The 144,179-nt window shown below is 41.8% G+C and overlaps 1 protein-coding gene across 6 annotated transcripts; it reads left to right on the top strand.

Annotated features, from left to right (window-relative positions):
- Positions 1–22,904: 22,904 nt before the first annotated feature.
- RNF111 (ring finger protein 111) lies at positions 22,905–119,089 on the top strand. 6 transcript variants are annotated; one of them, XM_073618824.1, is made up of 14 exons: positions 22,905–23,267; positions 63,960–64,832; positions 75,373–75,502; positions 86,974–87,137; positions 87,750–87,935; positions 93,660–93,970; positions 96,011–96,260; positions 97,561–97,906; positions 97,987–98,112; positions 103,803–103,929; positions 112,406–112,498; positions 113,471–113,566; positions 115,438–115,553; positions 117,898–119,089. In XM_073618824.1, exons 2-14 carry the CDS (start codon positions 64,004–64,006, stop codon positions 118,013–118,015), a joined length of 2,892 nt encoding a protein of 963 aa, XP_073474925.1. In that variant the 5' UTR covers positions 22,905–23,267; positions 63,960–64,003; the 3' UTR covers positions 118,016–119,089. The 6 variants fall into 6 exon arrangements, with proteins under 6 accessions (XP_073474925.1, XP_073474924.1, XP_073474926.1 ...); XM_073618823.1 differs by having other exon boundaries at positions 22,905–23,257; XM_073618825.1 differs by having other exon boundaries at positions 22,905–23,257; positions 115,462–115,553.
- The last annotated feature ends 25,090 nt before the right edge of the window (positions 119,090–144,179 follow it).

Genomic DNA, 144,179 nt, shown 5'->3' on the forward strand with positions numbered 1-144,179 from the left:
TTAACCACTTGACGACCGCCTCACGCCGATTTACGTCGGCAAGGTGGCACGGACAGGCAAAATCACGTACATGTACGTGATTTGCCTTCCGCAGGTGGGGGGTCCGATCGGACCCCCCCCCCGGTGCCCGAGGCGGTCGTCTTTTCTCCCACGGCTATCGGAGATGAGGGGGAGGCCATCCGTTCGTGGCCCCCCCCTCGCGATCGCCGCCGGCCAATGAGAACATTCCTTTGCTGCTGTATGCTAAACAGCAGCAAAGGAAATGATGTCATCTCTCCTCGGCTCGGTAATTTCCGTTCCGGCCCGAGGAGAGAAGACAAGTGAGTGAGTGCACAACACACACACACACAGTAGAACATGCCAGGCACACAAAACACCCCGATCGCCCCCCCGATCCCCCCCCGATCGCCCCCCCCCCCCCCTGTCACAAACTGACACCAGCAGTTTTTTTGTTTGTTTTTTTTTTTTTTCTGATTACTGCATTGGTGTCAGTTTGTGACAGTTACAGTGTTGGGACAGTTACTGTTACCCCCCTTTAGGTCTAGGATACCCCCCTAACCCCCCCTAATAAAGTTTTAACCCCTTGATCACCCCCTGTCACCAGTGTCACTAAGCGATCATTTTTCTGATCGCTGTATTAGTGTCGCTGGTGACGCTAGTTAGTGAGGTAAATATTTAGGTTCGCCGTCAGCGTTTTATAGCGACAGGGACCCCCATATACTATCTAATAAATGTTTTAACCCCTTGATTGCCCCCTAGTTAACCCTTTCACCACTGATCACCGTATAACTGTTACGGGTGACGCTGGTTAGTTTGTTTATTTTTTATAGTGTCAGGGCACCCGCCGTTTATTACCGAATAAAGGTTTAGCCCCCCGGTCGCCCGGCGGTGATATGCGTCGCCCCAGGCAGCGTCAGATTAGCGCCAGTAACGCTAACACCCACGCACGCAGCATACGCCTCCCTTAGTGGTATAGTATCTGAACGGATCAATATCTGATCTGATCAGATCTATACTAGCGTCCCCAGCAGTTTAGGGTTCCCAAAAACGCAGTGTTAGTGGGATCAGCCCAGATACCTGCTAGCACCTGCGTTTTGTCCCTCCGCCCGGCCCACCCAAGTGCAGTATCGATCGATCACTGTCACTTACAAAACACTAAACGCATAACTGCAGCGTTCGCAGAGTCAGGCCTGATCCCTGCGATCGCTAACAGTTTTTTTTGTAGCATTTTGGTGAGCTGGCAAGCACCAGCCCCAGGCTGCGCCAGATTAGCGCCAGTACCACTGACACCCACGCACGTACCATACACCTCCCTTAGTGGTATAGTATCTGAACGGATCAATATCTGGTCCGATCAGATCTATACTAGCGTCCCCAGCAGTTTAGGGTTCCCAAAAACACAGTGTTAGCGGGATCAGCCCATATACCTGCTAGCACCTGCGTTGTGCCCCTCCGCCCGGCCCAGCCCAGCCCAGTCCACCCAAGTGCAGTATCGATCGATCACTGTCACTTACAAGGCACTAAACGCATAACTGCAGCGTTCGCAGAGTCAGGCCTGATCCCTGCGATCGCTAACAGTTTTTTTGGTAGCATTTTGGTGAACTAGCAAGCACCGGCCCCAGGCAGCGTCAGGTTAGCGCCAGTACCACTAACACCCACGCGCGCAGCATACGCCTCCTTTAGTGGTATAGTATCTGAACGGATCAATATCTGATCTGATCAGATCTATACTAGCGTCCCCAGCAGTTTAGGGTTCCCAAAAACGCAGTGTTAGCGGGATCAGCCCAGATACCTGCTAGCACCTGCGTTTTGCCCCTCCGCCCGGCCCAGCCCAGCCCACCCAAGTGCAGTATCGATCGATCACTGTCACTTACAAAACACTAAACGCAGAAACTGCAGCGTTTGCAGAGTCAGGCCTGATCCCTGCGATCGCTAACAGTTTTTTTGGAAGCTTTTTATTGAACTGGCAAGCACCAGCGGCCTAGTACACCCCGGTCGTAGTCAAACCAGCGCTGCAGTAACACTTGGTGACGTGGCGAGTCCCATAAGTGCAGTTCAAGCTGGTGAGGTGGCAAGCACAAGTAGTGTCCCGCTGCCACCAAAAAGACAAACACAGGCCCGTCATGCCCATAGTGCCCTTCCTGCTGCATTCGCCAATCCTAATTGGGAACACACCGCTTCTGCAGCGCCCGTACTTCCCCCATTCACATCCCCAACCAAATGCAGTCGGCTGCATGAGAGGCATTTTTATGTCCTCCCGAGTACCCCTACCCAACGAACCCCCCCCAAAAAGATGTCGTGTCTGCAGCAAGCGCGGATATAGGCGTGACACCCGCTATTATTGTCCCTCCTGTCCTGACAATCCTGGTCTTTGCATTGGTGAATGTTTTGAACGCTACCATACACTAGTTGAGTATTAGCGTAGGGTACAGCATTCCACAGACTAGGCACACTTTCACAGGGTCTCCCAAGATGCCATCGCATTTTGAGAGACCCGAACCTGGAACCGGTTACAGTTATAAAAGTTAGTTACAAAAAAAGTGTAAAAAAAAAAATATATATATAAAATAAAAAAAAATAGTTGTCGTTTTATTGTTCTCTCTCTCTATTCTCTCTCTCTATTGTTCTGCTCTTTTTTTACTGTATTCTATTCTGCAATGTTTTATTGTTATTGTTATTGTTATTATGTTTTATCATGTTTGTTTTTCAGGTATGTAATTATTTATACTTTACTGTTTACTGTGCTTTATTGTTAACCATTGTTAACCATTTTTTTGTCTTCAGGTACGCCATTCACGACTTTGAATGGTTATACCAGAATGATGCCTGCAGGTTTAGGTATCATCTTGGTATCATTCTTTTCAGCCAGCGGTCGGCTTTCATGTAAAAGCAATCCTAGTGGCTAATTAGCCTCTAGACTGCTTTTACAAGCCGTGGGAGGGAATGCCCCCCCCCCCCACACCGTCTTCCGTGTTTTTCTCTGGCTTTCCTGTCTCAACAGGGAACCTGAGAATGCAGCCGGTGATTCAGCCAGCTGACCATAGAGCTGATCAGAGACCAGAGTGGCTCCAAACATCTCTATGGCCTAAGAAACCGGAAGCTACGATCATTTTATGATTTAGATTTCGCCGGATGTAAATAGCGCCATTGGGAAATTGGGGAAGCATTTTATCACACCGATCTTGGTGTCATCAGATGCTTTGAGGGCAGAGGAGAGATCTAGGGTCTAATAGACCCCAATTTTTTCAAAAAAGAGTACCTGTCACTACCTATTGCTATCATAGGGGATATTTGCATTCCCCGAGATAACAATAAAAATGATTAAAAAAAAAAAAAAATGAAAGGAACAGTTAAAAAATAAGATAAAAAAGCAAAAAAATAATAAAGAAAAAAAAAAAAGCACCCCTGTCGCCCCCTGCTCTCGCGCTAAGGCGAACGCAAACGGCGGTCTGTCGTCAAACGTAAACAGCAATTGCACCATGCATGTGAGGTATCGCTGCGAAGGTCAGATCGAGGGTAGTAATTTTTGCAGTAGACCTCCTCTGTAAATCTAAAGTGGTAACCTGTAAAGGCTTTTAAAGGCTTTTAAAAATGCATTTATTTTGTTGCCACTGCACGTTTGTGCGCAATTTTAAAGCATGTTATGTTTGGTATCCATGTACTCGGCCTAAGATCATCTTTTTATTTCATCAAACATTTGGGCAATATAGTGTGTTTTAGTGCATTAAAATTTAAAAAAGTGTGTTTTTTCCCCAAAAAATGCGTTTAAAAAATCGCTGCGCAAATACTGTGTGAAAAAAAAAAATGAAACACCCACCATTTTAATCTGTAGGGCATTTGCTTTAAAAAAATATATAATGTTTGGGGGTTCAAAGTAATTTTTTTGCAAAAAAAAATAACTTTTTCATGTAAACAATGAGTGTCAGAAAGGGCTTTGTCTTCAAGTGGTTAGAAGAGTTGGTGATGTGTGACATAAGCTTCTAAATGTTGTGCATAAAATGCCAGGACAGTTCAAAACCCCCCCAAATGACCCCATTTTGGAAAGTAGACACCCCAAGCTATTTGCTGAGAGGCATGTCGAGTCCATGGAATATTTTATATTGCGACACAAGTTGCGGGAAAGAGACAAATTTTTTTTTTTTTGCACAAAGTTGTCACTAAATGATATATTGCTCAAACATGCCATGGGAATATGTGAAATTACACCCCAAAATACATTCTGCTGCTTCTCCTGAGTACGGGGATACCACATGTGTGAGACTTTTTGGGAGCCTAGCCGCGTACGGGACCCCGAAAACCAAGCACCGCCTTCAGGCTTTCTAAGGGCGTGAATTTTTGATTTCACTCTTCACTGCCTATCACAGTTTCGGAGGCCATGGAAAGCCCAGGTGGCACAAAACCCCCCCAAATGACCCCATTTTGGAAAGAAGACACCCAAAGCTATTTGCTGAGAGGTATAGTGAGTATTTTGCAGACCTCACTTTTTGTCACAAAGTTTTGAAAATTGAAAAAAGAAAAAAAAAAAAGTTTTTTCTTGTCTTTCTTCATTTTCAAAAACAAATGAGAGCTGCAAAATACTCACCATGCCTCTCAGCAAATAGCTTGGGGTGTCTACTTTCCAAAATGGGGTCATTTGGGGGGGGGTTTGTGCCACCTGGGCATTCCATGGCCTCCGAAACTGTGATAGGCAGTGAAGAGTGAAATCAAAAATTTTCACCCTTGGAAATCCTGAAGGCGGTGCTTGGTTTTCGGGGCCCCGTACACGGCTAGGCTCCCAAAAAGTCCCACACATGTGGTATCCCCATACTCAGGAGAAGCAGCTAAATGTATTTTGGGGTGCAATTCCACATATGCCCATGCCCTGTGTGAGCAATATATCATTTAGTGACAACTTTGTGCAAAAAAAAAAAAAAAAAAAGTGTCACTTTCCCGCAACTTGTGTCAAAATATAAAATATTCCATGGACTCAATATGCCTCTCAGCAAATAGCTTGGGGTGTCTACTTTCCAAAATGGGGTCATTTGGGGGGGGGTTTGTGCCACCTGGGCATTCCATGGCCTCTGAAACTGTGATAGGCAGTGAAGAGTGAAATCAAAAATTTACACCCTTAGAAATCCTGAAGGCGGTGCTTGGTTTTCGGGGCCCCGTACGCGGCTAAGCTCCCAAAAAGTCCCACACATGTGGTATCCCCATACTCAGGAGAAGCAGCTGAATGTATTTTGGGGTGCAATTCCACATAGGCCCATGGCCTGTGTGAGCAATATATCATTTAGTGACAACTTTTTGTAAATATTTTTTTTTTTTTTGTCATTATTCAATCACTTGGGACAAAAAAAATAAATATTCAATGGGTTCAACATGCCTCTCAGCAATTTCCTTGGGGTGTCTACTTTCCAAAATGGGGTCATTTGGGGGGGGGTTTGTACTGCCCTGCCATTTTAGCACCTCAAGAAATGACATAGGCAGTCATAAACTAAAAGCTGTGTAAATTACAGAAAATGTACCCTAGTTTGTAGACGCTATAACTTTTGCGCAAACCAATAAATATATGCTTATTGACATTTTTTTTACCAAAGACATGTGGCCGAATACATTTTGGCCTAAATGTATGACTAAAATTTAGTTTATTGGATTTTTTTTATAACAAAAAGTAGAAAATATCATTTTTTTTCAAAATTTTCGGTCTTTTTCCGTTTATAGCGCAAAAAATAAAAACTGCAGAGGTGATCAAATACCATCAAAAGAAAGCTCTATTTGTGGGAAGAAAAGGACGCAAATTTCGTTTAGGTACAGCATTGCATGACCGCGCAATTAGCAGTTAAAGCGACGCAGTGCCAAATTGGAAAAAGACCTCTGGTCCTTAGGCAGCATAATGGTCCGGGGCTCAAGTGGTTAAAATAGTGAGATAAATACCACAAAAAATTTGATAAATTATTAAAGTCAATTCACTAAAAAACACACACATTCGTTATTTATCACCTGGTGTTTGCTAGCGGTATTTTAGAAATGTGCAAAATAACAATTAGAGGAACTCTGCACTGGCCAGAAAGTTAAAAATATGCCATGGGGTTGATTTACTAAAACTAGAGAGTGCAAAATCTGGTGAAACTCTACATAGAAACCAGAAATCAGAAATCAGTTTCCAGGTTTTATTGGCAAAGCTTAAAGTGATTGTAAAGTCTTGTTTAAAAACAAAACAAAAAAAGACAACCATGTTATATTTACCTCCTCTGTGCATTTGGTTTTGCACAGAGCAGCCCGGATCCTCCTCTTCTCGGGTCACCCTTTGCTGTTCCTGGCCTCTCCCTCCTATCGAGTGCCCCCACAGTCAGCAGCTTCCTATAGGGGGAAGTGGAGCCGAGTCACAGCTCCGTGTTTCCATTCGGGCACAGAGCCCCGCCCCAGCCCCGCCCCCTCTCTCTCCTGATTGGCTGAATTACTTTGATTGACAATGGCACCGCTGCTGTGTCTCAGCCATTCAGGAGGAGTGTTCCAGATGGCTTAGACATTTGAGGACATTGCTGGAGAGAGATGGTGCTCAGGTAAGTAATTAGGGGGTGCTGGGGAGGCTGCTACACACAAAAGGTTTTTTATCTTAATGCACAGAATTAATTAAAGCGGAGTTCCACCCAAAAGTGGAACTTCCGCTCTTTTGTCTCCTTCCCCCTGGTGCCACATTTGGCACCTTTCGGGGGGGGAAGGGGGGAGCAGATACCTGTCTTTGACAGGTATCCTGTCCCCACTTTCGAGAGTCTGCACCACGGTGAATTACGCCAGCAGCTCGGCTCCCACCTCCTCCCTCCCCTGCTGCCGGGCCAGTAGGAGAGAGAAGCGTAGCCTCGCGAATGCGCAGTAGGGTTCCCGGCGTGAAGCTGTAAGACTACACTGCCGGGTTACCCGCCTTACCCAATGGCGGCAGCAGCACCCGACAACTGATGGAAACATCAGCTGTGGTGCCGACATCGCTGGACTCCAGGACAGGTAAGTGTCCTATTATTAAAAGTCAGCAGCTGCAGTACCTGTAGCTGCTGGCTTTTAATTTTTCCAGCGGTGGGCGGACCTCCGCTTTAAGATAAAAAAACCTTCTGCACATTGGTATAGAACCCCAACACTCTTACACAAATACTTCCCAATGACACCTGAACTCTGCTGGAGATGCCAAGCAGAAAAAGGGACATTATTACACATATTCTGGTCGTGCCCTAAACTGACGAACTTCTGGCATACAATACAGACAATTATACAGAAATTTACAGACTATAACATTACTAATGACCCGGCATTTTTTCTCTTACATGCATCCAATATACCCACCAAAATATATAAAAAGTCTGTGCTTCGCCACCTTCTGGACGCAGCTAAAGCCTGCATACCGCTCCACTGGAAATCCCAGACACCCCCAACTTTAGGCTTGTGGATCAAAAAAGTAGAAGAAATCAAAAGAATGGAAGACCTTATACACACAGCTCAAAACAGACAGGAAAAATTCTCCAAGACATGGCAGTTGTGGAATATGTTCATTTATTCCAGCGAGGGCCAAACCCTGCTAGAGACCTGAATAACCCTCCAATCAACCACATGGTAATTTAACAAACGAGACACACATCTGTGTCACAAGTACAGTCATGCCTCGGAGAGTTCTTTAAATACTCCGTGATTGCGAGGCACGTGTCCACTCCCCCCCCCCCTCCCCCCCCCCCCACATCCTATCCCCACCTCTCTACTCCTACTCTCGCTCTTACTCTTTTTCTAATCTTAGGACTTTAAAGTAATAATGGTAGGAGGGGAGCCTGATGGACTGCACCACTTAATACAAGAATACTTAAAGAATACGTAGAATATTCCTCTTCCGGTTTATATTCTTGTTTTTTCCTATATTCTAATTGTTACCAAAGCGTTGAGACGACAGATGTTAACAGAAAGAACTAACAGGCTTAACTGTATATTGGATTATATGATTGTACTCAACGTTATGACTGTTAACGTGTTGATGTTTACTATTTGTATGTCGGTCCATGCGGGCCCCCTTGCCTGATATAAATAAAAAATTAAAAAAAAAAAAAAAAAAACCTTCTGCCTTTACAACTCCTTTAATTGAAGGAGAGGAAGTTAGAAGCTGATTGGTTGCCATGCACAACTGCACCAGATTCTGAGTGCTCCAGTTTTAGTAAATCTCCCCAATGTATCAGTGTGAAAATGTTCTCCTCTGAGCTCAGGAATGTAAATAAATTGTAACATTTGATCAGAGGGAGATCCTTTTGAGAATGAAAGCACACTAGAATGTTTTTAGTTTCAAAATATTGCTGTATGCCTTCTGGGGCAGTGTCAGCCTTCATAAAAAAAGAAATTGTGAAAAAACAACACCAACAGTAAAGCAAAATTTAAGCTCTAAATATCGCAAAACATAAATGTTTAACGCATTTGGAAAATACTGCAAGTTTTTGAGTGAATTGACTTTTGAGATTAATACCACATGAGTTCATTTAAGTCAAAAATTCATGCAGTATTTATCTCTAAAGCAGCATACACACGAGCGGAATGTCCGACAGAAAAAGTCAGACGGAAGCTTTTCATTGTCTATTCCGATCGTGTGTGTGCCTCATCGGACTTTTCTTTTTTTCGAAAATTCTGACGGACCTAGAAATGGAACATGTTCTAAATATTTCTGACGGAACCAATTCCTATCGGGAAAAACGCTCGTCTGTATGCTGTTCCGACGGACCAAAAACGATGCATGCTCTGAAGCAAGTATGAAACGGAAGCTATTGGCTACTGGCTATTGAACTTCCTTTTTCTAGTCCGGTCGTACGTGCTGTACGTCACCTCGTTCTGGATGGTCGGACTTTGGTTTGACCGTGTGTAGGCAAAACCGCATGAATGGAATTCTGTCGGAGTTCCGTCGGAGAAACCTTCGGAGTTTTTTCCGACGGAAAAACCAGTCGTGTGTACAGGGCATTAGTGGATTGTCCCCTATGAGATACCTCTGCCTTTCTCTTTGACTACTAACCATTGGGAGTTTTGTTGGTCATGGGGACAGGAACATCTATTCAATTTGATTGCCTGTGATAGAAGTTAGGAGATGTTCCATTTCTGAAGGAGATGTTTGACTGTGCTTTTTGACCTCAAGGTCAAATCCATTTGGTAAGAGGCTATCTATGTGGTTTGAGGGTGACGGTCTCTTTGCCACATATCTGTGAGCACCATCTACCATCAAGGACTTTATGGACTTATCTGACCAACTTTAACTGTTTTGACCCTTCCCCTGTCTACCTATTTGTCAGACTTTGTCTGCTTTTAATATTAGCGCTGCACTGTCTTTTATGTATCTTTGCTAATATTATTGCCTGCAATATTGTGTCAACTGCTTACTTTTGTATATTGAGCCTTAGTGCAGTTATTATTTGTGATTTCATTCTGTGGAATGGTCAGGCCTTGACTGCTTTGTTGGCAGCTTTGAGGGTACTATCTTGGGTAATTTTCTTTGCCTGGCCATTGGAGATGTGAAGAAACTGTGCCAAATATGTGATTGTGGGTGATGAGGAGTTCCCAGGTTCTTTGTGCGTTTAGGTATATACAGGATATTTAGTAGGTGGTGAGTACCGGACAGAATATTTAGTAGGTGGTAATCTTTAAACTAAATTCTAAACTAAAGTCTTGTTTTTTTTTTCAATAAAAATAACAAACATGTCTTACCTGATCTGTTGCAGTGGATTTGCACAGAGCAGCCTGGATCCTCCTCTTCTCAGGTCTCTCTTCGGCTCTCCTGGCCCCTTACTCCCGTTGAGTGCCCCACAGCAAGTGGCACCCAAGTTGAGTCACATGTCTGTGTATCCATTCAGATGCAGAGCTGCGGCCCGGCCCTGCCCTGCCCCATCTCTCTCCTGATTGGCTGACTGACTTTGATTGACAGCAATGGGAGCCAATGGTGCTGCTGCTGTGTCTCATGCCAGTCATCAGGAGGGAGAGTCTTGGACGGCCGAGACACTCGTGGACATCGCTGGACAGAGATGGTGCTCAGGTAAGTATTGGGGGGGGCTTCTGCACAAAGAAGGCTTTTTATGTTAATGCATAGAATGCATTAACATAAAAAACCTTCTGTACTAGGGATGAGCCGAACACCTCCCAGTTTGGTCGCAGCAGAACATGCGAACATGCAAAAAGTTTGTTCGAACACGCAAACACCGTTAAAGTCTATGGGACACAAACGTGAAAAATCAAAAGTGCTAATTTTAAAGGCTTATATGCAAGTTATTGCCATAAAAAGTGTTTAGGGACCCGGGTCCTGCCCCAGGGGACATGCGTCAATGCAAAAAAAAGTTTTAAAAACGGCCGTGATTTTAAGAATGCTTAAAGTGAAACAATAAAAATGAAATATTCCTTTAAATATCGTGCCTGGGGGGTGTCTATAGTATGCCTGTAAAGTGGTGCAGTTTTCTCATGTTTAGAACAATATCACAGCAAAATTACATTTATAAAGGAAATAAAGTCATTTAACACTGCTTGCGGCTGTAATGTATTGTCAGGTCCCGGCAATATAGATGAAAATCATTGAGAAAAACGGCATGAGTTCCCCCCCCCCCCACAGCCCATTACCAGGCTCTTTGGGTCTGGTATGGATATTAAAGGGAACCCCACACCCAAATTTAAAAAATGGCGTGGGGGGGGGGCCCAGACACTAAATACTCTGAACAGAAGTATATATACGATACAGCCTGCCCTATATATGCTGCAGAAAATTGGGCCTTAGGTGTTGGTGGTGCCAGAACACTGTAACCCCTCACAGTTACTCTTGATGGGCGCAGGAACAGGCCCTGCTGTTAAATATTATTTCAAAAATTGTAATTACATGCCCCTGTTAAACAGGAGCAGAAAAATATGGCCTTGGGTGGTGGTGCCACAACACTTTAACCCCTCACAGTTACTCTTGTTGGGTGCAGCAATGGGCCCTGCTGTTAAATATTATATAAAAATTGTAATTACATGCCCCTGTTAAACGGCAGAAAAAGTGGGCCTATGGTGGTGGTGGTGGTGCCACAACACTGTAAGCCCTCACAATTACTCTTGGTGGGCACAGGAACGGGCCCTGCTGTTAAAAATTATATAAAAAACTGTAATAATATGCCCCTGTTAAACAGGGGCAGAAAAATTGGGCCTTTGGTGGTGGTGCCACAACACTGTAAGCCCTCACAGTTACTCTTGGTGGGCGCAGGAATGGGCCCTGCTGTGAAATATTAGATCAAAAACTGTAATTACATGCATCTGTTAAACAGGGGCAGAAAAATTGGGCCTTAGGCAGTGGTGGTGGTGCCCTAAACCAAAAATATTGTTGGAAGCTAGCATCATCAAGATTGAGGAGTAATAGAATAGTCACTCAGCATAGGCAGTCTTCAAGGGATCCCACATCCATAGAAAAATCAATCAGTTACTTCAGCATCAGGTGCTTGATAGCTGCTGCTGATCCAAGACTGATTCATTTTTATGAATGTGAGCCTATCAACGGAGTCTGTGGACAGGCACATTCTATTATCCATTACAAACCCTCCAGCAGCACTGAATGTGTGTTCGGAAAGAACATTGGATGCAGGACAGGCCAGTAGCTCAATTACATATTGAGCAAGTTCTGGCCCGTGGTCCATCCTCAAGACCCAGTAACCCAGTGAATAGTCTGTTGGAAAGAGCTCCGAGTCTGCACTTGCCCCTAGATATTCCTGCACCATGTAATGCAGACGCTGTTGCTTGAACTGATCACTTGGTTGCTTGAACTGATCAGACCTTGGCGCTGAGGACTGAAAAACTGTCTTAAGGCATCGGTCAGCCGGCCACCTTCTCCACTGCTCTTCCTCTGACTGAACGAAGCCTCAGCAACACATTGTCCAGCACCAGGAAACGGGTCTAGGGTCCCGTTGAGTTTACCTCTGGATGATGTAGACACTAACACTTGAGTAGATTTTCCAATGCTTTAATGAACAAATAATAAAGGAAGTAGCAGGAAAGAGACAGAAGGAAAGTTGCAGGGAAGCTCAAATACCTTTCCTTAGTATTCTTTAGGACATTCTCTGGAGTTGAACACTTGCGGTTGAATGGTTGAATGCACTCCCCCTTGTGGGACCCAATCTTTGCCCGCTTGGCTAGGCCTCTCTCACTTGCCTAGCATGAATGAATGAATGAATGAATGAATGAATGATTTGTATAGCGTTGCAGTTGCGAACTGAATCGCCTCAAGGCGCTGCTGAACTAGCAGCTAGTACGCAGCACAAACAAAAATCTCTGCCACAGACTTGTTTGGAATAAAACCCTTACGATCCTGGGGCGTGGCCTGACCTGGCATGGAGAAGGACGCATAATTCCTGAGCTCCGTCTGCCATAGGAGAAGCTACATAAACTCTGAGGTATTTACTCCACATTCTTCACTCACAACATGGGGACAGCATCCAGGAACTCATCGGCATCCCGTTCCCCCAGAGATCTCACTGGATCGCAAACCCATAATATCCCGGAGATGTTCAGGACCGGGAGAGCCAATATGGCGCCGTCCCGCCACGGAGCCACTCACTCTCAACCGCTGCCCTTATTACCTCATGATACTACTTCCCCAACAGCCACCAACACACAATCTGCAGAGGGAGAAGGGGGGATTGTCCTCACCCCCCACCCTCCGATAAATCTACAGGATCTAAGATCGATTGTGGACGATATCAAAGCCGCTCTCGCGGCCGCTGTATCAGAGCTCAGACTAGATATGCGCGCCCTCAATGACCGTGTGCATGTTGTGGAGAAAGTGACTGACCGCCATGACACAGCTATCACTTCCAACGCTGACAGCATAGACCACCACACAATGCAAATGAGGGACATGCAGAGACATCTCGAAGACCTTGACAACAGGGGTCGGAGGCACAATCTGAGAATCAGAGGTGTGCCGGAATCCATTGAGGGAGACCACGTCCAACAGGCTGTAGTGAGCATCTTTAATGGCCTCCTCCACCAGCCTCCGCAGACCCCCATTGTAATGGAAAGAATCCACCGCGCTCTCCGTCCCAAAGGCAGGGAGAATGACCCCCCGCGTGACATAATCTGCTGCATTGTGGACTACAAGTTGAAGGAGGAAATCATGCAGCGAGCTAGGGAGAAACAACAAATCCTACATGAAGGGGCCCCCATTCAGATATACCAGGATCTCTCAGGTATCACTCTGCAACACAGGCGAGACCTGAAACCCCTGCTGGACGCTCTCAGAAGGAAAAACATCCCATACAAGTGGAAGTTCCCCTTCTGCCTCTCGGCCACAGCACACGGCCGCAACGCTCTCCTCCGGGTGCCTGAAGACCTGCCTCACTTCTGTGCCACACTTGGCATTCAGGAGGTCCCTGTACCGAATTGGTACGCAGCCTTCCGCCCCATGGCCTCACACTGTGATATACTACGGGAGGAACCCATGGACGCTCAGCCATCTAGACACAGCAGGAGACGCTCACCCTCCACCCTCCGAAATCACTCCGGCTACCGCAGTGGCCCCAGGGCCGTCAGCCCCACGTTGTCACCGCGGTACAGAAGAACACGCAGGGACCGCTGATACACGTTGAAAGAAGCACTACCACCCATCAGCACCTAACCGAAGCTGACGCCCTCTCAGAAGTTTTATTTTTCCTTTTTACTTCTTTTTTCCCTTTTGATGTTATGGTGGCACGTTGCGCCTCCTGACTTTTCAATCCTCGTTCTGCCATTTTCAACTTAGGGCTTTGACTGTTAATGTTGTGCCCCTCCCCCATGTCCTCAGAACACTGAAGACCCCCTGTTGGATGCCTACTCCTCTCAGCTGACTTTCTGGGTCAAATTGTGCCGCCTCAAGTACACTCCTGCCTATCACCTTTCACGACCCGGGATGCCTACCTAGCTCTCACTGAACTGCTCAGCACTCAGCCAGACACTACATTTACCAGGATACATAGCGGCATTGGACACCGCCCACAACCTCCTACTACAGCATCATCGTTCCACCCATTCCAGTAAACACTCTGGATCTTTCCTATCACGCCTGCCATAGGCTCTCCAGGAATCAAGTGACTTACCTCTTCCCTCGCACCCGTCGGATGGATTGCCCTGATGTCGCCTCAGCCGGACTTACGCCTCTCCCCGACTCCCACGCGTCTGCAGAACACCAGATCCGTACCTCCAGCTTGCACGGTGCCCCTCCTGCCGGCTACAACTGGAACTGCCATACAGAACTCCCGTGCCTGCAAGCCCCAGCTGGAACTTTCCGATGACGTCCCAACATCTCTCAGGTTCACATGTCATGTACCTTTTCACTGTTTTTTTTTTTTTCTTTTTCTTTCTTTGCTATTACCTACTTACGCGTTACTTATAGTTTTAAATGAGTCACACTTCAAGGTTTGATACTATGACCAGTGGGGGGATGTGGGGGTGATTCACCCCCTGTGCTCCAGCTGCACTCATGGCTGTGCTCTCACCACTCTACATCCTCCCTCCCAGGCCCACACCTCCCGCCACGACCCTCCCCTACGACTGGAGGCTGCTACCCGATAGGCAGAGGGGACACACTTGGTTGTCGGCCCCCCTAGGGGTCGGGGCGGGGAGTTGGTCCCTGGGCTAACGTATCACCCACCCACACTCTATCCCCTGCCTGTTGACCCATTTCCTGTGCTTCCAGAGCAAAGGATCGGGATACAACGTTACGGCTCCACAGCCTGTACCCTATACCCCCCCGATCAACACACACAAGATACGGCTTGGCATTACATGTTTGCATTACCTCTTTCTGCTGCTATACACCACTCCTATGGTGGCTGCTCATACTCTCACTCACTTCCCCTACGTCTCTTGGTCTCTCCTTGTCTAGGCTTAGGTCAACCCCCACACGGGGCTACATCGGTGTGCGACCCCCCTGACAGGGACCCGCGCGCCGTTCACGCTCCGTACCACTCCGATCCCAGACCCTTGAGGCTGTTGGAAACTCAGTTCCACGCCTCCTCGGATCAAACCTCTCCACACACACCTCTGAACCCTATCTCACTCCTGCCCTCCCGACCCCACCCCCCCCTACCACACCTACACCCCACTCATGGCGAACCCACAAATTATGAACTCGCCCCCGGTGGTTATACAGGCACCACCCCACTCTCTCAAACTATACTCCCTGAACATTAGGGGCCTTAATACACCCGAAAAGCGATCTAAACTTTTATACTCTCTCAAACACTCTAAAGCACATATTGCCCTCCTACAAGAAACCCACTTCCGCACTGATTCCATCCCCAAACTTAAAGACCAACATTTCCCCACAGCCTTCCACTCCTCCAACGCGGAGGCAAAATCTAATGGGGTATCCATCCTCATTTCGAAAAATTGTCCCTTTCAGGTGACTGATGTCCAAAGAGACCCGCAGGGACGCTTCCTCTTTCTTAAAGGCACTCTACACCATGTGCCCCTCACGATAGCCAACATATACGCCCCCAACTCAGGCCAAGTTACCTTCTTCCGCAATACCCTTCAACTACTTTCCAGCTTCCAAACAGGAACCCTTATTCTTGGTGGTGACTTCAATGTCCCATTGACACCGACGGACGACGCATCGAACGGTACATCTTCTTTGCCTTACAGGGCCTTAAGGGCGATCAAACAACAGCTCAGTAACTTACTGCTTCATGACACATGGCGCACGCTACATCCCAAAGACAAAGACTTTACTTTCTTTTCCGCTCCCCACAACAAGTACTCCAGACTGGACCATTTCTTTCTTTCACAAAACGACCTATCGCGCCTCACCAAAGCGATCATCGACCCAGCCATACTTTCGGACCATAGCCCCATCTCCATGACCCTACAGCTGACCTCACCTCACCCAAAAACACGTATATGGCGCCTTGACAACTCCCTACTCACTGACGAGATCAATATTCAAAGGCTGACCACTTGCCTATCTAACTTCTTTAAAGAGAACTCTTCACCAGATGTAGCACCCACAGTTACCTGGGCCGCACACAAATGTGTCGTCCGAGGCGAACTGTTGGCTATTGCGGCTCAACGAAACAAACTCCAAACCGCCCGCATCGCCGAGTTAACTGCACACATCCGCTCGCTCGAACAAAAGCACAAAGCCTCCCTCGCTAACTCTGCCCTAACCGAACTGTCTCAGGCTCTGGAAGATCTCCTGGATGTGTTAAACTCCAAACTGAAGCGCAAGTTCGTTTTGAAGCAAAAAGTATACTATGAGTTTAGTAACAAAGCCGGCAAACTTCTGGCGAGGGCCCTTCAAACCAAAAGGGCGTCGCACACCATTCACAAACTTCACAACGCCAGAGGTGAGGCAGTAGTCACTAATGAAGGAATCTCGTCTCAATTTATACAGTACTTCTCCACACTTTACAACCTTCCTACGTCCCAGACCACCGACACTAACGTTAACCGTCTAACGGCCATTACTGACTTTTTAACAAAATTCGGCCCGACCCCGCTCTCCTCTGAAGATGCACAATCTCTAGACCTTCCCCTCTCTAATGAAGAACTCATCACTGCACTAAAACAAATGAAAACGGGCAAGAACCCGGGTCCAGATGGCTTCTCAGCCAGCTATTACAAATCTTTCCCGACCATTATCCTCCCACACCTGACCAAAGCCCTCAACAACCTCTCACCGGACTCAACCGCACACACTGACTTAACGGAAGCCCATATTACGCTCATACCTAAACAAGGAAAGGACCCCACCTTGGTCAACAACTACCGCCCTCATTTCATTACTAAATGTGGACCTAAAGTTGTACGCCAAAGCGCTAGCTAATCGCATCCTCCCCTTTTTACCATCTTTGGTCTCACTCGAACAGGTAGGCTTTGTCCCTGGCCGGGAAGCCAGAGACAACACCACAAAAGCCCTAAACATTCACCACTGGCTAACTAAATCTTCTACACAGGGTTTTTTCCTCTCGTTGGATGCAGAGAAGGCGTTCGACAGGGTGGCATGGGACTACATGGAGGCCGCACTGCGTGCGGTTGGACTTCCACCCCGCATGCTACAAATGATCATGTTTTTTCCTCATATATGGTCCATGCATGCTGACAAAGACGGAGACTGCGGAGACCTTTTTGGGCGGATTCCTGGCCCCCCATCTGAGGGAGAACCTTTCCGGTGTACAAGCCATCCTGTCACTGTCATCATGAGACAGTACAAGCCCAGTTGACTCACCGCCAAAGGCCTGTGAGTCCATCAAAGTCGGTAAGAGTATTCCATCTTTTACTGAAATTTGGATTGTTCCTTGTGATGCCATCCGCCTGGGATTCAATTTGGGCCAACCACACCGTATAACATATGGACTAAATTATATATATATTGTTTATCTGGGAGTTTCATCCATTTACATTATGGACACTTCAGACACTATATATTTTTTTCATCACTGATAAGTTTGGATGTTGTAATCAATATTAACCTTTTTTATACATTTAATTTTTTTGATGCTTTCTGCTCTTCCTAGCGAGATAGAGCATTTTCTCATTCACACGAGTGATGACACTGGATGTCATATCCATATTCACTACACTATCTAGCACATATAGGTTTTGGATTAGATGAAGATATTGGTTTCTTCAAATATAAACAAACTTCCTTCTTTCCTACACCTTACATCCGTTTCACCACCATAGCGCTACACTTTTTATTTTGTTAATGTGCACAAATACAGTCGTTTTGTAGTGTTGGCTGCTTCCTTTGTTGGATTGGCGCGGTATTCCATTTATCCATTTTACAAATGATCATGGCCCTCTACGCCTCTCCAAAAGCCAGACTCCGGATCAATGGGGGACTGTCGGATGCCTTCTCTGTATCCAACGGGACCCGTCAGGGATGCCCTCTATCTCCCCTTCTATTTATACTGACCATGGAACCCATGCTCCGTAAACTGAGACTTAATCCCACTATCAGAGGCATAGACATCCATCGTACTCAATATAAAATGGCAGCATATGCCGACGACATCTTACTTTTCCTTACAGACCCTATTACGACCCTCCCCAACCTTCTTGCCTTCACACTTTTCAAATCCTTATCCAACCTACAAATCAATTTCGACAAATCTAAAGCCCTCAATGTAACCTTGCCAATAGATACTGTCAACCTATGTAAGCTTAACTTCCCGTTTGTTTGGGAACATTCCGAAATAACCTACCTTGGCATCAAAATCACCACCAACTTAAAAGATTTATACACCAAAAACTTTTTGCCATTACTCCAGTCCATCCAGGGTGATTTACAGAAGTGGCATCTGGGCTCCTTCTCCTGGATGGGTAGAATAGCAGTGATCAAAATGAATATTTTACCCAGGCTCCTCTACCTCCTACAAGCCATACCAATCAAGATACCAGCTTCCTTCTTCGCCTCCTATAAAAATATTTGCAGGTCCTTTGTGTGGGCCACCAAACGCCCACGCCTTAGCTGGGAGAGGTTGGTTCTCCCCAAACATCTGGGAGGCCTAGGTCTTCCAGACCTTCAAAAGTACCACTGGGCCTGCCAACTGACCAGATTGATAGACTGGCACGTGCACCGCTCTTCCAAAGACTGGATCCAAATTGAGGACTCCTTTACAGACATCCCCATAGCTGACTTGCCGTGGACCAACCACATACACGTTTCCAAAGACTTACTTACACACCCGCTCATTGGCACCACATTATCGATACTCAAATTAGTGTCTAAAAGGCTTGCTTTTATCCCCGCACCAGGCCCTATGACCCCGTTGGTCGATAACCCAGACTTCCCCCCAGGACTAAAACTGAAAGACCCAACCCTTGAAACACTTTCTTCACGAGCTAGAGCTCATGAATTCTTCAAAAGCGGTACCCTACTACACTACACTACTCTTACGGCGCAACTGCCTAACCACAACATACCCTTTTATAAGTACTTACAACTGAGACACTTCCTCCAAATCCACCAACGCCACCCCCTCTGGCACAGAGAACTCACACCGCTCGAAATTCTCTGTTCCAGCACAGAACCCCAAGCCCACCTAATCTCGACAACCTACTCCCTCCTGTTTTCTCAACACAAGGTAAAAGAAGACAAAATTGTGAGACAATGGGAGCATGACTTATCTATTGATCTCAACCTGTCTGAATGGGACCGCATATTCGCCCTCATGCACAAGAGCTCCATTAATGTCGCCACTCAGGAAAATAGATATAAACTGTTCTCCAAATGGTATAGGACACCGGATAAGGTCCATCACTTCCACCCCACTATCCCCCCGACCTGCTGGAGATACGGCCCGCGGTACTCTACTCCACATCTGGTGGGAATGTACCCTGATACAACCATTCTGGTCAGAAATTCACCGACTGATATCCCACATCACCACGTACTCACCAACCTTCTCTCCTGCTAGCTACCTATTACACCACACCGCCAAGCCCTACAGTTCCTATAAAAAATCCCTGACTCTACACCTCATCAATGCGGCCAATCAATGTATTCCCGCCCTTTGGAGAACCCCTACCCCCCCCCACAGTGACAGACTGGATCCGTAGGGTTGACAGAATTTCAGACATGGAAGAACTTATTTGTCAAGCTAAGGACAACCCTACCAAACATAATATTATTTGGGCCTGCTGGTCCCACTACAGACAATCCCACACTCAGACCACCTTACCGCCTGCGTCAATACCTGCACCCTAACCGCATAAAACTGTCTTCCACCTCGGGCCCCCCCACCTTGTTCATCCGCCATCCCCTCTCCCGCCCACCTCCTTCCCACCACACCTCCCTCACCACGTCGAGCTGACAAGGCCTCGACTACTGTTGCTCCACATACCTGTTCTACCTACATTTCACCTCACAAGTATGAGCACCGCCCTCAGCTTCACAATCTAACCTCGGCCAACCTAATCACCTCCTCAATTTGACTTGATATCGGGAACCACGACCTACCCTTGACACACCGTCATCCCATTGGACGCAAACTCAGATCCCTGACACCCCCCGCCCCGTTCACAGTGAAGGTCCCGTTAGGGGTGAACGGAGTAGGGGTGGAGCCCAGACGGTGTGGGAGTATCCCCCATAATTCTCCCGTTCTACACATTGCCAGCCCTTGCATATATCCGGGCGCGCAATGCGTCATCTTAGATAGCATTAGATAGACTTCTGGTTGTTTTCGTCCTATTTCTTCACTGTTGAAGTACACCAACAACCTACCCTGAACATCGCGCAACAACCGACCACATATAGCATTTAACACAGAAGCCTCTCTTCAAGTATTCCTCCACATCGTTGGTCAGTTCTGCTACCTTCCTTGGTTAGAGTACCTTGTTGCAATTGTCTGTTGTACACATCATTCACCTGTACCCTGGCTTACTGTATTGTACGCTCTGTATTTTTGGTGATTTTGAAAAACTCAATAAAAATGTTTTGAAAAAAAAAAAAAACCCTTATGATCCTCTGCCACCGGATGTATTGGTTTATGATGAATGTCAGACACAGTACTTGAACCTTTAAGCCAACCCGGCAGTACTATGCAGTAAGATTACTTCAGGATACGTCCTCCAACCGAGTCACCAGGCCCTTCTCCAGACCAGCACTCTGCATGATCCTTCCATGACGGGTCCTCCCCTGGGATCTTCTCGGTTGTCCAGCTTCTTCACTCAGGATAGACAGCTCAGGACCGTTCCTCTGCTGCTGTGGTAGGCCCCAGACAGGCTTCTGGGCCCACCCACACGCCACAGCGACGTGGGCCTCCGGAACGGAGGACCACGAGGTGGTACTCTTAACGCATACCTGTCCGCCAGGAGGGCCAGCAGGTGGCTGAAAACGAACCCCTAACTATGGTGTCTGTCCCATAAATACCCTCTCCCAGAATGCAACTCGGAGGACCACCTCTACCGAGTTATCTCCGGGACAGAGGAGCACTCATACGCTTCAACGCGTTGCTTTTCCAACACCAGCCGATGATGACAATGACACCCAGCGGCACAGTGTGGAACCACATGCAACTCAGCCAAGCTGGAACAGCGGCAAATCTAACTTCCTCTAACAAGTAACCCACAAGATTAACCTATCAGTGGTAGATTAAAAAAATTTCCAGCGCTACATATATATATATATATATATATATATATATATATATACACGAGACGGTACACCGCCTGAAGTATATTAGAAATAGTACACCATGGACTGCACTGTAGATATAGGCTACACTGGATGCAGAGTATATATATATATATATACTAGACTGACTGTATATATATATCAAATACACTGCCCCTAACTGAATAACTTGCCTGCTTAATCTAAATCAAGCTATCTCTCCGTCCACACCAACAACACTACACAGGGCCGCCCTGTAGGTAGTCTTATATAGTGTGAGGCATGGACTTAGTCCCCCTGAGCCATGATTGGCCAAAGGCACCCTGCCTTTGACCAATCATGGCTCTCTTAGCAGAGGGCACTGGGATTGGCCAAAGCATGCAGGTCAGGTGCATGCTTTGGCCAACCATCATAGAGCAATGCACTGCGATCTCGCAGTCGCACTGCGATCTCGCAGTGCATTATGGGGCATTCCGTGGCGCTCGAATGTGCCTTAATGTTCGTTCTTTGGTGAACACCCAATGTTCGAGTCGAACTTATTGACCCGAACATCAAGCTCATCCCTATTCTGTACTTTCCAACTCCTTTAAAAAAAATTATGATTTGTTCTTTAACATAAGTAGAATCTCCCGAGCAAGCCATTTTTTGGCAAAACGTGTAGGGATCAAGCATGAATATTGGATTCTTCACATTATCTGGCCCAGTATAACTTGTCTGTAATCTGTTGTTTATATGTAGCTAGTTCTGCTGTTTACACGTATGGGCTATATGCACTGTTATCCTATTTGGGAATCGAATGACATCTATTAAAGCGGAACTTCAGTCATTTTTTCATCTTTCTAGATGTGGAGGAGGTAGTCATCAGTAATATTGCCTAATTTGCGAGGAGCAATATAGCATGCCTCTTATTTCCTCTGTGGTCTGCTATGACTATTTTATATTAGTTCTTCAAAATAGAAAAGAATCGTTTAACCTCTTGTCCTCTGGAAGATTTACCCCCCTTCATGACCAGGTCATTTTTTTGTGATACGGCACAGCGTTACTTTAACTGACAATTGCGCGGTCATGCAGTGCTGTACCCAACAGGTAATTTTTCTCTCTCACTGATATGCACTGATGAGGCTGTACTGATAGGTGACACGGTGGGCACTGATTGGCAGCACTGGTGGGCACTGTTGGGACTACACTGATAATCAGTTCCCTGGTTATCAGTGTAGATGACTCTTTGACACAAGCCATTTATCGGCTCTCCTCATTCTGTCAGTGTGAGGAAAGGAATGCCGATAACTGGCTTGTGTGTACATCGTGATCAGCTGTGATTGGCCCTTTACCCTGAGCTGTATCCTAAGGACTTGGTGATCACAGAGCGCGCCGCAGCAGGCGTGATCACGGGAAGACGTCATATGAGGTGGTCAGTAGCGCTGTAGCCGGCATTTGACTATAGCACGGTTGGCAAGTGGTTAAAGGAGGGTGGTTGATGGGCAGCAAAAATGTGTGTTCTGTTGAAAAACAGACTTACAGGCTACATCACCAGGCAAATACAAAGGAAAGAAAGCGAATACAGACATCACATGCAAGTATATGCAATATAATACACATGTCTGCTTTGGGTTTTAATGTCTCTCTAAAAGTCACTGATAATATTGTAAGAAGTTTAATGCTGACGGTCATCAGCTACAGAAACGAGCTACTCGGCAGCTGTAATAAACATCTCACAACAAGCCATTCCCAAAACAAAGATGGCCGTCGGAGTGGGTCACGTGACCCGCTAATTAGCCAATGCCACAGTAGCTGGGCTTTTCCGCTTCCCTTTCGTGTCAGGGAAGTATCGCGAGAGCCAGAGAGAGAGAGAGGTGTAGTTCTGGCCGAGGAGGACTCTGAGCTCGGCCGGGACGGGCGGTGGATAAGAGGTTGGTGTAGGAGGTCGTTGTAGCTTCGGTGCCGCCTTATTCGCCCTCACCTACCTTTCTGTGCTCGGTAACCGTTCGGACGTGAGAGCGCTGCAAAGGGTGGGAGCTGGAGAACGTCTGGAGGCTCCCCATCCCCCACCTCCGAGGGAGAGCTTCGCCATCGGCTCCTTTGGGTGGGGAAGGAAGCCGCTGGGGCTTCGGATTGTCCCGGGTTCCCGCGGACGGGGCCATGTAGGAGGCCGCGGAGCTGTGATCGGTAAGGGAAGGTGTGTGTGTGTGGGGGGGGGGGGAGGGCGGCGGGCTGCATCGTATGGGTGGGGGAGGGGGATATTTACATCTGTGACCCCCAAACCGTTTGTTGTCGCTTCCTCTGTGAGGTGTCACATCCGGGATCTCCCCGGGCATGAGAAACACGTCGGATGTGTGTGTGGAGGCCTCATCCCTGCATGGTACACCCCGTGTGTCCTCATCACTGACACCCCATTATTTATATACACCCCGTGTGTCCTCATCACCGACAACCCATTATTTATATACACCCCGTGTGTCCTCATCACTGACACCCCATTATTTATATACACCCCGTGTGTCCTCATCACTGACACCCCAATATTTATATACACCCCGTGTGTCCTCATCACTAACACCCCAATATTTATATACACCCCGTGTGTCCTCATCACTAACACCCCAATATTTATATACACCCCGTGTGTCCTCATCACTGACACCCCATTATTTATATACACCCCGTGTGTCCTCATCACCGACAACCCATTATTTATATACACCCCGTGTGTCCTCATCACTGACACCCCAATATTTATATACACACCGTGTGTCCTCATCACTAACACCCCAATATTTATATACACCCCGTGTGTCCTCATCACTGACACCCCATTATTTATATACACCCCGTGTGTCCTCATCACCGACAACCCATTATTTATATACACCCCGTGTGTCCTCATCACTGACACCCCAATATTTATATACACACCGTGTGTCCTCATCACTGACACCCCATTATTTATATACACCCCGTGTGTCCTCATCACCGACAACCCATTATTTATATACACCCCGTGTGTCCTCATCACTGACACCCCAATATTTATATACACACCGTGTGTCCTCATCACTAACACCCCAATATTTATATACACCCCGTGTGTCCTCATCACTAACACCCCAATATTTATATACACCCCGTGTGTCCTCATCACCGACACCCCATTATTTATATACACCCCGTGTGTCCTCATCACTGACACCCCATTATTTATATACACCCCGTGTGTCCTCATCACCGACACCCCATTATTTATATACACACCGTGTGTCCTCATCACTAACACCCCAATATTTATATACACCCCGTGTGTCCTCATCACTGACACCCCATTATTTATATACACCCCGTGTGTCCTCATCACTGACACCCCATTATTTATATACACCCCGTGTGTCCTCATCACTGACACCCCATTATTTATATACACCCCGTGTGTCCTCATCACCGACACCCCATTATTTATATACACCCCGTGTGTCCTCATCACCGACACCCCATTATTTATATACACCCCGTGTGTCATCACTGACACCCCATTATTTATATACACCCCGTGTGTCATCACTGACACCCCATTATTTATATACACCCCGTGTGTCCTCATCACTGACACCCCATTATTTATATACACCCCGTGTGTCCTCATCACCGACACCCCAATATTTATATACACCCCGTGTGTCCTCATCACCGACACCCCAATATTTATATACACCCCGTGTGTCCTCATCACCGACACCCCAATATTTATATACACCCCGTGTGTCCTCATCACCGACACCCCAATATTTATATACACCCCGTGTGTCCTCATCACCGACACCCCAATATTTATATACACCCCGTGTGTCCTCATCACTGACACCCCATTATTTATATACACCCCGTGTGTCCTCATCACCGACACCCCAATATTTATATACACCCCGTGTGTCCTCACTGACACCCCAATATTTATATACACCCCACACATCACCCCGTGTGTCCTCATCGCTGACACCCCAATATTTATATACACCCCACACATCACCCCGTGTGTCCTCATCGCTGACACCCCAATATTTATATACACCCCGTGTCCTCACTGCACCCCATTATTTATATACACCCCACACCGTGTGTCCTCATCACTGACACCCCAATATTTATATACCCCCCACACATCGCTTGTGTGTCCTCATCACTGACACCCCATTATTTATATACACCCCACACATCACCCTGTGTGTCCTCATCAATCACTGACACCCCAATATTTATATACTCTTCACACATCACCTCGTGTGTCCTCATCACTGACACCTCATTATTTCTATACACCCCACATTGCACCATCCCCCACACATCACCCTGTGTGTCCTAATCATTGACACCCCCCTATTAGTATACACCGCACCATCCCCCACACATTGCCCAGTGTATGTCCTAATCAATGACACCCCATTATTAATATACACATCGCACTGTGTCCCCTCATCAGTGATACCCCATTATTTATATACGCCCCACACTGGAGCGTCCCCCGCACATCGCCAGGTGTCTGCCCCATCCTTCACCTTTGTTTGTCTCCTTTATGTGTTTTTATTATTTATTGTGCTATGCTGGCCACACACACACACACACTTCCAAACAAGAATATTCGTAGGAATGATTATTCGTAGGAATGATCTTTGTACATTCATTGACTGATGGATGCCATTTGAAAATTTCACTCCCTTATAACATTTGATCTTTTTTTTGTTTACCAATCTGTTTTTTTTAATTATAAAACTTGGCACAGAAGCCAAGCGGTTTGGCCCGCACAGGGTTAAACCGCCCAGCGACAAATTTAATGCCAAACCAACACAAAAAAAACCTGGTAGTGCAGATAAACACATGGATCAGGTAGTATGTGGCTCCTGTATATAAAATAGAATGCATGTCATTTCCCGAACAAAAATCGTGTTTTCCCTCCTGTGCCGAGTTTTCCTTTTTTCTGCAGTTGAAAACAAATGGCAGTTTGACCCCATTAATACAGAAATGTGACGGCAGAGAAAAGACTCATTCCCTGTACACACGGTCGGACATTGATTGGACATTCCGACAACAAAATCCATGGATTTTTTCCGACGGATGTTGGCTCAAACTTGTCTTGCATACACACGGTCACACAAAGTTGTCGGAAAATCCGATCATTCTGAACACGGTGACGTAAAACACGTATGTCGGGACTATAAACGGGGCAGTAGCCAATAGCTTTCATCTCTTTATTTATTCTGAGCATGCGTGGCACTTTGTCCATCGGATTTGTGTACACACGATCGGAATTTCCGACAACGGATTTTGTTGTCGGAAAATTTTATATCCTGCTCTCAAACTTTGTGTGTCGGAAAATCCAATGGAAAATGTGTGATGGAGCCTACACACGGTCGGAATTTCCGACAACAAGGTCCTATCACACATTTTCCGTCAGGAAAATCCGACCGTGTGTACTCAACACGAGTTGGGCTGCAGGTCAGCTGTGTCCAATCACACACAACTACAAAGACACAGAACTCTGTGTACATAGATACAGCGATCTGGCTGTTTCTGCTCCCTGAAAAGCAGCAAGAAAAAAACGGCCAGATCAGAAACTATAAGCAGGACACATTGTTAAATGTTCAGTTTATCCCTTGATTGCCTCTTTTAACCCCTTCCCGGCCAGTGTCATTAGTACAGTGTCAGTATACAGTATTATCACTGATCCCCGTATTAGTGTCACTGGAGATGTCCGTCAGTTACTCTCCCAGCCAGTGTCCGTTAGCTCCAGATTGCTCGCCACCTTATCGCAGTCCCACTATAAGCGCTGATCCCTGCCATTACATTATAGCCGTGTAAATTTTTTTATTAAAAAAATCACACAAACATACAGTTCATGGATAAAAACATATTTACACAAAAATAGCTACTAAATAAAAACAAGCGTGCTTACATCAGCAAGTAAAGAAAACCGTTTCCTGACAAGATTACATAGAAAGAAAAATATTTTAATGACTACAAACCCCGAACCTCAACTTAAACGCAATCCAGGCTAAGAAACATTTTGAGATTTAATCGCCATCAGGATGTGATTCCAACCCCCTCCCCCATTAACCCCTCCCCCCACGTCATTCGTCCCGACTTCCACGTCATTCGTCCCGACTTCCACGTCATTCGTCCCGACTTCCACGTCATTCGTCCCGACTTCCACGTCATTCGTCCCGACTTCCACGTCATTCGTCCCGACTTCCACGTCATTCGTCCCGACTTCCACGTCATTCGTCCCGACTTCCACGTCATTCGTCCCGACTTCCACGTCATTCGTCCCGACTTCCACGTCATTCGTCCCGACTTCCACGTCATTCGTCCCGACTTCCACGTCATTCGTCCCGACTTCCACGTCATTCACCTTGCATTCTGCAACAGCCACCCTCATGCCCTTCCCACCTCCCCCTCCACCATCATCCAATCCATCCCTCACTCCACCCGCACTTCTGCTACGCCGAGCAGGAGGGGTTGGCACCACCATACACGCTGGTTCAGCACCCTCTGCTGCCTTTACTACACTAGGAGAAACAATAGGTGCAGACACAGACTTGACAACCACACTTTCTGACACTGACTGGAGGGACACTGATACCACAGAGGGCCTCAGAGACACAGATTCTGATGGGACAGAGACACTAGGATCCCCTGGTACAACCTCCGCAAACCCAGACTCTTCTCTATTCAGACGGAAAAATTCCTCCACTAACTCTGGCTTATTGTGCAAAGCCTCAGGGCACCGGCTATAAGGGTGACCAACCTTATCACATAGGTTACATTTAATGATGTTAAGGTCCCTGGCCAGATGCCCCCGTTCCTGACACAAAGAACACTTCTGTTCTGGACGTTTAGAGGAGAAATGTCCCTTGGCTCCACATTTATGGCACAGCTTATGTTGACCAGGGTAGAAGACAGTAATCCTACATTAGTATTGTTGTACATTATAGCTGTGTACATTCCAGTAAATATACCATAGTGTGTATTATGGTATTGCGCTATAACTTTCACACAAACCAAAAACGCACTCCAGATCTGTTCTGGATGTGTTTCTGACGTGGTTTTGATGCATTCCAGGTGCTTTATTAACTACCTTTTTCCCTTTTTCACTGTACTGAGGTCCAGTGCGTTTTTAATGCATCCATTGCTTTCCTGTGTGTTTTTGATTAGTTTTACCACATTCCAGTACAGTGCAGTGCATGAAAAATGCAGCATTTGCTACTTTTTTTTTTTTTTCTGGAAATGGGGAGCTCTGGAACTGACCATACTGGCGTGAACTATGCCATTGGAAGCCATAGAACCTACTTTCCATGTGTGTTTATGATGCAAAAAAACCCACACTGGACTGCATGTTGTATGAGCTGGCCCTTATTGGAATTTTGTTTTAATTTTTTTTTTTTTTTTTTTTTTTTTTTTAGACATAGCACAGTACATTTTGGCCTAAATTTAATGAAGAAATTTGGTTTTCTTAGATATGTTTTATTACAGAAAGTAGAAAATATTTATTTTTTTGTTTTTTTTTTTAAATTTATTTTTTTCATTTATAAGATAAAAAAAACTGTGGTGAATAAATGCCACGAAAAGAAAGCTTTATTTGTGTGAAAAAAATGATTTAAATTTAATTTGGGTACAGTGTTGCTTGATCGTGCAATTACCAGTTACAGTATATACTCGAGTATAAGCCAAGTTTTTGCAGAAAAGTGCTTGACATTTTCCATACCGACTTTGGGGCCCCCGTGTCTCGGGCCACTTGGTGCTAGGAATCCTAGCTTTGGATATGTTGTAGTGCTGGTTCCACTGGATTTCCACACCACATTTGGGGCTCCTAGCACCAATTTGCCCCAAGATACGGGGCCCCAAATCGGTCAACTGTGTCCATCTGCAGAAAGACCCCAAATTTTGGCTGCAGCTAGGGGGCATCTAGGAACCCCTAACTACCGAGTTTGAAGTTGGGGGCATCTATGGCTGCAAATGGGCACAGTGAGGCTGCAAATGGGCATTGTTGACCCCCTTTTCCACTTACAGTAGCTGCGCATTTCTCACCTTAGGCTTATACTCGAGTCAGTAAGTTTTCCCAGTTTTTTGTGGTAAAATGAGGTGCTTGTATTCGGGTCTGTTTACACTCGAGTATATACGGTACTGTAGCGCAGTGCTGAATAGCAAAAAAATGGCCTGGTCATGAATGGGGTAAAAACTTCCAGAGGTTAATTTTGTGTATATATATATATATATATATATATATATATATATATATATATATATATATATATATATATATATATATATATATAAATATAAATTTTTTTTTTTATCTTGAGTGGAGATCTAGGTTTGTCCCAAGCATGTTTGAATCCATTTACTGGTGACTGTCTCACTACCTCCGCTGGAGGTCTATTACAAACATCAACTACCTTTTCAGTAAAATATTTTAAGACTTGTTTTGTTTAACAATTAGAAAATCGAAGAGACCTTCTTAAAGGAAAAATTTCAAACTAAACTCTTTGTGTTATGGCCAGAATAGGGGACACTTTCACACTGCCCCTCTAGCGGTTTCACCCCTTCATGACCAGGCCTTTTTTTGCTCTATGGCACTGCATTACTTTGACAATTGCTTTGTCATGCAACACTGTACCCAAACTACCCCCTAACCGGAAGAACCGGATCACATGTATATACATATACATTATCTGGCTAGAGGTGCCACCCTGTAGCAGTAAAACTGCTATAGGGTGGTCCTCAAATGGTTGTCCATTTGGGGGAAAAAACAAGTATAACCCCTTCACGACTAAGCCTTTTCTTGACACTTGCCTACAAGTTAAAATCTGTATTTTTTGCTTGAAAATTACTTGGTTCCCCTAAACATATTATATATGTTAAAACATAAAACGTGTGTGTGTGTGTTTATATGTATATATGTGTGTATGTATGTATGTGTGTGTGTGTATGTGTGTGTGTATATATATATATATATATATATATATATATATATATATATATATATATATATATATACACACACACCCTAGAGAATAAAATGGCAATCGTTGCAATATGTCACACTGTATTTGCGCAGCAGTCTTTGAAATGCAAATTTTTTTTTTTTTTGTTAGAAATACACTTTCATGAATTGAAGAAAAAAAAAAAAAAAAACACCAAAACAGTAAAGTTAGTCCAATTTTTTGTATAATGTTAAAGATATTAGAGTGAAGAAATACCTAACATGTCATGCTTTAAAATTGTGCACACTCGTGGAATGGCGACAAGCTATGGTACACTTTTTTTTTTTTTTTTTTTTTTTTCTCCAGGTTACTAGTTTAGAGTTAAAGGTTTTGTGCTAGAATTATTGCTCATGCTCTAATGATCGCGGTGATGCCTCACATGTGTGGTTTGAACACTGTTTACATTTGTGGGCGTGACTTTTGTATGTGTTCGCTTCTGCGTGCGAGCATGGAGGGATGGGGTGTTTTTAAAATTTTTTTTAATGTATTTTTTTTTTTAAAGGAACAGTATAAAATAAAAAATCTGATTACATTCCTTGTGACAGCAATAAAAGTGAACATCCCTTGAGACAAGGACTCTTTATGTAGTATAGGGATCTGGGGTCTATAAGACCCCAAATCCCTTGTTTGCACTTAAAAGCATTCAAAATGCCAAGTTTGGCTTTTCTGAATACTGTAATTTTTTTTAAAAAATGGCAGCTTTTAAGGCTTTAGTAAACAGGAAGTGATGTCATGACATGGCTTCCTGGTTTCTAGATCTGATCAAAGCTGATTCCGGCTTCGTTCGGGTCTCCGGCCAGTGGACGGATGTGCCTGCTGGTTGTTTGGGCCTTCTGGTGGGACAAGAGCGTGAGCCTGCTCGTAATAACAGCTGAGCAGCTGCTTAGCCGCATCAGTTATTACAAGAAAGCAGACCGTCGGCTCTAAAAAAAAAAATAAAATTCCGGGGTGATGCTTGCAGCTGCATGCATCACCCCGGTACAACCCTTTAGAGCCGAAGGCCACATATTTGTGGTACGTTGGCGTGAAGGGGTTAATGTTGATAATTGGAAAGATGTTGAAGTTCACAGGGAACTTTACTGATACAACAATTGGGCCATTGAATGAACATTTACATTTTTATTCCTTTTTTTCTATCCATGTATGACCAGCTTAAGTTCATGTTCCTGTGTGCACAGGTCCATTACAAACAGGCTGTCTTTAGATCAGTAGAGAAAAATGCCTGAATACCTAAGAATTGACAGTTTTGGTGTCCAATGTTGTGCATTCACTCCAGAGCACAGCATATTTCAAGTGACTTTTTTTTGTGTGTTGCATGCATTATGTCTTGTTTACACACACTTTTTTTTTTTTTCGCCTGTATACTAGAACTGCACGATTCTGGCCAAAAAGAGAATCGCAATGGTTTTTTACTTAGAATAAAGATCACGATTCTAGTGGCGTAATATCTTTCACGTTATGCAAAAAAATTGGCTAACTTTACTGTTTTTTTTTTTATTCATTAAAGTTATTTTTTCCAAAAAAATTGCTTTTGAATGACTGCTGCGTGAACACAGTGTGACATAAAATATTGCAACAACCGCTATTTTATTCTCTTGGGTCTCTACTAAAAATTATAAATGTCAGAAAAAGGGTTTAGTGTTTAAGTGGTTAAACTTTGCTCATTTACACACCAAAGTGTATTCCTTTGATCTAAAGGACAAATTGTTACAATGTTTATACTTAAGTTCCACTGCTAAAGAATGTTGTGATTCTTGGCAGACTGTTGTCCTCTTCCTTGTATCTTCTAGCTTTTTTGTGTGCTGGCGTGGCAGAGAAAGAATAAGCGTAAAACATGTAGAAACGCTTGTGTCTACAGTCTAAGGTCACATGCACACATACACATTATTATGAATTACACAACTTGTCTGGAGTTTGGAAGGAAAACGTACAGGCAAACTCCATGCAGTTAGTGCCCTTACCAGGGCTGGGGGTAAAGAGAGGACATTGCTTTATTTTCTGTGTGGGCTGCTACCTGTGGTGGTGGTGTGCTTTTACACCACTAGCTGCTGTTTAGCTTCCCTCCTTCTTTTTTATTTATTTTTTCTTATTGTAATGGCTGTGTAAATCACAGGACTGGATGGATGGACACAGAAAACCTTTGGCAGGTAGTACAGCTGATTTTATATATATATATATATATATATATATATATATATATATATATATATATATATATATATATATATATATATATATATATATACATACACAGAACCATTTGTGTGGTGTTGAGATTTTACATAAAGTCTCTGTTCACATATATGCAAAGTGAATGTGTTATGAACCACATCGTACCCTGCAAGGTAATATCATTATGAAATACTTAAGTTAAAGCCCTCCAGCAGCATTTTGTCACCACTGACAGTGCTTTCATCTTCACCTGGTCTTCCTTCCGGGTTCGCTGGCTCTAGCCATCTGATTGGCCGAGCCGTGATGACATTGCTCCCATGCGTGGCACAGATCTCTGAAGGAATGGTGCGGGTATGCTGTTCATTCAGAGCACATGCACCAGTGACGTCACCAGCTGCTGCTCACTGGTATATCTCCCAGACGGTGCATGTTTAGGAGATATTAATTTTACCTACAGGTAAGCTTTTTTATACATTACCACCCCTTTAACCACTTGCTTACTGGGCACTTATAACCCCCTTCCTGACAAGCGAGTTTTCAGCTTTCAGCGCTCTCACACTTTGACAATTGGGCGGTCATGCTACTCTGTACACAAAGAATAGCAAATAATGTGCAGCGCTTCCTGTACAAAGTGAATCAACATAAATCGGTCTTATAAAAGTGAATAAAGTCCCGTCCTGTGTGTCTGTGATTGAACTACATCTTCAATGAAATCCTCAAACAATAAATATGATAAGTCTGTGTGCTTATCATAAAGTGGGGAAAAAAGCAAACAAGATGTAAACACCACCAGATGTGAACACAAGCCGGCTGTCTTGGGTCCTCATTGGATAGATTGATAGCAGCAGGAGCCATTGGCTCCCACTGCTGTCAATCAAATCCAATGACGTGGGGTGGCAGGCGGGCGCGTTCTGCTGTTTGTGTCCATGGATGCAGCAGAAGAACACGGGAGCACGCCTTCAAGTTTGCCCCCAGGGAAAGTGCTTCTCTGTTGGGGCACTCGAGTAGTGGAGGGACCCCAGAAGAGGAGGAGCCAGGAGCGCCGTGGAGGGACCCCAGACGAGGAGGATCGTTGCCACTCTATGCAAAACTCAAGTATGATTGTTGTTTGTTATTTAAAAAAAAAAAAAAAGGCTTTACAACCCCTTTAAGGACTGCCTCACGTTCATATACTGCGGCAAAATCACATACCTGTACTTGATTCCTTGGGTCGGTTCTGAGCCATTGGGACCCGCTGATGATTCGTAGGAGAGGCAGAATAGCGGTCTGCCTACGTAAACATGGCAGATCGTTGTTCTGTCAGAGAGGGAGAGCGAGCTCTTTTGTTCCTACTAATCGGGAACACAGATGTCTCTCTTTCTCCAGTCAGTCCACCCCCCCCCCACAGTTAGAAATCAATCCCTAGAAGCACACTTAACCCTTTGTTTGCACTTATTATTAACCCCCCCCCCCCGGCAGTGTCATTTATACAGTGGCAGTGCATTTTTTAGCTCTGATCACTGTATTGGTGTCACTGGGCCCCAAAAAGTGTCACTTAGCATCAGATTTGACCGCCGCAATGTCGCAGTCTTGCTAAAAATCGCTGCTCGCCGCCCTTACTAGTAAAAACAATGAAAAAATCCATAATTTTTTTTTTTTTTTGTTTAAAGCGCTAAAAAATAAAATCAGCAGTGATCAAATACCACCAAAAGAAAGCTCTATATGTGAACGCACTCTGTTCACGTATGTGAATTGGCTGCATTTTGAACTGCATCTGATTCCCATGATGTGAACTGGCAGACTGCCTTTTCTATGGAGCTGGTTCACATATGTGCGGTGTGAATTTACTGCAAACTTAAAGAGTCCTGTGTGTTTTTTTGAGCACTGTGGTGCTGTTCAATCCACTCCAAGCCCTTTCATGTCTGGTATGGATTTTAAGTGGAATTCCACTCCTAAATGTAAAAAAAAATTATGTGGGTCCCCCAGTTCAGCCCCCCCCCCCCTTCATTCACCAAAAAAGTGTGTGAAAATCAGTTTTTGACAATTCCTATTAGAATTGCTTAGAAAATTTGCAGTGAAAACCAAGGGTGAAATTCACCGGATCCAGCCTTAGATAGTAGTTTGTTTTTTATTTGACTTGTCCAGTTGCTTTAATTGATATCGTAGGCAGATCAAAGCAAATCATTTTGGTTTGCAGATGAACAAACCAGAGTAGACACTAAAGTAACAGTATTTCTTATGATCAGCAGTGGTTATTAACACTGTGTCAGATGGTTAGGTTTTTGATAGAAGTATCTTTTACAACTGGTACTCCCACCTATCATTGTGAAAGCTGGGAATTGCCAGCAAATGTGAGGTGGAACAGCAGCTGTCTGCCTGAAAACTCTGGGATTCCTCTGTCATGGGAACAATCTATATCAGATGTTTGTAAAAGAGAGATTTTATATACATAGGTTAAAAAGTGGTGTAAATTAAAAAGGGAAACTACCGGTATTGCCTTTTTAAAACAGAATTATACTCGCTTTGAATCCAGCGATGTGTTGTCCCCGGAACTCCATACCAGCCGCTGACACCTTGGGGCGGCCAGCTTCCCGGTCTCCATCATGGGCTGCTGTCATTGGCTGGGGGGAGAAAGCGCGGTAGTGCAGTCAGCTTCGGCGTTGCCTTATTTATTTAGTGAGGTGTGCATGTTCAGCTTACTGTACCAGGGCTAACATGCAGGTACGAAACCTTAATGCTGAAGAGACAAAGCAAGTCTTTTCCACATTAAAAATCCTGCCTGTCTGCCAATTTTCGGTTCGGGGGGGGGGGGCAGTTTTAAGCTTAGTTCGTTCCAGCCTTAAATTCCACTTTAAAGCTGAGTCAAATTTTGAAATGTTCGAAGAACAAAATTAACCAATGACTGTAGTTCAAGTGTCTTCCTAAATGAATATAATGTAAATGGGTTGCTTGGGTGGGCCTTCCAGTAGTTGTAAACCTCAGACATGATATATGAACAAAGCATATCCCTCTAGTGTGTACTTGTCTCAATTAAGTCACTTCTGACAAGTTTTCCTGACACTAAAGGCCCGTACACACGATCGGATTTTCCGATGGGAAATGTTCAATGTCAGGCTGTTGGCGGATAATCCGACCATGTGTATGCTCCATCCGACAATTGTCAGACTTTTCGCCAACAAATGTTTACTAGCATGTTTTCAAATTTTCCGCCAACAAATGTGTGTTGTCGGATTTTCCGAGCGTGTGTACACAAGTCCGTCAGACAAAAGTCCAAAGTACAAACACGCATGCTCGGAAGCAAGGACGAGCCAGAAGTGGTCGGTCTTGTAAACTAGCGTTTTATAATGGAGAATTAACATTCATGATGTGGCAAATTATGGAATCTCCAAATGCAGCACACAATTCTCTTATTCTTTAATGAGATAATAATGAAGCTGCTTTGCTGGTGATACTGATGGAGTTTTTAAGATCAAGGATACTATGTTGGTGTCCCTTGTCAATTTTATGTTGTATTTTTTTTAAATGTAACTGCCTACTCCCAAACTGTCGTTTGAAGTAGAACACATAGCCAAGTATTATTCTCCACAATTTTTTTTTTTATTGTGCATTAAAAAAAAAAAAAAAAAAAAAACATGCTATCTATCTGCCAATAGAACATAACCAAAAAGTGCATTCTATGCATCCACAAATATAGAAAATATATCAAATCAAATCATTATTCAACCAAAAAAATAATGTCAAAGCAATAACTCCAAGGACAATAATAAATAACACGTTATCTCCTCCGATTCCGCAACTTGTCTGGTTGACAAATGGCTGTTCAGAAACGAAATGAAAAGCGCAAATCAACACTCGCCAAACTTCTAACATGAAATTAGCAGAAGGAGCCCAAAGGGTGGCGCTAATGAGCTGAAAAACTACGTAGTACGTCACTACTTTCCTAATTTTTGGCCAACATTTGTGTGGCCGTGTGTTTGAGTCAACACCCTTCGAACAAACTTCCACAGTTTTGTTGGCGGAAAGTCTGATCATGTGTACGAGGCATAAGAGAAAAAAGTTGACGGGAGGGATTTCCAGTAGATTGACAGCCTCAGCTCTGTTTCTGTATAAAGGGATGTGTGCCCCTTCCCTCCAATTGGCTCTCAGAGCTCTCCTCACTGTAGAGTGTAACCTTTAGCTCTCCGCCCCCTTTTTTCTGGACTCTCTGACAGGCTTTATAATTTAGCACTTTGAAGGATGTAGAGAAGACTGCAGATAGACAGGTACATTTTATATAGGAGGATTTGTTTCATCTCTGTGTATCACTTGAGGACAGTCACTTCCCTTGGTAGAAGTCAAGGTTTACAACCACTTTAACAGCTTGCCAACCTGCCACAGTACATGCACTGCGAGGGGAGCTCCTACAGGCTCAGCGATGTACCCATACGTTGCTGTCTGTTTCCGGGGTTCGGGTGCGGTTGCCCCTGCAAGCCTTCTCCACTGTGATCTGACCCAGCGGGAATTTGTCAGCAGCAGTTGGCCAATGATTCATGTCCGGGATCTGCTGATCCGCTGTGTTGAATCACAGTTGACAAACACAGGGTTCTATACAGAGGGAATAATCACTTTGTTTCTTTTCTCTGCAAAGCAGGAAAAAGAAACAAATCAATCTGTAGTAAAAAGCAGCACATATTACACACAGGCACACAATTAATTAACCTCAATTGCCCCTAGATGTTAACCCCTTCCCAGCCAGTGACCGTACATATTATTAGCGCTGATCACTGTATTAGTGACAGTTCCCACAAAGTGTCAGATTGTCTCACTAAGTAGCTGATTGCTGCCATTACTAGTATAAAAAATAGATAAATAAAAATTCCAGTATAAATACCATTGTTTGTAGATGTTATATCTTTCACGCAAACCAGTTTACTATATACTTCATTTTTTATTTATTTTTACAAGAATACATTTTGACCTAAATTTATTTCAATTTTATTTATTTTTATTTTTCTTGGATGGCTTTTATAGCAGAAAGTAAAATATTATTGAGGTTTAGCAAAATGTCTGGTCCTTTTTTTTTTTTTTTTTTTGTTTTTTTTTTTTGTGTTTATATAATAAAAAAAACATCCAGAGGCCATCAATATCGCCAAAAGAAAGCTTTACTTGTGTGAAAAAATGAGAGAAATTTAATTTGGGTACAGTGTTGCATGACAGTGCATTTGCCAGTTAAGCAGCACAGTGCTAAATAGCAAAAAATGCCCTCGTTGGGTGAAACCTTCCAGAGCTGAAGTGGTTAATAGTTGTAAATTTCTAACATATCCAACCTGAACGGGCGTTTAGCATTTTTATCCAGGGTGGATTTGATTTAAATCAACTCTGTTTAAATCATAATTTTTAAAGAACTGTCATCTCTGTCTTGCAGTGGCTCCTCCTCTGACCCGCTGTTGACTCACCGACATCCCCATTCACTTTAACCGCTTGGCATCCGCGCTATAGCCGAATGACGGCTACAGCGCGGACCTGAATTCCCGGGAGGCCGTCATATGACGTCCTCCCCTGTGCACGTGCCCTGCGCGCGCCCTGTGATCACCGAGTCACTGAGACTTGGGTGATCACCGATCTGTGTAAGGGGCCGGTCCCGGCCCCTTACCATGTGATCCGCTGTCAGCCAATGACAGCTGATCACATGATCAAAACAAAAGCTCTGTGATCGTTTTTTTTTTCTCCTCGCGCTGACAGTGCGAGGAGAAAAAAAAGCCGATCACCGGCTCAGCAGCAAGGGACATCGGTCCCGAAGAGGAGGAGGCAATAATGCCTCATATGTGCCTCAATTGTGCCAACAATACCCACTGACCGTGCAACCTGACATTGCCACATCACAGTGCCCACCAGTGCCACGTATCAATGCCCATAAGTGCCACCTATCAATGCCTACAAGTGCCACCTATCAATGCCCACCATTGTCACCTAACAATGCCCACCAGTGGTGCCAATCAGTGCCACCTAGCAGTGTACAAGATCAGTGCCCATCACTGCCACCCATCAGTGCCCATCACTGCCACCTATCAGTGCCCATTGGTGCCGCCTCATCACTGTACATCAATGAAGGAGAAAAATTACCCTTTTAAAAAATTTTATAACAAAATATAAAAAAAAATAATTTTTTTTTTAAAAAAATTCGGTCTTTTTAAATTTTTTTAACAAAAAATAAAAACCGCAGAGGTGATCAAATGCCACCAAAAGAAAGCTCTATTTGTGGGGAAAAAATGATAAGAATTTCATTTGGGTACAGTGTTGCATGACCGCGCAATTGTCATTCAAAGTGCGACAGCGCTGAAAGCTGAAAACTGGTCTGGATATGAGGGGGGTTTAAGTGCCCGGTAAGCAAGTGGTTAATGAGACGGCTGGTGATGTTGCAGTGACACAACAAGGTGAGGGACGTGGCGGCAGCGGGTGAGTGGATGACCACTAACAGGCGCTGCCATGATGAATCTAAAATAACAGGTGCTCTTTAATTGTAAGGACTTATTCGTGCTGGTAGTTAGAATCTTTTAATAATTGCAAACAAAATTAAGGTTTCCTATTTAGCATAATAAGTTGTCAGGTTAGTAAAACAGCGATATCAGAACCGATTCAATCATACAGTTTGTAATGTATATAGATTTGCAAAACAATGGGATAAAGGAATATTATGGTTACTGTGACATTGTGTGAATGTATCAATGCAGTGCATGTTATCTCAGCTTGCAGAGCTTGGATTCATTGAACGAGTTTACCAAAAATGTAAATATTGCAGGATATACAGCCTCATGCTACATAACTAAGCTCCATTTCATGCTGAATAAACAAAATTATTAATGTATCTTAAATAGAAAACTATCTTTAGATAGATTTTTACTCCAAAAGAATTTCATTAAAATAAATTTGATAAAAATCTTTTTTTTTTTTTTTTTTTTATTAAAAAAAAAAAAAAAACATTTGATTTATATCCACCCTGCCCCAAACCCATTTCTATTTTGTATCAGAATGACGCAAGCTTGACTTGTCTACACTTTAAAATTCATCTGGTTCAGTGTGTGAGCAGGGAGGTTGTACCGAAGTCAATCTATCGATCGACAAGTGTACAAACGCCCTGTCTTTTTTTTGCTGCTCGATCAGTACTGCCAGCTGCAGCTGGCAGCTCTGATCAATGTATTCTTATGGTGAGGAAGTCTCCCTGCTGTCAGAATACTGTAGTTCAGCATGGAGGATTCCCCCATCCACATCAACCCACTGGTTGAACAAATCAAACTGACTCATTTGTGGGTTGCTTCAGGCTTTCTGGTCCATTTCGTGAAGCTCTATGTAAGCCTGTAGTCATGCAGGTGTAAACAGACCTGTGCCCCTTTACATCTGATTTGTTCTGTGTTCGTCCAGGTTTGGAAAAGGCAATAGAAAAGGAATCCATCCTTTTCCATTATTTTTGATCTAAACTGTACAGATTGGAGGTAGTCTGATGTCCATTTACATCCAGCTGCCCCTAGATGTAATATGGGTCTGGAAAGCTCTGGTATTTGGAGCTAAACCACTGAAGGGAAGCTAATACAACACCCTGCTCCAGCTCAGCAGGAGATCTGTTCATAGATTCCATGCTGAATGGACCGGACAGCACCACTATGAAAGCAGGATTAAAGTGTCACTAAACCCACATCATAAAAAACTACCAATAAATGCTTTATTACATGCTGTTCATACTCAGCCACTGTAAGATTTGTTTTCTGTATTCTGCAAAAAAAACCTGGTTGATCCTGCTGTTCTCTATCTCCACCTTCTGTTCATGTCCTTTATTTAGCTAGGGATTTTGCAGCTGTGGTCTCAACTCTGCACATGCTCAGTTTTCAGTTTCTATGCTGAGCATTTCCTCCCCATCACATCTGGGCAGCCCCATGTGACTAGTCACACATGTTGGCGTATACACAGTGACAAATGACAACCCACTCCCTCCCTCCCTCCACCTCCATGCCCACTAACCAGCTAAACACAATGGAGGTGGGCTATCACATGTAGATTAACTACTTGCGGATCACCCACCATACATTTACTGTGGTAGGGCAGCCACTCTGTGCCAGATCATATAATTTTGCACAGCGAAAGCCCAGCAGCAGGGTACCATGGACTAGATGTCTGCCGGCGCCCACCGATTACACAGTACAGAGGCAGAACGATAATCTGCCTATGTAAACAAGGCAGATAGTCGTTCTGTCACAGGGGAAGGTATTGATCCTTGGTTTCTGCTAAGCAGGAGCATGGATCTTTGCCTTCACCTAGTCAAAGCACCTCCCCATATGGGTAAGCACAACTTAGGCATACATTTAACCCTTTGTTCGCCCCTGACGCTAGTGACAATGCATATTTTTTTAGCACTGATCACTGTATTTGTGTCATTGGCCCCCCAAAAAGTGTCAGGTGTTTGCTTTGTCTGCCGCAATATCGCAGTCCCGCTATAAGTCGCTGTTCGCCACCATTACTAGTAAAATAAAAAAAACTATCCTCAAAAATGGCCTGGTCATGAAGAGGGGTAAATCTTCCAGGGGCTGAAGTGGTTAATGGAGGCTTCACCCCACTCTTATTTTAAGAAACCGGCTTTTTCTTTTTCTCGAGTTCACTATGATTTTTCACACATTTGTGATTTGTATAGTGCTCACTAAGTGCTTGAAGAGGGTTGTTGACAGAAGCCACATACTGTATACGCATAAAGCTATTTTTGTTCTATGTAATCAGTCATAGAAATCCATTCTGCATTAAATAACTCTTCACACATTTAAGCAATACAGGTGTGAATCATTCACATAGACATGTCAGCAGATGACTTTGTTTCCTTTTTGAAACAGGTTTCTATACACAGTTGGTCACTTTAGAAAATGTAGACCTTCAAATGTGTGTTTCCCTTTTTACAATTTCAAGTGAATGTGTTTGTGGTTTAGTCATATGCATTTAGCAGTAGAGAACACAATTTTTTTTTCTTTTGTGTAAGTAACTGTCCAATTCTGAATTTGTAATAAGCATCACAAGTGCTTTTAGATACGTTTTGAATGATTTTCCAGAAATGGTCCAGACGGAAAAAAAGCAGCATTTTTTTTTTGTGTGTGCGTTTAAACATAACAAATTACTTTTTTTTTTCTTTTAATATGCAGTCAGATGCTTTAACAGTTGCGCAGGAACATCAGCAGGGTGCATCTTGTAGGATATGCATCGAAATGGGTTTCTCAGTGTTTGGTGATGCCTGTGCCAATCACCTTATCGCCTGGCTAAGTATGGGCTTTTCAGCATGCTATACTTTGTTTTTTTTTTCCTGATGGGACAGGAAAAGTGCCAGTAGCTGCAAGGAATGCAGAAATACATCCACAGGTGCCAGATGTTTTGTACATTAAAGCCGAATCCTATAAATTTAGCTATTTAAAAAAAAAAAAAATTTAGGCACACTATAAATTTAGTCCATGGAGGTGCATGACACCTGCTCGGCTTAGTTCTATTATTTATATCTGACAGCTTTATAGATTTCCTGGAAGACAGCTATCGCTGTAGTCTTGGGAGAGTAACACTGAACATATTCACAAAATACAAAGGCTTCTGTGAATGGGCAGCAAAGTTTCAGGCAGTTTCCTCCTCCCTGATCATTGGAGTGTCTTTTGCAGAGCAATAAACTTGTTAGCAAATGTAAATAATAGAGGTAAGCCTAGGAGATGTCCTGCATCTCCTTGGACTTAAAGTGGATGTAAACCCAATGTCATCCTTTCTAAACTACTGCCATAGGGGTTATCTATAAGGATATACATGCCTCCTGCATGTATCTTTACCTATCAAATGTCTCCCCTCTGTCTGTTATGAGACCCGAAAAACTGGATATTCTGTGTCTGGAGCTCGGTGGGTGGAGTCGTGATGTCAGTAGACTCCCCGCCCACCTCTACACTCCCCTTGTCAATATGTATTTTCTCCTGTGTATTTCTAACACTGAACTTCTGCTATGATCTCTAACATCCAGTGAAAAGACAGGAAAGTAACCACATGACTTCAGCATGCCAAATCAAGGTGTGGAACAGCCAATCCTTGCAGAGCTGCTGAAGAAAGGAGTGGGAGGGGGAATTAAAAAATAATGCATGTCTTAGGCTAGTGCACGAGATGTAAATCACCTGTCACTCACAGCAAGGGGGAGGATTTGACAAAGTTTTTCTCTGTCAAGTTTTATCTCACTGAACAATAAAAGAAGATTACTCAGAGCTGGATTAACTCTGTGTGGCAAGTCTGGGCTCAAATGATAGGAAATCTTATACTCTAATTGATATAAAAAAAATTTCGCATTTACATCCACTTTAACTCAGTGTGCCTTCACCTTTTACAAAGTAGCTGAGTTTCTGGAATTCGGCTTATAACGCCTATGTGCACAAGCAGTGCTTTGTACTGTGCAGTATTATAAAAATAAAAAATCTACTGGAGATTTAGTAGACTAAATACAACTAAATTGCAGAAGACTAAAATAGTACTATATCTAAACTGCCATTTTAGGACTAAGATTAAAACAAAATCGAAATTTGCTGCCAAAATTAACACTGGTTTCTGGAACAAATTATGTTCCCAATCCAAGCTTTTACTGTATTATTAATTTACACATGCTTGCTTTTATTTCCTGATTAAGCAAAACTTTTTCGTAGGCCTCATGTACACTGCTGCTGGTAAATGGACGTTTAGGATCAGTTGGGCGTTTTTTTCAGCTGCCCCTGAACTCTTCTCTGTTATCTTATCAGTACATGTACACAGGTTCCTTTATAGTCATTTCTAGGCAGTTGAGTTTAGAAGCATTTTTATGGAAAGCAAGAAAATTGCGTTCAGGACGAATGTTCAGAGGCATTTATAATGCCAAACATCTAACAGCTTGTAAACACAGTAACTCGCGTTCAGCTGCGTTTCTTTTACAGGCTTTTTTATTTGTAAAAAAAAAAAAATTTTTAAAAAAGGCTTCTAAATGCAAATGCGGCATGTAAACGCAGCAAAACTGACGTTTTTAAACGTAGTTTACTATCTGCAAAGTTAAATCATTCAGGGGAGCTTGTAAAACGTCCCGTGTCCATAAAGCCTTACAATCGCCTTCCTGTTCATTGGACAAAGCTAGCTATGCTGATTTATTGTCCATTGATTAGGCTTGCGACAGAGAGGGAAAACCTGGAAGCCCATTGGCTCAATCAGTATACAATATGATAATAAGTTTCATATGCTGTCTGCCTGGCCATGCATTGTGTCAGAATATTGTAATTTGCAATGGATGATCAGAATAACAAGTCATTTGACAAGTAAAATTGTAAACATGTCTTGCAATAGAGTGTTTAGTGTGTTTTCATTGAAGGTCTGCTTTAAATTGGGGTATTACTGGTTAAAGACCAGCTAGGATGGTAACTTTCCATCCATTGATGGGAAAAGTAGTATCTCTAGATTTAGTTACCTATCTCTGTTAGTTTGGATTTATAAGTAAAGCTCTGAGGGAAATCAAATGGATACATTACAGGTTATTTGCTGATGTATGTAAGGATTTTGCAATTCTATTTCTCTGTTTATGATGATTATCTTGAATATGTGCGTGAGTGGAAAGTTACAAGCCAGGCTGAGTAACGGTTTGTTATAATGATAGATTTTATAGCTCTTAGCAAGTCATTGGAATAGCTTTTAGAATGCAAGAAGGAGCAGTGGATTTGATGCTGGAATAGAGAGTGTCACAACTAACTGCAGCATGTAGACATTGCAAACAATAGAAACCCCTAATAAAATTACTGGTGTTGAAGAATAACTCTGTAAGAAATAATGACTAATGCCAATCAAACATACTTAAATGAATTATGAAATTCATGTTTAACAGTCAGGTCTGAGCTTGGATCCAGTAAAGTGATGAGTCCTAGATGAGTCACTATGGTGCTTTGGATCAACTTACAAAAAAATTTCAACATAGCTATTGCTAACTTATATAAATGGATCCAGTAATTAAAGTGCTATTAAACCCAGGCCCCTGCATTCACTATATCTGGTAGTACACAGAACATGGAAATGCAAATATTTTACTAAATATAAACTGCTAAATACCTTTTTTTTTTTTTTTCATCAGTATTATATAGTAGTCTTGTCGCTTGACTGCTATCCGTGTCCGGCCGAGCACTGGTTAAAGCTTGTAGGAGGGGTTTTCGTTCTGCTTTGACTGTCCTATGAGGCTGTCTGGATAGTGCTGATAGTGTCCTGTGCTGATCATATGCACCCTTCCAAAGAAAAAACAAACAAAAAACTACTTTTGCAATACACACCAAATTGAGTATGTGCAGAGTGACTCCAAAGGCTCTATTCTATCAGGAGATAGATTGGTGACAGTGGAAGAAGGTCAGATAACAGCATCAAGCATCCTTTTTACACAGTGCAGGATTAACCCCTTAGGTTCTAAAGTGAGAACAAGCATGCTTTACTGCATATACAGACTGATTTTACTCTTGTGGGTTAGTAATACTTTAAGAGGGCGCTAGACCTTATACAGAGCAGCTTAACCGGTTCCCGACCGGCGCACGCCGATGTACGTCGGCAGAATGGCACGGCTGGGCAAATGGACTTACAGGTATGTCCATTTGAATTCCCCGCCGTGCCATTGTGTGCGCGCCACCGGCCGGTAGCTCGGTGAGTCGGGTCGCGGGTCCCGCGGACTTGATCGCCGCGGGGATACCCGCGATCGCCTCACGGGGAGATGCTGATGTAAACAGCATCTCCCCGTTCTGCCTAGTGACAAGTGTCACTGATCACAGCTCCCTGTCATTGGGAGCAGTGATCAGAGTAATGACACTGCTAGCCCATCCCCCTACAGTTAGTAATCACTCCCCTAGGACATACTTAACCCCTTCCCGCCCCCTAGTGGTTAACCCCTTCACTGCCAGTGTCATTTACACAGTAATCGGTGCATTTTTAATCGCACTGATCGCTGTATAAATGACAATGGTCCCAAAAATGTGTCAAAAATGTCCGCCATAACGAGCAGTCACAATAAAAATCGCCGATCGCCGCAATTACTAGTAAAAAAAAATAATAATAAAAATGCCATAAAACTATCCCCTATTTAGTAAACGCTAAAACTTTTGCGCAAACCAATCAATAAACGCTTATTGCGATTTTTTTTTTTTTTTTTACCAAAAATATGTAGAAGAATACGATTGGCCTAAACTGAGGAAAAAAATTGTTTTTTGATATATTTTTGGGGGATATTTATTATAGCAAAATGTAAAATATAATGCGTTTTTTTTCAAAATTGTCGCTCTTATTTTGTTTATAGCGCAAAAAAATAAAAATCGCAGAGGCGATCAAATACCACCAAAAGAAAGCTCTATTTGTGGGGAAAAAAGGACGTCAATTTTGTTTGGGAGCCACGTCGCACGACCGCGCAATTGTCAGTTAAAGCGACGCAGTGCCGAATCGCAAAAAACGCTCTGGTCAGGAAGGGGGGAAAATCTTCCGGGGCTGAAGCGGTTAAAGGATAAGAGCGCTTTTTAGTTAAAAATATAAGTAAATGCACATTTTTTGTAGTAAAAAATGGCTTTTATTATATATATCCCCCCCCCTGTGATTGGTGGGTTGCAGTTGTGTTGTCTGGCTCCTGCAGACACTTAATCCAGCTTAATGCTCATACTAAGTACAGGCTTTCTTTTAGAAACCTGGAGGGAGTGCTCACCAGCATCATCGCAGTTCATTAAAGTGGTTGTACACCTTGTATAACCACTTTTACCTACAGGTAAGCCTATATTAAGGCTTACCTGTAGGTGCTGGAAATATCTCCTAAACCTCCACAGTTTAGGAGATGTTTACAATAAAGCCATGTGCCGATGTCTACGGCGCATGCGCACTTTAGAAAGGGCAGATCGTGCTGTTTCTAAAGGGGTCATGACGTGACTTGTGGCTCTGGCGCGTGTGTGACGTCACACAACTCTGGCCAGTCACAGAGCTGGAGTTCGTGGCCCCGGAAATAAGAGGGGTGAAGATGGACGCTCCCTGCTAGTGGGGACAGAGGTGTGGCATTGCAGGCTTCGGTTTCAGGTAAGGGACACCTAATGGGCTACTATACTATGCATAGTAGCCCATTATGCTTTACCTTTGCAGGGAAATGAAGAGGAAGTAAAACCCATTAGGGTTTACTTCCTCTTTAAGAACTACAAGCGGTCTGCCACGGTGACAGGTGGGACTTGTCATTTTTTTCATTCACAGATTTCTCAGAATGAATGACTGGGATAGCCCTGCACAGCTGCAGTGATTTTTAAATGTGAAACCGACTGCGGGGAGTGAATTCCTCACCCGCTCACACAGTGGAAGGGGTTGGGGGGGGGGGTGAGCGGAATAACCATTTTTTGGGACAAGGAGTAGGGCTATATAGTGAATGTAAATAATTGTGGAATATTTTTTTTTTTTTTTTTTTTTGGACACTTTGAAACCCATCCATGGACCAATTGGGGGTCCATGAACCCCTCCATTAGATTGTAGTTTCCCTTTGAGTCCATTCAAGTTCTTATTTTATTCCCTGATGAAGAAGACATTTTTGTTGCTCCTGAAACGTGTTGGCTGATATTATGTGGCAGTATTACAAAGTATAACTAAAGGCAAAGCTTTTCTCTATTTTAGGACAATGGGGAGAAGAATTAGAACACCTGTCAGGTTTTTTTTTAGCTGTCTCAGCCCTTGTTAGGGAGATTATCCTTCTCTATTTGTTCTGTTGACCATCATCATTGAAAGTAACAGAAAATCCCAAATTTTGGTTTGATAGTTATAGAGAGGCAACCTTCCAATACTGACACTAGTTCTGGTGGGGGTCTGCAATAGATTCCTTTAATTTGCAGTGATTTCCTCCAACTTCCTGTTTTGGCTATGGGACAGGAAGTGAAGGTAAATGTCCTCAATGGGGCACAGATGGCAAAATAAAAACTAACGGGTTATAACCATCCCTTACTTTATATCCCAAATGGAAACAAAAATAAAAAATGGACCCATGGGGTTCTACTTTAAAGGTACTTTGGACTTTGTGGTTTGGCACCCGTTTCTGTACTTTGAGTTGCTCTAGGAAGTTTGTAGACTGATATGACCTTTCATTCTGTTGATGAATTGTAAAGTATAGATATATCTTTTATATAAAGCTGGCATTTATTAGATAACCACTGGTGTGAGTAACTGTAAGCTGATCATAAACCAGACTTTAGTTTGAATGTTATCTTCAAAATTGAAGAACATTTTTGACTACCCTAATCAGTGTTTTGGAATTCTACATTTGATTTGGGATGCACATTACAATAAATGTTTTTTTTTTCTCTCAATCCAAAAACCACATTGTCTGTTAGAAACTGATAGATTTCCCCCCTTGTAACGTTTAGAAATTATTTTAGTGTATAGCCAGCTTTATCTCTAGTTCCCCTTGACTATGTGTATTTATTACCATTGCATCTTTATATTATATATATATATATATATATATGTGTATACTTTTTGTGTTTGTTTTTTTTTTTGTGCATTTGCGCATATATACACACATTGCGGCTTCCATATTTGCTCAGTGAATATTTATGCTTCACTTCCTGCTCTGCAGTGCTATGCGAAGGTTCTGTTTTACTGCTCATCTACAAGTCTGAGTCAGTTCATTAAAAAAAAACAACAAAAAAAAAACAAAAAAAAAAAACGTTCTCTGTGTGGCTGACGTTTTAGGCAGAGTTATTCTCACAGCTAATCTTCTCTGACCTTTAGTGGGTTATTGGCTAGTTGGGAAGCAAGAGACAGGAAAGGATGGCTACCTTCAGCAGAGAAAGATTTGGCATTCCTCTGCATCTGCAGAGAGCTCATTTAGGTTTTAGGCGTCTAAATCTACCTCTGCTCTGATCTGTGTTCGGTTCGCTTTTAAGAGGTGATTTACAAGTAATGAGGAGACGATGTGACGCATGTTTTAACCCTCATTTACCGACAAACGTGCTGTAATTGTGTGCATTGCACGTGAATGCAGGGTGTTTGCTATGCTTTCCCTCTCACTTGAACAGTGGTGTTTGGATAGTTTTTGCCATGGGTGCAAAGCAACGTGACTGTGGCATGTAAACAGAAGCAAATCATTGGAACCATGGCATGTAAACATCCCTGTCAGCTGCCTATAGCAGTTTAACCGCACATTTTTACCACCACCCCCCAACTGCACATCCAATTGAGGCCTTACACGTGTGGTTGGTGGGGGGTTTAAAATGTGTGGTTGGTCCACGTGTTTACTACCCCCTAAAGCAGGTGGTGAGAAGGAATCGCATCCTCACTGCCTGTCATTTGCCTCTGAAATATGATCCAAATGTGGAACGTGCTTCAGAGGAGAGTTAGATTTTGATGCATATTTAAATATACCCCTAGCTTTGTGCCCCATAGAAGGCAACTATGTTTTAGATTTCTCCTAGCTTATATTAGCGGTACTGTAAAACAGTTTTGTGGCATCTGTGTTTATTTGTAGAGTTTGTTTTTTTTTTTTTTGTCTATGAAGCAGCGTGGGGGGTGCATGGTGATTAGTAGAAGTGGTTTGGATGATCTGTGTTTAAAATGCTGTCTGGAAGATGGCATCATCGGCTGATAGTTTCTAGCTTCCTAGCGACCATTGAAACCATGCAGCTTATGGCATCCTAGCAACCCAGAACGCGCTGTGGCCCAGACTCTGAACATGCATGGACGATGGACTGTTTGGTTATGAGCACTCCAGCTTCAGTGCCACCCCTGCATGCCTTCATGTGAACAATTCATGTACATATTTCTGACAGGTCTCACAATAATTCCAGAGAATCTGTGTAATGGCTATAGAAACGCCAGCAAAAACATGACTGATTCTAAACCATCCCCATTCTGTCCATAGCTTAGAAAAAAAATTTAAAAAATAATTCTTTTGGCCCTTGTTAACATTGGAGTGAATTGTCATGCGATTTGACAGGTCAAATTGCATGACAAGGTGCAGCCTATTGCAGGCAATGGCACTGTTCCAGTCGGTGCGCCGCTGACTTTGCGGCGCCGCTCAGATTTGCAAGAATAGTTCCCGGACTACTCTTGGCGATTTCGGGTGCGACTTAAATTGACAACTGCATGAAGTCGCACAGATGTCTTTCAAGTTGCACTGAAATGCAACTTTTGAAATCGTGTCATTTCAGATGAAGTTGCACAATTTCAAAGCTGCTTTCATTGTGTACGAGGGCTTAGGGTTTCAGTCGCACAAGTGCAATGTGGAAATGCATGCATGTTGGAACACATGAATGCAAAAACGCGTTGCAGTTGTGCCGTTAATTCTTTGACACCCCGTGCATCTTGCGAATGCATGCACATTTGCCAACACCTAAACGCAAGGTACCACAGTACCACGTGTTTTGGTGTGGCACCTTTTTTGGGGTCTCTCTCGTACATAGTACAGCACATTGCAATTAATGGGGTAGTCCTATCGTGATGTGAAAAAAACGTGCATGCTCAGTTGCACTTCCGTGGTGTAAATGGAGCCTAGAAGAATGTGTATACTTTTGCAGTATTTAGCAAACAGATCTTTCCTCAATGTAGTTCTGCCAGAAGTATGACCGATTTTATATGCATTAGGTTTTTCTAGCAATCATGTGAAAAGGTTGTAAAATTCAGTCTGGAGTGTTTTGTTGGGCCCTGGCAAGCATGCCGTTTTAAGGGCGAATTGCTGAAACTTGCAGGCATGATGTAGAGAACGTGAATGTGAGCAGCCTGTAAGATTTCCCAACATAAGTGCAGCAAGGCCTAAAATGTTACAACTGGAACACACTTCTTGCTGTAATCTGTGTGCCCTGCTTCTCTGTAGTGACTCCTGATCCCTGCATTGCTTACAGATAGGCCTGTGATAATACAACTCAACTGCAGCTTTTTAAAGTAGCATCCTTCGCATTTTCTATATGTTCCAAGTACATTGCTTACTTACCTAATAGAATGAGCCTTTTACTGGACTGCTCAGCGCCTCCATAATGCATTATCTTGTCAGCCAATAAAGCTGTATTTTGAGTGTCCTGTGCAATATGGAGAGGCCAAGATCCCCAGCCAGCCGCTTGTTGAAGTAAGGCTTTATTCACACTAGTACAACTCCAAAGTTGTGTGACCATTGGAGTGCAACCTTGGATGTGACTACTTGTCCCTCTGCAAAGTCAGACTCACTGTTGCATGTAGAACATTCAGGTATGACTTTAATGCAACTTTTGAGGGTTAACACAGTCCATAGCCCTCAAGTTGCATGAAAGTTGGACCAAAGTAGTGTTTGAACTACTTTGGAGTCGCTCATATATGAATGGTTATCATTGGAAAACATGGGGGATGACTTGTCATGCTACTTTGATGTCCATGCTGCATGAGAAGTTGCCTAAGTGTGAATGGGGTGTAAATAGTCTGCATTGGTCTCTCAAAACACGCAAACTCAAATGGCTTTCTTCAGGGGAAAAAAAAAGGTAAATAGTCCTGGTAAAAGTTTGACCACGATATGGCTCACTACTAGCCCTATTTGCGGTTTATGGCTTCCATCTGTTTCAGGGTACAAAACAGTCTGTCACTAGACTAATCCACCCCATAGACAGGTGATGGCTCCTTATTGAGGCTTTTTTAAGCCTCATCTGCAGGTGGGTTAACTTTGTTTGGGATTAAAGTCCTTGTAATCGGGGTTTGGAGGCTCTTTTCAATCCAAAGTTTCTCCAAGTCTCTGAATTCCGGGTCCCAAATACGGACTTAACAATCCAGTGAGTACTGTAAATCGGCCCTCTCTGACTGAACTACCCGGAATACCTGAGTACAAAAAATGTCTCCTGAACTCTCCCTTAGAGAGTCTCAGGGTGGATAAAAATTGATTAAAAAAAAAAAAACCTTGCTTTAAATCCAGATTTTTTTTTTTTAATAAAATGTTTTGGAGTAAAAATCTAAAAGCTAGTTTTCTTTTTAAAATGCATCAATAATTTAGTTTATTCAGCATGAAATGGAGCTTATGCTAGCCATACACTATATACGAAAAATCAGCCGAACCCATTTTCGAAAAAACGAACATTCAGCCGTGAGAGCAAACGATGGTGCCATTGTATAATGACCTATAGATCGTTCAGTGAACATAAATGAATCTATTTTTTTGTTTGTTTTTTTTTTTACATATACCTAGCACAAACAGTTCAGACGGGAAACACATTAACCTTTCAATTGTTCCTTTGGCAGAAAATTTCCAAACTTGTCCTTTGATTTTTCGGCTCAAAAACGTCCCAACGATTGTCGATTTTGTGCCCATTAACTGGCCAAAAATGAACGAACTTGCCATATGACCAAATTTCAGCCGATTTTTCCTAGTGTATGTTATATTAGTTATGTAGCAGGAGGCTGTATATTCTGCAATATTTACCTTTTTGGTAAACTTATTCAATAAATCCAAGCGCTGCAAGCTGGGATAACATGAACTGCATTGATGCATTCACACAATTTCACACTTACTACCAGCAGGACTCAGTCCTTAAATTTAAAGAGCACCTGTCATTTCAGATCCATCATGGCAGAGCCTGTTAGCGGTCATCCACTCACCTGCTGCCGCCACGTCCCTCACTTTGTTGTGTCACTGCTGCATCACCAGCCTTCCTATTAAAGTGAATGGGACTGACAGCGGGTCAGAAGAGGAGCCACTGCAGGACAGAGATGATAGTAGCTCTTTAAAAATTATGATTTAAATCAAATCCACCCTGGAGAGACCACAACACAAATAGTGGTCAAATAGTTCTCCCTCCAGTCGTTAGATGTAGTGGCTGCAGTTGTGTTTATTTTTGTATTTATATAAATGAAAAAAGAACATTTTTGAAAAAAACAAAACTATTTGTAACTTTCTGCTATGAAATATATCCAACGCATAAGAAATCAGATGTGATTATAAATAAAGGCCATAATGCATTCTGCTAAGTGTCTTTGGTCAAAAAAAAAAAAAATATCCCAATAAGTGTTGTGTGATTGATTTGTGTGAAAGTTATAGCATCTACAAACCTTGGGGTGTGTGTGTGTGTGTGTGTATGTGTATATATATATATATATATATATAAAAATCTCAAAGAGCAGTAAAGAAGAACTTCAGGAAGGGCTATTATCTGAACGGTTCCTAAAAATGTGAAAACATGCCACATTCCTGTATGGCTTGCACTACTACTTTGTAGATCACTGTAGGCAGACCGAAGTCATGCAAAAAAAAAAAAAAAAAAACTTGTATCCTTTTGGATCCGAAAACAAATTAAAAATATAAAATATCTATATCTATATATATATATATATATATATATATATATATATATATATATATATATATATATATATATATATATATATATATATATATATATATATATATATATATATATATATATATATATAATTTTATGTGTTTTTATATACACACATTATACAAGGATGTGACTTTTTTTTTTTTTTGTCTTTAAGCGTAAATGATAACTCCAAATTTAACCAAAAAAACAGTTATGCACATTAGAGGAGCAGCAAAGAGGGACCCGAGAAGAGGAGGAGCCAGGCTGCTCTGTGCTAAACTATCTGCACAGAGGAGGTAAGTATAACATGTTTGTTGTTTTAACGAGCCTTTACAATAATTTAAAGCATAAATGCACTTGAAGCATTCACACTTGCAGGATCTTCATAGTCGAGGTGCAGAAAGTAAATCAAGCGGTTATTCACATTTACTAAATCTTCACTGTGGAAATGCAAGAGGTGAAGTCAAAATGCGTTTTACTCTTGCTGAATCTTCAAGATGGATATGAAGAGGAAAGCCCCATACACATGGGCTGAATGTCTGACAATCGGCCCATGTGTATGCTAGCCAACCAGCTCCCCGTCAGCACACTCAGCCAGTGGCTGAGAGTGCTGATCGGAGAGTTCTGGTGGGGGGTGCTTCCTGCCAGAACACAACAGCTCAGTGGGGGAGATCGCTGGCATCGTTAGTACAGGCTTAAGACCTCATTCACACTTCAAAATGAGGCCATTTGAAATTACTGATGGGAGAATTGGTGGGGATCGATGTAAATAGTTGTGTTCAGGAAGTCCCATTGAAAGCAATGGGGGCCTGACAGCGCCCACAGCTATGTGAGGCTGTTTCCACATAATTGCTTATGCAGTGATTACGTGTGTATTATTGGCCCTGGATGCAGACTGTGTTCGTCCAGGGCCTATAATCCGCAGGAGATCACTGCATGAGCATTGACATTCAAACAAACAGCTCTGCATAGCTGCGGGTGCTGTCAGGTTTCCTGCATGCACCTATTTGCACCTATTAGATCCCCACTGAGTCTCCCATTGGTAATCTCAAATGTACCCTATTCACAAATGTGAGTGGGGCCTATTAATGAAGTGCAACGTGCTGGATCTTCACAGTGGAGGGTCATAGAGTAAGTGTAGCCAACCAACCTCAGTGGTAAATTAAATAGTTTTGGTTTGAGGAGGTCTGAAAGATATCATTGTACTTTATTTGGTAACTCATTGCTGTATATCCTTTACTAACAACCAATTTTATGGGTGAAATCCATTTTCTTTAGTATTAGTGGCATAAGGTCTTCTGAGTACTAATAACAGAGCTTTGTAATGTCTAGGGCTCTTGGGTCATGTAACAAAATGAATTCAGTATAGACATCATCCTGTTGAATTAGCAAATTCTTTCTTTCCTTCTCATTAATGAAAAAAGATAAACGAGATACAACATATAATTGTATCACTAAAATCCTCTCTTTGAAAGGGGAAAAAAAAATCCTGATTATCATTTATGTGCAGTCTTACTGCTTGATGAATGCAATTAGAGAGAATTTCTGCTGCAGACTATTTTCTGTTTGGAGGGCAGAGCATTCAGCGAGGTTTCTCTGGTATCATTACTCATCTGTGCATGCCATCTGTTGCCAGAGATGACATTACAGCATAATGAAACGGGTCTTTGTTTGGGTATAGCTTGCCAAATTTTCTTTGTTTAGATTTTTTTTATATGTACATACAGTACATATAGATTTATGTATGTATTTCAAAGCATCTCCAGTTTGACGGTGGATGTCTGTTATTTCCTCATGCATATACATAAAAGGTAATGTTGACATATTTTCTCAGATCCCGAGGGCTAAGATTATACCCTCAGTTGGGAAGGGGGGGGGGGTATTAAAAACAGGTTATTTGTATGGGGTATATTAACCACTTCCCGCCCGGCCTATAGCAGAATAACGGCCGGGTGGTGGTTCAGTTATCCTGACTGGGCGTCATATGACGTCCTTCAGGATAACAGCAACCGCATGCCTGTGCGCATCGCGGCGATCGGTGGTGCGGTGGGTGTGTCAGTCAGACACCGATCTCGGTAAAGAGCCTCCGTAGGCTCTTTATCACGTGATCAGCCGTGTCCAATCATGGCTGATCACAGTGTAAACAGGAAGAGCTGGTGATCGGCTTTTCCCCACTTGCCTCTGACAGACACGAGTAGAGGAGAGCCGATCAGCGTCTCTCCTGATGGGGGGGGTCTGCGCTGATTGTTTATCAGTGCAGCCCCCCCCCCCCCCCCCCCCCACGGATGCCCACCCAGGGCCACCATCATGCCGCCCAGGACCACCAGGGAAGGGGGCAACATGTGGATGGCCAGGTATGTACACCATGGCCATCCACATATGAAAAAATTTGCACAATACATGCCAATCAGTGCCCACAAATGGTCACTGACTGGTAACATTATGGTCCAGCTACAAAAAAGTTATGCCCAGCAATGCCACCCATCAGTGTCATCAGTGCCACCTCTCAGTGCCCATCTGTGCCGCCACATCGGTGCCTATCATTGAAGAAAACTTGCTTATTTACAAAAAAATTTAACACAAACAAACAATTTCTTTCAAAATTTTCGGTCTTTTTTTATTTATTGCGCAAAAAGTAAAAATCGCAGAGGTGACCAAATACCACCAAAAGAAAGCTCTTTCGTGGGAGCAAAATGGTAAAAAATTTGTTTGGGTACAGTGTAGCATGACCGCGCAATTGTCATTCAAATTGCGACAGCGCTGAAAGCTGAAAATTGGCTTGGGCAGGAAGGTGCGAAAGTGCCTGGTATTGAAGTGGTTAAGCAGTAAACATAACTTTCCAAACATTCACTGGTGGTGAATCAATCGCTGTCATTTAAAACATACACCAGAAAAATTCACCTGCAGTCAATGTTGGGTTAATGTCAGAATGTTTGCTGCATCCAATCAAGTGCAGCCATTGTTCAGGTATTTTCATGGCCAGTGGGGCTGGCTGTCAAAGTATAAGATTCGTCCATTTACGCTGTGTAGCATTGATGGAGTATTCAGTCAGATTTTTTTTTTTTTTTTCAACTTTCAGACTGTGCAAAATAAACAAAACAAATCTGTGTGTGTCCAACTTAGGGCCCCTTTCACACGAGCAGCCCAATCAGGTCTGACTGTTTTTCAGCCAGACGCGATTGGACCCTCCATTCTTCTCTGAGCAGTCTAATGTAAACAGACTTGTCTATTTAACACCCAGCTACCTCCAATCCAGCAAAAACAAACGTAAGGGGCATCCGGAGGACAGTCGGGTGCAAATGGACAGCTGGTCTGTTTACATCTGGCTATCCATAGAGCAGAGCGGGCGGTGTCCGTGTCTGCTCCGCATAAGCCGAGTTGACATGGACCGGCTTCTCCAATCAGCAGGGAATCAACGGATGAATCTCCTGCTGAGAAACTCATCCGGCTTGTATGAAAGCGGTCTAAGACCTTTTTTACACTTGTGCTGCTTTCTGAAGAGCAATCCGTGTTCAGTTCAGCCTGTTAGAGCATATCTGACAGGCGAGAGTAGGCTTTATATTGCTTTCTCCCATTGACTTGAATGTGTCATGTTCAGTGGGCGATTGTGACTGCTGAGCGCAACGGGGGTATAATTTCTGCCACAGCATATGTACATGCTCAGACATTGCCTCTCCAGTTAAAAGGGAAACGGTAAAACAGGGGCTTAACCATGTTGTTTTACTGCCACCCTCCAGCTGCTAGTGTAAATAAGTCCTTAGTGTCTGTTTTTAATGTCATCTTTCTGTGTAATGACCCTTTGCTAGAGAATCAGACTTCTCTACTAGAACTAATCTATTTCAGTTTTTAGGCTCCATTTCCCTATTACTTAGAGTGATTGTCAAGTCGCTCTTGTTTGTTTTTTTTTGTTTTTTTTTGTTTTTTTATAGGAAAAAAAAAAAATGTTCTTGTATACTTACACAGTGGATTTGCACAGAGCAGACCCAATCCTCCCCTTCTCGGGTCTCTCTTCTGTGCTCCTGGCTCCTCCTTTCTGTTCAGTGCCCCTACAGCAAGCAGCTTGCTATGGGGGCACCCGAGCCGAGTCACAGCTCCTTGTGTCCATTCAGACACGGAGCCCTGACCTGGCTCCAGCCCCTCTCTCCCCTGATTGGCTCCTGCTGCTGTCAGTCAGCTAGCCAATGGCGCTGCTGCTGTATCTCAGCCAATCAGGAGGGGCAATCTCAGGTGGCTGAGACGCTCGTGGACAGAGATGGGGCTCAGGTAAGTGTGAGGCAGGGGGGCTGCTGCACACAGAAGGCTTTTTATCCTAAAATGCATTACGGTAAAAGAAAACCTTCTGCCTTTTACAAGCCCTTTTAATTCGCCTCTGGTTTTGGGGCTCAAGATTGTGGTGAAAAGGCAACTATGATTTCTAGCTAGTACTTTCAGCAATGATAGCAGCTGTATATGGCAAACTGATACCTTTTTAAAAGCAAAATCATCAGAGGTTGCTGTGTCACTACAGCCTTTGCTTGCCTAAGTATTGATTTGAGGGATTTGGATATTTTTAGCAAAATTTGTATTTGGTTTGTAGGCTTGTTCATCTGAAAAGTACTACTATAAGGCTGGCCATAGTCTGTTCTTGCTGAACCCTATGAGGTTCGAACCATGTATGGTAAGGCTATATGTAACAAGCTGATCGATCTATCAAATTGGGTACAACCACCCTGCCGGATTTTTCATACGATGATCGCTAGTGGCTGGTACAGCCGCTAGCAATAATCAATGTCTTCTCCCGCTGAGGACTGCTTCCCCGCATATGGAACTATGCAGGTACCATTGGGTTTGGAGGGCCATCATCCACAGTTCAAGGAACTCCTAGCAACCTCTGGTTCCAAGAAACTCTGGTTGATAGCTGTTCTGCATTGTAAATAAAAATGTGTACTACAATATGTTCTTCTATTGTAAATGGGCTGTTGTCTTTTTTTTTTTTTTTTTTCTGTGCATAGTCTCATGTGGTTTAATAAATTTAAACTATGAGGGAAGTTTTACGAAGACTGGAACAGACAGAATCTGGAGCAGCTGTGCATGACAACCAATCAGCTTCTGGATTTCGTTTTCAAAGTCTTACTAAACAAGCAGATTGGTTACTGTGCATAGCTGCTTGAAATTCTATCTGCTCCAGTTTTAGTAAGTTCTTCCTGTCTTGGAAATTTTATAGATGGACAACTCCTAGCCTAATATTCAGTGGTTCCAAGTGATTACTGTAGTAGGGAACAGACACAAAAAGATACTCAGTATCTTTCCAAATAACTGTTTTTTGTTTTGGCACCTTTTTTTTTTTTTTTTTAATAACCATGCTTGCATAGGTATCACAATATTACAATTGTTGGCTGTACATAGGTGTGTTAGTCTATTATCACTGCCTTAGGAATGCGAGTAGGTGGCAGTAGAGTTATAGCCCGTACACACGATCTGAATATCGTACGGCAGATTGTATGACTTTTTTTGCTTAATAGTCGCAAGTAGAAATTGAATAGGTTACTAAAGTCATGAAAAGTCTCGTACGACAGGAAATAAAATCGGAAGTGATGTCATGTTTTGTAATGTATTTGTATTGTATTTTCGGACGACAACTGTGCTGACTAAACGAAAATCGTACTATCTGGTATCGTACGAGGAAAATGTTCATGCTTGTCCGATCGAATAATATCGGATGAATTGTTGTGATCGGCACTCTACTAACGATCAGATTACCGCACGATTGTGTCGAAAACTGTATTTTTCGTCCGATTTTCAGATCATGTGTACGGGCCATTAGTGTGATGCTGAGGTCCATGACTTCAGTGGACAAAGCATACACAATGTAACAAATGTATTTACAGAGTTCCCCATTTCTTTCACATTCCTAACGTATCTTCTTAGATAAAGCATTCACATCGGATGGGGACGAGTAACTGTCATTTTCTGCTTTTCCAGAATTGTGGGGGTGTAGGCCAGCAATTATCACCTTTATCTGCAGATGACTAGACAAGAAAATTGTCAGCTTAATAAAACAATGGCCTGGTTAGTAAATTTGCTGTTGATTGCTGTACTTGAGCTTTCAAGAAATGATTTGTGGAACAAAACTGCTGTTAGCTTTTTTTCCAGCTGTTTCCCTTTTATGAGCACTGCTTCCTAAATAGCTTGGCTGATATTGTGCAGTGACAACAAGTATTTTGTCTTGTCTTTAAAGGCTTTTTTTCAAATTCCAGCCTCCCTTATGTACTAGAGGTGCACTAAATGGAAATTTTGGTACTAAAAATGCAGGGTGCACTTTGCTGAAATTGATGGTGTGTTTTTTTTTGTTTGTTTTTTTGTCTATAATTTTTATAGATGTATTATATTCAACTTTTTAATATCATGAATTTAAATGAATATGAATTCTTTGTCATTATAGGCACCATTTTTAGCTCAAGAAAAATGAATCATTTTACATTTTATGTGCCTTTACACTGGTCTGTTGTGTTAAAAATCTTGCTTGTTGCATTTTTGGCATTGTACAAAGTATTAATTGCACTTGGTGATTGTATAGAACAAATGGCCAACATACTATAACAGTAACATAGCCCATAATCGATTAGTTGGCCGATTTATTGTTTCGATTAATCGATTATTCGGTTAATAACCTTAAAAAAAAGTGTGGTGTATAATTTAGTTAATGTGTACAGTTTTAAAAAAAAAAGGTAATTTATTCTTAAATATCTCTATGCAGTGGTAAATATAAATAACCAACTATATGGTTAGGTAGCAAAATATCAAATCCACTCTGAGCATAACAGACAGAAGAGATATACTGTATATACCAGGGATATGCAATTAGTGGACCTCCAGCTGATGCAAAACTACAAGTCCCATCATGCCTCTGCCTCTGGGTGTCATGCTTGTGGCTGTCAGAATCTTGCTATGCTTGATGGGACTTGTAGTTCTGCAACAGCTGGAGGTCCGCTAATTGCATATCCCTGGTATATACTATTAGAGGAGATATACTGTATAAACTATTAAAGGAGAGATATACTGTATATACTATTAGAGGAGATATACTGTATATACCATTAAAGGGTGAATCTGGTAAATATCATTAGACTCGGTGATCACATTTTTTTTATTAAAAACAAAAACAATGTCTTCCTTAAAAAAAAATGTAATTTTAAGAACGTTCGTTCTTTCATTCAGTGAATGTATAAAGATTTTTCGTCTGAATATTCTAGTCTGAAAATTGATCCGTGTGGCCAGCATAAGGCTCAGTACACACCTATGCAGTTTGCTTTTCATATGTTTCTGCAGTGCTTTTTGCTGTGCGTTTGATTTTTGTGCACGTGATTTTGCTGCGATTTCCGTTTTTGCATTTTTTTTTGGCCAATTTGTTGTTGGGCAGATTAAAAAACACATATTGCTGCAAAAACGCATTACATGCTTTTCTGCAGCTTCTCTATTGAAGTATATTGAACCAAAAAAGCACAGTTTTGCGTGAACGTGTCCCATAGGAAGCCATGTGCATGAACTGTAGTGCGTTTCTGCAAAAAGCACCAAAAAACACATAGATGTGAACCAGGCCTAAGACGTTTAGTAACATAATGGGGTGAAAAAAAACTAAAATTAGCCCTTTATAGTACAAAAAAAGCAGATAATCACTACTGTAAGGGGTTATTTTTTTTTAGTGTAGAACTGTGAAAGTAATATTTACAGTAGCGATTATTTGCTCTTTTTGTACTATAAAGGGCTCATTTTAGGTTTTTTTTAACCCCATTATGTTACTGGCCGATTAATCGATTATGAAAATAGTAATCGATTAATTTCATAATCGATTAGTTGTCGATTAATCGATTAGTTGTTTCAGCCCTACCACAAACCTCCAAATGGAGGAGGATATCATAATATTGCCTGAGATGGACAGATATGGGTCCAAAATATGTACATTGCAACCAAAACTAGAGATGGTAAGGAACATCCATCAACTTTGCACACTCAAACATTCGCACACAACACCTGACTCAAACCTCTCCATCCCCTCCCTCGCCTTTAAACAGAAGAGTCAGCCCATTCACACAGGGGCAACACGACGGGCAACACGACTTCCAGCACGACTTTGGGAGGCAACTTGGACACGACTTGAGTATGAATCACAGCACGACTTGGGGCAACTTACAACACAACTTGAAGTCGCCTCCAGGACAGGGAACTTTACAAGTGGCCAATCAGAGCTTATCAGCTGTGTGTGAGAAGGATGGGGCTGGCTGTTTAGTGGAGGAAATTACTTTCTGTTTCTTTTCTGCTTCCTGTAAAGTTGCCTCAGTATGAACAGTGATCAGACTTGGAGGCAACTTCTATTGAAATCAATGGGTACAAGTTGCCTTCAAGTCGGATTGAAGTAGTACAGGAACCTTTTCTGAAGTCGGAGCGACTGCAGTAGTGTGCATTAAGACAGATCCATTCACTTACATTGATTTTTTTCGTGTAGCGTGACTTGAGGCGATTAGGGGCGACTTGGGGCGACTTGAAGTCGGATCCAAAGTTGCCCCTGTGTGAATGGGCTCTCAGGGAGCAGGCAACCTGGGATGTAGCGAACTACAGATACAATAATAAGATCCTGTTTCAATCACTCTTTTTTTGTTGGGAGAGCGGGAGTGTTCTTCCAGAAGGAGTCCGCAATATCAGGCCAGAGCGGCCAAACCTTGAAAATCTTTTTTGGGCAGGCCCTACCATTGTAAATGAGTATGTAAACCAGTATAAACTTTATTCACCATGCAGTAAAAGATTTGTATATCTGGAGCAGAGGCATTTTTCCATCGTAGTAAAATTAATTTTCTTGCATAGAATAATAGGATAAGCACAAGAGTTCGAGCATGCGTCCTGTGTACAAAGTCATTTAACAAACCAAACAACCCAACTTCAGGAGTATGGGGTAGGGGTGCACCAAATGGAAATTTTGGTGCCGAAACCGATACCGAAAATGACAGTTTTTAAAAAATTTCGATTTTTATGTATAATTGTATTCAACTTTTTAATTAATATCATCAATTTATTGTTTGCCATTATTGGCACCTTTAGTGCAAGAAAGGTCAAGAAAAATGCAGTCTGCAGTCTCTAACCATCTCTTGTATCATGTCTGCAATCCCTTACTTAAACACGTTGCTAATAGTGTTAGCAAAATTTCCATTCGATGCATCTCTAGCAGACATGATACAGGAGATGGTCAGAGACTGCAGATATGATACAAGAGATCAATGCAGCCTCACCAGTGCCCATCAAATGCAGCCTGCCTGTGCCCAGCAGCCTCACCAGTACCCATCAAATGCAGCCTCACCAATGCCCATCCTTTGCAGCCTCACCAGGGATGGCCTGTCATATGCAGCCTGCCTGTGCCCAGCAGCCTCACCAGTGCCTGTCATATGCAGCCTGCCTGTGCCCAGCAGCCTGCCAGTGCCCGTCATATGCAGCCTGCCTGTGCCCAGCAGCCTGCCAGTGCCCGTCATATGCAGCCTGCCTGTGCCCAGCAGCCCCACCAGTGTCCATCATATGCTGCCTACCAGTTCCCAGCAGCCCCACCAGTGTCCATCATATGCAGCATGCCTGTACCCGTATCAGAGTGGTGATCTCCGTGTGTCACAGAGCAGGGTTTGAATTGCCTGGGCCACAGTAACAATGTCCTGCCTCCTGTGATAACGTCACACTGATTTAATGTCCCGCATTGGATCAGTTGGCCGTCTATCACAGGAAGCAGGACATTGTTACTACAGCCCAGACAATTCAGCTCTGTGACATGCAGAGATCGTGGTGAGTAGGGAGGGGAGGAGGAGGGAATGGGCGGCACTCGGGGTGGACCCCGCCCCCTTTTGGTATCGGCTGTTTTTTGCTATCGGCCAAATTTTTAAAAAAAAGTTTTCGGTCGATAATTTTCGTCGGCCGAATTTTCGGTGCACTTCTAGTATGGGGGACTGGTAACTGTAAAGTATTGTCAAAAAAATTAAATTTGACTAGCTCCTGGGTTAAACCTCCAAACTATGGACGAATGGCATGGCGTAACAAAATATATTTACAAAAGAATTTGTTAACTTTACAACGAGCCTTAAACTCCTCAAAGGAGACAAAAAAATGTGAGAGGTATGGGTAACACCTAGTCTTGTCCACCACGGGGAGTCCGGGTGCATTAGGAGACGCTTCCTTTAATTGTGATAACACTTTATTACCCTTCTGCCAGGACAGCCAGCTAATATCAATGGGAGAGCCGTGTTTAATCATTGACCTGTGTAGTGCATCCACAATAGAGGCCTTGGAGCCATAGATTGCAGTCAGTAAAGAGGTGGCGGAGTTCGAGCGGACCTCCAGGAACCAGTCATAGACTTTAAGTTGTGACACCAAAAAATAGGAAGGGATTAACATCCAGGGGAAGTCAAGGGGTTAACTGTGCCTAACAAGTGTATTGTGTGCTGCCTTTTATTCACAGATATGGCTGCTTTTTCTCCCTATAGTCTGATTTGATTTCAGGTAGAAGTAACAGCCAGATTGTACGGAGACAGCAGAGTGCGGTGTGTTTGTAAACATAGAACTCTGTGCTGTGATAAGCCACAGCCGATCAGCAGGTTTCAAATCTGTGGACAAACTCGTGCTTTGTCCAATCACAGCAGTGGGTGCATGCCCGAATCCAGAAGAAAGGACCTTGCTGTATGGGTATGTCACCTAGCCTGGTTGTGCTGCCGATCTGCGGTAACTGTACTGTGGGTGGGTGGTTAGAGTTCCTGGGTGATGGGGTTGTCTGTGTACCCAGAAGTTATTTTACCCTTAAGCTGCCAATACATGGATCAAAATGTGTCCACTTCAGCAGGACCTCTGGTGGACGGAATACAATTCAATTCATCTATGGGCTGCTTTAGTAAAAGAATATGCAGGCACTTTTCTTAAGTTGCAGGAGTAGAGCATGAGGTTTGGTTCCAGAGCTCATCTCTGTGACTTAATTGCCAAGATTTTTCCTTGCTTCCATACATTAATTAGGTGTCTTATTTGGGCGACAAAGCTTGGACAGCAAAAACATTGTTAGACGTTCTATCTCTTCATCTGCCTTCTAAAAATGTTTGTTTCATCGCCGGCCCTGTTGGGGAAATTATCCTTCAATTTCTGCCTGAAATCCCCCAGTAGGGACACTGACAGATGCTCTATCTCTTCCTTGCTCAATCCAAAATGAAATAAAAAAATTTGCCTGGAGATGAACTTTAATAGGTTGTATCAGAAGTTCTTAAAATGACTGCAATGTAAATATTAGGCAAATTGTTTAAACTGTGCTCTGTGCATAATCTAAATACGCAAATGTAAGAACATTTATTGTATAGTATTGATGCTAAACTTTGGTGTTTTTTTTTTTTTTTTTTTTTTCAGTTTATTGTGGACATCACTAACGCGCTCCCATTTTTTACGCGGATATGAAGAGTGAGGTTTCTCCAGATGCACCAAAGAAACAGGAAAGCCTAAAAGGGGTATTGCTGAACCCTGAGCCTATTGGGGCAGCAAAGACCTTCCCATCAGACGTGGACATGATCTCCAGTAAGGTGGGAAATGAGTTCTCTCATTTGTGCAGTGACTCAAATAAGCAGCCGAGGAGCTTAAACGGTGGCACAGAGCAAGAGAAAGGACTTGTGCGAAAAAAGAGGAAAAGCCAGCAGGCTGGGCCTTCCTATGCACAGAGTTGTGAGGCTAAGAAAAATCAGAGACTGATTGAACTTCGATTAGGGCCTCAAACTGATGAAGATAATGACTCTTCCTTTAGTGATTGTGTATCTTCACCTTCGTCTAGTTCACATTTTGGTGACTCTGATACTATGACTTCTGACGAGGACAAGGACAGCTCTAGACATTTCTCTCCGACTGTTGTAAATACTACAAATAGGACTCCTCCCCCTTCAAGGGCTCAAAAATGGCCTCGTTCCCAGTCAGAGTCTGTGCCTAGTATGCTAATGAAGCGGCCTTGCTATCAGGTGAGCGCCTTACGGAGGTCTGTGCATCGAAAGACTTTTGTGAAAAAAGGTTCTACACAGCGGACACAAAAGCAGAAGGAGAGGCTGTTATTGCAGAGGAAGAAGAGAGAAGTTCTGGCCAGGAAGAAGTATGCACTGCTCCCTAGTTCCAGCAGCTCTAGTGAGAATGACCTCAGCAGTGAGTCAGCCTCTAGCACTAGTTCTTCCACTGAAGGAGAGGAGGATATCTTTTTGTCTCCAGAGGAAAACCACCAAAATGGTACAACTCTTCCCTCAGGTAAAACATATATTTTAAAATGCGTTGTGTTGGCACGTTAACTATGTTTCTATTATTTCTTCTTCCCTTTGCTGGTGGTTTTACAGTAGAACTTAGCTGTAACTGAGCACCACAAACTGAAAACACTATTTAAAGGATAAGTATAGCCAAAGCTATATTGGCTATACTTCTCCTGGGGATCACAGTAGTGTAGTTTGTTCTGCACTCCTATGAGCCATTTTCAGCTGACAATTGGCTAAAGCCCACTGACAATTGACATCACAGAGCCGGTCCAAGCTTTAAAATAAGCTGACAATATGGTCGGGATCCACCAAGAAGCCTGGACCTGCAGCTGACTCGGCCTTTCAGCAAGCCGCTTCCGCCCCCTCCACAGCTCGGTACTCCAGTGAGTGCTGGATGGGCAGAGCAGAGAGGGGGTGACTGATAGTCACCCGCCTAATAAATATGCAAAGTGTTATATTCAAAGTGAATAAGGAATGTGAAATAAGTACTTAATTAAAGTGTTACTAAACCCACAACAGTAAAATCAGTCTGTATATGTAGTAAAGCATGCTTGTTATACTCGCTGTGGAACCTAAGGGGTTAATCCTTTACGTTGTGTATAAAGGCTGTTTGATCCAGTCTCTCTGATCTTCCTCTTCCTCCACTGTCTCAAAAAAAAAATCTGATACTCTGTTTACAGAGCCAGTGAATGGTCTGCACATGCTCAGTTTGGTGTGTATTGCTAGTGGGTTTTTTTTCTTTTTTTGTTTGTTTTTTTCCTTGGGAGGGTGCATGTGATCAGCACAGGGCCAGACAGAGAATCAGTGCCGTATGTAAACTCCTCCTACAAGGTTTACTAGGAACTGATAGAAGTCCCAAGGCTGCTATATACTTCTAATGAGAAAAGGTATTTATCAGTTTATATTTACTAAAAAAATTGCTTTTCCATGTTGTGTGTACTGTGGTAGACCAGATATAGTGAATGCAGGTTCTGGGTTTAGTAACACTTTTTAAAAGTCCCAAAATGTTCTGTAAAACGTAAATCCACACATGAAGTTCAATTTAGCAACACCACCACCAGTCTCGGTGCTCAAACTTTCACCACATATATCATCTGCTTACCAGATCCTAAGACCTCAAACCAAAAGAGATCTAATACTCCTCTTAAGGGAATGGATGTCTTGCAATCCTTTAGGGCTGCAACTAACGATTATTGTCATAATCGATTAGTTGGCCGATTATTGTTTCGATTAATCGATTAATCGGTTAATAACCTTAAAAAAAAGTGTGGTGCATAATTTAGTTAATATGTAAAGTTGTAAAAAAAGGTAATTTATTCTTAAATATCTCTATGCAGTGGTGAATATAAGTAACCAACTATATGGTTAGGGAGCAAAATATCTAATCCACTCTGAGAATAACAGACAGAAGAGATATTCTGTACATACTATTAGAGGAGATATACTGTATATACTATTAGAGGAGAGATATACTGTATATACTATTAGAGGAGAGATATACTGTATATACTATTAAAGGGTGAATCTGGTAAATATCATCAGACTCAGAGATCTATTTTTTATTTAAAAAAACAATGTCTTCCCCGACAAATGACAAAAAATGTAATTTTAAGAACGTTCGTTCGATTTTCTAATTGTTAGTGGGGTCAAACTCGAATTGTCAAAGGATCTGCGGGAAAAGGTAGTTGAACTGTAAAAAAAAACAGGAAAGGGATATAAAAAGATATCCAAGGAATTGAGAATGCCAATCAGCAGTGTTCAAACTCTAATCAAGAAGTGGAAAATGAGGGGTTCTGTTGAAACCAAACCACGGTCAGGTAGACCAACTAAGGCTCCATTCACACTAGCGCGTTTTTTGATGCATTTTGCATTTTGCAGAAATGCATGGGAATTTTTTAACATGGGTTCCTATGGAACATGTTCACATCAATGCTTTTTTGTATCTCTGCGTTTTTGGAAAGGGTCGGGGACTTTTTTTCATGCAAAAAGCAGCGTTTTGCATGTAATGGATTTCAATGGACAAGCATCAAAAACGCAAGTGCAGCGTTTTTGCAGCGTTTTTGCCGTTATTTTTTTTTTTTTGTAATTTTTTTTTAAGACTGTAAAAAAAAAAATGAAAAAAAAAAAACGCAAATAGTGGCAAAAACGCGGCAAAAACGCCGCTCAAAAACGTGCCAAGCATGAAAAAAAAACCTCCAAAAACGCTCAAAAGCAACATGCATAGGTGTGAATCGAGCCTAAATGTATTTATTTACAGTAGAGAATATTTGCTCTATTTGTACTATAAAGAGCTCATTTTAGTTCTTTTTTTAACCCCATTATGTTACTGGCCGATTAATTGATTATGAAAATAGTAATCGATTAATTTCATAATCGATTAGTTGTCGATTAATCGATTAGTTGTTTCAGCCCTACAATCCTTTCACACAAGCAAGGATAGCTCTCCCAACAGCATGGTACCTCGTATAATGCAACTGTGTCTCACAAATAGAAAGGAGGAACAAGGGACCCAGTAATCACTTAATTTGTTTATTTAAAATGGCTAATATACTCTCATGATATAAGGAGTAGCTTAACATTGAAACATGGTAAACGGTGCCTGTCTGAGCCAGCATGATGTCGTCACTGCTTGACCCCACCCCTGCTTACTGAATATGCACTCAAGAGTTCATTTGTATATGGAAACGTATGTTTCCTGGGTCCTTACATAACTACTTTTCCTGTTTTGTACACCGTAATCTAAGAAATAAGTATCAATCATGACTACAGGCTGTTTAAAATATCCATTGATACTGACTGCTTCTATTTTGTATTAAAAGTTGAAGTTTAAACACCATGCGCTATACTCCTACCTTTTTAAATGCTACCACTTCCTGTCATGCTGCCTAAATGTAAGCCCCCCCCCCCAATGCGGTCATGGGACTGTGACCGCAAAGTCCTGGCCTCACTTTGTCATGTGTGACTGGTAGGAAGAGACTACCTCTACATGTCTAGTGCCCTAAAAGCTGGTGGGTGAAGTCATCAGTCTAAGGAATTCCACTTAGTAGTTGATATAGCAACTGTAGAAAAAGAATGTATTTTGTCAATTATATAGATAAACCGCTCCTATCAGTGGTTCCAAATTAATAATTACTGCAGTAGGAAACAGACACACAGATTTTGTTACGCTCTTTTGAAGCAGTCTAAGGCTAGCTCCCCATCAGGCTTCGCCCACCACACTACAGATTGCCTTGGCCTTGTTCATGTCGGTGTGGGGGGACACGGGCTGGGGAGGAAGCAAGTGTCCAGTACCTCAGTGCTGATTCTGGCAGATTAATGTCCCTGTCTGTGGCAGCTACGTGAATCGGGTGCAACCAGTTCAGTGCAAAAGCCCAACAGCATGTCTACTACAACCTTTATGAATCCCCCCCGTGTGTTTCTTTCACTTCATTTCTTGGCACCGTTTAATAAATGGCATCTATGATTGAGTTGTGCTGAATTATTGCACTCAGATTATTTACTCTGTATAGACTGGGATAGATAAATTCACGTAGCTTTATTTATTTTTAGATGTACAGTAGTAACCAAATATTTTGCTGTCTAACTCTTTAGCTATACAACCCATTTCTCAAATCTTGTATATCGCAGCAGTGAAGGAATTCTTTGCCTTTCACATTCGATTCAAGAGCCTTGATCATTGAGCCCTGTTACCGGAGGCTTTTGGCAGGGTAGCTTGATACAGCTGGTGCTAGCTTTAAATAAATCCCCCTGCCTGACAATAAGAAGTTTGTTGCCATGGGTGGCAGAAAATTAAGCAGATGGTTTCTGAAGAATGACAGCAAACCACTCTTAACCAGCAGAAAATGCCAGGCGCCTGTAATTTTTAGATTTTTATAACACGTTTTAGACCTCTTTCACACTGAGGCAGTTTTCAGGCATTTTAGCGCTAGAAATAGCCTCTGAAAAGCACCTGAAAAATCCCATTCATCTCATTCATTTGCATAAGTGCTTTCAAACTTGGGCGGTGTGCTTGCGGGACGTTAGAAAAAGTCCTGCAAGCAGCATTTTTGGGGCCGGTTTGGAGGGCTGTACAAAGGGCTCCAAAAACACCCAAGCGCCTTAAAAGCTCTTTGAAAGTGCCGCAAAACAGGTGTGGTGTTTTTTTTGTTTTTTTTGTTTTTTTTTTTTGAGGTCACGTGTCCTTTAACCACTTACGCACCGCCCGCCGTTGTCATACGGCGGTACTTTGAAGAGGGTTATCATTGTTAAGGCAGCATCTAGCTGCCAAAACCCCATTATCCTCTTCAGCGGGCGGCCCGCTTTCAGATAAAAGTGGTCCGCGTATGAAAACTGTGTTCAAACCACACATGTGAGGTATCGCCGTGATCGTTAAAGTGAGAGCAATAATTCTAGCCCTAGACCTCCTCTATAACTCAAAACCTGCAACCTGTAGAATTTTTTTAAACATCACCTATGGAGATTTTTAAGGGTAAAAGTTTGTCACCATTCCACAAGCAGGCGCACTTTTGAAGCTTGACATGTTTGGTATCTATTTACTCGGCGTAACATTATCTTTCACAATATCAAAAAAAAAAATTGGGTTAACTTTACTGTTTTTTTTTTTTTTTATTAAAAAAAAAGAATTTTTTCCAAAAATAGTGCGCTTGTAAGACTGCTGCGCAAATACGATGCGACAAAGTATTGCAACGACTGCCATTTTATACCCTAGGGTGTTAAGAAAAATAAATATAATGTTTGGGGGTTCTAAGTACTTTTCTAAAAAAAAACTGTTTGATTGTAAACCCCAAATCTCAGAGGCTCGGTCCTTAAGTGGTTAATAAAAACGCCCCGCTAGCACCTGTAAAGCTCCGCATAAGCCACCAGTGCTTTAGTGGCATTTCAGTGTGAAAGGGGTCTAACTGGTTGTTTGACTTGTAAAAAAAAAAAAAAAAAAAAACCTTTTTGCAAATTGGAACATATCAGTCCTTGGCACTTCAAACTGAGCAAATGAGGGAAAAATGCCTAATCAGCAAATTAACTCCAGCATGTGTTGAAATGATAGATGGATTCAGTGATGCAGCTGAAGTTAAATGCAAATCTCAGCTTTTCTTGAGGGCCAAGTTCCCCTTAAATAATAAAAATAAATGTACTTATTTTTGCAGGCAAAAAGTTTCACATGAGCCTGCAAAGCATTGCACTTGCAATCGGTGGATCAGATTAGATTTAAGCAAAGATCAAGACTTATGTGAGCAGTACACTTTTAAAATCAGGGCTTCTTTGGAGACACCAAAATCAATTTACAGTTCACACCATATGAACAATACAATCGGCACCACCCTGTACCTGTAAGCTTTGCCTTTTTTAACTTCATTGGGGCTTCAGTGCAACCAACGAGAAACCAAACTTGAAGTATCTCACAAAAGTGAGTACACCCCTCACATTTTTGTAAATATTTTATTATATCTTATATCATGTGACCACACTGAAGAAATTACACTTTGCTACAATGTAAAGTAGTGAGTGTACAGCTTGTATAACAGTGTAAATTTGCTGTCCCCTCAAAGTAACTCAACCCACAGCCATTGATGTCTAAACCACTGGCAACAAAAGTGAGTACACCCCTAAGTGAAAATGTTGAAATTGTGCCCAAAGTGTCAATATTTTGTGTGGCCACAATCTCTTCCAGCACTGCCTGAACCCTCTTGAGCATGGAGGTCAACAGAGCTTCACAGGTTGCCACTGGAGTCCACTTCCAATCTTCCATGATGACATCACGGAGCTGGTGGATTTTAGAGACCTTGTGCTCCTCCGCTATCTATTTGAGGATGCCCCACAGATGCTCAATAGGGTTTAGGTCTGGAGACATGCTAAGACAGTCCATCACCTTTACCCTCAGCTTCTTTAGCAAGGCAGTGGTCATCTTGGAGGTGTGTTTGGGGTCGTTATCATGTTGGAATACTGCCCTGTGGCCCAGTCTCCAAAGAGAGTAGGGATCATGCTCTGCTTCAGTATGTCACAGTACATGTTTGCATTCATGGTTCCCTCAATGAACTGAACAGTGTTCAATTCTACTTTAAGACCCCTTTCACACTAGGGTGGACATTGGCGGTAAAGCGCTGCTAGTTCTACTGGCGCTGTTAAAGCGATGATGTATGCACTGCCCCAAAGATGCTGCTTGCAGGACTTTTTTTTTTTTTTCCCCCGTCCTGCAAGCGCACCCCACCAGTATGAAATCACTCGGGCTTTCACAATGGGGTGGCTTGAGAGGTGCTTTTCAGGCGCTGTTTTTAGCATTAAAACACCTGAAAATCGCCCCAGTGTGAAAGAGGTCTTTAAAGTTCTTCTCTTTTTATTTTTGAATAGAGTAATGCAGGGTTTTAACGCGTCCAGATTATTTTTTTTTGTCATCTGTCACGTTGCAGAGATTTCACCTGTCTCATAACCAAACAGAAAGTTAGAGGAAATCCCTGCAAATTAAGGGAATTCCATGGCTGCCCAGCCCCCCCCCCCCTGGTCACCAGAACTAGTGTCCTATTTTGAATATTATTTCCCCTTTATTACTTTTGTGTGGACAACCGAAAATTTGGGTTTGACTTTTACGTTCACTTTCAATGACAATGGTAAACAGGACAAATAAGAGAGGGTGAAGCCCCCTTCTTAATGAGGGGGCACAGACGGCAAAAACTGACAAATGTTCTAATCTTCCTTAACTCTAACCAGATCTAAAATACAAAGTTTTGCCTTTTACTTTAGTGTGTATGTGTGTGAGATAGATTAGATTTTATATATATATATATATATATATATATATATATATATATATATATATATATATATATATATATATATATATATGCGTTGTGCTCAAAAGTTTGCATACCCTGGCAGAAATTGTGAACTTTTGGCATCAGTATTGAAAATATGACTGATCTTGCCAAAAAACTGTCTTTTATTCAAGCATAGTGATCATATGAAGCCATTTATTATCGCATAGTTTTTTGCCTTTTTTTAAAAAAATAACAGAAATCACCCAAATGGCCCTGATCAAAAGTTTACATACCCTGGAATGTTTGGCCTTGGTACAGACACAGAAGGTGGCACACACGGGTTAAAATGGCTATTAAAGGTTAATTTCCTGAATTTGTGGCTGCTTAAATCGCAATTAGTGTCTGTGTATAAATAGTCAATAAGTTTGTTAGCTCTTACATGGATGCACTAAGCAGGCTAGATACTAAGCCATGGGGAGCAGAAAAGAACAGTCAAAAGACTTGCGTAACAAGGTAATGAAACGTTACAAAGATGGAAAAGCATATAAAAAGATATTCAAAGCCTTGAATATGCCAATCAGTACTGTTCAATCACATAATAAAAAGTGGAAAATTTGGTGATCTCTTGATACCAAGCCAAGGTCAGGTAGATCATGAAAGATTTCAGCCACAACTGCCACAGGAATTGTTCGGGATACAAAGAAAAACCCACAGGTAACCTCAGGAGAAATACAGGCTGAAAAAAGATGGTGTGGTTGTTTTTAAGGAGCACAATATGATGATACTTGAACAAAAAAGAGCTGCATGGTCAAGTTGCCAGAAAAAAGCCTTTACTGCACAAGTTCCACAAAAAAGCCGGGTTACAATATGCCCAACAACACCTTGACATGCCTCGTTGGCTTTTTTTGTGGCATTGGCACAGTAAAGGCTTCCTTCTGGTAGCTCAACCATGCAGCTCTTATTCTGTTCAAGTATGGTTGAATTGTGCTCCTTAAACAACCACGTCATCTTCTTGGAGAGCAGCCTGTATTTCTCCTGAGGTTGCATGTGGGTTTTTCATTGTAACCTGGGCAATTCTTCCGCCAGTTGTGGCTGCAATCTTTCTTGGTCTTCCTGACATTGGCTTGGTATCAAGAGCCCCAAATTTTCCACTTAAAGCGGGGTTCCACCCAAATTTTGAACAATATCTGTATGTATTCTCTTCCTTGCCTAGATGCTGACATGCCGTTTAAAAAAAATTTAAATCGCCGTAATTACCTTTTATTTTTCTATTCTTCTTTGCACTTCCTGGTTCTCCTCCCGTGGGAGTAGGTGTGTTTCTAGCCTCTCCCAGACTCCTGGGAGCTAGTCTCAGGCTTCCCAGGATGCCACTGAGCATGTGCGGGAATGAGCGGTGAATGCTGGGAGCACAGCATTCACCACATCCAGGAAATAAATGCTTGTGGGCTTCAAATGCCCACAATGAAGATGGAAACCGCCTGCAGTGAATAATATAAGTTATTCTTTCCAACGAAATCTGACACAGGCGGACATATTACACACAGAACAGGAGACGCAGAACAGGAACGAGTGTGTGTAAACACACACTTCCCTGTTCTGTTCTGACAGGAGCGACAGATCGTGTGTTCCTATTGGCTAGGAACCACGATCCGTCACTTCCTCTAGTCAGTCCCCTCCCCCTTCAGTTAGAATCACCTCCCAGGGAACACAGTTAACCCCTTGATCGCCCCCTAGTGTTAACCCCTTCACTGCCAGTGACATTTTTACAGTAATCAATACATTTTTAAAGCATTGATCGCTGTATTAATGCCAATGGTCCCAAAAATGTGTCAAAATTGTCCGATGTGTCCGCCATAATGTCGCAGTCACGATAAAAATCGCAGATCGCCGCCATTACTAGTAAAAAAATAAATAAATAAAAATGCTATAAATCTATCCTCCATTTTGAAGACGCTATAACTTTTGCACAAACCAATCAATATACGCGATATTTTTTTTTTTTTTACCAAAAATATGCAGAAGAATACATATTGGCTTAAACTGAGAAAAAAAATAGCTTTTTAAAAAAAAAAAAAAAAGGGGGATAATTATTATAGCAAAAAGTACAAAATATTGCGTTTTTTTTCAAAATTTACGCTCTTTTTTTTGTTTATATCCCAAAAAATAAATGCAGAGATGATCAAATACCACCAAAAGAAAGCTCTATTTGTGGGGAAAAAGGACGTCAATTTTGTTTTGGGTGCAATGTCGCACAACCGTGCAATTGTCAGTTAAAGCAATGCAGTGCCGAATCGCAAAAAGTGCTCTGGTCAGGAAGGGGGTAAATTCTTCTGGGGCTGAAGTGGGGTTAATAGCCATTTTAACCTGTGTGTGCCACCTTCTGTGTACCAAGGCCAAAAATTCCAGGGTATGTAAACTTTTGATCAGGGCCATTTGGGTGATTTCTGTTGTTATGATTTAAAAAGGATCCAAAAAACTGATAATGGCTTCATGTGATCACTATCCTTGAATAAAAGACATATTTTTTTTGGCATGATTAGTCAGATTGTCAATATAAATGCCAAAATTTCACAATTTCTGCCAGGGTATGCAAACTTTTGAGCACAACTGTGTATATAATTTTTTATGTTATAATAATTATTATATTAATGGTTTATTATATTATTTAATGTTATATTAATTATGTATATTTTTTTTATTTTTTTTTTCTCACATGTATAAATATAAAGTGGTTGTAAACCTCAGACATGAAATGCAATTATCTCAATTAAGAGCACTAAGTGTAATTTCTGTCTGCTGCTTCACTACTGTGCTATCAGCATACGTTACTGCAGACAAGTGTTCCTGACACCAATAGAAAAATGATGACCGGGAAGGAACCTCTGGCTGATTGACAGCCTCAGCTCTGCTCCTGTGTACTCTGTGGAGGTGCTGTGTCCCTTCCCTCCAATCAGCTGTTAAAGCTCTGCAGAGTAACTTCAACTTTCTGCCTCCTTTTTTTTTTTTTCCTGAACACTCAGGCAAGCTTTAAAAGTCAGCACTTTGAACAGGTGTCAAGAAGAAAGGGCTGCAGATGAACAAGTACAACTTATGTAGGAGGATTTGTTTCATCTGTTTATCACCCGAGGCCAGTCACTTCACTGGGTATAAAAGTGTTTACAACCACTTCAAAGCTTCATCACCTGTTTGGTGTGGCTCCATGGTTGCATAGGGCTACATTCACACGGGTGTAAATCCGCTGACAACATCACAGCAACACTTTGCAATGGCCACATACAAACTAGCTGCAGCCAATTTGTGGCCAGAACTCTTCAGAAACGTGGGCCTTGGGTGTGTATAGTGTGCATCCAGGATGAGTAGTTAATGTAAACAGCAGCAGTTAATTTATTACAGAGTACAAATCTGACAGCTGCTGCTGGTCACACAGTGTATGCAGGTCACATTTACAGCCGCAGGCAAGAACCTCCTCATTCTTGCCGGGGGATGCCCCAGACCGTTGGTATTCGGCAATGTGAGTGTAACCCAAGGGCCTCACTTGAGTTTGCTGGCGGTACTTACAGGTGCCAAAATAGACTTCAGCGGGTTTGGTTTAGAAGTTTAAACACTTGTCAGGTTTGCCTAATTTTAGGCAGGCGCCCTTTGAACCCTTTTTGTTGGGTAAAGTTGTATATCTCGGTCATAACTCAAGTAAGTGGAACTGTAATGTATGCGCTGATTTTGTTTTACGAGCAAAATGCCATCAAGTACTTTTCTGGAAGCACAATCACAGTGTGTTTTTGTTTTATTTTACAGGTAGCATTGATGAGGATGTTGTAGTCATTGAAGCTTCATCCACTCCTCAAGTCCCTGCCAATAATGAAGAAATCAATGTTACCTCTACTGACAGTGAAGTGGAAATTGTCACAGTTGGTGAAACCTACAGGTAGGAGCTTTAAACACCAAAGTTTACTATAAATGAGAAATTGGTGACTACATTCTTTATCTGTTTAAATTGTGTTGTAGGACATAACAGGTTTATCTTACTATACTATGCCAAGCGTGTGGAGGCCTGACAAGGGGCATTTCTTACCAAAAGTTTGCCTGTTTGTGCTACAGACCTCCCCTCAAAGTAGATTGTTTCCTCAGTATCCTCATAAGCTGATGGAAGTTTAAGTGTTTGTAAATGTTTTGCACAGAGCAGCCTTGATCCTTCTCTTCTGGGGTCCCCTGCTGGCACTCCTGGCTCCACCCCCTGCCGAGTGCGTGCTTGCTCCTGAGCCCTGCTCTGAGTGTCCATAAAGCAGGGCTCAGCCCACCCCCCTCTCCCTCATCCCATGGCACTGATTGACAGCAGCGGGACCCAATGGTATCTGAGCTAATCAAGAGCGAGACACCCGGGAGAGCCTCAGGTCTCGTGCACATCACTAGATCGGCTCAGGTAAGTAGGGGCGCTTAATGCATTTACAAACCTTTTTAAGGGCTAAGAAGCAAAGAGGGTCTTGATTCCTACTCGACGACACGCTTTGCATAATGATTTTCCACTTTGCCTTTTGGAAGGAGCAACCTTGAATGTAGGACATAAAGCAGCAAAGATAAAGCAGGATTTTGTGGGCCTAATAAACCAAGCCGTGCTCACAATTCTTTTAGCATCATTTAGGAAGACCAGGCATTTCTCTTCTGTAAGAGGTTAATGAGGAACACCTCACCCTACTGGAAATGCTGCTTTTTTGCAGTGGTAGATTTCCTAATCCTGTTCGTTCACTTCTATTAGCTGTTCTCTGGGTCAGGGGAGGATAGCATCAGACCCTGATGCTCTTGCAAAGCGTAGAATAGAGGCAGATAATCTCCACACCACCATTCTCAGAATATCTGCATGGCAATGGAAAATCTGTATGTATTGCCTTGCTTTAGAGATTAAACTTTTCCTTTTCAGTTAAGAATTGTTACTTGAAAGTATTTTTTTCTTTAAAACCAGAGTTTAACCACTTCTCCCCGGGGCGACGTCATATGACGTTGCAGACTTTCAGTGGTGATATCTGAATGATGCCAGCAGTTATGCAGTTACAGCCATCATTCAGATATCCTTTTTTTCTCAGCCGGCGTTTCCCTGTACCATAAGAACATTTCATAGCGGCTAATCACCTGGTTGGTATTCTTACAGGCAGCAGGAGGGCGCCGGCTCCGTAAATTTATCATAGAGAATCCTGCGGGCCAGATGGCCGCAGGAAGTCTCTGACCTGTCGGGGGGGGGGGGGGGTGTTATGATGTTTATGATGTCATGCCCGGCCTCTGCATTTGAAAAAAATGCTGCTGCCATGGCTGGAAAGCCAAAATTTGTTTTTTTTATTTCACGTTTCCCAGCCAAGAGGCGAGATCTGGGGAATTATAGACCCCCAGATCTCGCTGTAAATAGCCCTATTCCTATTACAAGGGATGTTTAAATTTCTAGTAATAGTAGTCAAAGTGATAAAAAAAAATGTAAAAAAGAAAGCGTCAAACTAGAAAAATAAGTAAAGTACAATTTTTAATTTTTTTAAAGTACCATTGTCCCCATGTGCTCGCTCGTAGAAGCGAACGCATACATAGGCCACGCCCACATATGTAAAGCATGACATGTTGGTTATCTATTTACTCGGTGTAACATCATCTTTCACATTATGCAAAAAATTGGGCTAACTTTTTTAGTGTTTTTTTTTAAATTTTTTTTATTTTTTAATTATTATTATTCTAAAGCATTTTGAAAAACAAGAGATGAAAACGACCACCATTTTATTCCCTAGGGCCTCTGCTAAAAAAATCTCTATAATGTTTGGGGTTCTGAGTAATCTTCTAACAAAAAAAATTATGATTTTTACATGTAGGAGAAGAAGTGGTTAATATCACCTTAACCTTTCCTGACTACTTCTGCCACATAACTGAGCACAGGGGGCGCCTTTTGGACACCAACATTGTTAATCTGGTGGGAGGGGAGTGTTAAGATGTACAAACTCCAGCTGACACTTTATAAGCAGTTACAGTAAAGTGTTTTTTCTCCTTTTGCGTTTAAATTTATGTTTACTTTTGGATTTAATACAGCTTTAAGATCAATTATGGAGAGCAAAAAGAGACCATGGATCTACACTGATTCAGGAGGGTCCTCAGCAAGCCATGGCTGACACTAGCCAAGGAGTTAATCTGTCCAGATGATGTTTGTTTATGGTCTGTATGCTGTTCTTCATCTCCTAGTGACTGCGGCATTCCTCAGATTTTAGCTGACGACATAGTCCGAGCTCTGGACATTGCACTTTGCAAAGGCTACAAGCAATCATTTGGTCTGATTAAAATTCAACCAGATATATCATAATTTGATCTGCTTGGCTGGGAAGTGTTTGGCAAGCACAACTGTGTCTGCATGTGTCTTTGGCGTCTAACAATCCAGTTATTTAGCTAGTGCACAGTCACAGGCTCGACGGACTGCTGGAAGCCTTTTACGTTACTTATAGAGCTTTATTATGGAATATCTTCTACACAGTGTGGCATTTATGTGTGATTTAGAGCAGACCTAAACCTTTTTATAAACTACTAGTAGGGCTGTTTACTGGCAGAAAAAAAATTGGGGCAGAAGATTTAATAGATTGAAAGTTCAAAGAATTAACTGAAGGTCCGCTTTAATCCCTGGTTCACACTGATGCGATTTTGGATACGTTTCAGAATGCAAGGCATCGCAGGACAAGTGAATTAGCATGATTTTCTATGAATGTCTTTCACATGTGTTGCAAATGCAATGCTTTTTTAAAAAAAAAAAAATTAAGGATCCTGTGCGTCTTTAGTGCAATGCGATTTTGTGCTCAATACACTTTCATGTAAAATGCTCATCTGTTTTAAGATGAGGCAATTCCGGTGTGTTTTCTGCCAGTCTCAATATGAGAGCAAAAGCTCAAAAACGCAGCTGTATCCGATCCGCTAAAAACAGATGGATGGGGATCCATTTCCCTTCCATCGATTTGGATCGGGGATCTGCTCCCCCACTGTGACAACCAGCGGGTTCTTCTCCGCCCCCACTAGCTGTCAAAATTTTAAAAATATGCGGCTTCTTGGGTCTCTGCCCACCCAGCTGCATCACTCATTCACAGTGTTCTGTGACTGGGAAACTACAAGTTCTGGCAGCCTTTATGGCTGTCAGCTTGTAATTTTCAGTGAACTACCAGAGCGCTGTGGTAGTTAACGCGTTCTTCCTGTCAGCATGTATCATTCATACGAGGAAGCTGATACACCGAAAGAAGGAAAAGAAAGGCGCCTCTAAGTGCAGTATGTAAAATTTAATAGAGTGCACAAAGGGTTAAAAGCACTTACAAGATTGTTGAGTGTTAAAAGACATGATAAAATCAGGAGTCCTCATCTGTGGCATGTGTCCATCCTCAGCACGGTGGTAGAGAGCAGTGTAGAGCCGTCCAGCAGCTGTAAAGCGTTCTCATGCGTGTTGAAAAGAGGAGGCAGCAGGGAAGCCTATATTCACTGCGGGACACACAAGGCTGATGGTGTCAGTGTAGAGAAGGGGGTGGTAACGCGTTTCGGAGCATGTGCGGCTCAGGTCTGACGAAGGAGCCGCACATGCTCCGAAACGCGTTACCACCCCCTTCTCTACACTGACACCATCAGCCTTGTGTGTCCCGCAGTGAATATAGGCTTCCCTGCTGCCTCCTCTTTTCAACACGCATGAGAACGCTTTACAGCTGCTGGACAGCTCTACACTGCTCTCTACCACCGTGCTGAGGATGGACACATGCCACAGATGAGGACTCCTGATTTTATCATGTCTTTTAACACTCAACAATCTTGTAAGTGCTTTTAACCCTTTGTGCACTCTATTACATTTTACATACTGCACTTAGAGGCGCCTTTCTTTTCCTTTTTTATATCTTCAGAGTTGCTTCTCCTCTAACCAAAGTGCTGCCAGAAGTGCCATCTCATCACTATCATCCCTCTGACCAGCTACCCACCTCCACCAGAGCGCCCTTATCACCTCTCTGTTTGATACACCGAAAGATCTGCAGGAGACCTGCAGCTGGTGCGATGCTTTACAGGCTCCTGCAATAAAAAATAATGCACATTTTTTTTACCTACAAAAAAATGTGCATTTATTTATTTTTATTTTTTTTGAAAAGGGGAACTTATCCTTTTTATAGGCTGATTCACTGAGCTTTGTTTTTGGGTGATACAAACCTTTAGAAACCCAGATCCTCAGCAGTCTTGTTGCCCGCTTGCCATTGCTTCTATATAGCCATCTTAAGCCATCACTTGTGTCTATAGCCTACTGAAGAATGACTTGAAGTGTGAGTTGAGTGTTGCATTGCTCTGTAGTTCTTGTTAAGTTTCCCATCTGCTTCAGTGTGAAATGGAAGAGGCCCAGATCATTTGGAACTTGCTATGGTATAAACAGACGGTTGGAGTATTTTCCACTGGCTCCTGAAATTTGCTTGGTGTGCAGTTTCCCCTTCACACACAAAGCAAATGAAATGAAAGCATTTAACCCATTTGACAAGTGCTGGAAACCCGAACTGTGCAGCTTTGTGTTTTTTTTTTTTTCTTCTTTCGTTTTCTTTTTATTGATTTATGCATAAAATAAAACAAAGTTGTTTGCCACGTAGGGCTCAACACAAGAACAGTACGAATTATAATACAACAGTGCAACACCCCATGAGAAACCTCCACTCCCTCGGATGACAAAGGACCCTTCAGGGGTTAAAAATAACAGTTCCGTGTCAAAGACATGTACAGATGCATAAATGCAGTGCCCTTAAAATTTTATACATAATCGCATATCTTCAATCCGAAAGAGAAAAGCCCTAAAACATCTGAGATCTCAGGTATAGAGGTTACGTGAAAATAGTTTGGGTTAAAAAAGAGGGAGGGCTCAGGAGCAATCAACGTACAGAACCCCCCCCAGTCAATCATACCTTGAGTACCAGTATCCTAAACATTTTTAGGCAATAGCTGTAGGGCTATCCAACCAGGTCGCCAACTATGCAGCTTAAGCAGAGAGGTGTACACTGCCTCCTACACAGGATATTCTATTCTGCCTACACTTTCATCCAGCACTATAACTCATAGTTTACAGTACAAGTTGAACTTATCCTCCTGGATACATTGTGTAGTGGGGAATTTCAGGGAAGCCTCTCCTGTTTATACAGCTGTGTATTCCCCCCTGGAGACTCTAACAGTGTGTACAGAACATAAGTAATAAGAGTTCTTCCCCAGTTATCTGTGCACACAATCACTTACTATGTTTTTCCCAGGAAGACATTGAATTGTGAAAATGATGCATTTTAGCAGCAGCTATATAGTGTATCCTAACTTATTTTTATCCATTGGCAATTAGATCAGCTTGGTGATCTTATCAATGTATGGTTATTAAAAAAAAATAAATATATATATATATATATATATATATATATATATATATATATATATATATATATATATATATATATATATATATATATTAATATATAATTTTGTTTTTGTATAAATTGCAATTACATCTGTACATGATTAGGGTACACCATGAATCTTCTTACAATGCAAGTCGGAGTCTGAAAGCAGTGGCTAATAATATCCAAAAACATATTTAAAAAAAAAAACTAGAAAAGTACAAGCTTGTAAAATGTCAAAGCCATATAAAATATTACCGTATATACTCGAGTATAGGCCGACCCAAATATAAGCCGAGGCACCTAATTTTACCACAAAAAAACTGGGAAAACATATTGACTCGAGTATAAGCCCTAGGGTGGGAAAATGCAGCAGCTACTTGGTAAACAATGCCCATTTGTAGTCCCACTGTGCCCATTTGTAGTTTCACTGTGCCCATCTGCAGCCATACCTTTCATTACTAAAGTCTCACTGTGCCCATCTGCAGCCGTACCTTTCATTACTAAAACAGCGTGTCTCCCACTGTGTTATGCATTCTGTTCGGCCGTCCATTGTAACAAAGCCCCGCCTCCTCGTCTGTGATGACGGAACACTGATAGTTTCCCAGCATTGTGTAAGTGTTCCTCTATCACAGGCGAGGAGTAGGCAGGGCTTTGTTACAATGGACTGCCGAACAGAATGCATAACACAGCGGGAGACGCGCTGTTTTAGTAATGACAGGTACGGCTCACTCGAGTATAAGCCGGGGGGGGGGGGGGGGGCGTTCAGCCTAAAAAATGGGCTAAAAACTTGGCTTATACTCGAGTATATACTTTTAAAGCCTAATTTGCAATATGGTTTTTATTGCTAATTCACATTTGGTCCAGCCCTAAATGTCACTTGCTATTTCAGGCAAATCTGCTAAATACACAGATGAAACAGATTAATGGGAGAGGTTTTACATGTCAAAGGATTCCAAGTTGCTGTCCATCCAGCTCTGAGAATTATACAGCCCTGCCTTACATCACAACTCTGTCTAGCAACGACCTGATTTTTCTCTGCTGCACTCCTCACTTACAGGTCCCCCTCACTATCTTCACCCTGTGACTGAACAGTTAAAGGAGAAGCAGTAGAACACTGAGCTCCTCGTTCTGTTATTTTGCTCGCTCTCCTTTAATTTTTTTTTTTTTAATCAAGATATTTTTATTTCCAAACAAAAGTAAAGAGATACAGATGCAGATACAGAAAGCAAATAGCAAATAATACGAGCATTTAATAAGAGGCACAGCAAACATAGGCCTTCTATAGACAAATGTATGAGACACATACAAGTCTTGATGAATGTTTGCCTCCTATCCCCACGCCATCATCACAGGCGCCGAACAATAGGGGGAAAGTGGACTTAAGCAATACACATGATACAACAATGTCCATGTATTTGAATAGACCCAATGTATACAAAGTACATGCATATTATCAGTGCTCTATTTAGGTACCTCAGGATCTATAGAACAGCAAGGAGCCAATAAAAAAACCTGGAACAAAGAAAAACAAGGAAAAAAGAAAACAGGGTGGAGATCCCACACTTCTGGGGGTGCAGAGTAGGGTGAGGTCAGTGTGCAGTATAGATCCTCTTAACAGTAGTGATCATACAGATAAAGTAATCTGTGGGAATCTCTAGGGAATAATATATCCAGCCTGACCAAATGTCCTTAAAGTGGTGTTCCGGCTGAAATGATACTTTTTAAATAAAAATAACCCTATAATACTCAAGCTTAATGTGTTCTAGTAACGTTAGTCTGTAAACTAAGGTCTGTTTTGTTAGTTTATAGCAGTAGTTTGTTATTTTATAAAATTACAGCAGGCCGTGGCCATCTTAAGTGTGGGCATCTGAAGCTAAACTGTATTTCTTCCTGGATCTCATCCTTGCAGATCTCGCACATGCTCAGTGCAGCACAAGCAGTGTAATAGGTTTCAGGTCAGGTTTCCATAGCAACAGCAGTGTCAGAGGAAGTTGCCACCCCTTCCCAGAAGGCATTGCAAACAGGAAATGGTGCGATGGGCCACGGCCAGGGAGGAGGAAGTGAAAATAAAATAGCCAATTCGTTTACAGTGCACAGTTTAGTGAGGGATGCTGAAGAGTTGTAAAAGTGGGTGGAACTCCACTTTAAATTTTGTCATATTCGTCCCTAGTTGTACATAACCCTTCTCCTTTTTTGCAGCATTGGCTCATTGTGCTTCTTTTTTTTTTTTTCCCATCCCTCTGAGCTGTGCTGTACTCAGAGACTGATGCTAGTGAAACACAGGATATTACACTCATTGTATTTAAAAAATACATTTTCTTAGATATTGTAGTACTGCGTTAATATGTGTGTCTGTGTGTGTGTGTGTGTGTGTGTGTGTGTGATTTTTGTTTTTATTTTTGTTTTTCCCTATGTCTGTTTAGATGTGGCATTTGAGAAGCTCTGTTAGTCTTTTATAGAAAGTCTTTTTTTAGTTAAAACCAGCCCAACCCCAAGAATGCAGGCACCCTGGGTATGGCTAAACTGTACCGTGCCAGAGTTTGATTGTTCCAATTCCCTTGCTAGTCTGCACTCACACTGTGCTTTTAAAATGAGTGTTCATCACGTGAGTGTCATCCAGACCACAATGATCACTGCTTCTGTGCTCCATCTATTGAGAGTTCTGTGCTCAGGCACTGAAGTGAATCATGGCTAGAACCACCTCTCCCAAGTGGCCCCAAATACAGTATGCTTAACCATTCCTGGGCATGGGCATTCAAACTGCACACATGCCAAAACTCATAAAATGTCAGGTTTGTGATGTAGACAAATTAGACAAAGATAAGTAATTTCAGAATTTTTTTTCAGAACCACCTTTTGAATGTGACCTATAAACTGTACAACTCGATTGAAAAACAAACTTAAATCATTTAGGGGGTGGTGGATTTAAAAAGAAAAAAACTAAAATTATGTAGTTGCATAAGTGTGCACACCCTCTTATAACTGGGGCTGTAGTTTGTGTTCAGAATTAAGCAATCACATTCAAACTCATGTTAAATAGGAGTCCGTTCCCATCTGCCATCATTTTTAAAGTGCCTCTGATCAACCCCAAATAAAGTTCAGTTGTTCTAGTAAGTCTTTCCTGACATTTTCTTAGTTGCATCCTACAGCAAAACCATGGTCCACGGAGAGCTTCCAAAGCATCAGAGGGATTTCAATGTTAAAAGGTATCAGTCAGGAGAAGGGTACAAAAGAATTTCCAAGGCATTAGATATACAATGACAGTCATCAAGTGGAGAAAATAGGGCACAACAGTGACAGAACTGGACGTCCCTTCAAAAATTGATGAAAAGACGAAGAAAACCGGTCATGGAGGCTGCCAAGAGGCCTACAGCAACATTAACCACTTCAATACCAGGCACTTAGACACCTTCCCGCCCAGCCCAATTTTCACCTTTCAGCGCTGTTGCAATTTGAATGACAATTGCGCGGTCATGCTACACTGTACCCAAACAAATTTTTTATCATTTTGTTCCCACAAATAGAGCTTTCTTTTGGTGGTATTTGATCACCTCTGCGGTTTTTATTTTTTGCGCAAGAAATAAAAAAAGACCGAAAATTTCGAAAAAAAACAAGTTTTTCTTTGTTTCTGTTAAATTTTTTTGTAAATAAGTACGCTTTCTCCTTCAATAATGGGCACTGATACGGCGGCACAGATGGGCACTGATACGGCGGCACCGATGAGGTGGCACTGATGAGGTGGCACTAACGGGCACTGATGGGCACTGATAGGTGGCACTGATGGGCACTGATAGGTGGCACTGATGGGCACTGATAGGTGGCACTGGTATGCGGCACTGATGGGCACTCATAGGTGGCACCGATGGGCACACATAGGCGGCACTGATGGGCACTCGTAGGTGGCATTGATTGGTATATATGGGTGGTACTGATGGGTACGTATGTGTGGCACTGATGGGCACTGATAGGTGGGCACTGACAGGTGGCACAGATGGGCAATGACAGGTGGCACAGATGGGCAATGACAGGTGGCACAGATGAGCAATGACAGGTGGCACTGATAGAGCATTGCTGGGCAGATCTGGGCATATCATGGACATAATAGTGCCAATCAGTGCCCATTTGTGGGCACTGATTGGCACAGATTGGGCACATGTGGATGGCCATGGGGTACATACCTGGCCATCCACGTTGCCCCTTCCCTGGTGGTCCTAGTGGCATCCCTGGTAGTCCAGTGGGGTGATCTGAGGGGGGGCTGCGCTGATAAACAATCAGCGCAGACCCCCCCTGCCAGGAGAGCCGCCGATCGGCTCTCCTCTACTTGCGTCTGTCAGACGCGAGTGAGGAAGAGCCGATCAACGGCTCTTCCTATTGACAGCGTGATCAGCCGTGATTGGACACGGCTGATCACGTGGTAAAGAGCCTCCGCCGGAGGCTTTTTACCAAGATCAGTGTAGCGGTGTGTCAGACTGACACACCGCTCCACCGATCGCCGCGGTGCGCGCCCCCGGGGGCGCGCTGCGGCATGTTATCCTGCTGGACGTCATATGACCTCCAGTCAGGATAACACAACCACTTCCCGGACGTCAATCCGCTATAGGGCGGGCGGGAAGTGGTTAAAGGACCTGAAATATCTGGCAAGTACTGGCTGTGTGGTACATGTGACAACAATCTCCCGTGTTCTTCATATGTCTGAACTATGGGGTAGAATGGCAAGGTGGAAGCCTTTTCTTACGAAGAAAAACATCCAACCCCACCTAAATTTTGCAAAAACATCTGAAGTCTCCCAAAAGCATGTGGAAAAATGTGTTGTGGTCTGATGAAACCATGGTTGAACTTTTTGGCCATAATTCCAAAAGATATGTCTGGCGCAAAAACAACACTGCACATCACCAAAAGAACACCATACCCATAGTGAAGCATGGTGGTGGCAGCATCATGCTTTGAGGCTGTTTTTCTTCAGCTGGAACAGGGGTCTTAGTCAAGGTAGGTAGAGAACAGTTCCAAATACCAGTCAATATTGGCACAAAACCTTCAGGCTTCTCTGCTAGAAAGCTGAACATGAGAAGGAACTTCATCTTTCGGCATGACAACGACCCAAAGCATACATCCAAATCAACAAGGGAATGGTTTCAGCAGAAGATTAAAGTTTTTTGGAAGAGCCCAGACCTGAATCAGATTTGAAAATATGTGGAGGTGATCTGAAGAGGGCTGTACACAAGAGATGCCCTCGTAATCTGACAGATTTGGAGTGTTTTTGCATAGAAGAGTGGGCAAATATTGCCAAGTCAAGATGTGCCTTGCTGATATACTCATACCCAAAAAGAGTGCTGTAATATCAAAAGGTGCTTCAACAAAGTATTAGTTTAAGGGTGTGCACACTTATGCAACCATATTTTATTTTTTCTTTCTCCCCCACCTGTAGAAGTCCACCTGCTCAGCTGGGAAACTGTCCGCTGATCTTTGCGCAGGCGGATGGCTTGTCCATGTCTTCTCTGCTTATGCAGACACGCAGCCTGCTGTCGTTTATGGGCGTTCGGATTTAAACAGACCACCTGTCCATTTACTCCCGATGGCCAATGTGATCTGATCCGCTAAACAGCTGAGGAATGGATACCCCATCCATCTGTTTTTCATAGGTCAGATCCTATGACAACGGGTTTCCGTTGACACCCGTCGCTCCCTGGAGGGCAATGGATGGTCCAATCCGGTCTACCTAAAAAACTGACAGGCGTACCTGACTGGTCCACCCATTTGAAAGGGGCCCAACACATACTAAAACCTTGATTATTAGTTAACAAAATTGTATGATTTTATTGTACGTGTCTCCCTGCTCAGTGGTTGTTTTGGCAATGGAGTGGACTTGCACTTTGGATGCTTATGTTCTGAAAATAATTTCTTGTAAATAATAAAACGCATTGATTGATTATCTTCTGATGTAAAATGCTTTTAGGATTTTCATGTTTCCAGAGAAAGAACAATAATTTCATATTCTTCATAGATCTCGTTCCACGCTTGGACACTCTCGATCTCACTGGGGCCAAAGTTCAAATTCACAGACTGGAAGAACCCAGGAGCACAGAAGTCGCAGTCGGGTCTCCACTGTCATACAGCCACTTAGACAAAGTGCAACTGAAGTTGTGGACCTTACTGTAGATGAAGATGGTATGTTGGGCATACATATGTTTGGAAATCACTAGGATTGCGCAATTCAAACTTTTTTTATTTTTTCTTTGGCCAAAAGCAAATATTTTAAGTGCATGAAGTAGTCTGAGAGGGTTTGCAGCAAAGATTTTTTTCTCAACCCTTTAAGATAGAGTGAGTTACCTTACCTGTGGGTTCTTGTATAGCTAACAATAAAGAGCCATTTTCTTGTTCATATTTAGGCTGCATATTCTTTCCTATGAAATGTTCATTTTTCTGGAAACTGCGGCAAAGACGTAGCAAGCAGTTTTTTTTTTTTTTTTCCTCTAAACTTGCCCGCATCATCCCAGATGCAAAGGTGTGAATGCGGCGAAAAAAAAGTTTTCCTCAATACACTGCATCTTTCACTTTTTAATAGTATTGCTAGCTATGGCTCTGCACTAGCTGCATATTTGAAAGCTTGGTGCCACTGTTGTACTTATTAATGAAAGGCATAGCAGTATGACCAAGTGTTCTTTATTATATGCAGGTGTAATTTTGTGCACAGTCTCTGCTTATTTAACCTGCGCACTTAAAAACGTATTCCCAGACATGGTAAATTTATGTCTTCTAATAATTCTTCATGTTCCATAGACCCCACAGTTGTGCCATCTACCTCTGGCAGAACTGAGTCCCCATCTATCAGCACTATTTCCAGTAATACGTCTACCTCAGAGCCGGCCTCTGATGCTGTTTCAGGACTGTCGGGGTCTTTGGCTTCCACAGTGTCTGAGTCGCCTTCAGTCACCACAAGTAGCAGTACTACAAGCATTACATCAGGTGAGTCAACACTGATATTTTTTTTTTTTTTTATTGTAGCAAAGCACCCTATCGGACCATTATTGACTTTATTTTTTTTTTTGAGAGCTATCCTGCCCATTTTTAAAGTGAAATCCTCTGTCCCTATTTGGAAAGTTTTTTATATACATCACTCCAAATTCTTACCTGATACTTTGGCATGCCATTCTAATAACTTCACCATTTCAATTGGCTAAGTGGTAGGGTCGGCCTACTTAAAAAAAGAAAAAAAAAAAAAAAACTGCTTGGACAAGCAATGAACAAAAATGACATTTCTATGTGTACAGAACAACTGCAGTGCTTTAGTTGCTAGTAAGTGATGTTGAACAAAAGATAAAGAGTGTGTGTAGCTGAAGTTTCAGTGAAATGCAACTACAAAGCGGGCTGATAATAAATATTTGATTTTGTGTTTTTTTTTTTCCCGTTAATGCATTTTGCACTGATTTTCCTGAGAGATAGAGATATAGATATCTATCTATATAGATATCTATATTTCTCTCTCTATATATAGAAAGAGAGAGAGATTTCATTTATCCTCCATTAATGTACACACAGCACCCCATATTGACAGAAAAACACAGAATTGTTGACATTTTTGCAGATTTATTGAAAAAGAAAAACTGAAATATCACATGGTCCTAAGTATTCAGACCCTTTGCTGTGACACTCATATATTTAACTCAGGTGCTGTCCATTTCTTCTGATCATCCTTGAGATGATTCTACACCTTCATTTGATTCCAGCTGTGTTTGATTATACTGATTGGACTTGATTAGGAAAGCCACACACCTGTCTATATAAGAGCTCACAGTGCATGTCAGAGTAAATGAGAATCATGAGGTCAAAGGAACTGCCTGAAGAGCTCAGAGACAGAATTGTGGCAAGGCACAGATCTGGCCAAGGTTACAAAAAAATTTCTGCTGCACTTAAGGTTCCTAAGAGCACAGTGTCCTCCATAATCTTTAAATGTAAGACGTTTGGGACGACCAGAACCCTTCCTAGAGCTGGCCGTCCGGCCAAATTGAGCTATCTGGGGGGGGGGGGGGGGGGGGGAGCCTTGGTGAGAGAGGTAAAGAAGAACCCAAAGATCACTGTGGCTGAGCTCCAGAGATGCGGTCGGGAGATGGGAGAAAGTTGTAGAAAGTCAGCCATCACTGCAGCCCTCCACCAGTTGGGGCTTTATGGCAGAGTGGTCCGACGGAAGCCTCTCCTCAGTGCAAGACACATGAAAGCCCGCATGGAGTTTGCTAAAAAAAAAACACCTTAAGGACTCCAAGATGGTGAGAAATAAGATTCTTTGGTCTGATGAGACCAAGATAGAACTTTTTGGCCTTAATTCTCAGTGGTATGTGTGGAGAAAACCAGGCACTGCTCATCACCTGTCCAATACAGTCCCAAAAGTGAAGCATGGTGGTGGCAGCATCATGCTGTGGGGGTGTTTTTCAGCTGCAGGGACAGGACCACTGGGTGCAATCGAGGGTAAGATGAATGCGGCCAAGTACAGGGATATCCTGGACGAAAACCTTCTCCAGAGTACTCAGGACCTCAGACTGGGCCGAAGGTTTACCTTCCAACAAGACAATGACCCGAAGCACACAGCTAAAATAATTGAGTTGCTTCACAACAACTCAGTGACTGTTCTTGAATGGCCCAGCCAGAGCCCTGACTTAAACCCAATTGAGCATCTCTGGGGAGACCTAAAAATGGCTGTCCACCAACGTTTACCATCCAACCTGACAGAACTGGAGAGGATCTGCAAGGAGGAATGGCAGAAGATCCCCAAATCCAGGTGTGAAAAACTTGTTGCATCTGTCCCAAAAAGACTCATGGCTGTATTAGATCAAAAGGGTGCTTCTACTAAATACTGAGCAAAGGGTCTGAATACTTAGGACCATGTGATAATTCATTTTTTCTTTTTTAATAAATCTGCAAAAATGTCAACAATTCTGTGTTTTTCTGTCAATATGGGGTGCTGTGTGTACATTAATGAGGAAAAAAATGAACTTAAATGATTTTATCAAATGGCTGCAATATATCAAAGAGTGAAAAATTTAAGGGGGTCTGAATACTTTCCGTCCCCACTGTGTGTGTGTATGTATGTGTGTGTATGTATGTGTGTGTATATGTGTGTGTGTATATATATATATATATATATATATATTTTAGAGAGAGATCTATATTTACAGCATTTTTTAACAAGTGCCTAAAGTCTTTGCACAGTACTATATATGCTAATTCATAGAACTTATGTAGTTATTTTTGGTTTTTGAAAATTGTGTAAATCAGTTTGAGGGCAAACTTTGTGACTTTCTTATTTGACGATCCATGAGCTTCCATATGCTTGAAATATGTGCATGCCGTTTGGTCTGGAGCATAGACTGTATGACCCTCTACAGCAGGAATCCCTAAATGGCAGACCGCTTTCTGGACGTGGACCGAGTAACAGTCCTGTCTGGACCTCACCACCTAGCAGCCTGATCCCTTCTCCTGCCGCTGCTGGTAAAACTCACAGCGGAGGGCAGGAAACACAGCAAGTTGGATTCATCTTCGGTTTATGTATTTGCCTGCCGCTGCTGTTAAACTCACAACAGGGAAGAAGGCCGAAGATATGGCATTTCTACATGGGGAGTGGGAGCTGCCCAACCTTTCGCTTTTTAAGAAGTGTTGGTCAGCTGCTGCCCTCAGTGCAGACCTTCTGTATCTCCTACTCTCTTCCCAGCTGTGAGTTTAACGGTGGCAGCAGGCAAATTCATATACAGTAGAGGAGTCCACCCTGCTGCGTCTCCCGCCTTCCAATGTGAGTTTTAGCAGCGGCGGCAAGAGAAGAGTTCAGGCTGCCTCCGACATGTTAGAGGTTGGGGCAATGATGTGGGGACTGAAGACACTGATAAAGGGGCTGTGATGTGAAGGACCTGAGTCCTAGAACAAAAATGAGATTTGGATCTCTGGAGACAGAAAATGTTACTGACCGGACCTCCATGAATTTTAATTCAGTACTCCTGCTCTACAGTATAGAAAAACTGGCATGCACATACTGAAGTAAATTGAAAAGTCTCTGTACACAGAGAATGATGAGATTTGCCCAGTTTGCTCTTTATTAAGTAAGAAGTTTGCATTAGTCTGGTGATTGATGGAAGCCCATGCTTCACAATGTAAGCTATGTTAAGCCATGTAGCAATGCATCATATCAGCATTACTAGCAAAAAATTGCATAGGCGTGAAAATGGGAGCGTTCAGAATGTCTATATTACTGTAAGCTGAAAGTTTTTTCACCATTATGGAAACTTTCTGCAACAATATATTTAGACTTCTCCAAGAAATGAGACCCCTTGTTGCTTTGCCATTGTGGTCCCAGCTGAAATAGAAGTGCCAACTTATGAATGCACTTGTATCAATTTGGAGAACAAGCAAATCTTAGATCTTTGGATGCAGCCAACGGAAAGTCTACCTATTTATAGATGGTGCCCATCTATGATATATTGTGTTGAGCTGAACAGCATAATAAGGTCCTATTGATAGGTCCATCTTTTCTTTCCATTATTCCAATTTAAAGTGAACCTGTGTGCAGAGAAATATGGGAGCTACGATTGCATGTTATTAGGCCTTAACAGGACGTATATTTTTAAATCTCCTCGAAGCTGGCAGTGTTTTTGCAGAAAAAGTGCCTGACGTTTGTAAAGCGTCTAAAGCTTTTACAAGCTTTTACAAGCTTTTTGGAGCTTTTACAGGCGTCAAGCTCTTGGGCATTCATTTTATTGGCCAGAAAGAATTTATTCTAGCCATTGAAACAAATTAATGCTCAAGCCCTAAACATACCTAGTGTTTAGCTCGTTAAGCAGCTTTTAGCAGCATCGAGCGTTTTTTCTGCCAAGACTCTGCTGCTCTGGAACTCACTGGCAAAGGGTTTTTTTTTTTTCTTCCCTCTAAACTCTTCTGCCACTAAAGGCTGCTAAAAGCTAATGTGTGCACGGACACATAGGATAACATGCAGGGGAGGAAAAAAAACGTCCAGGCACCCATAGGAGCAGCTGTAAAAATGTCCCGTGTGCATAAAGCCTTAAGCCCTGGTGCACACACCAGTGCGGCTTTACATTTGCGCTACTTTAGCGCAATTTCAAAGACTCAGATCAGTGCGATTTCATATAACAGTCTATGCAAGTCGCAATTAAATCTGAAAAAAGAAGAGCAGGACCCTTTTTTAAGGTTGCTGTGACATAAGTCGCAGCAATTTGACCGCTTCCATTGCCGGCAATGGGGTGCAACTTGTCATGCGATTTCAAACCTTCAAATCCCAATGGTTTGAATGAGGGATATAGGTGTAAGCTCCAGGGCTGTCATCTTTATCCTGCTGTCCCTGACTTGGAACAAACATGCATCCAATAAAGTCTAAAAAGTTCTCTTTTTTGTATACACTTTAAGGTAAGTGATTCAGGAGACAATCGTGTCATGATTCAGAGCCTGCACCTTTAAAGCAGAATTCCAGCTTATACCTAATTGGCCTTAAAACTGTCCCTTTCCCCCTCCTAACACCCTTTGCTAACTAACTTGTGTAAGAAAGCTGTATATACTTAGAGGAGCTTCAGTCTGGGCAAAACAAAAAAAAGTCAGCTACAAATACTGTAGCTGTTAACTTTTAATATAAGGACACTTGCCAGTCCAGGGATCCAGCGATAACGGTACCCCAAACCGATTCTTTAATCGCCTTCGGGTGCAGCCGCTGGCATCTTCACTAAGGGAAACCTTAGTGAAGATTTCTACTGCACATACGCGAGTTGCACTGCTCTTTCTGAATGGTCCCGCTGTTCGGAGACCTGTGTGTGTACCTGAATGAAGCTGGGGGAATGAAGAGGGGTCGGACATACTCAGAGATTGCTGTGGCCAGGCCCCCCACCCCCCCAAAGAAGTGCCAAATGTGGTGGGGGGGGAAATGAACAAGTGGAGCTCCACTTTAACTATTTTCAGGCTGCTCTGGTCAGGTCACGTGATCTCCACGTCAGCAAGTGACATCTGCAGGGTAGAGGAAAGCGTGCACTGATAATGGCTAGTAAAACCCAGAGTGGTGACACCACCTATAGGGCTCAATGGCCTGTTCGTTGTCAATTCATCCTCTCCCATGAAGCCACGCTGGCTGACAGGGAAGCCAGACCACATGACTTGACCGGAGAGGAGCAGGCCAGAAAATAGCTAAGTATATACATTCTTCTTACACAGGTTAGATAGCAGCGTTGTTAGGAGGGGGAGGAGGTCGTTTTAATGCTAGTTAGGTGTAGGCTGGAATTCCACTTGAAGTGCAAACCAGCAATGTCTGCTTCCATATTTATATCCTTAGGTGTAATCTTTAGGTACTCAGAAAGTAGTATTGCATGCAAGGTTTTCCGTGCTGATATTAGGATGGGGATCTTGTTTAGCCTTTTTTCTATGCCTTTTTTTCTGTGGGAATCCTAAACAGAAGTGAAGTGTGTGATGAAAATGACTCATCCCTGATTTTCAGCTTCGATACCCTTTAAACATTTACAAATTATCCATGAATGTTATTCAGTTTGATTTTACATGAGCCAGTGTGTAAAAATGGTGTGTTTTTGGATAATGAAGCCCTGCAAGATGTCCTATATGTGACAAGTGTAACGCCATCTAGAGAATATTTTTAACTCTACACGGATGTGCAGACTATAAATAACGAACATATGTTTTCATTTAACTTTGTAGATGAGACCAGGACTACTGGCACTAGCACAGATAGTGGCCCGCCAGCATTGCCAAGATTACCATCTTGTTGTCCTGAGCATTCACCTTGTGGAGGATCCTCACAGAATACTAATGTCATGGGACATCCTCATTCTAGTTGTTATCCATCACATAGTCACCACTTTCCACACCATCATCATCACCACCATCACCCTCCTACTGTCCCCCTGTCACCTTCTTTCTCAGAGTCTCTCTGTCCTGTGGAAAGAAATGCTCCTGCCCCTCCACCTTGTGGATCAACAAGCAGCTCTTCCTCCACCTATCATGACCCGGTAAGAATCCTCAAAATTTAATATGGCCCTTAAGAAGTTGTGTGTTTTTTGTTTTTTTATTATTGTTTTTTATTGAATTGTAAATTAAGTCAGTATAATTGTTTTATACTGTCACACTTAACAATCTACTTTACAGTAGAAAATGACTTAATATTCATAATAACGTTGAAGCGTATGTATGCATGAGTAATATATAATGGCTGTACATTTTTTGTGGGGTTAAATTAACACATGATGACCGACAGTTGCTGATTGCTTAAAACCATGAGCAATAACTTATACAGCTATAACTCCTTAAATCATGTTTTTATGGACTTGGCCTTGTGCACAGTGGGGGGGGGGGACACACCTTGGGTGAGATTTACTAAAATTGGCGCACCCAGATTTTGTTGCAGCTGTGCATAGTAACCGGCTATCTGCTTCTAGGTTTTAGCCTCGGTTCACACTACCAAGACTTGTAATGCAACTTGAGAGTTTAAAGTCGCATGACAAGTCGTGCCCCATTAACTGCAATGGAACCGTCAAGTTGCTATAACTTAGAAAAAGGTCACTTCACTACTTTTGGTGCGACTTCATTATGACTTACATTGCCTTCTATTAAATCCCTTTTACACTGGGGTGTTTTTCAGGTGCTTTTGGGCTAAAAATGGCGCCTGAAAAACACCTTCTTTGCAGTCTCAGTGTGAGAGCCCGAGTGCTTTCACATTTGGAGCGGTGCACTTGTAGGACATTAGAAAAAGTCCTGGAACAGCATTTTTCGGGCGTTGCGGGAGCTGTGTCCGCACCTCCACCACCCCTGCCATTGGAATCAATGGGCACTGCTGCCAAATCGCTTTTGCAGGCGCTTTTAACCCTTTATTCGGCCGCTAGCTGAGGTTTAAAGCGTCCTGCTAGCTACTGAAAAGCACTGCTATTACAGCGGTCAAGTGCCGCTTTACCGATAAGACCCCAATGTTATGACAGGTGACCTTATCCTTTTTAAAGTGGTTCTAAAGGCTCAAGGTTTTTAACGTTGATGCATTCTATGCATTAAGGTAAAAAGCCTTCTGGGTGCAGCCCCTCCCTTATATAATTACCTGAACCCCATCTCAATCTAGTGATGTGCATGAGGGCAGCTTCTCTCCTGGGTTGCTCTCTCTCCTCGTTGCCTCACACAGCAGCAGGCACCTTTGGCTCCTGCTTCAGCTAATCACAGCCAGTAAGCCAATAAGAGGGACGGGGGGGGGGGGGGGGGGGGGGTTGTGTGAATGGACTGTGGCTCTGTGTGTGAATGGACATACAGAGCGAGCGCAGCTCGAGAGCGAGCCTGCTCAAGTGCCACCATAGCAAGAGGCTTGCTATTGGGCGCACTCAGTATGGGGGAGGAGCCAGGACCGCTGGCGGGGTACCCAAAAAGAGGATCGGGGGTGCTCTGTGCAAAACTGTTGCACAGAGCAGGTATGACATGTTTAATAATAATTATATATATATATATATATATATATATATATATATATATATATATATATATATATATATATATATATATATATATATATATATATATATTAGAATCATTTTAATCTTCCTTTATACCCTTGCCACCAAAGGTATAGTTAGGCAGTATCCTGGTCATAGACATAGTTACCAGCAAGAACCCCCTCAACTGCATTTTATTTATGTGGATTTAGCACATATTTTGTGAGTGTAGTACCCTAGGAACTATGATAGATTTTTTTTTTTTTTTTTTTTTTTTTTTATATGTAGCTGTAAGATATCTTGGAATAAAACCTGTCTTGATAGACCTGCTTGTCATTGTTGGCCTTTCTAGAAAATTCTGGTTGTCATGCTGATCTAGTGCTTTCAGTAGACACTGACCTAAAGGACCCAGATCAGGTGTTCTTACTTGACTTGGTGCATGGTTGTGCCAAGTCATTGACCGCTACAAATTTCATAAAGACATTGAGAATGGTAGGTAGGGCTACACTATTCTCTCAATATGGGGTTCCTTTAGGAAAGAATTATTGAATAATCTCATGGTTTTATCATTTTATGTTTCAGCAAGCCTTGCCTGTGGATTTAAGCAATAATGGTATTCGAAGCCACGGAAATGTTAGCTTTCATAGCACATCTGCGTTTGATCCTTGCTGCCCTGGCTCATCATCAAGGTCTACAGTTTATGGACATCAGTCAACTGCCAGTACGGCACAAACTATGGCTATTGATGGCTTTGGACCTGGCTTGGTAGCCCAGACACAGCCACCTTCCCAGACTTCTCTTTCATCTTGTCGCCATTACATGCATTCTCCATGTGAGTATATCTATTCACATAATCAAAGTGCTTAAAGAAAAACTCCATCTTTCCACATACGTTACATAGTTTGTTTGGGCCAAGCTAGCCCAAATGGACTATGACCCTCACTAATCGGTGAGGGTGCTAGATGTGCGATATAAACTGTATGTAGCGGTCTCATACCCCGAACACAGAAGAGTCTACTGCAGCAGGGCTCAGCCATTCAGAGCAATCAATGTATTTTGTCAATGATTACAAAGCTTCCTCTGTTTGGATAAGTCAGAGGTTGTGACATCAGCCTGCCTCTCTGACTCAGCCAATCAGAGGCAGCTTTGTATTCATTGATAGAATGCATTGCTTGCTCTGAGCGCCGTGCTCTGGCTGAGCGCCACTGCAGTAGACTCTCTTGTATTCCGGGTGTGAGACAGGAAGTTTTCGACTCGCAGCCGGAATACAGTGCGGTATTCTGTATGTAGCCGCAGCTACATAGTGTATACCGCACGTCCAGTGGCCTCACAGGTTAGTGAGCGACACAAACAAACTTTGTAAAGTGTGTGGAAAGATGGCGTTCTTTAAAATGGAACTTTAGGTGTTAAATGGCAGCAGTATTTTAAGGTTGCATCTCCTGGTCCCCCCCCCCCAAACCTCCTCTCTCGCCTGTGCAGCTCTTCACATGTAGTGCCACTAAAGTCAGTGGCACTTTAGTGGCACTTTTTTTTGGCCACCTGCGTCACATTGGTATGTCACATTGGGGAGGTTACCCTTCACTTCCTGTCCCATAGCCAAAACAGAAAGTGAGAGGAATCCCCCCCCATGTAAGGGAATTCAGGCATGTCGCCATAACTAGTGTCTCCATTGGAAGGTTTCCCCTTCTATTCTCTTCTAAGCTGCATAAGGGGCTGGAGGGGTCGAGAAACGGCAGTAAACTACTCAGAGATGTCATCACAAATCAACCATTTTAGAATTGTCAGGCTGTTCTTCCAGCACAGCCAGAAAACTTACCATGCTGGGATGGATAAGAAAGCAAGGGGACTAACAGGATCACCAGGTATTTCACACCAAGGAAGCAATACAAAGAACAGGATACTTTTTAACACAATTACATGGTACAGCAGGCACATCAGGAATATGAAATGTTAAGGTAACACATTCTTCAAGTCCTGCTAAGTTGATTACATGTGCAGAGTACAAAGCTTGTTCACGACTTTCACTTATACAGCAGTCATTTTTATATTTTTGAGGTTTTTCTTTATTTTTCACTGTAATCTGCTTGGTTTTAGTATTGTTTTGATTTCTTTTTCTTCTGCTTGGTTTTTAGATGCTTCACTTACAAGGCCTCTTCACCACCAGACACCTGCCTGCCCTCATTCTCATGCCAACCCTCCCCCTCAACCACCCCCACCACCTCAGATGGACTATGTTATTGCACATCCAGTAGCACCTTTTCATCCATCTCTTCCAAGCCTTTCTTCAACACATCCTGTTCCTCCTCCACCTCCTTCCCACCATTTCACCAGTGCTGCTGCCCCTCTCTCACAGCATTTGTCTACCACCCACCTGTCCCATCATATTTCTGCCACAGCACCTACAACACAGAGGTTGCATCCTCACGAAGTTATTCAGAGGATGGAAGTTCAGAGGCGGCGACTTATGCAGCATCCAACGTAAGTATTCTTCAGACCCTCAATCGCACTGGCCTGCAGTGTTTTCATTTGATTAAGGTTCTAAACCTCATATTTTCCAGGCGAGCTCATGAACGCCCACCGCCTCATCCACATAGAATGCATCCTAACTATGGCCATGGACACCATATTCATGTACCACAGACAATGTCCTCCCATCCCCGGCAGGCTTCTGATAGGTCTGCCTGGTAAGTAAAAGGATTTCTGAATCCTAAATTTCTCATAATTTGGTTGTTTTTGTATTTTGCTTACAGACTCTACATGTTACTTTTAATCAGATCAGAGTACTTTATTAATTCCAAAGGAAAATTATTGCCACACAGCCACACAACAAAGACAACACAAGATCACAATGAACAGAACAAGACACGACTGGGTGCAGTGCGATTTCAGCCTATTTATTTGAATAGGCTGATATTGCACTGGATTGCACCAGAAGTAGTGTATGCAGTACTTTAAGAATCTCACAGCAACTGGATTGCATGGTACCACTTTATGATGCGATCCAGTGCAGGCATACTCGATGTGTTTGCGACCTGCATTTGGAGTGTCATTAACACGGACACCTGCTGCAGATGTTAGGTGCAGTGTGTTTTGAACATGGTGTGGGAAACGCGCATGGAAAGCAGGTTTCATGCTCCGCATTCTAGTGTGCACTGCATTTGACTCTGGCACAATCCTTTTCCATTACACTAAGGTTTCATACCTTTGTTTTGAATGTTACATGTTCCTGTACCCATATAGCCATACAAGCATTGAGATTAATATCCTCCTATTCCACTTAGAGGTTATTGCAAGTTGTTTTAACTAAGATGGATCATTAAAACACACATAGTTGGGCATATTAAAGCAGTGCACATTGCGGTGACTGTGCAGTAACTCTTAGCAGCCAGATTTCACGATACTGTAGTCAGATAAAACCTAGCTGGTTTTGGTTACTTTATTTTTCACTGAATATGTGTTGTGTGCTATAAACGATGGTGCCTGAAGTATGGGGTTTTTTCTTTTTTTGTGGAATACAAATTTTAACGTGTTTATCCTAAAATATGGCGGGCTACATGTATGCCCATGTTGTCAAGCATTAAAGCTTAAAGTGGATGTAAACCCGAAATTTTTTTTTTATTTTTTTTTTATGTCATAATGTAGAGTATAAGATTTCCTATCATTTGAGCCCAGTCTTACCACAAAGAGTTAATCCATCTCTGAGCAATCCTCTTTTATTGTTCAGTGAAATTAATCTTGACAAACAGAGAAAATCCTCCCCCTTGCTGTGAGTGACAGGTGATTTACGTCTCGTGCACTAACCTAAGACATGCATTACTTTTTAATTCCCGCCCCCACTCCTTTCTTCAGCAGTTCTGCAAGGATTGGCTGTTCCACACCTCAGCATGATTTGGCATGCTGAAGTCATGTGGTTACTTTCCTGTCTTTTCACTGGATGTTAGAGAGAAGAGCAGAAGTTCAGTGAAAGAAATACACAGGAGAAAATGCATATTGACACGGAGAGTTTAGAAGTGGGCGGGGAGTCTACTGACATCACAACTCCACCCACCGAGCTCCAGACAACAGACCCACCCACAGAATCTGCAGTTTTTCAGGTCTCATAACAGACAGAGGGGAGACATTTGATAGGTAAAGATACATGCAGGAGGCATGTATATCCTTATAGATAACCCCTATGGCAGTAGTTTAGAAAGGATGACATTGGGTTTACATCCACTTTAACTCTAGGCTGACCCAAACAAACTATTTGCTACACTAACAGGCGCACCTGTAGGTGTATCATGCACCATTCAATATGTTGAATCACTATTTATGTGTTTTGTAGTGCCAACACCTTTTTACCTTTTTGTTCATTATCCCTTTTGAGTCACGATTTAATATCACAATTCAGGCGCTATCATCAGCCACATTGTTCTATAACAGGAGCATCTGCTGGGCGTGCTGTGTAAATTGTATATAGTCTGAGCTACATACAGTATAGAGCAGGTTGTTCTGGGACTTGGATGAGAATTTCCAGTCCTGTTCCCAGAAAAAAAATAAACTACTCCCAGCCCAGGCTAATTCTGACATCTCTCCTACATGTAAAAATTTAGAGTTTTTAGCGTTAGAGGTGGTCTAGCACTAGAATTATTTCTCTCAATATAACATTTGCGGCAATACCTTATATGTGTGGTTCTAACACCATATACATATGCGGGCATGACCTTCGTATGCGTTCGCTTCTGGACAGGGGTGCTTTAAACCCTTTTTATTTTTTTTTTGTGTTTTTGATGACACCCTTTTGTATCACAAGAAATGTAAACCTCCCTTGTGATAGAAATATGGCATGACAGGTCCTCTTTATGGAGACAGATCTCCCCTCTACCCTGAGATCCCCAAAAAAATGATCTCTGCTTTCCAGAAAAAAAAAAAAGCAGTGTTTACATCTGCCTGAGCGGGAAGTGACATCATGACATCGCTTCCCGCCTGCCAGGACCATAAAAATGGCCAGCTCTATGGTAACCCTGTGGCACCACCAGATCAGATATTGGGTTCCCCAATCACATGGGAGAGCCCAGAGGGGCAATCCAATGCCTAATAGGTTGCTCAGATGGCTTTTACAACAGACAAAATTGCTGACTGAAAAAAGATATGTAGCTGCAGGCATTATCCCGGTATAACAGGTGAATGCTGCTCAGCCATTTATTGACAGGTTTGCATTCTATGAATGAATTCAAAGCTTTCTTTGGCTGAGGTGGAGATTGTTGCATCATCTGCCAACTTTTCCGTCTCAGCCAGTTACAGGAAGCTTTGTATTTATCGAATACACAGCTGCCTATGAATGGTGGTGCAGCTCTCAGTCATCTCCGTTTAGTTCTAGGAGTGGGACTAGAAGTTTCCATCCCATCCCATGTTACTGTATACTGGATGTAGCAAATGCTACATATAGTTTTATATAGTGCACATGTTCGTGTAGTTAATTTGTGCCAGCTTGGTCCAAACAAACTAGTCAAGGGGACAATAAACCTGTAGTTCGGCTTTAACCACTTGGCCTCCGGAAGATTTACCCCCCTGTATGACCAGACCATTTTTTGCGATACGACACTGCGTTACTTTAACTGACAATTGCGTGACGCTGTACCCAAATAAAAATGTTTTTTTTTACCCCATAAATAGAGCTTTGTTTTGGTGGTATTTGATCACCTCTGTTTTATTTTTTGCGCTGTAAACAAAAAAGTGATACGTTTTGAAAACCATTTTTTTTTTACTTTCTGGTATAAAACATATTGAATAAAATTTAAAAAAAAATTGAATTTCTTCATAAATGTAGGCCAATATGTATTCCGCTACATGTTTTTGGTTAAAAAAAAAAAAAATCCCAATAAGTGTGTATATTGGTTTGTGTAAAGTTATAGTGTCTACAAACTATGGGATATTTTTATTTTTTTAACTATTAATGGCAGCGATCAGTGATTTTTAAAGCGGGACTGCAATTTTGTAGCGGACGTACTGACACTGGCTGGGAAGGGTTAATATCAAGTTCAATCAAAGGGTTAACAGTGTGCCTAATCAGTGTTTTACTATAGTGTGAGGTGCTTTCACTAGGGGTAAAGTGCAGGGATACAAATTCCATCCCTTCCCACCTGTCAGAATGGCGTTCTGCCTTGTTTACATAGGCAGATCGCAGTTCTGTCTCTCTGCCTGACGATCAGCGGAAGCCAGAGGACATTGAGTACCCAGCACCTGCCCATCATCATGCGCGCCACCTACCCAGAAGTGCGGGATCACGTGTGTGTCTATAGACTCGATCCGGGGCCCAGCTGCTCCCCTGTAGGAGTAAAACTGCTATAGTGCCCGATCATTACCGATACCATTTGCATTCCTTAAAAAACTTCAGTCGCTAATATATAAATACATTTGGGGTGGTAGGGGATGCAGAGTAGCTCACTCCACACTCTATATTTCCAAAGGGAAGGGAGGACTGGGAGTTCCCCACTTTGTGAAATATTATAGGGTGGCTCAACTGGTACAACTTTACCAAATTTTTTCTACAACATACCAGTCCCTCACTACCAATAGACCTCCTGCTGTGGCTCCCGACAAGAGAACGTCGGGCCATATTGTGCCCGCCCTTATCCCACTCCCTGCGTCTGTGGGACACGGTGAACAAAATACACCCATTGAAATCTTCTCACTCTCCTGTAGCCCCTATACTCAGTAACCCACACTTCCCTCCAGGACAAAATCCCCAGCAATTTACGTGGTGGGTTAACAAAGGCCTTTATAGGATAGCACACTTCATAGATCACAAAGGGATCAGGCAACAGGCTTATTTTCGAGAGACATTACAGATGCCACAGACGGAATCTTTCCGTCTACATCAAATCACTCACTTCATCAAATCCCTAGCTACTGATCTGATAGACATAACTACTAGGACCTTGTTTGAGAATAAATGCTTACGCAGAACTGAGTCACGGGGAGGGATCTCTGAGCTCTATGCCCTCTTCAATACCCAACAGACCAAACTTTCATACCAAATAGCATGGGAATCTGATTTAGGTGAGACTATAGAGGAGGAGATATGGGGGAAATGGTCGACCATGGTGCATAAGGGAATACTCAATACTTCCCTGGTGGAGGGAAACTACAAGGTGTTGTCCAGGTGGTACCTTGTCCTGGCGAGGATGTACCCCGGAACTTCACCCCTTTGCTTTAGAGGATGCGGGCAGGAGGGTACCATGTTACATGTTTGGTGGTCCTGTCCCAAGATCCAGCGCTTCTGGATCAGAGTATTCACCTTGGCCTACTCAGTGACAGGACAAAATCTACCTAAAAATCCCAAGACGGCACTATTTGCAGACTTGCCGGACGGGACCCCTAGACCTCTCCGAACTCTCATCTTCTTTATTTTTTCAGCAGCTAAAATCACAATAGCACGAGCATGGAAAACTCCAGTGGTCAACCTTGCACTGGTAAAGAATAAAATATCTTGGATCATGGTCAACGAAAAATTGGCCAGTATCCTTAAAGACAGACAGGCCAGATTTGACAGGGTGTGGTCCCCCTGGATCAAATACCTCCAAGCCCCATAGTCTCTAGAACTGTATGGTGGGGGACCCAGGCTGAGGGAAACGGCTTCTTCTTTGGATTCTGGACCTTTATCTTTTTTCTCTTCCTCTCCTTTCCATCCTCCTCCTCCTCCTTCTTCTTAACCTTACTTTATATCACTTCTCTTCTCCCCTCCCTTTCTTCTCTTTTTATGTTTAAAAGACTCTACTTATGGATACAAGTGGAGAGTTATGGAGCCTCTCTTTCCTTGGCCCCGATGGAGGAACAAGGTAAACTAACTTTAAAGTCCTAACCTCCTTTGGCGCCAAGGGCCCTGATACTGAGATATACTAAAGGTACTACAACTTGATTTAATATTACCAAGAAGTTAAGAGTACTCCGCTTACGAGGCAAACTTATCTTCTTTATCTTTTCTATTTTTTTAGTTTTATTTTTATTTTCATTTTTTATTTTTTTGATAAACACTAATGATATATGGAACTTATGTTATTCGAGACCCTTTAAGGATAGGTCTACATTAGTGTCCTTATGTCCACAGAGCGTACTAATACTCACATGTTTCCCCCCCTTTTCTTTTTTTCTTCGTGTTCTGTACAACACTTTTGTGTCATTTGACAGAAAATATGATTGCTGACTGATTGTTCATGCCATTTTGTATAATTTGCAAAACCTTTAATAAAGAAAATTGAAAAGAAAACTGCTATAGTGCGGTTGGCAAGCGGTTAATTAGGAAAACAAATATCTTGGTCTAATAAAGTTTGTTATTCCGCCATACAAACATTTTTCTAATCCTCTGTTGTTAAATTATTTTTTTCGGTTACAGGGAAATAGCAATTGAAACTGGAGTGACTGCAGCCCCCTACCAAACTGGTCCTTTACATCCCCATCTAGCTCACTACCATCCACCTCCTAGACTTCACCATTTGCAGATCGGGGCCTTGCCATTAATGGTAAGATATACGTTCGATTGAAAGCTGATTATTCACTCTTAGAATTGTCATTACTGGTGCTAACTGTTGCACAAATGTTGGATCTCTCTCGAATTATAAGGTGAATAAGGTGAATTACCTTTTCAGGTTTATGATTTTGGAGGAATGCTCTGTTGGCAATTAAGCTATTGGAAGATTAATAGCTTACCTCCTTTTTGAAAAATTCCTCATTGTTTTTTTTTTTTTTTTAATGACATTATGCCTGCACCGTGTTGTAATTTCAGAAGCCATTTCGAAAAGTGGGTAACATATTTTTTTCCCAGAGCAGCAGAATTGCTAAAGAAAACCGTTGCTTACAATTTTAGAATCTGCCATGAGATCTAGATATACAGTATACACACAGTGTATTGTTTTGATGCAAGGATAAGTTATGAGCTGTAGATTTGTAAGTAATAAACTGTTGCAGAGTTTATAGAAATCAGAGTTTGGATAATAAACATTACGTTTTACTGCCTAAACAATCCACATAGAAAAACTGCTCTCAACCAAATTACTACAGTTGCCCTCAAAGCATGGTAATCAGAGTTCAATGTTTTAAATATTAGGGCAACTAATGTCCCACCACATATTAATATGGTTGGTATTCTTTTTCCCTGCCACTTCTTTCCTAAAAGTATTGTCTTCACAGTAATATGACTGCAATTACATTCTCCTTATAGGATGACAGCTGTGGTTTTCTCTTCCATATCCGTGTAACACTTCCCTCTTCTCTCAGTATTTTAGATGGTGGTCAGCCACCTCTCAGCCAGTTTCCTTCAGTCGTATGCACACAGTGCATACGTCGCCTTAATCTGGGTCCTTTCAACTTGCCCACAAGCTTACTCTACAGCAAAAAGGTGAAAGGTGCCAAATGTGGCACCAGAGGTGGGGGGGGCGGGGGCATAAGCGGACCTTCCACTTTTGGGTGGAACGATGCATTAAAGTAGAAGTCAAAACATTTTTTATTTAGTTTTGGACAAAGTGGGAGATGGACTGACAAAAATAAAACTGACAGGGGTTAAAATCCCCATCCCCCCCGCCTTACTCAATCTAAAAATGAGTATTTAGTTCTACTTTAACAAGGCAGTGATAAGAAGCAGTTGTCTTGATCATCTCAAAATATACCACAGTCTCTGAAGGAAATTTGTTTTAATAAAAATTGGCAAAATTCAATCTTAGCTGAGCTCCTCTACCTAATGAGTGGAGGCACTTGGTGAAAAATCTGTAGCACTTCCACAAGCAACATTCAGAGATGTGGGGACTGGCAGCACATGTATTTTCTGGATCACTGATGGACAAATCAGATCATTTTGAATCTTTTGCCTCCCTGCAGTGTACCACGCTTAAGATGAAACTATAAACCTACCAATGTATCTCTTTCCTCAAACTGTGTGTGTGCGCTTTTCTGTCTATATTTTGTTGTAGTTTACTTTCTGTGCATTGCCTCCTTTCATGTCAACTACCTGGTTGATCCTACCAGTCCCTCTGCTTCTAAAATATCTACTGACTACAGCAAGCACGGAAACACATTCATGACTGGTCAGTTTATGGATTGCATTGCTTTTGACACATACAGAATGCCATGCCCATGTGCAGTGTGTCTGCGTCTCCTAAAGTCTGCCTGCCACGCCCCCAGCCCAACCCCCCCCCCCCCTCAGTTGATTGACGGAGACTCCTGGGTGGATCCTCACTGTCAAACTGCAGTTTTTAGTCCTTGGGGGAGTGCTGAAAGGAACTTCTGGATTGCAGGTCAGCCCTTGAAACATTGCACACACATCTTGTGCCTGCCCTCTGCCATTAGGAGGAACTACTGTAAATAAGCTTTGTGATCACGTGACTGTAGACTAAACCTACACGAAAAGGTACTTTACGGTCTTTTTTTCTAAAATAAATGGGCTCATATAGTAAACCTACAATTTGCTGTTTTACCATAGGATTTAATTTATATGTGTTCACATATATTTTAAGATGACAAACACAGGATAGAGAAAATATTAGAATATGAAAGATACAATTTGCAAGGTAAACATTAGAATAATAAAGCAGCATACATTTTCTAACACATTCTTGTTTTTTAAATAGACCTTCCATTTGGCTCCCATTCACACATGAGCATTTTTCTGCTGGTTTCCCTATGCCTGACTTTGCAGAATCCGAATATTTTTAATTGTTCCTATTTACACTTTATCCCATACACTGTAAAAAGTACATCAGCTTTGAGTGTAGTCGGGTTTTTTTTGGCTCCATAGACTTTAGTGAAAGTGCCAGTAAATACGGGCCACGGCATTTTTTTAATGCATGAAGAATCTCCTTCTCCTATAGAACTGCTCTCCTTCCCTGTCCCATCCCAGAAAGCAAACTCTTGAAGCTTGATACATGTGCAAAACCGCATGAAAAAAATGCTTCAGAATCACCAGGAATAGGTGGGAATGCAGCCTTAGGAAAATATACATTTGTTTGTCATATACTGTATATTCCTTCCCTCTGCCTTTTGTGTTCCCTGAAAGCCTACACTCACAATGAATACAACCTTTGTTCACACGATGAGATTATCGGATGAATGATCTTTTTTTTGTTTTTTTTGTTTTTTTTTTTTTGCATTCTAATCTCCTTATTGAATGTGAATAGTTTACTAAAGTACGAAAGCTCTCGTACGACTGAAAAAAATTTGGTAGTGTTGTAATGTATTTGTATTGTATTTTTGGATGAAAACTGCACCGATTAAAACAAAATAGTATGAGCTGGTATTGTACAAAAAAAAATTTGTACTGTCGGAAAATTTTTGACGACAGCTGTGTACAAACGATCAGATTATTGTAGGATTTCTTGGAAAGCGGAATTTTTCGTCCGCTTTTCTCATCGTATGTACAAGGCCGTAGGGTCCTCTATTTATTGGACCCACACTAGGTGACCTATTTGTACTTTTTATAAAATATAAATTTGGCCTCCAGACAACAGATTAAAAACTTTGGGAGCGCTTGGATTTACATTTCTCATACACTTGTAAAAATTAAAATATAGCGCGTACATAATAGTATAGTGCCATTTCAATGAGTGCCTGTTAAAATCGCAGTGCTAATATTAATTTCTGAGTTTCTCATCTTTAAACTGTTTCCTCTTCCATATCTTTCTATTTCTATATCTTTCTATTATTTAAAGTGGAACTTTAGTCTGAAATTTAAAGTCCTGCTAGATTACTTCAGGCTGGCCCTTTTTGTGGGTGTAGCTATGTAAAACAATGAAAATAAGTGTCTGTGCTGTTTTAAATCCAATAATACACTGTGTCCCCCTGCTCTGCACATGCTCAGTTGCTCTCCATTTTTGGGCACTGCCTAGTTTGTAGAGGCCTTTCTGCTAACAGCCTTAAAGTGGAATTAAACCCTCCTATCATTTACAGCCAAGGATGGTGCTTCTGTTTGATCTGCTACTGCCAAGGTGCTGCCCATGTGATCAGTTATGACACCAGCCATTTGACAGTTTGGTTGAGGACACAAGCAGATGTGACAGTTGGCAATCCCGCCACTCCAGGAATGTAACCATTTTTCAAACCATTTAAATCAATGGGTTTAGTTCCACTTTGATTTACTGCTGTAACGTAAGAAGGAATGGGGTAATGCGGGGGCCAATTTACAGCATATACTAATTCTGGTAGCATAATTATTACGTTTGTTCCTTGCTAAAGAACGTTATTTTTTATCAAGTTGTTATGGGTAAAGTCCTGCTTTAATGTAAAGATTGGCTGCTACAATTCCTAACTGCTTAAAAGCTAATAAAGTGAGCTACACAAGTAATGCATTGTTTTCAATAGGTTGGCTGACCAATTGCTTCTTGAGAAGGAGTAAAGTTTGACCGTTTTTATAGCACTGCAAAGCAGGAAGCAGAGCCTGCAAATGGAAATGTATATTCCCCTCTGTAAATGAATCCTTACAAAACATGTTCAGAAACAAGGTTCTTAAAACGTCAAACCTCTTAACAAGCTCAGTAAGCTAACCTAAAAAATATTAAATAAAAAAAAACTACATTCCCTTGAATTCCCAAAAATAGATTCAGCGGTCGCATTCATTATAAACATGCTGTACTTAGTACTTCATATAAAACAAGCCCTTAAACAATAAGTTCACATTTTGCGGGTAATAAAAATGTGCATTTTATTATTTTTTCATTGCACTTGAAATCAGCAGATCACGGGTATAATGTCAGGCTTCTGTCTGTTCTCAGTCAGCGGTTTGATAAAATACCTCTTGTATGGGCAGGCAGTTACTGAACGCCAGGAAGAATCGGTGAACTATGAAAGCGCTTACCAGCACCCTCGCAGTTCTTTGAGACCTACAAGTTGCGGCAGACGATACTTGAAGTTCATAATGATGCGGCTGTGTGGGTGGAGTGCTGTTTTCAGACTTGGCTGTCACAATGGAGGGATGCTTTACTAACATGTTACACCCTGAATATGGGTGTAACCGGCTACTAAAAGTGAACTTCTCTTTTAAACCAGAAAGAGGCTTTTTTATTTTGTTTTGTTTTTTTTTTTTTACCTGTGTAAATGAGAGTGGTTCTGAACTCCTGTCCTCAGGACCCACTAACAGGCCAGGATTGCAAGATAGCTGAAATGCATCACAGGTGATATCATTTGCTGCTCAGTGATTGCAGTATTCTAGTCTGCATTTCCCCAAGGTAATACTTAAAACCTGGCCTGGTAGTGGGTCCTGAGGACAGGAGTTGAGAACCACTGGTGTGAATGATCGCTAAAGAAAATCAGGGATGTGTTGAGAGGGAAACTTGGGAACTGATTTGCATTAATTTGCTAGATGCATCCTTATTAAAATCTACAAATGAATTACTTGTTCCAAGCCTGTAATGTCATAAGACACAGTAAAAGTTATTTTGGCAAGTGTAAGTGAAATGTCTATATTTTCAGAATTTGTATGAGCTGACAAGCTAAAAATGCCCAGGTTGGCTTTAAAAGTGTTCATGAATCTGTTGACACTGTAAATCGCATGGAACATTTTAACCACACAAGGGGAAAGCTGTCATAAGCAATCCAGAAAACCCCACACTGCTTTACAGAGGAACAATGAATAAACAACCACAGTAAAGGCATGCAGGACCCTGAATAGATTGTTTAATGTTGGATAAGAGTGTTGTGTTTAGTAGATTAGCTAAATCTGTAAGATTTGGCAGCACATTACTGCAGAGGAGGAGGGTAAAGAGATGGGTATTGCCCTTGTTTAATTGTGTTATGAATGCTTATGTGCTTTTTTAAGTTTCCCAACCATTCAGAGTTGAGTGGTTACATATACAATGTGGCAGCTCTAAAGAGGTTGCACTGTATAGGAGTTTACTGTCGTGGTGGTGATCTCAGGTGCTGAATGATACTTTCACACCTAACCCCTCCACATAGTAATCCTCAATCTAATGTGTTTGGTGGCAGAGGGCCTAAAAATTTACACTGAGGAGGAGCTTCTTTTGCCGTAGGGTTATGAGGTGCTCAGTGATATTTGAGCACACTGTACCAAACTCTTCAACATACTAATCATTTGCCAATATCATGGCAGCATGCATACGGTAACAATAGTACACAGGCAATAAATATGACACTTTAAAGCTGAAGTTTTATGTATGGGCATTTTTTGGTATAGTTCGATTGGTTTAGCTTGGAGAGTATGTATGTGCCATACCTGACCGATCCCTGTAGAGGATTGAAATCTTGCTAGTAGGCACCTCTACTACAGTGATTGCCACTAGCTTGTGGGTTCTGTGCTGAGCGGCACCTGGAAGTAGCAGTGCCTACTACAGTGATTTCCAGCTTCCACAGGGATCAGCCAGGTATGGCATATGCATACATACTTACATTCGTCCAAGCTGGACCAATGTAATTGTACAAAAAAACCAAACTTAAACTTCAGCTTTAAAATGTGATCCACTTCCATTTTAGGAATAACATGCTCTCTAATTCCCTTACCCTCCTACTTCATGGCATGTTTTCCTACGGAATTACCAGGGAAACATACACTCAGAGGTATTCAGATAGCATTGCTTCAAAATATTTATTCAAACTCTCCTAATAAATATTTAACTGGGTGAAGAAAAATACCTGTGCCTGGACCACTGCTGCATACTTCGTTCCACAACACAAAATAGATAAAGGTCCAGCAACCAGGCACAGTGCTGTTTGAAATCCATCAAGACGTAATAGGGGAATACAGTGCAGAGCAAAGTTAATGCATTTCGGCCACTTCCTGGGCCTTGCGACTAAGACCCAGGGAGGGCCTGAAACACGTCAACCTTGCTTTGAGCTGGAATCCCCTTTTATGTCTTGATGGATTTCAAATAAAGATTCTACAGACTTTTAAACTGCATCATGCCTTGTTGCCGGACCTTTATCTATTTTGTAATAGAATTGCTGACCTCATTAGGATACTGGTTGCTGGACTGTTTCTGGCTTTAAAACTTTGATTTGCTAACTCAGAACACATATACAAGTAGGTAAGTCAGAATTTGAGGTCTGCTTTGCTTTTATTTTATTAATAAAGCTAACTTCTAATTTGTTTCCTGATTTATTTACTTTTAGGTTTATGTAATGTATATGTGTACAGGGGACTGGGGTAAAACCATATGATATCATGTTGTCCCCTGCCAGTTCTTTGTAACAAATTATGGATAGGTGGGCATTCATTTTGACTTGGAGTATTCTTCCCTTTGGTAGGCATTGACACTCTGCATCTGATTCTATAATCCTGTTTCACACTGCATTGAAGCGAGTAGAGATGCTTGTTTTCTAGGGTCGTACAAGTTTTTTCACACATCTTTCTCTCTAGATGTAGTCTTTCCAGCTTTACTAGACAGGTCTGACTGTGTTCTCCTCTACACTGAGCTGTGTGGTTTGTTGGTTGTTAGGATTGTAAGTCTCTGGTAGATCAAAGCGCTTGTCCACATTTAGCTTACCATTTTAAGTAACATATTCCCAATTTCTGTTTATTAAAAACATACAATTGTATACCTATTTCCTTGATTCAGTTTCAAGTTCTATGCAATCTGTTGGGCCATTTATGAATACACAGTGTAGTGGCTGAAAGTTATTTCTCCTCCCCATCTAAACCTATAAAGCGTCAGGTGAGAGTCTGGAGTAAAGATGGGTGTGGTTTTGCAAATATCAGATTCACACTTGTAATTAGAACCTATAGTGGTGAATTCCAGCGACCAAAGGTCAGAGGCTTCCTGTCGCAAGAATGACAGGCGTTTGTGCATAGCTGTGGCTGCTCAGCCTATACAAAGCAATGATAGGCCGATGGCATTTGCAGCTGTCCATGGCTGATGCAATCAGCCACCAGTCACCTGTGGTTAAGGACAGATGATCATCCCTACATGCACACAGAGCCCAAGAAAAAACAACTGTCCCTAACTACTGTTAATAACGATGTGTGAGCACAGACAGACTGCTGCGTCCACCATCAGCCTGGCATTGCTTTATATAGGCTGCGCAGCCGCTGCTCTTCTGGCTGCAGGAAACCTCAGATCCTTGCCTCTGGAATTTGCTCTGTAGCAAGTTTGAATGTGGCCTTCCTCTCCCTCCAGTTTATAATTATGGTTGTCCTAGGACTAGAGAGGTCGCCAACTATCCCGGTTGGCACGTATATAATTAATTTAAGATCAGATGACAACCAGATCTTTTGTCATATTGACATTTGTGACCTAATAGTGTTGCATATGACTTGCATGGACAGACCGCCAAGCACAAACTTTAGGGAAAGCTTAAAAATAGAATTCCCATATTACAAAACAATCTCTGTATCTTGATGTATTGGTCTATGGTAGTTCTAAGTGCCCACTGTTTTCTTCTTGCCATACTGGCTACACAGTGGTGTAAATTGGATTCAGGATTAACTATTGTGATTTGCTTTGAACTACGAACACAACTAGCACAGAATAGTTGGCTAAACTTTGATTTCTGATAATCGAAAGTGTATGATGAAGATGACTTGCTTCTGTTTTTTTTTTTTTTTTTTTTTTTTTTTTCTTTTTTATAGAATCAACTCATTTGGCATTGTTCTATCATTTTGCTATGTTTGCATTCTCCCATATGTCCTGGATGTTGAACCTTTTTCATATCTTTGCATTGTTTGGAACTGAGGAATACAATATAGATATATATTTCCCTATTCTGTGGCTGGTTTGCAGTGGAATGGTATATAGTTGACCAAGCAGCACATAACCTTGTCACTGCATTTGTCTCCTACCACAAAAATAAAAAAATAAAAATAGTTTATGGTGCTTCACAACATTTTGTGTTCTTCTTGTGTATATATTTATATATTTTTTTTATGACTGCACCTATCATTTTGCTGCTAGAGGGTTTTACAAGGGTACCCTCGGAGCTGTATATCTTTCTGGCAGCAAAGAATATTTGAAGTCATTACAAGCAGTTGTGTTAAAGTTTAACTTACATCTGCTATTTGACTAGGTTCCAGACATGGCGGGCTACCCTCACATCCGCTACATTTCATCTGGATTGGATGGAAGGTCATTCAGAGTTCCATTCAGGGGAAATTTTGAGGTTTGTAACAGAATGTTAGCTTTCTGCTGTCATGTCTTTGCTGTCATTCCATGTACCTATGGAATGTTTCCTTCAGGTTGATGTGTGTATGTGTGTGTTCACATAAATAAAGGATACACAATCAATAATTTCCCCAATCAGATGCAGAGTGTATTTGGTAATTATTTTTGAAGCCTTGGAACTTATTTGAGCAGGGAACTGAGAATCCCACCTTTTATTCATAATCATTTGTTGCAGAGGCTTAGTATTTCAAGTAATATAATAGCATTCCATTCCGAGCGTGTTTTTTATTTTATTTTTTTTTTAAATCTTTGTACCATGTATTTATATCATGTAATTTCTGTATGATATACTACAGCATCAAGCATTGGGATTTGTGTATCCTGTGGTTTTTTTTTTTTGTTGTTTTTTTTTCCAGTGTATGGTCAATATAGCACTGGCAGTAACTACAAACTAAAAGCTTTTCATTGAACCTTAACTGTATGATTAATAAGCTTCCGGTTGCACTAATCTATGCAAGTGAACCTTTGACTCAGTAATATGCATGTTTATCCCAATAACACAGGCTTATCCCCTACTGCATGGACATTGTAATATATTAACGTATATTTGGATTCAGACTCTTTATTTGTAGGCACTGGATTAATTTGTCCTCGCATAGATGATGCCTTTTATTTAGGAGAGGGAGGGCATGCAAAAATCTGCTGTGAAATTGATTGGAAATTGGTAGGCCTGGTTGTGTTTGTCTTCATCTGATACGTAACCAGTCCACTTCTATTGCTGTATTATAATTGCCATGGTAAACTCCGCTGGCTTGACAGAATTGCTTTCACTGAGCATTGATTGGTAGAGGGTCTAATCTCAAATGTCTGCTCTCTATGGGTACACATTTGAACAATAGTATACTGGAATCACTAACCGTTTTGTCTTGAGGAAAGAACCATCTGCTGAGATTTTCCTCTTATTTTCCAGGAACTGATTCATCTAGAGGAACGTCTTGGTAATGTGAATCGCGGAGCCACACAGGGGACCATAGAAAGGTGCACGTACCCACATAAATATAAGAAGGTGAGCTATTTTTCTTCTTGGGAACAAGTCTGAAATCTTAGATTTTTATTTTTCTTCTATGAAAAATATCAAGACCATTCTTGTTTGAATATTTTCAAAGCCTCTATATTTTGAGCAAATAAATTGTAGTACAAAAAACAACTTTAGGAAGCAAGCAGAAAGATTATGTAAATTGCTCTTGCTCTCCAAGACAAATTTCAACTGGGTTTGCCTTCATCGGAGTTTGTTAGTGGCTGTGACTCCTTATTTGTCACATGAATATATGCAGTATAAATTCTCTGCGTAAGACCTGCAGTGGGTGGGAATTCCTTGCCGATATACTCACGTGTTTCTCCCACTGGTGCTCCCAGAACACCAGATTACAAGCATTGAGACCATTTTAACCAGACAGCGCATGTCGTGCCTCCCGGTCACACCCAGGGGTGCGCAGCACCGATCAGGGTAAAGAGCCAATCACAGCTGAATCCTATGTAAACAAATGCTGGTAACGGTACTGAAAGCTGAAAATTGGCCTGGGCACGAAGGGGGTGAAAGTGGTCTATAGGCAAGTAGTTAGAGCAGACCTGTTGCATCTATTAACCTCCCTAACATTTGAAGTGAAAAATGAATGACATGGTGTCTGCACTTTTCTTTAATAAATTCATCTTTTCTGGAGCATCCAAATTTGGGGGTATTCTGTAACAGAACCCGCAACTTCCACTCCAACTTGAAGCTATGCCTTTTCCCCCTGTCTCCCACCTTTCTAGTGAGAAGAATTGGGGGGGGGGGGGGGGGGCTTTCATTGGATTGTGCAATGACATAGTTTTATGGCAGAGTGGCAATCTAAATTTAGTGTGTAATTTACAGCTTGCACCCACAGTGGGTGCAGAAGAGAAGATTTCACTGATTAGAGGAGCCCACAGGTTGTGTAGGCTCTGTTACCTTGGCAATTTGGCATTTTCAGTCCAGTACATCGTAGCTATTCCATAATTAAAAAACTGAAGACTTGGCCTGACATGCTGTTATCCATGGAATTATTTATTTTGGCCTTGTTTTATTTAAATAGGATGGGTAAAACTTAAAATACATCAGTTCTCTGATAAACTGAAGCCAGATATTGTCTTAAAAAAAAGAAAGCTTTTCAGTGAACATAAAGTTCTTGTTTAATACTCATCTTCTGTTTCCATTGCTGTCGTTTGGAGAGAAGAATGTTTCCATATTGAAAAAGAATTTGAATAGTTGTGTTCATTATTAAGGTTGCCACAAGATTTTTGGTATTCTGATCAGGCTGTGCTAGGTTCTTTGTATGCCTAAGGCAGGCCATAGATGATGCGATTTTCTTTCCTGCAACCACGCTGTCCCTTCTGGGAGAACACGATTATTGCTGGCGCTATAGCCACTGGTAATAATCACATGCAAAACTCCAACAGGCTGGTTGTACCCAAGTTAATCGATGGATCGACTTGGGTACAATCAGCTTGCCCATACATGGTTTGAATCTTGTCCGGTTCAGCAGGGACTAGCTGAGATTCCAGCCATCTGTGGCCAGCTTTACACATATGGCAATACATGAGCAAAGCATGGGCTGTGAATACCCTTCTCTTTCCCTCTAGGCATCATTTTTGATAGGTGATTAGGCAGAACTTTAACATTCCATTGTGTGATGTGTGTTCTTTCTATTGCAGCATCCTCTGTGTTGTGGCATGCATATGTTGTATTTTAGTTTATGCAACTGAAGAAAATTATTTAAGTATGAATTATCATTTTTAGTATGAATTATCATTTACTCATGGGGACGTGTGAAATATCTGTGTGTTGTGGTAAATGTTTGTTTGAGTTTTGTAAGAAACATGTTTACCGAGTTTGCCAATAATTTCATCTCTGCTAATAAGGTATCCACTGATTGGTTCTCACAGAGGAAATTGCATGGCAAGCAAGATGGTGAGGAAGACACTGAAGAAAAATGTACAATCTGCCTTTCTATGTTAGAGGAAGGTGAAGATGTCAGGTAATATTACTTTGATTTTAGATATGGTTTGAAATTTGTTGGCACTTGTTTTAAAGCGAGATAAGCAGCATGTAAATGTAACTTGTAATACACATCACCCATGTCCTCTCCGGAGAGAACTGGGACACGTATAGAAAGTTCACTAGTGCAAAAGTTATTTCATTGCTTGAATGGCAAACTCACATCCCAAGGATATGCATCACCTTTTATTATGAATTGTATTTTATAAAGAGATAACTCCAATCAGCAGTTTTTAAATTGTAAGATTAAGGCAGCCCATAGATGATTCAATTTCCTTACCTTCCAGCATGGGTGGAAGGAAAGAAAATGACTCTCTTTCTCTATTCCTTACAGGCAGCCTTCCTGGCTGGCAGAACACAGTGGTTACTGCTAGCGGCTATAGCCACTGACAGTAATCACATGTCAAAAATCTGACAGGCTGGTTGTAACTTAAGTCGATCGCTGGGTCGACTTTAGTATTATAAGCCTGCCCATAGATGGATTAAAATTTGTCCGGTTCAGCAGGAAAATATATATGGCCAGATAAAGCTGATGTGATGAAACTTGTCATGCCACTGCTCTGTCATCTAAAGTCCCCTACATACAGTTCTAGTTCAATCTCCCTGCCCTCAGAGTTTGGTTCCATCTCCCTTTTCTCAGTTAGGCCTCTTGCACACGATACTCCTGTTTAAGCATCTACTTTTTCAGGAGTTTCTTTTTGTATGTATTTGTGTGCATTTTCATGCATATGCGTTTGCGCAAATTTGTACGCATGCGCGTACACTTAATCTCACTTTTTTTTTTTTTTATAACTGCTATGTGGTACACACATTGCTGTAAACCCTTCCTTTCCTAGAGTGGACGAAGTATTAGAATGTTTATTAGATTTTCCCCTCGCTTCCTTCTGCTCACAGACAACACTAACATGACACGGGCCTTGCCCCCAGTTTGATTTTATTTTTTTACTATTTTTTACCTTGGAGTCCTTAATGATACCTGGTTGAAGTGTAATTTAATATTTTTAGGGCTGCAACCAACGATTATTTTAATAATCGATTAGTTGGCCGATTTATTGTTTCGATTAATCGGTTAATAACCTTAAAAAGTGTGGTGTGTAATTTAGTTAATATGTCAAGTTTAAAAAAAAAAAAAAAAAGCAATTTATTCTTAAATATCTATATGCAGTGGTAAATATAAATAACCAACTATATGATTAGGGAGCAAAATATCTAATCCTCTGAGAATAACAGACAAGAGATATACTGTATATACCATTAGAGGAGAGATACTGTATATACTATTAGAGGAGAGATATACTGTATATACTATCAAAAGGTGAATCTGGTAAATATCAGACTAAGAGATCAAATTTTTTTTAGTCATTTTCAGAACGTTCTTTCGATTTTCTAATCGTTAGTTGGGTCAAATCGACCATTTTCAACCACAGTGACGGGAAAATTTGAAAATAGAAAACTTCTTGGTCAAAGGAATTTTCAGACAGTGTATGTGGTTTTCTTTCAGAAATTGCAATTTATTTTAAAAACGTAATGTTAAAAACGAGTGAAAATTTCAAACATTCTTTCATTCGTCGAATGTACAAAGATTTTTTGTCTAAATATTCTCGTGTGAAAATTGATCTGTGTGGCCAGCATAAGGCTCGGTGCACACCTATGCAGTTTGCTTTTGATCTATTTCTGCAGTGCTTTTTGCTGTGCGTTTTGATTTTTGCGCACAATTTGTTGGGCAGATTAAAAAAACACAAATTGCTGCAAAAACGCATTACATGCTTTTCTGCAGCTTCTCCATTGATGTATATTGAACCAAAAAATATGCACCGTTTTGCGTTTAAAAACAGTCCCTGGCCCTTTCCAAATACGCAGCGGCTGAAAAAAGCCTAGATGTGAACATGTCCCATAGGAAACCATGTAAATGAACTGTAGTGTGTTTCTGCTAAAAGCATCAAAAAACACAGATGTGAACCAGGTCTAAGATGTTTAGTAACATAATTGGGTTAAAAAAACTAAAATTAGCCCTTTATAGTACAAAAAAAACCCAGATAATCACTACTGTAAGGGGTTCATTTTTTTTACTGTAGAACTATGAAAGTAATATTTACAGTAGTAATTATTTGCTTTTTTTTGTACTATAAAGGGCTCATTTTATTTTTTTTAACTCCATATGGTTTCTGGCCGATCGATTATGAAAATGGTCATTGATTAATTTCATAATCGGTTAGTTGTCGATTAATCGATTAGTTGTTTCAGCCCTAAATATTTTAGGTATTTACATCAAACTTGTATTTATGATGTACATGTTTATAATCATTCTTTTTCTCTTCCTACAGGCGGCTCCCATGTATGCATCTCTTTCACCAAGTATGTGTAGACCAGTGGCTGATCACAAATAAGAAGTGCCCCATATGTAGAGTGGACATTGAAGCTCAACTTCCTACGGAGAGTTGACATTTTTCCAACCAATGTTATGCCCCTTTAACCCCTCGGTACTGCAGCCAACCAAAGATGGCATGACTGAAACTGCACAGACATTAAAGCATTAAATCTGGTGTGCTGGCTCTGCCTCATACAATTAATGCTATAGACTACCATTTGTATACAGATCATATTTAGGTCCTTTGCTGCGAACAAGTTACTTGTAGCAGTGAAGGGTATATGTATTTATAAAGCTTTTTTTTTTTTTTTTTTTGTCTGTTTTTCATTTCCATATTTTTTTTTTTTTTTTCTGCTTTTCATTACCATATTTTTTTGTTTTGTTTTGTTTTTCCGTCACATATTTTTGCATGGATTCTTGTATTGCATTTCTTTGCACATTTATGGGCTTTGTGAACCCTTACACTTGCAGGCAAGATCTAGCTGCTCTAGTCAGTAGAATTGTGAGCATTTGTGCGCGTGTGTTTTTTTACATAGTCCAAGGCTAAACAAATTCTATTCATTACTAACCATAAAGTCCTTTAATTTAATTGATCATGATTTTTAGTTTGTATGTATAAAGTTCTAGGTGAAAAAAAAAAGGAAAATTATTGTATGAAAACATTCCTTATTTAGGAAGAGACTGGCTGCTGTATAGAAAGTGCTGAATCAACTCCCATTGTTTTTGATGCTGAGATCACAATGCTTTGAGACTAACGTAGAATCAAGACTTGCCACACATTTTGTTCTGTCTCCTCGAAGGTGTTATCTAAATCACTCTTCAGCACAATGCAAATATATTTAAATGTCAATATTAAGGAGTTTAGACTGCTGTTCACATATTTATTACTTTTAAGGACGTGATTTTTTTTTTTTTTTTTTTTTTTTTTTTTGCTTCTGTAAAACTGCTCTAACAAAATGTCCAATAGTAGTCAGGTACCGGCTCTTACTAATCTGAGTAAGACATCTTCTCAACGGATCTAAACTTAAATGTATAGTCTTAATAGCAGCTGTTATGGCAGGTGTCCATGCATCCGGAAAACTTTTTCAAGGTCCCCTGCAAACCCTCACAGGGAGGGTTTCCAATTTAATAAACTTAGCGAAATTAAACTGGTGTGTTTTTTGTATTTTTTTCTCTGTTAAACGGGAGGCATAGCTATGGTGAAGATGAGATCTAGGTGACATTGGTGAAATCCTATTCTACAGTGCATCCTGAAAGTATTCACAGCGCTTCACTTTTTCCACATTTTGTTAGGTTACAACCTTATTCCAAAATCAAATAAATTCATTATTTTCCTCAAAATTCTACAAACAATACTCCATAATGACAACGTGAAAGAAGTTTGAAATCTTTCCAAACTATTAAAAATAAAAAACAAATCACATAAGTACATAAGTATTCACAGCCTTTGCCATGACACTCAAAATTAAGCTCAGGTGCATCCTGTTTCCACTTATCATCTTTAAGATGTTTCTACCATTTTATTGGCGCCCACCTGTGGTAAATTCAGTTGATCGGACATGATTTGGAAAGGCACACACCTGTCTATATAAGGTCCCACAGTTAACAGTTTATGTCAGGGCACAAGCCAAGCCATGAAGTCCAAGGAATTTTCTGTAGACCTGAGACAGGATTGTTTTGAGGCACAGATCTGGGGAAGGGTACAGAAACATTTCTGTAGCATTGAAGGTCCCAATGAGCACAGTGGCCTCCATCATCCGTAAATGGAAGAATGGAACCACCAGGACTCTCTTCCTAGAGCAGGCCTCCCCGGCCAACCTGAGCAATCAGGGGAGAAGGGCGTTAGTCAGGGAAGTGACCAAGAACCTGATGGTCACTCTGACCGAGCTGCAGCGTTTCTCTGAGGAGAACCTTCCAGAAGAACAACCATCTCTGCAGCACTCCACCAATCAGGCCTGTATGGTAGAGTGGCCAGACGAAAGCCACCCTTCAGTAAAAGGTACATGACAGCCTGCCTGGAGTTTGCCAAAAGGCACCTTAAGAACTCTGACCATGAGAAACAAGGTTCTCTGGTCTGATGAAACAAATATTAAATTCTTTGGCCTGGATGGCAAGCATCATGTCTGGGGCAAACTGGGCATCGATCATCACCTGGTCATTACTATCTACACAGTCAAACATGGTGGTGGCAGCTTCATGCTGTGGGGATGTTTTCAGTGGCAGGAACTGGGAGACTAGTCAGGATCGAGGGAAAGAATGCAGCAATGTACAAAGACATCCTTGATGAAAACTTGCTCCAGAGCGCTCTGGACCTCAGACTGGGGTAAGAGTTCATCTTCCAACAGGACAACGACCCTAAGCACACAGCCAAGATAACAAAGGAGTGGCTATGGGACAACTCTGTAAATTTCCTTGAGTGGCCCAGCCAGAGCCCAGACTTGAACATCTCTGGAGAGATTTATTTTTTTTTTTGTTTAATAAATGTTTATTGAATATTATTTAAACAGTGTACAGCATTGATATACATATACAGTGGTAAGGTACCTGAACCCCAATAGGCAAATAAACAAATACCAATAAAGTGTTGTCTGATTTATAACATAACCCTTAATAGAAGACCAATCTTTACTTCTAACTACTGTGTACTCTTCAATATAAGGGTATCATCATTCCTTATATTTAGTACAAGGCGTCCATAGTACCTATTCCAATTTAGAATAATTTTCTTACCACATACTGTACTCAAAATTTAGTAGACAGCAAAAAGGAAAACGGAGAAGAGGGGGTATAAAAGAAAAAGAACGTAGGGAGAGAGAAAGAAAAGGGGGGGGGGGGGGGGGAGACAAAAAGGATAGTTTCCAGTCTTAGCAGAATTCCTTCAGTAAATTCGGGTATATTCAACCACATACTCTATTGAGACATTATGTCTGCATACTCTGCAGAGAACTTAAATGCGAACCAACAGGACCATATTTTATTAGCCAATTCGGATTTATTGCGTAATGTGAGCGTGCTACTTTCCATGTGATAGATACGATCGACCTCGTTTATCCATTGACGCAACGTGGGGATAATTTGTAGTTTCCAGTATTTTGGTATAAGCATTTTAGCTGCGTTTAAAAGATGGGGTGTAATAGATTTTTTATATGCTCCTGTTGGTTCATTTGTGCAATGAAATAGTATTACCCACGGATCATTAACAACTTCATTCCCCTGTATTTTTTTTATCCAGAGCAAAATGTTAGACCAATATAGTTTGATTAGGGGGCAACCCCACCAGATATGGGCATGAGTCCCTTTTTCCCCACAACCTCTCCAACAGAGATCTGATTTGGTTGGGAACGTTCTATGGAGCACTACAGGAGTATAGTGCCATCTTGTCAAGAGTTTATAATTTGCTTCCGCTGCTCTTGAGGATATTGAGGAGATGTGAGAAAGCTGTAGGATATTGGTGTGTTGAATGTCCGTTAATGGGCTTTGAAGTTCTTGTTCCCATTTGTGGAGAAAAGGCAGTTGTGTCAATGGGGATAATGACAATATAGCTTGATAAAAGAATGAGATAGGTTTCTCTGGTGGTTGTTCCCCTGCTAATAAGCACTCGATTGGGTTCAGTTCTGTTTCAGACCGTAAAGGCAGTGGGAGGGATTTGACAAATAGTGATAATTGGTGATACTTTTAGTAGTCCATTAATGAAATTGGGGACGTTGGCTGGTAATGGGGAGGATTCCTGTATCCGTGGTTACTTGATGTAGTCAAAGCGGGGATTCCGATATCCAGCTGCTAAACCTTGAGTCTATATTTCCAGGGGGGAAATAATCATGACCCGAAAGTGGCATAAGTGGAGAGTTGTAGGACCATTTTTGTGATTTGCACATCGAGTCCCAAGCTGCTACGGTTGATTTTGTGAGTGGCCAGGTTGTGCTTGCTAGCTTACGATATTTGTTTGGTATCCAGATTAAAGAGAACGGTATTGTGCCACTTCAATTTTCTAATTGCACCCACATTTTTGAGTTCTTATGGTATTTCCAGTCTGATATCTGGTTTAATATAATTGCGAGATAATAACTCTTAAAGTCCGGAATCGCCAAACCTCCTTCACGCTTATGTTTAATAAGAAATTTATAGGCAAGTCTGGGGCGTCTACGGTTCCAAACATACTTACAGATCATAGATTGTACTAGTTTAAAAAACCCAGGTGGAATCTTATACAGTATCATCTGAATCATAAAGAGCAGTCTGGGCAACACATTCATCTTCACTATGCTAATTCGACCTAGCCATGTATGAGCTAGTTGGGTCCACCTTTGCAGGTCTGATTTTATAGAATTCAATAGGGGTATATAATTTCTACGAAATAGCGAGGAAGGGTTAGCTGTCAGTTGTATTCCTAGATATTTTAGTGAGTGGGGCTGCCAGCTAAAAGGAAATGATTGTTTTAGTGTTGTAACCATGTTATGAGGGATGGACACATTTAAGATTTCTGATTTGGATGTGTTAATTTTAAAGTTAGCTAAGGTTCCGAATTTGTGAAAGGCATCCATAAGATTTGGGAGAGTAATAAGGGGCTGTTGAACGTAAAATAAAATATCGTCTGCGTATGCCGCGTATTTATGCTCCGTTGAGCCAATTTTTATGCCGTGAATGTTGGGATCGTTACGAATCGTAGCTAAAAACGGTTCTAGGGATAGGGCGAATAGTATCGGCGAGAGAGGACAGCCCTGATGGGTGCCATTGTATAGGAAGAATGGTTCACTCAATGTACCATTGATTCGTAGTGCGCAGAGGGAGATTGGTATAATGCTGAAATTCTAGCTAACGTGTGGGCCCAATCCCAGGTGCGATAACGTAGACTTCAGGAACTCCCAGTCCACCCTGTCAAACGCTTTTTCAGCATCAGTAGATAAGAGGAGGGTGGGCTGGGAGCTGCGTCGCACATAGGAAATCAGGGATAGTGTTCTAAGGGAATTATCCCTTGCCTCCCTACCTGGGATAAATCCCGTTTGATCCTTAGTTACCCAATGAGGGAGTAGGGGTAACAGACGAAGTGCCAATGGCTTTTGCATATATTTTAGCATCCAAATTCAGCAGGGAAATTGGCCTGTAACTGCCGCAAAGGCTTGAGTCCTTCCCTGGTTTGGGGAGAACTGTAATGTGGGCGTGAAGAGTCTCCGGACGGAAGGCCCCCCCCGCGGAGATCGAGTCAGCATATGACGTCAGATGTGGGAGCAAAGTCCCTGAAAATGCACGGTAGTATGCGACTGTGAAGCCATCAGGGCCTGGAGCTTTACCATTAGCCATAGACCTCAATGCTTTCCCAAGCTCCGCAGAAGAAAACCCCTCCTCCAAAGCCTCAAACGCCTGAGTAGGAAGTCTAGGTAATTTGGCCTGTGTGAGGTATTGTTTGATAAGTGTTTCTCTAGATGTGTCTTCAGTTATGCCTTTACCAACATTATAAAGTTTTTGACAAATTCTTTCGCAATTTCGTTCGTTTTGTGTAGCAAGACATCTGCTGACGTTTTTATTTTAACTATATAGGAAGCTGATTTCTTTTGTTGTAGCGAATGGGCTAGGTTTATTACCCCATTCGTAGAAATGCTGTGATATTATACGTATTCTGGCTGTATTTTCTGTGTGAAATAGTGCTTTTAACTCTTCTCTTTTCTGTGTGAGAGAGTGTAAGATTTGTGGGGAATTAGAGAGTTTATGATTTTTCTCGAGGGAACTTATATCTTTAATAAGTTGAGATTGTGTGTGTGTGTTCTTTCTTTTTTTTTTTCCTAGAGCCTAATTCAATCAATTTTCCCCTAATGTAGGCCTTATGGGCCTCCCAGAGAACTCCCGGGGGGAAATCTCTGGGGATGTGTTCTCTCGGAAATATTCAGATAGGCCTCTCTCCACTTCTGCTCTACCTCTTCAGAAATGAGTGAATCATTCAATCTCCAATTTGCGGTTTTATTTGGTAGGGACCTAACATGTAGTTGCATACTAATTGGGGCATGGTCAGAGATCGTTGCAGTTTCAATGCGGGAGTTAGTGACCAACTCTAAATGTTGATGGTTTATAAGAAAATAATCTATTCTTGAATGAGAATTGTGAAGGTGCGAATAGTGCGTATAATCTTTTTCACGCGGGTGCATTATCCTCCACACATCTATAAGTTGTGATTCATGTAGTTGTTTTCGTAAAAATGTAAGACGTTTATGAGAAATACTAGATCTACCTTGGGAGGTATCTAGGAAGGGTTCCAAGGGAACATTAAAATCTCCTGCTAATATAATGCATCCGTGTGAAAAATCTCTTAGTTTCGTTAGAGTGGAAGCCAAGAAGCTGGCTTGTCCCTGATTAGGGGCATAGACCGTAGCTAAAGTACATGGTAAGTTACCCAGACTGCCCTTCAAAAACAAGTATCTGCCTAGTGGATCTGCGAGAGTATCTTCCAGAGTAAAAGAGGATCCCGTCTGGAATCCAATGGCCACTCCTTTTGCTTTTGTGACATCAGAGAGGCTATAGTACCATGTTGGATAATGGTGGGCATAGAGCTTCACTGAGGTTGTGTGCGTGAGATGGGTTTCCTGGAGAAATATAATGTCTCCATGTAAACGATTAAGTTCTCTATATAGTGATAATTATAAAATATGTGGCGCTGCTCTATCAATCAGTACCAAACAGGCAATTAAAATCCTAGCCGTAATCATCTAAGACAAAGAATAAAGTAGACAAAGTTGACTCAAAGATACTGATTCCTACCAAGAAAAAATTATAGTGAACTAGGGACTACTAACTCCGCACAGGAGATCATCAAAGAAAACATCAGTGCCAAAATATGAAAATAAATGAGTGAATATCAACCATTAAAGTGCCCAGTGTAAAGTGAAATAAATAAACCACCCCACCTAGAAGGGAAGTGCCAATACTAAACGAAACTGTAAATAAGAAGTGATAGCTTCCAAAAATGGCTAAAAAACAAATAATCCCTGGTGCTGAGAAAAATACAAAATAACTCTTAAGAGTGTATCACATAAAAGAGCAGCTAAAAATCAGATGGTCCCTGGTGCTAATAAAAATACCAAATCATAAAAGTGAAACGCATAAAAATATGTACAGCAGACTGTCATAATGTCCATAAAATATGATGCGTGCAGAGATTCCGTATCAATATGAATCCACAAAATCAAAATAAAATTCAAACAGTGATAATAGTGCAGTCATGTCATTATAAATGCACTAATGCGCTATAGATAAATAACTAGTAGATATAAGGACAGACAATCCCACAACAGAGATGCCGTCCCAAAAGTGACAATAGTGCAATTCAGTCCATATATAAAAATGTGCAACTGTGATGAGTGATGTCCACAAGGAACGAACTTTGAATAAGGTGCAAAGTGTGCAGTGACTGGTGCTCTTCTTCTATAAAAGTTCTGGTGCACACAGCAAGTGTTTCCCCCAGCCTCTCACCTCCAGCAGCGGCCCCCAGTGGGCCAAGTAGAGCGGATAGATGATCTTGGAGAGGGTTTCCTAGAGCAATGTCAGATCTATCTCTCTGAATCTCCTCCCGCCGCTCCCAGTAATCCCAGCAGTAGTAGTTAGGAACAAAGGAGAGGTTTCTGTTTACTCTCTATATAGTGAGTGTCTTTTACCAGGGGCATGTAGCCCGCGTACGTTAAGGGAGATTAACTTAATCGTGGCCATTGGATTCTTTTAGGACTCTCCGCCTCTACAATTATGCTGCCAGACTGGTAGAAAAGGGAGGGATAACAACAGAAAAGGGTGAGAATAGGAAAAAGGAAATCAAGAAGAAAATTATAAGAAAAACATCTATGTACATATTTCTTTTGTGCACGCAAAGCCTTGCGGTGCAACAGTCGGGAAGACGAGAAGCCTGGCCACCCAGGACATCCACCCCTAGGAGGGGGAAATGCCGTGGAATACCGGGATCCCTGCCCCCCCGCATTGGGGAACAAAGCCGACACAGGACCCAGACCACGCATGTCAAAAATCGACAGACGTCATCTGCGCGGTCCGGCGCCGACACATGAAATAACATATAAGTTTAACAGTATGAGCCATAACTTTGGCTGTAAACCTGAAATAGATCCCAACCTGGGTGAGATTGAGCTATTTGCCTGAAATCTCTTTCATACTTAACCAGACTATGAAAATCAAAAAATAGTAATCCGCGGATAAGCCCAAAAAAAAAGAGAAAGGCAGGAACATAAAAATTGGGTATCCGGTTATTGGAACTCAAAAGAATTTGTCAACATTACCGATCATTAGGCTAAGTGTTGAATCGCATAACAGCGTGTTCAGCCCAGAGGAGGAGAAGCACCCGATGAAGTAGATCTTCGGTTTCTGGATACTTTCTGCCATTTCACTTCCGAGGATACAGGGAGTGCGGGAATGGTGTCTTGCCATCCGGGAAGTTCTGGGGGGTTCTATGTTGAAATCCATGCAGAATGCATCCAAATCTTCTGGGAACCGGAGGATAGCAGTTTTACCATCCCTATGTGCTATAAGCGCGGCCGGGAATCCCCATTGGTAATTGATGCAACCCTCAATTTTTCTGTGAGGGGTTTAAGTGCTCTGCGTCTTTCCAACGTATCCCTGGCGAGATCAGGAAAAAAGGACAAGGTAACTCCACCGAATTCCAGTGTAGCTGCTTCCCTGGCTTTGCGCATTATGAGTTCCTTTTCTTCAAAATAGTGCACTCTGTAGATGATATCTCTAGGGGTATCAGAAGCCAGGTTACGAGGCCGGAGTGCTCTGTGAACTCTGTCTAGCTTCAAGGGGTGATCTGCAGGGTTTCCCAGAAGGCTGTTGAAGATACCTCTAACCGAGGCTGTTAAGTCATCATCTCTTGTTGCCTCCGGCAACCCCCTGATGCAGATGTTGTTTCTCCTGTTACGATTTTCTCGATCCTCGATCTTGTATAAAGCCATTCTGTGCGCCAGGTTAAGGTTGCGGGTGGAGGTTTGTAAGTCCCTAATGGCTGCTGCATGTCTATTGAGGCGCTGTTCAGTCTCCTCTACACGCTCCAAAACTTGAGCAAGGTCCGCTCTCACCCCTGATAGCTCTTTTTTAATCACCCTCTCTGGAGAGATTTAAAAAATGGCTGTGCACCAACGCTCGCCATCCAGTCTGATGGAGCTTGAGAGGTCCTGCAAAGAAGAATGGGAGAAACTGCCCAAAATAGGAGTGCCAAGCTTTTAGCATTCTACTCAAAAAGACTGGAGGCTGTAATTGGTGCCAACAGTGCTTCAACAATGTATTGAGCAAAAGCTGTGAGTACTTATGTACATGTGATTTTTTTTTTTTTTTGTTTGTTTAATTTCAATAAATTTGCTAAAATTTCAAACAAACTTCTTTCACGTTGACATTATGGGATATTGTAGCATTTTGAGGAAAATAATGAATTTAATCAATTTTGGAATAAGGCTGCAACATAACAAAATACAGAAAAAGTTAAGCCCCGGATGTACTGTAAGTGGTTCTAAAGGCTCAAGGTTTTTACCTTTAATGCATTCTATGCATTAACGTGGTAGTAAACTGACATTTTATTAAAAAAAAAAAAAACTCTGCAAGGCAATAGCACAGCATACTAGCACATTGTGAAATGCTTATCTTCGAACTAAGCCCTCCAGTGGGACGCTGTCACTGCTGACATGGCTTCCGTCTTCACCCAATGCTCTTTCCGGGTTCTCTGGCTTTGGGAGCTTGAATGGCCAAGCTGCGATGACGTCACTTATGTGCGTGGGTGTCACAGCCATGGTACAGCGCTTTGAAGGAATGGCAAAGGTATGCCGTTCCTTCAGAGCGCATGTGGCGGTGACGTCACCAGCTGCCAGAAGGGCGAATATCTGCTGAACGGTGCCCACTTAGGAGATATTCGTTTTACCTACAGGTAAGCTTTATTATAAGCTTACCTGTAGGTAAAAATCACGAAGCGTATTTTACTACCACTTTAAGGTGAAAAAAACTCCTGGGTGCAGCTCCCCCTTATACTTACCTGAGCCCCATCTCAATCCACCGATGTGTACGAGAGCAGCAGCTCTCCTGGGTCTCTCTCTCCTCAGCTCACACAGCAGCAGGAGCCATTGGCTCCTGCTGCTGTCAATCACAGCCAATGAGGGGGCGTGGCCAAGCCATGTTCTGTGTGAATTGACACACAGAGTGTGCTTCGAGACCTAGCCTGCTCTAGTGCCCCCATACCAAGAGGCTTGCTGTTGGGGCACTTGGCAGGGGGAAGGAGTCAGGACCACCAACGGGGGACCCAAAAATAAGAGGATTGGGGCTGCTCTGTGCAAAACCATTGCACAGAGTAGGCAAGTATAACATGTTTGTTATTTTTATTAAAACAAAAATCTTTCCTTTAGAATTACTTTAGGGTATTTGTGTTTCACATGTTAAGAGCTGCTGCTGCTGTTTCTTTACAGCCACCAATCCAATTCAAACCAGGTTCATGTAGAAGTCTCAAATCATTGGCCTAATTCCCACTAGATTCTGCTAGAATTTGGAAAGCTTTGAGCCCCCCCCCCCCCCCCTTTTTTTTTTAAACCTTCAAAGCACCATTCAGCTCCAGTTTTGGGAGGTTAAGCGCAGATCCTATCAGGAGTGCTGTTATTTGAAACAAACTGCTAGCAGGATTCAGTAGACTTCAGCACTATTCAAAGCTTTTTTAAAGTGGCAGTCAGCACTCCTAGATCAGACCTAGATTGCCAAACTTGAACACCAAATTTCTCTAAACTGTAGGTAAACCTAATTTTATCATTTCAGCATGTTTGGCATCATGCCTCACTGTACACTGTTCTTTTTAATACATTTTGTGAATGTTACCTGGCAAGTAGCAGCACTTTCCTTTTGCTGTCTTGACAGCTGTAAGCCACTGCCTCTCAATTAGCAGCAGTGTCGTTCTGCCATGCATGCAGCTTTACTTGGTAATTTTGCTGTCGCAGGTCTCCTGCAGGTCCTGCCTCTCCTGCAGGTCTGCAAGCTACTTTCTTTAAGAAACTTCAAGATATCGTCAGTAAACCATTCTTGCTAGATTTTTTTAAACTTTTATGACTAATGATTCACTCGTAGCCAGCACAAACTGTATTTATTTTAATGTGTATTATATGCAAGTTAGCTTTTCTTTGGTATCAAAAGTGATAACAAAGTGAAGGGGATTGAGGTAATCTACACTGCACTAGAGTTTTTTCGCTTATCTGCTCCACAATGTATGATCTGAAAACTGAATGTGCTGAACAGATGGTTGTGGAGTGCTTTCCCCCTTTATAAAGGAGTCCTCAGTGCCATTATATTTGCAAGTATGTGAGGGGCAAGAAGACATACAATCAAAAGATCAGTGTAGAGAACAACAGGAGCACGTATGGCTTATCTGCTCTGAAGTGTAAATTTTCAAATCTGTCTGGGGTACACTATTACAGGAGTACAAAAAAATCCCTCTTCCTGTATAGTCTGCACTAGTCACTGTTATATTAGCGTTGATTCCAAATACAATTTGTAGATGAAAAAAAATATGGTAATTAGCAGTGAATTGGGCCATAGCCAAGAAGAAATAGTAAATTTCTATTTTGAGATGTTTTCTTCTCTAGCACGGTTTCTTGGCTAAAACTAGGGTTGCACTGATACTAGTATCGGTATCGAGCAAATGCTCCGATGCCACGGACCAGGTGTCTTTAGCTTAACCTGGGGGCCAGGCAGCCTCACAGGTGATCGGTGGGGGTTGTTACAAGCACCGATCTCCCTGTATAGCATCTGACAGCCGCTTCTCCTCCCCTCCCCTCCCCTCCCGTGGCTTTCAGCTGCTTTATTGAAAGCTATACAGGGAGATCGGCGCTTGTAACTGCCGCCACATCAGTCACCCCCAACTGTCCCCCCTCTCTCCGGGTCCTCGGTTCCCCTCCCCTCATCCCGGATCTGTCAGGATTGAGAGTGGAGGAAGGAGCCGGTAAATTTGTCATTTACCATCTCCTTCCTTTTCTGAATGCACAGTCGGTTATCACTGACTCTGTGCATTCATAACTGGGCATCGTAAACTGTGTTTACTTAAGTTTATGAATGGGGAGGAGCCTCTGTCTCCTGTCCTTTCAATTTCATTGCAGTGAAAGGGATGGGGCTATCTCTGTCCTTAGTCCCTCTCCTAACACTATCCACCCCCACCCCCCCAAATAAAGCATAAAAAATAATTAATAAACTACTGCCACGGTCAACACCTCATCAGTGCCCATCCATGTCACCTATCAGTGCTGCACATGAGTCACGCGACATTAAAAAAAAATATTGATAATCGGTATCGGCAACCCTAGCTAAGACCCAAGTGTGTAGTTTTTTTTTTGTTTTTTTTTTGTTTTTTTTTTTGTTTTTTTTTTACAGAAAATTAGTTATTAGGTAGAGCTCATTGGCAGAAGAGACTTTGCCTGTCTGACAAAAAACGTGTTCCTCATTCTACAGGTTAACCTTTTTTTTTTAAAACACATGCTTATGTACAATGTACACTCTTGGTTAATTCTTGGCATCCGAAAGATAATTGCTGGAATGAAGTAACTTGGTTACTTATTTCAAACTGTTCAGAGTGGTTTTGCAGTCTATTGTGTGTAACTTCTGTTATATCATCAGTGGCCCACCCAATGGCCATAGAGAGAAGATGACAAATGGTGACAGAGAATGGTTAGCTGTCAGTGCTGGAAGATGGCAAGATGTGCTAAGCTTCACTGTCTGTCAGCACCTCAGAACATTGTTGGCACCTGTGACACTTTCTCATCCTTTGAATTAAATAATACTGTTGTTACATATAAAAAGTCTTAAACTTGATTGTAAAAGGCCTCCCTCTGGTGGGGCTGCACCTGCACGCCAAGAGTTTGTTACTAAACCCCCAACAGTAAAATCAGTCTGTATATGCAGTAAAGTATGCTTGTTATACTCACTGTGGAACTTAAGAGGTTAATCCCCTGCATTGTCTAAAAAGGCCATTTAATCCTGTCTTCTCTGATTATCTCCTCCTTCCACTGACTCCAATATATTTCCTGATATTTACAGAGCCAGGGGCCAAGCTCCACATGCTCAGATTGGTGTGTATTGCTGGAGTGTTTTTTCTTGGGAGGGTGCATGTGCTCAGCACAGGACCAATCAGCACTGTCCAGACAGAAGGTCAGGGGTCCTGCATTCTCATATTGTGAGAAAATGAAAACAATGAATGAATACAAGTTATAACTAGACACTCATATAAGTCACAAGACTGCTGATGAACAAAGATGTTTAGCAGTTTATATTTACAGAGTGAATGCAGGGTCCGGAGCTTCGTAACACTTTGACTGCTTACTATGTGAAGGGATTATCACGACTGAAGTGTCTACCACTAAGCTATATTCTATCTCTAAAACTACAGATGCACTTCTTTTTTTTTTTTTTTTAAAGGTGTTTAATACCTATTTTTTCACACATTTCAAAAGCATGACACATTTTTACAGGGATGTACAGATATTAACAAGCCATAAAACGCCGACTAGTTAACCACTTGCTGACTAGCCGCTGTCCTTATACGGCGGCAGGTCGGCACGTTCCTGTGAAACGCCGTACCTGTATGTCGGCTCATTTAAAAACTATAGCAGGTGCGCGCGCAGCCGCAATGTCCGCAGGCCACCCGCGATCGCAGGCACGAGAGCCAAAACAGGGATGTGTGTATGCAAACACAGATCCCCATTCTGTCCAGGGAGGAGAGACAGATCTGCTGTTCCTAATGATTAGGAACAGTGATTTGTTGCCTCCTCCTCAAGTCAGTCCCATCTCCCCACAGTTAGAAACACACATGAGGGAACATATTTAACCTCTTGATCGCCCCCTAGTGCTAAGCCTTTTCCTTCCAGTGACATTTACACAGTAATCAGTGCATTTTTATATCCCTGATCTCTGTATAAATGTCAATGGTCCCAAAAATGTGTCAAAAAGTGTCCGATCTGTCCACCGCAATGTCGCAGTCCTGCTAAAAATTGCAGATTGCTACGATTACTAGTTAAAAAAAAATGCCGTAAATCTGTCCCCCATTATGTAGACGCTATAACTTTTGCGCAAACCAATCAGTATATGCTTATTGCGATTTTTACCAAAATTATGTGGAAGAATACATATTGTCCTAAACTGATGAAGAAATTTTTTTTTTTTAAATTTTGATACTTTTTTTTTCAAAATTGTCGCTTTTTTTTGCTTATATCGCAAAAAATAAAAACCTCCGGGGTGATCAAATACCACCAAAATAACTTTCTCTTTGTGGGAAAAAAAAGGACATTTTTGGGTACAGCACCGCACAATTGTCCGTTAAAGCGACGCGGTGTCGTATCGCAAAAAAAGGCCTGGTCATTAAGGGGGCAAAGCCTTCTGGTTCTTAAGTGTTACTAAACCCAGTAATATGTAGTTCACCCCCCCCCCCCCCCAGAGCTTATAAATCTTCTTTTTACATTAAAATACTTCCACTCTATACCTTTTTGGATGATCTGTATACCACGGTTACATGATAAACTGCACAGTTTCTCCATTGCTGAGAGTTCAGGTGGGAGGAGATTTCCACTGCAGCCTGTATACAAGCCCACATGTGTGATGTCAATATCATGTGACCTGGCTATCTCTGAGAACAAGTAACTTCTCTCCAGCATAAAAGACATAACTGAGCATGTGCAGGTTGGCTACCTTGCCTGTGTTAGCTGGCCTTCCCCAGATAGACAGTGCAGGGAGGGAAAGATCTATGCATACAGGATAAACGACCTTTTTACACAATGCAGAGGATTAACCCCTTAAGTTCCACAGTGAGTATAAGAAACATGTTTTACTGCATATACAGACTAATTTTACTGTTGTGGGTTTAGTAACACTTTAACAAAATGGTGACATAGAACGATAATCTCCCAATAGGGAGCAATCGGGCATACAGTAACAAATCTAAACAAATTTTGGTTGGACAAAACAGAGCCCAACATATTGCTCTTATCGTTAGCATCCAACTGTGATAAATAAATCATACACAGCCACATCCAAGCACTCCTACAACAATCACACTCCCTCCACCCTCACCATCGAACAGGAGAACCAAGAAGTCCATAGCCTGTGTTCTGACAAAATGGGCAACTCGGTAGAATGTTGAACTACGTCATTTCCGGTTTATTTAAAACATGATTAATTGCAGATTTCTATGAAGTAATTTCACATGGTGAGGAATGTGTGTTTTGACACAAGAGCAGCAACCAAATGCATTCCGGTGCACGGTATTATGAGCGGAGTTACTCCTCTCCACCACTAACCAACAAAATGGCCGCCTCAGAGGCGGCGACTACTTCATCCCCATTATCAGCTGTGTTGTAAAAACACCCAAATGTTCCTTTACCTGACTGCATTCGGTTGTTGCATCCAAACACAAATTCATCAAAATCTGCAATTACTGTGGGTCTTAAGAAAACTGAAGCGACGTGGTTCAATTTTCTGCCGAGTTGCGTATTTTGTTAGGACACGGCTGCAGCATCTTCCAGAGATCTTATCAGTGTGATTAGGCAGCTATAAAAAAAAAAGAAAGACTACGGAGCGAGGGGAAGGCTAATCGGTAACCTGCACACTGCCTGAAGCATACATTTCTGGAAGACGTTAGCATTACGTGTGACTGTGCTCCCCACAATCTTGTTTCCATTCAGCCAGAGCTGCGGGATTTGTCTTGCTGTGGTCATACCTTCTGCTATGTCCCCAGCTCCAGATACTGTGTATCTCCCTCCCGGCGCCCCCATTCAGCATCTGTGCACAGTCAAATGTGGTGGGCTGGAGAGGGGGAGGGTTACACTGTCTGCTGCACGATAGCCACTTGCTCCTCCAGCCATCCGCTGCTAGACATTTCCTCAGCATGCCCCACCTCTTGTTCACAGCAAAGCCGCAGTTCCAAAGCTCCTAGCTGACAGCGGTGGACCGGTAGATCGTCTGCCGCTCGCGGGTGTCTGCGAGCCCGCAGTCAAATGTGGGAGACTTGGGATGTCTGGTATGTAAACACACAAATCTCCGTTCTGACAGGAGAGGAGAAACAGATCTTCTGTTAGAAACACACATGAGGGAACACATTTTACCCCTTGATTGCCCCCTAGTGTTACATCTATAAGTGAAACGAATCATCAGGGTTGAACAATGTGGGGACAGGAAATATAAGGAGCATCGATGAGGCAAAGAAGACAAGTTGGCCATAAAAAAAAAAAAAGAAAAAAGGGGGGAGGGGGGTGAGACTGAAAAAAATTAAGGATAAAGACCTAATACAAAACCTGGACGAGTTTGCTGATGAATGTTCGCTGGATGGAATTGGACAAAGATCTGGTCCAGAAAGAAAAGTTTTTTGAAATAGTCCACTGTGGTGGGGCAAAATGAGATAGCACTTGGTTGATGTGGATTATGTATGGACCACGATGTGCGGTATGACACTAAATAGTGCCCCACCATAAGGGTTACAAAAATTTTCCTATGGTGTACCTGTATGATCAGAAAAAAAAGGAGTATAAAAAATATCATACAAAAACTCTCCTTTAGAAAAAAGCTAATTAATTATTTGGCATGGGCAAGGGTATTTTATTTAATCTAATTGTCGAGAGTAGATACATTTAATTGTATATAGATTTATAAATTTAGTCTAAAATAGACAAATACAATTGATCTAGGAGTCAAACTTATAATTTAAGACAGGCGAAAAGGAAAAAGCATACTCTTATATGGGTCATAATTATAAAGCCACAAGGTGTCTCAATGAAATAGATTGTTCCTTTATTGTAATATGGCATGACTTCTAAAGGATTGGAGCCTACTATTATAATGTGTCCAGAAAATACACAAAGTATCAAATGCCAATAGGTTTAAAGCATTATCATAACATATATTGGTCAGGGTACATACCAATAGTCAAAAAAGATATCAAAGTTGCAACGTCTTCATCACATCAGCAAACAGTCTGCATTGTGACTGTGTTGATGTCTGGTTTTATATAGGTGTAAGAGGTCTACTGCGTCTGCGTGGCGGTTAATAACACAGCTGATTTGTGTCCACCTGAAAGCTCCGAAGACAGCTGATTACTATCAGCCTCGGAGTTCTGAAAAACATGTGACGCGGTGCGTCACAACAAAGGGAGAGTGGTGCTGCTATGACAATGATGCGTGTGTGCCAATAAGTGCGTGCGCATCGCCCTCAGTAAGTATACTGTGCGTGCATGCGCAGTAGAATGTACTATGCGCGCATGCGCAGTGCAACTAGTCGGCATCATTGAAAGGCTGATGCAGAGCGAAAGCTACTGCATAAGCCAAAGGGGGCACAAAGGTTCACAGTGCGCCTGCGTAATGACACCATAACATGAATCTAAGACATCACAGGACATTTTTCTATATAAGGGACTATCATATGTAAAAAGCTCAAAATTATTTAAAACATTTTTTTACTGATAAAGAATATAAGATTGTCCTATGTTAACAACATGGAATGGATCAGTGTTAAATATCTATTAAAAAAAAAGAGGGAAAAATGAAAATAAAAATAAAAATGAATAAAAATATAAAAATCAATTGGACGTATGGCCAGATTGTCTTCCTCTCCTCAAGGGATTATTCAGTTATAGACAAGCTGACGGGGAGTATCACAGCCACGGTCAAATTCTGTTAAAAAACAAAAAGGGGAAAAGATTGCTTATGACAATCCCTGCAAGATAGTGTTATCTAATTGTAATATGAAAAACAAATAACATTTGATAACAAACAAAAAAAACATCACTTTATAGAAAGCATGAATACAGCCTACAGATATTTGTAATACTCCTATAACATATCTTTATTCAAATTGCAGATTATCATCCTAAATTGCATTTATATATACTGTAACAAAACACAATATTATATAGACTATGAGAAGAAAATTGCGGTAGTTTCAATGTCAGGGAAAACATGGCAACCTTATTGTTACATGTCTTTCTCACAAACCCCAGAACTGAACCCTTCAAGGAATGGTCTAAAGCTCAATACAGTGTTGAGGCCAGGTGCATTGGTAGCATTTAACTTCATGATCCAGCGAGATTCTTTATGGAGGAGGAGCTTGTTCCAATCTCCTCTCGCATTAGGGTGAATTCTGTCAAGGATTATGAAGGAGACTTGTGGAATCTTGCCGCTATGTAAATCCCTGACATGTCTCCCAAGGGGTAGGTCAGGGTTAGCCGTCTTCATACTTTTTATATGTCTACCTGCTCTGTTGCGAAACTCCAGTTTCGTCTTACCAATGTAAAAGCTATGACATTGGCATTGCAGCATATAGATCACACCTGGGGTCTTACAGTTAGCGAAATGTTGGGGTTTAAATACTTTTCCATTGGGTAAGATGACATGGGATCTTGTATCCATGTATTGGCATATGGCACAACCACCGCAGGTGAAAGTGCCAAAGCGTTTACACGGATCTTTTCTGAATTCTCCCACGAATTCAGAGCGTACCAATTTCTCTTTCAAAGAACTGGCTTTGCGAAATGTGATGTTAGGAAATGATGAAATATGTTGACAAAGGGTGGGATCGGTCTGCAAGATTTTCCAATGTTTTGAAAGAATATTCTTAATCTCCTGATGTTGATTGCTATATTTAGTTATTAGTCTGGTATATTGTGGTTTGGTAGTAGTATCTTTTTGTTGTGGAGCCAATAGATTTCGTCTGGATCTATTGCAAGCTCGTCTATATGCCTTTTTGAGGCAGGTGTGGGAATATCCTCCTAAAAGCAGTCGATCTCTCAGAAGGGCTGCTTCTGCTTTAAAGGATTTAATTGTGGAACAATTTCTTTTAAGTCTAAGATATTGACTATAAGGGATGGACTTAATAAGAGATTGTGGGTGGGCGCTTGATGCATGAAGTATTGTGTTTCCAGAGGTGGGCTTTCTAAAAAGTCCACTAGTGAGGCCACCCATCTCATTCTTATGAACAGTGACATCTAAGAAAGTAATCGAGGTGTCACTGTATGCCATAGTAAACTGGAGATTAAAGATATTCTTGTTTAGGGTTGATAGGAAAGCATGCAATGCATCTATGGGACCATCCCAAATCATAAAAACATCTATGTAACGCTGCCATAGTGTGATATTGTTGATGAAAGGCATTAGATCTTCATCATCAAAAAAGGAACGCTCCCACTCCCCCAGGTACAGGTTCGCGTAAGAGGGGACACAAGAGGTCCCCATGGCGACACCCTGTACCTGGAGGTAGTGGGAGCCATGAAAGGTGAAAACATTGTGGGTTAAGATGTATTCTACGGCTGATAGAATGAATTGATGAAATTTGTTATCACAGCCATGCGAATGGGACAATATATGCTGTATGGCTGCCAATCCGAGATGATGTGGGATGGAGCTATATAAGGTTTCAACATCGATAGCTACTAGCAAACTATCAGGGTTGAGATTGACTGTTTCAATAATTTGTAGAAAATGTATGGTGTCTTTGATGTATTATGGGAGTTCCATCACGTAGAGTCTGAGAATTGCATCTATATATTTGCTTTGATTGTCACTGATACTGCCTCTCCCGGAGATGATGGGTCTTCCGGGAGGAAATGAAGATTGTTTGTGAATTTTAGGCAAGCAATATAGTGTTGGAGTTATCGGATGCTTGGTACGAATAAACTCCCAAATTCCCTTGTGGATGGCCCCTCATGAAAAGGCATCATCGACAAGGGTATAAAAGGCCTTGTAGTATTTAGAAACTGTAGCTGCAGTAATTTTTTTGTACCAAGTTTCGTTATGTAAAATTTTGAGACACATTGCCTTATATTGAGTGTAGACATGACAACTATATTCCCTCCCTTGTCTGCCTGTTTGATTGTAAGGGAATGTTCTGCACATAGTGACCGTAATGCAGTGATTTCCTTTGAAGAAAGGTTACCACCTTTTTTATGTTTATGCATTTTTTTTGAGATCATTAGTAACTTGATTTACAAAGGTGGCCAAGGCCACGTTGTCAGCAAAGGAAGGAAATTTGTCTGATTTTAGTTTGAAATTTAAAGTCGTGTTTGAAGATTCATTATTGGCACAGGAATTACTCTCAAAAGAGGACAGGACGTCTCCAACCACAGCTGAGTCTGAGGGTTCTGATTCCTCCAAGAGGCTGACTAGGATATTAATAGCCTCCTCAGTTTGTGGTGAATTTGGAATTGATACTGCATTGGATTTGATATTTTGAGTGTATAAATTTTTTAAAAATAGTTTTCTCGCGAATAGTTGGATGTCTTTAATAACATCGAAAGTATCAGAATATGCAGAGGGACAAAAACCGAGACCCTTACTGAGAAGAGAGAGCTCATCTTTGGATAGTTGGTAATCAGATAAGTTGATAATACTGAGAGTGTCTGTTTTGTTGGGACTGTTTTGATTCAGCTCCTGATTTTTTATGTGTTGTGTCTTGGATCGTGTTTTTGAAAATCCATGTTTTGGGACCTATTGCCCATAAATGAATTCTGGATAGGGGAAACACCCGTATCTAAAGAAATGTTGGGACCATCACCAGACTGCCCATATGGGTGGACATGTGGACCACCCCGAATGTTACCTTTCCCAGATTGCGTGGCATGGCCAAGGGTGGATGGAGTGGATGGAAGTTGCATTGGTGTGGATTCCACTATCCGTTTCTTTTGAGTGCCATCATCTTGTGACCGTGAGCGTTTAGTTTTGTGTGACTTTCTACCATCATAATGAGATTTCTGTACAGTAGAAACTGTGGAAGAATTGCAAGAATTAAACGAGGAATTATATGGAAAAGTCTTAGATCTTAAATCTTTATGTTCATTAGAGGAATTTCTTGATTTATTCCCTTGATACCATTTGTATGCCTTCCCTTCCTGGAAAGCACGCTTGTCTCTCCAGAATTTTTTCTGTTTTGTCAGTAGGCTGTCACGGGTAAATGTGTCAAGATGGTTTTTGACTTTGTCCTCTTGCTCTTTAAAGTTAGTCGCACTTTTCAGATGTTGTAATTTAATGCAAATTGAATCAATGTCTTTATCTAAGATGTTAATACGAGTACGTTATTCTTTACTGAGAAGTCTCATCATGGTTGCCGTACATTCCTGTAGATTGTTTTCCCATTTCTTTTTGAATGTGGAATCCACATCCTCCAGAGTGGGAAAAATCTGTATCCTGAGGCCATATGGATTAATCTCCTCCCTTAAATATCTTTCAAAACTTTCGATGTGCCACAACATTGCAGCCTTTTTCTTGACTAATTTTCCAAGTTGGGAAAAGAGTGAGAAGACCTCCGACTGAGAGGCCTCCCGTGCATCGTGTCTAGTGTAATAACTGGCCATAAGGGCCTCCCATTCCTGACCTTGAAACATAGTCCCGCCCAAAGATGAATATGTAAATCAACAATTGTACACTTGCTTATACAGAACTATGAAAAAAGAAAAAACAAAATATTGCTGATTAGTTTAATGAATAATAATGATATGAATTAACCATATTATAAAGAAATGTCAAAAATAAATTTAGTCATAATTTTGGTGAAAAAAGGGAGGGGGACGTGTACAAACAAGCACAAACTGGGTATTTGCTACCCTCTAGAATTGGCTCTAAATTGAATATTTCACCAAAAGTAGGCAAATTTGTTGCCAGCATCCCTAATACAAAATTGCATATTGAGGGTCCCCCATGGGAAGGTTAGGACTTTAAAGGCAACTAGATATCATAGAAAAAACAATAAATTTAATTTTTTTTTTACATATTTTATTATATTTAGTCAATGATTAACAAGTCAGTGCATAAGATTGTTGCAACTGACTCATTAATAACAATGGCATAGGAAAAAGGGGATATCAAAATACAAAATGACAACAATTATAGTCTCCTAAAAGAATACAAATGTCAATGTACAAACACAGTTTGGTCTCTTCTTGGAAAAAAAAAGAGAAGAGAAGAAAGCCTGACGCGTTTCAGGAATTAATCCTTTCTTCAGGGGCTTCTTGAATGTAGAAACAGGTGTACATCTATAAGAGAAACGAATCATCAGGGTTGAACAATGTGGGGACAGGAAATAAGAGGAGCATCGATGAGGCAAAGAAGACAAGTTGGCCATAAAAAAGAAGAGACTGTAAAAAATTAAGGATAAAGACCTAATACAAAACCTAATACAAAACCTGGACGAGTTTGCTGATGAATGTTCGCTGGACAGAATTGGACAAAGATCTGGTCCAGAAAGAAAAGTTTTTCGAACTAGTCAACTGTGGTGGGGCAAAATGAGATAGCACTTGGTTGATGTGGATTATGTATGGATCACGATGTGCGGTATGACACTAAATAGTGCCCCACCATAAGGGTTACAAAAATTTGCATATGGTGTACCTGTATGATCAGAAAAAAGAGGAGTTTAAAAAATATCATACATAAACTCACCTTTAGAAAAAAGCAAATTAATTATTTGGCATGGGCAAGGGTATTTTATTTAATCTAATTGTTGAGAGTAGATACATTTAATTGTATGTAGATTTATAAATTTAGTCTAAAATAGACAAATACAATTGATCTAGGAGTCAAACTTATAATTTAAGACAGGCGAAAAAGAAAAAGTAGCATACTCTTATATGGGTCATAATTATAAAGCCACAAGATGTCTCAATGAAATAGATAGTTCCTTTATTGTAATATGGCATGACTTCTAAAGGATTGGAGCCTACTATTCTAATGTGTCCAGAAAATACACAAAGTATCAAATGCCAATAGGTTTAAAGCATTATCATAACATATATTGGTCAGGGTACATACCAATAGTTAGAGTCAAAAAAGATATCAAAGTTGCAACGTCTTCATCACATCAGCAAACAGTCTGCATTGTGACTGTGTTGATGTCTGGTTTCATATAGGTGTAAGAGGTCTACTGCGTCTGCGTGGCGGTTAATAACACAGCTGATTTGTGTCCACCTGAAAGCTCCGAAGACAGCTGATTACTATCAGCCTCAGAGTTCTGAAAAAAAGTTCTATTCATTATACTAATCAGCAATATTTTGTTTTTTCTTTTTTCATAGTTCTGTATAAGCAAGTGTACAATTGTTGATTTACGTATTCATCTTTGGGCGGGACTATGTTTCAAGGTCAGAAATGGGAGGCCCTTATGGCCAGTTATTACATTAGACACGATGCACGGGAGGCCTCTCAGTCGGAGGTCTTCTCACTCTTTTCCCAATTGGGAAAATTAGTCGAGAAAAAGGCTGCAATGTTTTGGCACATCGAAAGTTTTGAAAGGTATTTAAGGGAGGAGATTAATCCATACGGCCTCAGGATACAGATTTTTCCCACTCTGGAGGATGTGGATTCCACATTCAAAAAGAAATGGGAAAACAATCTACAGGAATGTACGGCAACCATGATGAGACTTCTCAATGAAGAATACCGTACTCGTATTAACATCTTAGACATTGATTCAATTTACAATAAATTACAACATCTGAAAAGTACGTCTAACCATAAAGAGCAGGAGGACAAGCGTGCTTTCCAGGAAGGGAAGGCATACAAATGGTATCAAGGGAATAAATCAAGAAATTCCTCTAATGAACATAAAGATTTAAGATCTAAGACCTTTCCATATAATTCCTCGTTTAATTCTTGCAATTCTTCCACAGTTTCTACTGTACAGAAATCTCATTATGATGGTAGAAGGTCACACAAAAACTAAATGCTCACAGTCACAAGATGATGGCACTCAAAAGAAAGGGATAGTGGAATCCACACCAATACAACTTCCATCCACTCCATCCACCCTTGGCCATGCCACGCAATCTGGGAAAGGTAACATTCGGGGTGGTCCCCATGTCCGCCCATATGGGCAGTCTGGTGATGGTCCCAACATTTCTTTAGGTACGGGTGTTTCCCCTATCCAGAATTCATTTATGGGCAATAGGTCCCAAAACATGGATTTTCAAAAACATGATCCAAGACACAACACATAAAAAATCAGGAGCTGAATCAAAACAGTCCCAACAAAACAGACACTCTCAGTATTATCAACTTATCTGATTACCAACTATCCAAAGATGAGCTCTCTCTTTTCAGTAAGGGTCTCGGTTTTTGTCCCTCTGCAGATTCTGATACTTTCGATGTTATTAAAGACATCCAACTATTCGTGAGAAAACTATTTTTAAAAAGTTTATACACTCAAAATATCAAATCCAATGCAGTATCAATTCCAAATTCCCCACAAACTGAGGAGGCTATTAATATCCTAGTCAGCCTCTTGGAGGAATCAGAACCCTCAGACTCAGCTGTGGTTGGAGACGTCCTGGCCTCTTTTGAGAGTAATTCCTGTGCCAATAATGAATCTTCAAACACGACTTTAAATTTCAAACTAAAATCAGACAAATTTCCTTCCTTTGCTGACAACGTGGCCTTGGCCACCTTTGTAAATCAAGTTACTAATCATCTCAAAAAAATGCGTATACATAAAAAAGGTGGTAACCTTTCTTCAAAGGAAATCACCGCATTACGGTCACTATGTGCACAACATTCCCTTACAATCAAACAGGCAGACAAGAGAGGGAATATAGTCGTCATGTCTAACACTCAATATAAGGCAATGTGTCTCAAAATTTTACATAACAAAACTTGGTACAAAAAAATTACTGCAGCTACAGTTTCTAAATACTACGAGGCCTTCTATACCCTTGTCAATTATGCCTTTTCACGAGGAGCCATCCACAAGGGAATTTGGGAGTTTTATTCGTACCAAGCATCCGATAACTCCAACACTATATTGCCTGCCTAAAATTCACAAACAATCTTCATTTCCTCCTGGAAGACCCATCATCTCCGGGAGAGGCAGTATCAGTGACAATCTAAGTAAATATATAGACGCATTTCTCAGACCCTACGTGATGGAACTCCCATCATACATCAAAGACACCATACATTTTCTACAAATGATTGAAACGGTCAATCTCAACCCCGATAGTTTGCTAGTAGCTATCGATGTTGAAACCTTATATAGCTCCATCCCACATCATCTCGGATTGGCAGCCATACAGCATATATTGTCCCATTCGCATGGCTGTGATAACAAATTTCATCAATTCATTCTATCAGCCTTAGAATACATCTTAACTCACAATGTTTTCACCTTCGATGGCTCCCACTACCTCCAGGTACAGGGTGTCACCATGGGGACCTCTTGTGCCCCCTCTTACGCGAACCTGTACCTGGGGGAGTGGGAGCGTTCATTTTTTGATGATGAAGATCTAATGCCTTTCATCAACAATATCACACTATGGCAGCGTTACATAGATGATGTTTTTATGATTTGGGATGGTCCCATAGATGCATTGCATGCTTTCCTATCAACCCTAAACAAGAATATCTTTAATCTCCAGTTTACTATGGCATACAATGACACCTCAATTACTTTCTTAGATGTCACAGTTCATAAGAATGAGATGGGTGGCCTCACTAGTGGACTTTTTAGAAAGCCCACCACTGGAAACACAATCCTTCACGCATCAAGCGCCCACCCACAATCTCTTAAGTCTATCCCTTATAGTCAATATCTTAGACTTAAAAGAAATTGTTCCACAATTGAATCCTTTAAAGTAGAAGCAGCCCTTCTGAGAGATCGACTGCTTTTAGGAGGATATTCCCACACCTGCCTCAAAAAGGCATATAGACGAGCTTGTAATAGATCCAGACGAGATCTATTGGCTCCACAACAAAAAGATACTACTACCAAACCACAATATACCAGACTAATAACTAAATATAGCAATCAACATCAGGAGACTAAGAATATTCTTTAAAAACATTGGAAAATCTTGCAGACCGATCCCACCCTTTGTCAACATATTTCATCATATCCTAACATCACATTTCGCAAAGCCAGTTCTTTGAAAGAGAAATTGGTACGCTCTGAATTCATGAGAGAATTCAGAAAAGATCTGTGTAAACGCTTTGGCACTTTCACCTGCGGTGGTTGTGCCATATGCCAATACATGGATACAAGATCCCATGTCATCTTACCCAATGGAAAAGTATTTAAACCCCAACATTTCGCTAACTGTAAGACCCCGGGTGTGATCTATTTGCTGCAATGCCAATGTCTTAGATTTTACATTGGTAAGACGAAACTGGAGTTTCGCAACAGAGCAGGTAGACATATAAAAAGTATAAAGACGGCTAACCCTGACCTATCCCTTGTGAGACATGTCAGGGATTTACATAACGGCAAGATTCCACAAGTCTCCTT

The sequence above is a fragment of the Aquarana catesbeiana genome, linkage group LG03 (assembly GCF_042186555.1).
Source record: "Aquarana catesbeiana isolate 2022-GZ linkage group LG03, ASM4218655v1, whole genome shotgun sequence".
In the NCBI taxonomy this organism is placed as follows: Eukaryota; Metazoa; Chordata; class Amphibia; order Anura; family Ranidae; genus Aquarana; species Aquarana catesbeiana.

Coding starts and splice junctions, on each gene's coding strand:
- RNF111 (XM_073618824.1), top strand. CDS start 64,004: ATGAAGAGTGAGGTTTCTCCAGATGCACCAAAGAAACAGGAAAGCCTA. Junction 64,833..75,372: donor TGGTACAACTCTTCCCTCAG/GTAAAACATATA, acceptor TTTATTTTACAG/GTAGCATTGATGAGGATGTT. Junction 93,971..96,010: donor CCTCCACCTATCATGACCCG/GTAAGAATCCTC, acceptor TTTATGTTTCAG/CAAGCCTTGCCTGTGGATTT.